The sequence below is a fragment of the Glycine soja genome, chromosome 11 (assembly GCF_004193775.1).
Source record: "Glycine soja cultivar W05 chromosome 11, ASM419377v2, whole genome shotgun sequence".
Taxonomy (NCBI): domain Eukaryota; kingdom Viridiplantae; phylum Streptophyta; class Magnoliopsida; order Fabales; family Fabaceae; genus Glycine; species Glycine soja.
The window spans coordinates 6,947,177-7,067,277 of NC_041012.1; the positions used below are offsets into that span (position 1 = coordinate 6,947,177).

At 32.8% G+C, this 120,101-nt stretch overlaps 15 protein-coding genes and 1 long non-coding RNA gene across 25 annotated transcripts; 10 read left to right on the top strand and 6 right to left on the bottom strand.

Moving 5' to 3' along the window:
* The first annotated feature begins 7,498 nt into the window (after positions 1-7,498).
* Positions 7,499-8,293, top strand: LOC114374470 (heavy metal-associated isoprenylated plant protein 26-like). Its single transcript, XM_028332111.1, has 2 exons — positions 7,499-7,657; positions 7,730-8,293. The coding sequence occupies exons 1-2, from the start codon at positions 7,574-7,576 to the stop codon at positions 8,114-8,116; spliced, it is 471 nt and encodes a 156-aa protein (XP_028187912.1). The 5' UTR covers positions 7,499-7,573; the 3' UTR covers positions 8,117-8,293.
* Positions 8,294-10,909: 2,616 nt separating this feature from the next.
* Positions 10,910-14,325, top strand: LOC114372860 (WD-40 repeat-containing protein MSI3-like). Its single transcript, XM_028330408.1, has 6 exons — positions 10,910-11,274; positions 11,363-11,677; positions 11,770-11,913; positions 12,762-12,886; positions 13,090-13,185; positions 13,853-14,325. The coding sequence occupies exons 1-6, from the start codon at positions 10,966-10,968 to the stop codon at positions 14,073-14,075; spliced, it is 1,212 nt and encodes a 403-aa protein (XP_028186209.1). The 5' UTR covers positions 10,910-10,965; the 3' UTR covers positions 14,076-14,325.
* Positions 14,326-17,977: 3,652 nt separating this feature from the next.
* LOC114375639 (4-coumarate--CoA ligase 2-like) lies at positions 17,978-21,817 on the top strand. The gene is made up of 6 exons (XM_028333473.1): positions 17,978-19,165; positions 19,295-19,493; positions 20,322-20,467; positions 20,605-20,672; positions 20,775-20,868; positions 21,479-21,817. Exons 1-6 carry the CDS (start codon positions 18,104-18,106, stop codon positions 21,602-21,604), a joined length of 1,695 nt encoding a protein of 564 aa, XP_028189274.1. The 5' UTR covers positions 17,978-18,103; the 3' UTR covers positions 21,605-21,817.
* Positions 21,818-26,732: 4,915 nt separating this feature from the next.
* LOC114372948 (ATPase family AAA domain-containing protein 3-B-like) lies at positions 26,733-30,900 on the top strand. Its single transcript, XM_028330516.1, has 8 exons — positions 26,733-27,038; positions 27,146-27,241; positions 27,565-27,675; positions 27,759-28,068; positions 28,425-28,515; positions 28,859-29,192; positions 29,732-29,880; positions 30,060-30,900. The coding sequence occupies exons 1-8, from the start codon at positions 26,781-26,783 to the stop codon at positions 30,571-30,573; spliced, it is 1,863 nt and encodes a 620-aa protein (XP_028186317.1). The 5' UTR covers positions 26,733-26,780; the 3' UTR covers positions 30,574-30,900.
* Positions 30,901-31,791: 891 nt separating this feature from the next.
* Positions 31,792-34,392, bottom strand: LOC114377660 (NADH dehydrogenase [ubiquinone] iron-sulfur protein 6, mitochondrial-like). Of its 3 annotated transcripts, none has more exons than XM_028336285.1 (4): positions 34,118-34,392; positions 32,453-32,537; positions 32,180-32,312; positions 31,792-32,019 (listed from the first exon to the last, which is right to left on the bottom strand). In XM_028336285.1, the coding sequence occupies exons 1-3, from the start codon at positions 34,238-34,240 to the stop codon at positions 32,203-32,205; spliced, it is 318 nt and encodes a 105-aa protein (XP_028192086.1). In that variant the 5' UTR covers positions 34,241-34,392; the 3' UTR covers positions 31,792-32,019; positions 32,180-32,202. The 3 variants fall into 3 exon arrangements, with proteins under 3 accessions (XP_028192086.1, XP_028192085.1, XP_028192084.1); XM_028336284.1 differs by having other exon boundaries at positions 32,168-32,312; positions 34,118-34,391; XM_028336283.1 differs by having other exon boundaries at positions 31,950-32,312; positions 34,118-34,390.
* Positions 34,393-35,329: 937 nt separating this feature from the next.
* Positions 35,330-40,654, top strand: LOC114375487. Of its 2 annotated transcripts, none has more exons than XR_003658771.1 (4): positions 35,330-35,465; positions 35,743-35,823; positions 40,134-40,176; positions 40,282-40,654. It is a non-coding gene; the product is annotated as an uncharacterized LOC114375487 (long non-coding RNA). The 2 variants fall into 2 exon arrangements; XR_003658770.1 differs by having other exon boundaries at positions 35,743-35,818.
* Positions 40,655-41,966: 1,312 nt separating this feature from the next.
* On the bottom strand, positions 41,967-45,486 carry LOC114372925 (transcription factor-like protein DPB). Of its 4 annotated transcripts, none has more exons than XM_028330487.1 (10): positions 45,193-45,486; positions 44,985-45,067; positions 44,647-44,690; positions 44,240-44,302; positions 43,988-44,134; positions 43,801-43,869; positions 43,543-43,641; positions 42,975-43,045; positions 42,472-42,676; positions 41,967-42,389 (listed from the first exon to the last, which is right to left on the bottom strand). In XM_028330487.1, the coding sequence occupies exons 1-10, from the start codon at positions 45,342-45,344 to the stop codon at positions 42,318-42,320; spliced, it is 1,005 nt and encodes a 334-aa protein (XP_028186288.1). In that variant the 5' UTR covers positions 45,345-45,486; the 3' UTR covers positions 41,967-42,317. The 4 variants fall into 4 exon arrangements, with proteins under 4 accessions (XP_028186288.1, XP_028186287.1, XP_028186290.1 ...); XM_028330486.1 differs by having other exon boundaries at positions 44,985-45,070; positions 45,193-45,485; XM_028330489.1 differs by having other exon boundaries at positions 41,967-42,676; positions 45,193-45,485.
* A 5,709-nt stretch (positions 45,487-51,195) lies between these two features.
* On the top strand, positions 51,196-51,974 carry LOC114376862. The gene is made up of 2 exons (XM_028335170.1): positions 51,196-51,384; positions 51,492-51,974. The coding sequence occupies exons 1-2, from the start codon at positions 51,196-51,198 to the stop codon at positions 51,972-51,974; spliced, it is 672 nt and encodes a 223-aa protein (XP_028190971.1).
* Positions 51,975-61,611: 9,637 nt separating this feature from the next.
* LOC114376285 (SCARECROW-LIKE protein 7-like) lies at positions 61,612-64,073 on the top strand. The gene is made up of 2 exons (XM_028334330.1): positions 61,612-61,830; positions 61,969-64,073. The coding sequence occupies exon 2, from the start codon at positions 61,982-61,984 to the stop codon at positions 63,539-63,541; it is 1,560 nt and encodes a 519-aa protein (XP_028190131.1). The 5' UTR covers positions 61,612-61,830; positions 61,969-61,981; the 3' UTR covers positions 63,542-64,073.
* A 4,075-nt stretch (positions 64,074-68,148) lies between these two features.
* Positions 68,149-76,654, bottom strand: LOC114377227 (D-xylose-proton symporter-like 2). Its single transcript, XM_028335658.1, has 14 exons — positions 76,327-76,654; positions 75,330-75,427; positions 74,231-74,309; positions 72,312-72,371; positions 72,103-72,169; positions 71,900-72,024; positions 70,894-70,995; positions 70,328-70,696; positions 70,191-70,238; positions 70,025-70,087; positions 69,349-69,429; positions 69,017-69,115; positions 68,717-68,854; positions 68,149-68,408 (listed from the first exon to the last, which is right to left on the bottom strand). Exons 1-14 carry the CDS (start codon positions 76,369-76,371, stop codon positions 68,277-68,279), a joined length of 1,506 nt encoding a protein of 501 aa, XP_028191459.1. The 5' UTR covers positions 76,372-76,654; the 3' UTR covers positions 68,149-68,276.
* Positions 76,655-77,833: 1,179 nt separating this feature from the next.
* On the top strand, positions 77,834-81,319 carry LOC114376877 (probable methionine--tRNA ligase). The gene is made up of 4 exons (XM_028335189.1): positions 77,834-77,938; positions 80,509-80,781; positions 80,878-80,934; positions 81,245-81,319. The coding sequence occupies exons 1-4, from the start codon at positions 77,834-77,836 to the stop codon at positions 81,317-81,319; spliced, it is 510 nt and encodes a 169-aa protein (XP_028190990.1).
* Positions 81,320-83,743: 2,424 nt separating this feature from the next.
* On the top strand, positions 83,744-95,778 carry LOC114375522 (protein EXPORTIN 1A-like). Of its 3 annotated transcripts, none has more exons than XR_003658776.1 (33): positions 83,744-84,009; positions 84,298-84,414; positions 85,120-85,212; positions 85,294-85,365; positions 85,827-85,934; positions 86,002-86,084; positions 86,880-87,018; positions 87,098-87,166; positions 87,246-87,323; positions 87,445-87,507; positions 87,587-87,631; positions 87,942-88,049; positions 88,272-88,370; positions 88,562-88,768; positions 89,294-89,353; positions 89,691-89,801; positions 90,999-91,096; positions 91,180-91,288; positions 91,690-91,755; positions 91,863-91,961; positions 92,074-92,154; positions 92,260-92,349; positions 92,474-92,559; positions 92,680-92,760; positions 92,845-93,027; positions 93,193-93,259; positions 93,845-93,955; positions 94,096-94,203; positions 94,390-94,527; positions 94,605-94,742; positions 94,813-94,917; positions 95,126-95,451; positions 95,536-95,778. XR_003658776.1 is itself a non-coding variant. In XM_028333316.1 (32 exons), exons 1-32 carry the CDS (start codon positions 83,911-83,913, stop codon positions 95,246-95,248), a joined length of 3,234 nt encoding a protein of 1,077 aa, XP_028189117.1. In that variant the 5' UTR covers positions 83,744-83,910; the 3' UTR covers positions 95,249-95,778. The 3 variants fall into 3 exon arrangements, 1 of the variants encoding a protein (XP_028189117.1); XR_003658777.1 differs by having other exon boundaries at positions 95,544-95,778; XM_028333316.1 differs by having other exon boundaries at positions 95,126-95,778.
* A 1,477-nt stretch (positions 95,779-97,255) lies between these two features.
* On the top strand, positions 97,256-100,977 carry LOC114373566 (ADP-ribosylation factor-like). Of its 2 annotated transcripts, none has more exons than XR_003658423.1 (7): positions 97,256-97,476; positions 97,806-97,896; positions 98,678-98,793; positions 98,973-99,032; positions 99,110-99,175; positions 100,264-100,465; positions 100,549-100,977. XR_003658423.1 is itself a non-coding variant. In XM_028331049.1 (7 exons), the coding sequence occupies exons 1-6, from the start codon at positions 97,420-97,422 to the stop codon at positions 100,455-100,457; spliced, it is 588 nt and encodes a 195-aa protein (XP_028186850.1). In that variant the 5' UTR covers positions 97,258-97,419; the 3' UTR covers positions 100,458-100,465; positions 100,549-100,977. The 2 variants fall into 2 exon arrangements, 1 of the variants encoding a protein (XP_028186850.1); XM_028331049.1 differs by having other exon boundaries at positions 97,258-97,476; positions 100,260-100,465.
* A 1,307-nt stretch (positions 100,978-102,284) lies between these two features.
* Positions 102,285-104,211, bottom strand: LOC114375886. The gene has a single exon (XM_028333749.1). It carries the CDS (start codon positions 104,006-104,008, stop codon positions 102,515-102,517), a length of 1,494 nt encoding a protein of 497 aa, XP_028189550.1. The 5' UTR covers positions 104,009-104,211; the 3' UTR covers positions 102,285-102,514.
* A 1,993-nt stretch (positions 104,212-106,204) lies between these two features.
* LOC114373481 (serine/threonine-protein phosphatase 4 regulatory subunit 2-like) lies at positions 106,205-110,876 on the bottom strand. Its single transcript, XM_028330944.1, has 8 exons — positions 110,641-110,876; positions 110,450-110,544; positions 110,279-110,362; positions 108,737-108,785; positions 108,469-108,565; positions 107,231-107,283; positions 107,045-107,107; positions 106,205-106,861 (listed from the first exon to the last, which is right to left on the bottom strand). Exons 2-8 carry the CDS (start codon positions 110,533-110,535, stop codon positions 106,589-106,591), a joined length of 705 nt encoding a protein of 234 aa, XP_028186745.1. The 5' UTR covers positions 110,536-110,544; positions 110,641-110,876; the 3' UTR covers positions 106,205-106,588.
* A 1,659-nt stretch (positions 110,877-112,535) lies between these two features.
* On the bottom strand, positions 112,536-115,718 carry LOC114377450 (uncharacterized protein YFR016C-like). Its single transcript, XM_028335959.1, has 6 exons — positions 115,537-115,718; positions 114,735-115,311; positions 114,391-114,630; positions 113,926-114,276; positions 113,009-113,835; positions 112,536-112,877 (listed from the first exon to the last, which is right to left on the bottom strand). The coding sequence occupies exons 1-6, from the start codon at positions 115,648-115,650 to the stop codon at positions 112,818-112,820; spliced, it is 2,169 nt and encodes a 722-aa protein (XP_028191760.1). The 5' UTR covers positions 115,651-115,718; the 3' UTR covers positions 112,536-112,817.
* Between the last annotated feature and the right edge of the window lie 4,383 nt (positions 115,719-120,101).

Sequence of the window (120,101 nt, forward strand, 5' to 3'; positions counted from 1 at the left end):
AAAAAATTGGAACCATCTAAGTATTGTCATTGACTTTATCCAAAAATGATGTTGAAAACCTTTTTTGATGACGGTTTTTTTAAAATTATTTGAAAAAAGTTTGTTTTATTTTTAAAAATATTACTATATTTTTTTCTATGACAGTTTTGGTATAATCGACGTGGAAATGATGTTGTTAAAACATTTTGTAATAGTAGTAGTAGTGAGGAATATGTAATTGGAGTTATTAATTTTCTCCATACTATTGCACAGGGTAAGCAGAGACACCACTAATTAAGCACCGAACCTACTCATAATATCACACCTCCCAAAATTGTTCATACATCTAGCTTTGTACTACTTGTACTACATTACGTACAAATCTATTTTAGATACGTAGAAAATAAATTAAGAACCACTTACCTTTTTGTTAGGTTTAGGGTGATATCAAAGCTTTGACTTGGATGGATTAAAGCAGATGCTTCAATGCTTTTGGTAATCTTAAGACCACGTACAACCTCCACAATGCATAAACGTTGCCATGTGGGATTGGTCAATTATAAATTGTGTGGTCTTTCGTTCACAACAATCATCTTTGTAGAAATTGATTGGTTTGGCTTAATTACTTAGAGATTTAATTAGCATTTTTCTTATTTTAGAAAACTCAACTTCTTGCTCTTGGATCACTGTGGTATAACTAATATAACCTTATACTATATTAATCACTTTTGACATTATCAAATACTCTTTCCGATTATTTTTATAAGAAACAAATGAATTTTTTTACTTTAGTCTTAATTATAAAAAAATATAAACTCATAATCTTCTTTTATGCCCTCAATTTATTATGAAAGATGATGAATCATTCTCCATACAAATAGATGTATTTATTAACCTATTAATGAACACATAATTCATTGGTGAAGAAAACATCTATGTAGTATTATTAAATATTATCACTATTTTTATGGATATTTTTTAAATAAGATTTAAATTTTCTATATTATTAATTAAATTAATTTACCTAGCTACTTTTATTAGTTTGATTTTAATTATTTATTTATTTATTTATCATAAAAATTACATAATATTTCATTTTATAATGGATTCGATTATCTCCAACAAAAATGAATACCACATAGAGGATGCAAATTATATTATTTTTATTGATATCTAATATAACAAACTGATACCATACGTATACGTATATACATATTTTAATATTTGGGGTACTGGGTAGCATATATAGCTACTGACTAGGTTCAATAGCTGGCAACTTCATTAATCTACTACAGCAGAGGAATAAAAGAGGCAAAGATAGATTGATTGAACTAGTATATATATTTTTTGGTTGGTTAACAAATCTGATTCTTAATAACTATCAGCACACAGCTCCGACTAAGTAAAACCTAATCTGTCACATACTCACATTATACAGATGCTAATATGTGTGTCATTGTGTCAGTGTGTGATGCCATTCGTATTTAGCATTTAGTTGATAAACAACTCATAATATATATAGCGTCCACTGTTCCTCAATGATATCAGATTTTCTTCATATTATTGTTAATATTATTTGGTTGCAAATTGCAATCCAACTCAGTAACTTACAAGTAATGGCAACAAATCAAGGTACTAGATAATAGGAACCAGCCACAATATTATTTTAACATGAAAAGTGAAAATTGAATCCTTATACATGAATAAACAAATTAAGGGCGGCACACCCATGTTCTTAATTAACCTGACTGGTTGTTAAGAGAGTGAAGTATGAATTTGTCTGGTTAGTTACTGGTTATGGTTAGAATATGTATATATTGTATTCTTTAATTTCTACATTGGAGACCGACACATGCACGCAAATCATGTGAACTATGAAATTGTCTTTTTGTGGGGGCGGGAAGGACCCATCCCAATCCCATGCATGCTTTACTTGAATACAATACATGTTTTTCTATGAGGTCGCTTTTCTATGCCCCATAACAGTGAAACTAAGAAAGCAAGAAAGAGCTCAGAGCTGAATTCTTTTGAGTGGTTCTCGTGCAACTTTGACTACACCCCAATTGCAATATTATCGCATGCTGTTCTTACCAGTCAGTAGATATCGATCAGTAGTCAGTAAAGCATGTGTAGAAAAGCTGGAAGCGGATATATATGGATGATTCATTCAGTACTCTTTGAAGTTTGAACCAATATTAATATATATCCCCAAGCTAGCTAATTCCTTTTTTACCTTTTTGGTCTCACATGCATATAGCTTTTCTTTAAAGAAAATCTGCAAGAGTTCATGAACGTCTTTAATTGTATATATAATTACTCTTTTGTTTCTCATTGACATCTTGTTTCCTCGAAAGTTCAGACTATAGGGTAACTTTGTCTTTTTTTCTCCCAGATTCAAAGTGTAGAACAAAAAACAGAAAAAAAGACTTGGGAGCTAACGATAACTTATAACATGGATGAGATGGGAAGTCCATATTATCATTAATAATTGTCCTTGTCCCTCAAGTCCATATTAATGACTTTTCCAAACTTCTCTTATTTCTAATTAACATTAACGCCCAATCTAGTCAAACCTTAAAGGCTGTTATATATGCTGCACCAATTTAATACTTATCGTGTCTGCCCATCCAAGATAATCTAATTAAGTGGTGGATAAAATTAATTTGTCTAAACATACCAATTTTTTTTTTATGAAGAGTGTTTTCGTTCATTAAATTTAAAATTCTAATGTAAATTTAAAAGAATACAGTTTGAGTGTGAATGAACCCATAACTAAATATAAGCGGGTCTAAACTTTTGAGTAAAAAAGTTGTATTGCCTTAGTATTATGGACATGAAACGCGGAATGTAGGAATCATTTCCTACTATCAGTATATTCAATTAATTTTTAACTATGGCTACTGTGGCTACTGTGTCCCGCTTATCAACATTCAAACCCAAATTTTTACTATGCAATACATTAATTCATCTATTTTTTTTTCGGTCAACACCCATTCTTCCATGTAATAGTAGGTCCAATTTAATTTTCAAAAGAAGTGGCGGCCCTTGGTACTGTACAATGGGCTTGAGTATGTTTCCGTGCAAAACCTTTCTGAGCTCAGACTAATGAGATTGAGGCCTACTTGCATGGGGTTAAAGCAAAACAAATGTTAAATAAATATCTTGTACCAAACAATTCCTTTGGGCCTTAAGAGAAAAGAATTTGGGGACATGTTAGGTGCACCAATCGTTGTGTCAAAATTTGAAAATAAAACTAATTTTAAAAAAAATAGTTCTTTTTTTCGGTAGAACAATTTATTCTATCGAAATAATTTGTTTTACCGGAAGAACTTTCTTTCGAAAGAAGGAACTGTTTTTTTTTAAATTAGTTTTATTTTCAAACTTTGGCACAAGGGTAATTTTGTCCATTCACCTGATTGCTGGGTACACTAAAAATGTTGTTGGGTACACCTAGCATGTCCCAAGAATTCGTCCTACACTCTCTTATTTGAATCTTGTATTTCTCATTGCATGTTGGAATGTTTGTTTCAGAATGTAAATTTAAAAAATATTCAATAATGGGAGTGCAGGGACAAATGTCAAGGATCGAACGAATTGGAAAATCCAAAATTAAAGGAGAAGGTTAACAAAAACAATAAAGACTTTTCCAAAGAATCCTGATTTTTGGACATCCAATATTTTTAAACAAGTGTAACAAAAAAAAACAAGTGAAACAATCTCTCATTTTTATCTATCACATTACATTACCAATTATTTATCTGTGAGGGAGGAAGATAGTCCACAATTTTCTATTTGGTGAAGAGATTTGAAATTGTCTTGTCGGAGTAGAGGAATAACGGATGGTTTGATAGGAGATTGAAGTGAAAAATTGGGGAAGGTGATCAAGCTAAATTTTGGCTTAATAATTGGGTGGGGGAAGAAAGTTTAGCGTCTATGTTTCGTAGGCTATATAGTTTGTCTAAACAACAAAATGAGTGTACAAAAAACGTGGGACATTGGAGGGAAGGGGGTTGGGTGTGGAAGTTTGAATGGAGGAGGGAAGTGTTTGAGTGGGAAAAAAAGTCAATGTGACGAATTATATCTCACATTGGCAAACATAAGTTTAAGGAAAGATGTTGGTGATGAGTGGTGGTGGATGGAGGAGGCTTTGGGAAGCTTTTCGGTTAATTTGGCTTATATTGCTCTTCATATGAATATTGTGGGTTCTCAAAATATACCGTTGATGGAAAAGTTATGGAATTTAAAGGTACAACCAAAAGCTAATCTTTGAGTATAGAGGTTGCTACTTAACAAATTACCAACTAAAGATAATCTTCGGGCAAGAAATGTCATTGTAGATGAAGAGGATTGCAAGTGTGTTTTTTGTAATAGGTGTGAAGAGACCATGAATCGTTGTTTTTTTCACATGCAAGGGAGTGGTGGAAGTATGGAAAGCTTGCTATTGGTAGTTGGGCATAAAATCGGTCTTACCGAACTCACCGGAAGCACGTATGAGCCAACATGATCACTTCTTACAAAACAACAAAGACAACGAAAGATGGATTGTGGTGTGGGTAGCGATTGCGTGGAACATTTGGCTTGTGAGGAATGAGTGCATATTCAAAGGGGGAGTATTTGAAGCTCAAAGCTTAATGCAAAGAATAACCTTCACAACATGATCTTGGCTTAGTGGGAAAAGCAAAAGCTTTAATTATTCCTTCACTCAATGGATGGTATCACCGAGAGCATGCATAACCTCATTATTGCCCATGGAATGTTAATTTACTTGCTACTACATTTAATTGATGGTTAAAGCATATCTGATTTGTAATTATTTTAGGATATTTGGGGAAGGATTGGACATAGATGTCATGATATCAAGTGATGATAAGCTTCTTATTGTTTTGGTTAGTTGGTATTCAGTCTCTTCATTGTGAGTGTAAATATTAGCTAACTAAACACATTAGGAGCTAGATATAGTTTACTATTACATTCCTCTTGGGTACCTCTGGTACTCCTATATTTATAATATATTATTCTTTTGCCGAGAAAAAAAAACATTACCAATATTTTAATAATTTATTTTTCTTCTTTTTCTATTTTCTATCAAAGGTATTCAAGAATCAGTTTCCTTTCTAAAATATACTTCTACAATAATCAATCATTCTGACGCACTATTTGCACCCATGCCATTATATTTTTGTTAATTAAATAAAATATGCTTGCATTTGTCAAAGACAAGTTTTAGACGACTCGATAATTTGAACATATATTTTCAATAATAATGACAACTCAAGGGCTTATGCGTTTTCTTTTTGATAAAAGTAAACGCATTTGCCTCACTCGCCACATGTATCGTCCATCGTGACAGACAAAATTTTGATACCATTACTTAATAAACAACTGTCTTGATCTAATTTCATTTACCTAAGCGACATAATCATATAGTGGACCTAGCTCAATAATCGAAGCATAAATGAATGACCGAATACTAGTAATATAGATGAATAAATTAATTAAGGCTGGCCACAATCAAAGTTTTATTAAATCTCGCAAGTTTCAAGTCACCACAGAAGTACAGAACTTCTTTTGTATTTATTTGGGTCTTGATATTTTTACTTACCACATCATTTTAGTCATACGTTCACACCGAGTGCTTTCTGTTTTAGAGTTTTTTTTTTTAATTGGAATGGAAACCAAGACACTCAACCTAGACTACCCTTAAGGATGATAGTGCTAAGTTGAGGTGGGGGAACATAGTATGAATATAACGACTATACAATAGATTGAACAAAATAAATTAATAAATTGTTTAGTAGTTTACTTTAGTGGTCTTAGCGAATCTAATTTCTGACGTTTACTTTGTTAGTTAATTGTTTCCCCTTCCCATCGTCGAAAAATACCTATACAGCAATTTAAAGTTATAATTTAAGGTTCGTGACGAACAAATATTGAAAATATTGTTAAGCACATGGATCTTAAGTCTCCCACATATTTATGAGTGCAAAAAATAAAATATATATCGAACAAACTCTGACAATGACTAACTGCAAATGTGGGATGTACAGGAAATTGGAGAACAAACTTTAAAATATGAAGCATTCCTAAATGGACTGATCTGTACTGGATGAAAGATGAACAAAATTTGATACTTTGTTATATATGCCTTTAATTACCTCCCTTAATCAGCTAGATTACCTCTGATGTTATTCTTATATCTTCCTTTTTTTTCTTATTCAAATTTCGAGTTTCTCTTGTTGCCGTACCCTGATATACTTGTTTTGCATGGTTGTTTTTTGTCTCAGACAGTACAGTGTGACGGTGACCAAGCTATTTGTTTTTATGATGTTAAATATGTTTTCAGTTCTTAAAAATTAGAGTATTTTAATTTTGGTCTTTATAATTTATTTTTGTTATCATTCCTCTAAAAAATTAAAAGGAATATTTTTCTTCCTTATAAAACGAGTGAATTTTAATTTTAGTCTAGGTAAAATATTTTTCTCTAACTTTATCCCTCCCTTATAGAAGAAAATATTTTTGAAAGAAGAGTTCTAAATATGTCCTAATTTATCCTTAAATAAATTTATAGGCTTGGCTATTTATGTATGCTTACTTAATATTTATTAAGGTAAATATATATATATATATATATATATATATATATATATATATATATATATATATATATATATATATATATATGGTTTTAATTTATCATAAAAAATTTAAATATAATAACAATAAATATTATTTATATTCACCAAAAAGAGTGAATATGTTATCCCTAAAAAATTGAGTTTTAACTAAATAAATTTGTATAAAAGTATTAATTTGGTTTATTTTCTTAAAAAGTCTCACCCAGAAAGACTTAATATAGATTAGGCTATAACTCCTGTTGCATAATGTAGCCTATTTCCATAGGGCATGCCATAATAGATGGATTAGAAATTTATTTATGAGTAAAGAGACTTAATTATAATATTGTCATGGAAAATAGATATTAGATACTAAAAGGGGCCAAAAACAATAAGATAAGATGCCAGACATCACCATAGATACACGGAAACAATCTTAGTTATTCAGGTCAATATTTAATTAATTGGGTAGTGTGGTGGACCACTGATTTTGTATAGTAAAGTGTAGCTGCAGGTTTAAAATATGAAATGAGGAGGAAGTTCCTGGATTGATTAATAATTTTGAAAGTTGATCGACATCCATATACTCTAAGACTAAAATTAAGTAGATAACATTATGTCGTTTGTGGATTTTTTTCCTTTAACAAATTAGTAATTGTGAGGAGCGGAAAGAAAGTCTTAGTTGAAAAAGATAGAGCGTGGATACCCATGCGGTCATTACACTACATTACTTGTGAACCACACCTCCTTTCCACAAATCGATTAACATTAACACCAGCCATGCTATCTTGTAAGTGTCTGTCCAATTAAGCGCTGGACACGTGGCGCAAAACCAACCGACTTATGTTCGTTTTATTTAGGCTGTTACGGACGTGTCGGTTTCACAGCTAGAACTTTCTACTGTATCCGATATACTAGTCTTGGTCTTTTTCGCTATATATACTAGTAAGATGAGACAACCCTAGTAGTAACGTACAGAAATGGGTGCTCTGGATCACATCTCTGAGCTCTTTGACTGCTCCCATACCAGCTCCAAGCTCAAGAAGAAGCGCAAACAATTCCAGGTATTTAATTAAGACAATTATATCCTTCTCATTAATTTCAAATAATGATCTGATGTGTGTACGCTGCTGCAGACGGTGGAGGTGAAAGTGAAGATGGACTGCGAAGGGTGTGAGAGAAAGGTGAAGAAATCGGTGGAGGGAATGAAAGGGGTGACAGAGGTGGAGGTGGATAGAAAGGCCAGCAAGGTAACTGTTTCCGGCTATGTGGAACCCTCAAAGGTGGTTTCTCGCATCGCTCACCGGACTGGTAAGAGAGCGGAGCTATGGCCATACTTGCCGTACGACGTCGTTGCGCACCCTTACGCGCCAGGTGTCTACGACAGGAAAGCGCCATCTGGCTACGTGCGAAACGCTGATGTAGACCCTCGGCTCACCAACCTCGCACGTGCCAGCTCCACTGAGGTCAAGTACACCACCGCTTTCAGCGACGACAACCCCGCCGCATGTGTCGTTATGTGATTATTCATTTTCTCTCTTGTATCATAGTAGCAAAGAAAAACATCAAATGTTCACGTGGGGAACGCTTTTGGCACAATGGACATGTATCCTTTAAAGTGATGTTCGGAAATTTGATATCTTAAGATGGTAATTAATTAATGATTCTGATTTTATAAATCTATAACAAATTAATCCGCCTCTTTTCTGTTTTTATGTTTGATATCTTAAGGATTAGTTGTTCACAAGTTAAACGGTTTAAATTACAAGTTTGTTTTGCCTGAAAAGTAAAAACACCACACAGCATGTGATGGGAGGTAGATGCATAACGACGACGTGATATTAGCGTTTTTTTTACATATAGAAGAAGACTGGTAGCAAGCTATGATAAAGAGTGAATAAAAGGAAATAAGAAAAAAAATTGCCGTTTTATCATATTTATAAGAGATCAAACTCACATATTGGCAATTCATTCTTTGAGAGACGGGGGAGAGGATAATTTGAAGAAAAAATATATGCATACACTTGATAATTGAAAATCTCTTAGCAGGATGAATTATTATAAATTGAAAACTCAAAATTAGGTACACAATAGTTATAAAAAAAAACAATCAAAGTAGTTGAAAAGTTCTATTTAACTAACTTCATGATTAATTACATGCAGAAACAACTCAAGCAAGTGTGAATGATTACATGGTTGATATAAAAAAGATAATTTACCTCTTACGTTATATGGCAAGTTGGGAGTGGGTTTGTACTTGTGTGTATAAATAAATTGTATAAAAAGAAAACCACGGTAAAAGTGGATATAAAAACCATTAAGTTACATGTAGTGTGTGATCGTGTGAAATAGTGAAACTAGCTTATTTTATCGACATTTTAATCACGAATTTAAGGAATCTTGATTAGTAAAAATTATTTGAAATCTCATTACAACTTTTATTTAGCTTGTCTTTAGTAAAAACAACTGATAAATTAGTGTACAACAGAAAAACTACTTTTTAACTTCACTTAAACTAGTTTATCAAATTATTGTAAGTGTTGAGTGAAACCCATTAATTGTTAAATTAATTGATGGATGGAATATAATTAACATTAAAAATATATATTTTATATTCAATAGATCAGTTAAGAATTTTTTCATGCCCTTGTAATACGATCGAGTGTAACTGTGTAATTGAGGATCTATTCCACCAGTATATCTATCAACTGAGGCAAGAGTCTTTAAGCCGCTGATTCGAGAATACTCTTTATTATTAGTTCCTTAGGATCAGAAAAGGCTAGCTAGGCACCAAAACTACGTACCAAACTGAGCCAGTGAGAACTCAAACTCCTAAATCGGACTTTGGACCCATCCATAAATAAAAGAACAAACTCCTACGCTAAACCTAAGGCAGCTTTTCTCTTTATTATTTATAAAAATAAAAGTAGCACTTAAAATGTTTTTTAATTAAATATAACTTTAAATTTATTAGTTAATTGGAATTTTTGTTTTTTAAAAAATATTTAGCTACAAATAATATAAATAGTATAATATTGAAATAGTACTAAGTAAATGAGAATTTTCTTAAAATATTGAGGATAAAATAAAAAAAATTATAAATAGTATCTGAAAAAAATATACTCCATATCATCCTAAATTTTATAAACTAATGAAATAAGTTCGTTTGTCAGATATTTTTATTATCATTAAATAAGTATATAACCTAATAAAATAAATGCTAAATTAATTAAAATGATTTAGTAACCATACTTTCATCTTAATGTTTATCTTACAGAATCTCCATGCCATCCTAAACTTTTTGTCATGAAAAAAAATACATAAAATAAATAAATAAATAAAAGTCGGATCCACAAACACAAGTATGTTGGTAGTCGTGGGCAGTTATAAAAATAAACAAAGAGTAAGTGAAATTGAGGAATAACCCAGAATCATATATATATATATATATATATATATATATATATATATATATCATATTAACAAAAAGTTAAATATATTAATATTTTTGCAAGTGAAAAATGCACAAAGTAAGTTCATTAAGTAATGCAAGCAAAACAATGAGAATCAAATCAGCGTTGCTTACTTCTTTTCTTACTCGCTGGAACTCAAAGCGTTGCTTCTTGCGTTTGCATCATAAAGAGAGGTGTCTCTAGCTCTAGGCGAAAACGAAGGTCACACAGTAATGAAGGAAAAGAATTAGGTCATGATCAGATTGCATTAATCTTCTTTAGGGGTAGTCCCGTCCAAATTTTTCATTAACCTACATCCATGTTTTTTTAATTCCTCTTTCGCACTAGCTTATTTTTAACTTTTGCTTTTTTAAATAAGTTTATACAAACATTTAAAATTTTATAAAACATTTCTTTTATAAAATAAGTGTTTTTCTATATATATAAAAAAAAACTTAACCAGACTCACCAATATAGTTTAACGCATCTAAAAAAATATTTGTGATTGATGGAATCATATCCTTCTTCATGAATTGGAATTGAGGATTACCATTTTTCAACGCAACCCTTTTAATTAATTGTTGAAAGTTATATATTGTCACAATCAGTGTGAAAACCCAGAAACAAAAGATGTTGAAGTTGAACCAAATATAAAAGCAAAATGATGAGTCTGTGGACTATGGTTAAAGTTATTTTTTAATTTAAGAATGAAAAATAAAAAATAAATGCAAGTGTTAGTTCTTATTTTTATTTTCTCAACCGACAATTATTTAGATGTGGTGGGCCTGGGGCTGGGGAGATTTTGAACGAAATAGACCAGCCCATCTAAGCCCAAGACCAACGAAAGTGTATTAAAGCCGCGTTTCCCTCCGACAGTGGCATTGGCCCGCGAGGGTTTGAAGTTTTGGCGCTGAAAAAAAATGGCGGAAGAGTACGAAGAGGAGGGCGGTGAGATTGAACAAGAGTTCTCCGTTTGGAAGAAGAACACTCCTCTCTTGTACGATTTCTTCATTTCTCACCCTCTTCAATGGCCTTCTCTCACCGTTCACTGGCTTCCTTCCTCTCCCCATCCCCACTCCCACCCTTCCTTCAATCTCCACAAACTTCTTCTCGCCACTCACACTTCCGACGGCGAATCCAACTTCCTCATGCTCGCCGACGCATACCTCCCCACCGACACCTCACAACCCATCGTCGCCTCCGATCCAAACTACCCCGTTCTTCCCAAGGTTTGTGTTTCTCTGACCCTTATTTTTTTCTCCATTTGTTTATGTGTACCAACTGTTCGATGAAATTCCTCAGTGTTATTTTTTGTAGGTGGAGATTTCCCAAAGGATTCCTGTTGATGGGGAGGTGAATCGAGCTCGATGCATGCTGCAGAACCCTAGTATTGTTGCTGCTAAGACTTGTAATTCTGAGGTTTATGTGTTTGATTTCACCAAGGAACATGGGAGTGAGTGTAACCCTGATTTGAGGTTAAGGGGTCATGATAAAGAGGGTTACGGTTTGTCTTGGAGCCCTTTTAAGAACGGGTATCTTTTGAGTGGTTCGCATGACCATAAGGTTTGCTTGTGGGATGTGCCTGCTGCTGCCTCTCAAGATAAGGTGCTTGATGCATTTCATGTTTATGAGGTAATGCTGAGAATTGGTGTGCCGCATTGGTCTTTTTTGTTAAGTCGCCTGTCATTTTGGTGATTGAAGTGGACTTTTGATTGTATTGGCAGGGTCATGAGAATGTGGTTGAAGATGTGTCCTGGAATTTGAAGGATGAGAATATGTTTGGGTCCGGTGGAGATGACTGCAAATTGATCATTTGGGACTTGCGGACGAACAAACCCCAACAATCAATCAAACCACATGAAAAGGAGGTATGCTTTGTAATCCTTGGAGGGTCTCTTGTTCGTCAAGTGTGCAAAATATATTTAGTACAAGTGTCTTGGTGACTTGTTGGTCATGGGTTCGAATCCGGAAACAGCCTCTTTGCATATGCAAGGGTAAGGTTGCATACAACATCCTTCCCCCATACCTTCGCATAGCGAAGAGCCTGTGGGCAATGAGGTACGAATAAAAAAAAAAACAAGTGTTATTCTGAAATGGTTAAAAGTTCAGCAGTATGAGTCTGATGACTCTGATCATTGTGTTTCTCTATGGCATGTAGAAATTGCATTGCAGTATATGATGATCATTAGGATTATGCAGTTTTTATATTTTACATATGTCAAAACTTGTTATGAAATAACAAAGGGTTCCTAGAAAGAAAAAGGGTGGATGATTATGCTTTCTCTTTATTTTTTGGGGTAGGGGTGGGGGTGGGTGGGTTGTGCTAAGGAGAAATGATTGGGGTGAAACTGAGAAGAGTGACACTTCCTATTTTAAAGGTCAAGACAAATCACCAAACTCAGGAAGTCCTGGATTTAAGTGAATGGCATTTATGCCGACTAATGACAACCACCCCACCACATTAGGGCTGTGTGTACAATGACATTACTAAAAACTACAGGATTTTGGAATCAATGATAGTACATAGTCTAGTTAATATTTACCTAGTTTGTGTGCCATTCTTTTTGTTGTAGTTAATTGTTACAGTTGTGTTAAACTGAAATATACTCCCATGTCTCTGTATTTTGCTTGTCTGACTCCTGTCTCACTCATAACCGGAATATAATTTGTTTGTTACTGATAATGCTATGTTGTATCTGTTTTCTTGTTGAATCAGGTGAACTTTCTTTCTTTCAATCCATATAATGAATGGATTTTGGCTACAGCATCTTCAGATACAATTGTTGGCCTCTTTGATACACGGAAGCTGGCAGTGCCGCTACATGTTTTAACTAGCCACACGTATGTTGTTTGTCTATCATGCTGTGTGTTTCCCTTAATACTAATATACTATTACCATGTTGTAAAATATTAACAATGCCTTGGTCCATTGGTCAAATAATTATTTTTGTTGATACAATTTCAATGTGATGACTGACTAGTCATTAGCTTAGAAAATTTCAATTTTGTATACTCACTGATTTGGTTTGTTTTTAATGCTATAGAGATGAAGTTTTCCAGGTAGAGTGGGATCCTAATCATGAGAATGTGTTGGCATCTTCTGGTGCTGACAGACGGCTGATGGTTTGGGACCTTAACAGGTAAGGGCAGACTCCAGAACGTTGTTTTTTTCTCTTGATTGTGATTAGTTGATCTACTACTGTAAGAAGCATTATCCTCTGAATTATCAAATCAAGAATCGCCAAGCTAATTTTTAAATTGTGAATAAATGATATGGTGTTAAATGTAATAATTTGAACTAGAAATTGATAAAACCACTTCACCGCAAGGCCTAAAACTAAAATTATTAGTTATATTGGAATTTGTGAAACATCTATTTTAGAATAATGGAAACAAAGAAATGAAATAGCCAAATAAAGTGCATGCATTGTATGACTGAGTGACAAATAAAGTTGTGGAATTCCTTTTGATTTAACAATTTAATTCTATATGACTTGTCATTTTCTTTTACGAAAATTGGTGAAAGAAAAGTGAAAAGAAGGAAAAAGAAATAAATTGCTGAATCGTACTAATGATATGAAATTGCAGTGGTTCATTATCAGTTATTAAAATTAAAGTCATTTGAGTTTCTTATGATACAAATCTGTAAGTAGCCAAATCACATCGCATCACAGGATTCGAATAGAGATTCTAATAACTATGATTATACTTATTTAGATGCACGGTGCAAACTCAATAATGGCATACTAATTATAAACATAATGATTTGAAATCTTCCCTTAACACTTTATTTTCATGATGGCTCAGAGTTGGTGATGAGCAGATAGAAGGAGATGGTGAAGGTGGCCCCCCTGAACTACTCTTCTCTCATGGGGGTCACAAAGGGAAAATATCAGATTTTTCATGGAACAGAAATCAGCCATGGGTTATCACAAGCGTAGCTGAGGACAATTCTTTCCATGTCTGGCAAATGGCAGAGAGCATTTACAATGATGGAGATGATGACAACATGTGGACGGCCAATGATTAATTAAACAAACACATGATCAAAGGCGATGGTGCTCTTACTACCATTGCTTTGTTGTTTTAATTTTATTGTAATCTTTGACCATTTGATTTATAACTACAATCGCCTTTTGGTTTCATGTGAATGTCTTGTGATCATTAGCGGCTGGAACAGTGATGGCAACATAGTATCGTTGTCAAACATGAACTCTCTTTTATATGCAGAAATTGATCTCTGAAGCGCATATAAAAATACTACGATGATAATCCAACTATGTCCGTGCGCAGCTTGCTTGAGAGTTATGTGTGTGTGGGCTCGCGCACAATGGATAATTGCTTTTACAAAAGAACTAGAACAATAAAGTTTGAGGGCAAGAAATTTCTTTCTCCAATAAAGGGAGTAGAATTAAATAAGGGGTTCCACAACCTTCTTGAATAAGAGAAAAATTAATGGCTTTGGGGTCCAGAAATTATTCCATAACTTTCCATCTTTTAAAATGAGCAAATTTAAAATAATTTTTATGTAACTAAGAAAACACTATCTTAATATAACAATCTCCATTTTGTTTTATGTAACTATTAAAATAGTAAAGGGAGTATTAGTGCTTCCAATACTCTCTCTTCATAAGTCGAATGCTAGAAGACCTTCGGCCATCAATTGGAAGCCTCCAAACGAAGGGGAATTCAAGTCGAATTGTGATGGTGCTGTGTCTATGGAGGGCGTGGCGGCTTGTGGGGGAGTAATAAGGGACCACTGTGATCCCATCCCATGCTTATAAAATTGGTATCTGCTCAATTTAGCAGGCTGAGTTGTGGGCTCAATCAGATGGTGCAGGGGGTGCAAGCAGCAACAAGAAACAGGCCCAAGAGGAACACTACAGTACCAGCATACCTGAGAGATTTTGTCTGAGAATAGAGTAGGCTGAGTTGGCAGCAGTATCCTCCTTCCTTAGCTTGTCTGCCATTAGCGTTTTGATTCCACAATTCCGTTAGGATTATGGTAGCAGAAAATGACAAATTCAGTTATTCTCATAGCATTATAAATAGATGAACAATGTAATAAGGCAGAATCAATGAAAATTCCTTGAGTTTTTCCTAATTCTCTTCTTCTTCTTAGGAGGTTCTGGTCCTCTAAACCAGAAGTCTAACGAGGGGTTTCATAATCAGACTCTCAATAATCATTCGTGCTTTCAACTGGTCAAGACGATTAAGAATTTTCGGTGAAGGGTGGCTTCTATTCTTGGAGCCATATCTAGTTTTTGATATCATGCCAGATTTTATTTCTTTAATCGTGAGAACGTATATTGCTTCTATTTTATTTTCTCGTGGTTTTTAATAAATTCTCTCTGGGGCTTTAGCCCCGTCTTCTCAAAAAAATAACAATCTCAATTTTCACCTTAGGTTCTTCTTGTTGTCTGATTATCATGAACCATCCAGTAAAGTTTTATTCCATTACCTGTGTAACGGATAAATTTAACGCAACCTAAATAAAATATATGATATATAATTTTTATATTTTTAAATTATAAAAATGGAGGTTTTGATATAAAAAAATTATGAATATCATTCATAAAAATAACATACATTAAATTTAAATTTAAATATATCAAAGTCTCTTGACATTAAAAAATAATTTATTATAAAAAAATTAATCATTTCAATAAATTTACTAAAGTATAATTATTCCTGTGATAGATGAATACAAATTTACAGATGAAAATCATTGTAACATAAATAGATTATATAATAGTTTACAAATATAATTTTTCATATTTTCAAATTAAAAATATGAAAAATGTTTTGATATAAAAAAATATAAACATCACTCATATTTTATTTTCTTATTAAATTACTTTACACTATGCGATTCTATAATTTGATATCTTAAGAAGCTGAATTACGTTTTATTTTGTCAATCATAATAATTGATTTTTCAATTTTTTTAAAAAATTATAAATTTGATAAGTTGTTTTCTTTTTATTTCATTATTTTACACTTTACTCTATCATTAATATATCTCATAATTTTCATCGTACTTGTACAAAAAGTATTTCAATATATTTAATCCCTTTAAATATATTGATTAAGTTAGAATTTTTTTTAAGGACATCTATTACTGCAAAACTAAATTTATTGAAATTTATTAAAAAAAAAAGAACATATATACAATGATGTTATTGGATCATTCAAGTACAGACCGTCAATTAATGTTAATAGTTAATTTAATATAATCTGTCGATTAATATTTCAATTTTCATTTTTTTTAAATAATTTAAAAATTAATTTTGAATTACATCTGATAAAGGAATTCGTGTTATAAAAAAAATACATCCAAGTCTCTCTCAAATCATTCATATTAAATTAATAATATGTAAATAATGGAATAAAATTATGAAGAAAAAAATCTGATGTCATATTTTCATAAATATATACCTATTTAATTTTATATATGCACGCTTAGTTTGGATTGAATTGTATTGATTTTTAAAATTAAATTTAAAATCTGATTTAATCCAATTAAAAATTTTCATTTTCAATCCATTCAATTTTTTTGGATTTATTTTTTATAGTTTAGCTTTGATTGGATTGGTCTATCGTCTCTCTTTAGGTGTGATTTACAAAATTGTCATTAACATTTCATGCGTATAACAAACTACTTACAATTTCTATATGGATACGGAAAATTTAAAATGTACGTAATACTAATTATTTAAAAATGATGATAATGTTTTAAATTATGTGACAAGTTTTTCTTCAAAATCTATCGGCAAACCTCTCTTCAAAATCTATCGGCATATATATCAGATAGCAGAGTTCCGTTTATAATATTTAAAAGTCCCGCGCATAATAGAAAAGTCGTACATCAATTTCCGGGGCTTACATCATGAAGAGGGACAGAGTCATAAAAGTATACAAAAAAAAGGGATGAAATTTACCTCAATTAATTTAATAACGAAAAACCGTATGCTATAAGTGGCAGGTGAAGTTAATTACATAATAAAATAAATTTTGTGAGTCATTGCTTTTGATCACTAGAAGAAAAAAATATTAACATTTCGTTGAGGAAGGATTCAAACGCATTTATTTATCATGCTAAAATAAATTTTGTTTGAAAAAAAGTATAATTGACAATAAAATTCTCATTCTAAAAATTTAATTAACTTAATTACATAACTAGAATTTGAACTTGAAATAATTCATTAAGGTGAAAAACTGTGGAATGTACAAGTGTTTAAATACTCATTTCATCTAAAATAAGTGTTATCCTAATTTATTTTATACAAATCAAGAAAAATTCATAAATAAATAAAAAGTAGTAATTTTATAAAGATACCTTGAGGGTATTGATTAAAAACTTAAAGTAAATGATTTTTATTAAAATAATTGTCTATGATATTTTTTTAGGCTCTTCCATGATATATCCAATACGATGCTTTAAGGACAAGACATTGGTTAATAAGATTCTTTTATGAAACTAATTTTAGTATTAATTAACATTTCATTGAAAAAGTTAAAATAAAATTAAAAATATTAGTGAAAAAATAATATTACATTAAAAAAGTTAAATAACACTTGTTTTAAAACAATTTTTTTTCCAAATGTGATAATTTATTTTAAGAGGAACGGAGTATTTTTATTATTATTATTATTAAAATGAGTATACTTGTAGAGCAATATGAAAAAAAGGAAGATGTACAAACATATTGCATGAGAGTATCCCACACACACTAGTACATGCAGAAAACTAAGTAGGTACGTAAGCCGAAGATCTTTACCAAAAGCCAAAAAAAATAAACTAGGTAGGTAACTTCGTTCTCCAATCTTCACACCAACACTTGTTTTTGAATGAGACTGGCTTGACTACGCAAAAAATTCCTTTTGCATCTTCCCTACCTAACTTTATAATAATATATATATGTCTATTCTCTCGATCTGTTTCATTCCTCCATCATAAATTAAGCTTTTCCTAGCCTTCGTCATTTTTCCTTTGTTACCCCAAACCACGCATAGCAACACTACTTGTGTGTAAATTCAGAGCTAAACAAATTCACAATGTCAGAAGCAGCAGCTACTTCTTTTGAAACTCAACACAGCTCTACAGAATCGTGTGTACCTAAAACAACAACTACTACTTCTTCTGATGTATCATCATCACCCCAAACTACCCACATTTTCAAATCTAAATTACCAGACATACCCCTCCCCAACAACCTCCCCCTCCACAAATACTGCTTCCTTAAACTCCCCGAAATCGCCGACCGGCCATGCCTCATCGCCGGCAGCAGAAAATACACCTACGGCGAAACTCACGTGACATCGCGAAGGGTGGCCGCCGGCATGTCGAAGCTGGGCATCCAGAAGGGAGACGTCATCATGATTCTCCTCCCGAACTCCCCGGAGTTCGTGTTCTTCTTCATGGCGTCCTCCATGCTCGGCGCCGTGGCCACCACCGCCAATCCCTTCTATACCGCCGCCGAAATCACGAAGCAACTCGCCGCCTCCAAGGCCAAGCTTGTAGTCACCCTCTCCGCCCACGTCCACAAGCTCGACCAACAACAGGGTTTGAAGGTGGTCACCGTGGACGAGCCGGCGGCGGATGAGAACTGCATGAGTTTCCGGGAAGGCGAGGAGAGCGAGGTGGCGGAGGTGGAGATATCGGCGGAGGACGCGGTGGCGCTGCCGTTCTCGTCGGGGACTACGGGGCTGGCGAAGGGGGTGGTTCTGACGCACAAGAGCCTGGTGACGGGCGTGGCGCAGAACATGGAGGGAGAGAACCCGAACGTGTACCTGAAGGAAGAGGACGTTGTGCTGTGCGTGCTTCCCTTGTTTCACATATTCTCCATGCACAGTGTCATGATGTGCGCGCTCAGAGCGGGGAGTGCCATTTTGTTGATCGAAAAGTTTGAGATAAGGGCGCTGCTGGAGGAGATTGAGAGGCACAGGGTCACCGTGGCGATGGTGGTGCCGCCTCTCGTGGTGGCGCTGGCGAAGAACCCCGCGGTGGAGGAGTATGATTTGAGCTCCATACGGTTGGTCATGTCCGGGGCTGCGCCGCTGGGGCACCAGTTGGAAGAGGTTCTACGGAATAGGTTGCCCAACGCAATTCTGGGACAGGTAACCCAGATATTCATACCCAAGTATTTAAGAGTTTATAATTAAAGTGAGAAGCTATACACAACTTTTTTCCTTAATATGAAAAACAAATTAAATTGATGGGGGTCACAGAATGGTGCATATGTATAGGGATACGGGATGACAGAGGCTGGACCGGTGTTGGCGATGTGTTTAGGGTTTGCAAAGTATCCATTCCCGACAAAGACAGGCTCTTGCGGAACAGTAGTCAGAAATGCTGAGTTGAAGGTCATTCACCCTCTTACTGCCCTTTCTCTTCCCCCTAACCACCCTGGCGAAATTTGCATCCGTGGCCAACAGATCATGAAAGGTACCTACATCCTATATTTATATTTATTTAAAGATTTAATTTTTATAATTCTTTATAGTTTTAAAATATTTTTTCTATTTTCTATAATTTATATTTTAATTCTCTTTTCATATCTGTAATTTAAAAATGAGTTTTTTTAATTCTTATAATTTATATTTTAATTTATTTTTAGTCTCTATAGTTTAAAAATAATTTTTTTAATCCATATATTTTATATTTTAATTCTTTTTTAGTTTTTAGTATCAAAATGATTAATATTACCAACTACAGTTAATTACAAAAATATTAGTGTCATAATTAATTTATCATAAAATAATTTATAATAAAAAAATAATTGATAAATTATAATAATTTATACCTAATTGTTTTTATATATTTTTTAATAAAGATTAAAAGATAATTAAAATATAAATTATAAGAATTTGAAAAATTATTTTCAAACTATAAAGACTAAAAAATAATTAAAATACAAATTATAAAAATTAAAAGACTATTTTTAAACTAGACTAAAAAAATTAAAATGTGAATTATATAAATTAAAAAAATTACTTTTAAATTATAAAAATTAAAAAATATGAATAATAAAAATATGGGGATCGAATGAGTCATTTAACTTTATTTAAATATAGAGATTAACCTCCATGTTAAAAATTTTAAATATAATTTTTCAATAACTAGAATTGTATTTAAGTATCATGAAAGGTATACGTACGTAGTATCTTATGTATCAACTATCAAATACCTAGCTTAATTAATATTTTGATTTTAGGTTGTTATGTATAACTCATAATATATATATATATATATATGCACACTCAAAATTTTCAGGTTACCTGAATGACGAGAAGGCTACTGCAGCAACTATTGACGTAGATGGTTGGCTTCATACAGGCGATATTGGCTATGTCGATGATGATGATGAGATTTTCCTGATTGACAGGGCCAAGGAGCTCATCAAATTTAAAGGCTTCCAGGTATATTCATTGATATGTGTCTTCTTGATTTGACTTGCAAAATTTACACAGGAAATTAATTAATAAAAAATAACTTTATCAATTAATCTCATACGTTGTTATATACTTAATTATTCCTTTACGTATTGATCTATTAGGTGCCACCAGCAGAACTTGAAGACCTTCTTATGAGCCACCCTTCCATTGCAGATGCGGCCGTTGTCCCGTAAGTATTTATTAACGTTCAAATTAGAGCTAATATATACTACAATTTCTGAGTAATAATATTATAATGATATTCTCATTGGAACCAAATGCTTAATTACAGGCAAAACGACGATGCTGCAGGTGAAGTTCCAGTGGCTTTCGTGGTGGGCTTTGATCTTACAGAAGAGGCAGTCAAGGATTTTATAGCGAAACAGGTATACATATATGATATAATATTAATTATTCATAAAAGGCATTCGTGTTTAGTTTTCGTATTAAAAAGATTTAACTCTGCTAATACTCATCATATAGACACGAATTTACCTGAATTTATATATATATATATATATATATTTGAAAAATTATAATCTCAGCATTTTTACAAGTATAAATATTTTTTTTTAAGAGATTAACTTTTTAAATAGATTTTAGTATCTTTGGCTAAAATATACATTGGTTAAAAAAATATATGATTTTCATTTTCATTCAATAGCAATGTATGTTTTTTTAACGTTAATTAACGCCACCGTATATCATCAACAGAATTGAATTATTATAAGAATTCATTAACAGGCCGGCTTAAGTATATTAGTAACTAAAATGTGATGGAATGATGTCGTAAAAATTTTCAGAAGGAAAATTATATATATAAAGCATATATAATATTGTGCACAAAGTTTTTAAGATGTTGTAAAAAAGGAAATTACCATATTTATGGCATACGTTTAGTTCACCATACTGTATGAAAGCTATATAAATTTCATGGACGAAGTTCAAATAAATAAGAGAATGACAAATATATGGGTGTTAATTTGTTCTGAACAGGTAGTGTTTTACAAAAGACTACACAAAGTGTATTTTGTTCCTGCAATTCCAAAGTCTCCAACCGGAAAGATATTAAGAAAAGAACTCAGAGCAAAGCTCGCGAGCATTATTATTCAGAGGACCTAGAACTCTTTTGTCATTGTCTTCCTTAATTTCTTCTTCGTTTGCTATTCTATTATTATTAATGCGTAATAAATGAAGGGTGCATGCATGCCCCATGGCACAAAAACCAATACAGTGTCTTTAGTTTGCTAAGGTATATATAAGGTATATATAAGTGAATTATATAGGTGAATATCTATCTATATATACAAAAACCAATTTCTTCTTCGTTTGCTATCTAAGGTATATATAAGTGAATTAGTATCAATGTCATACATAATATGTGTCTTTATTTATGTTATGTATATATATCTATATAAAATAGAAGATAAATTTAGATTAAAGAATTTTCATTCGTGTATCCATATAAGTATTATTACCTCAACACTTATTTTTCTTTATGCACCTATATGATTAATAAATTTAAATCTAATTTTGAAAATGAGTTGCATTTGTGTACAGTATTGGCGAAAAGAAGAGGGCCACAATTATAAACTAAAACATGTGCACACGTTGCTGTCAATATTTAGTTAAAGATGTATAATGTCTTATATGTAATAGAGGCAACTAGCTAGCTAGAAGTAAGCACGTTGACTAAGGCAGTTTCAGATAAAATTTCAAGATTAAGTGACTGTTAAATAACTTTTAACATATGCAAATTGATACCTTGAATGGTCAATCAAAAACTTCATCATACTTAAAAAAAAGTTTGGTTTATTATATAGAGAAATGATAGGAAAATTAAAGAATCTGATGTGTTTCCACATGCACTTTATTAGAAGTCTCATGTTGTTTAGCTTCATAAGCTATTTGTGGTTATTGCAACACTTATCAGGAGTCTACTTTGCATTTCTCTGGCGATTTTCTGGAAGGTAGTAGATTTTACTGGTGCTGTTCATTTGAGATTTTAGTTGTTGCTTTTTATTTCCCATGTATTGAGAAAATTTGTACTTAATTATAATTTTTTATAATAACTTTAAGGATTAAAAACTTAAAATAATAAAATAAGAATTAATAAGTTAAATTATATCAAATCTTAATAAAAAAATTGCTTAAATCTCAAAATCATTGACTATTCGGATAAACCTACGGTTGCATAAACATACTTTTAAATAATGTAATTTAAATTCTTGCTGCAAATCTAGTCACATCCCAATTTTTTTCAAAAGTTGTTAACAGCTTTACATTTTCAATCTAAACTACTGACTCTGTTTTGACACGCGCGTGGGAACAAATGTGCTGCTAAAGAATTGCCTCTAAATTTGTTAACAGCTTGGATAATTTAAAATCTGAAATACTGCCTCTGCTAAAGAATTGCCGGTAAAATGAAAAACAATGGCAGCATATACAGTGACATCCCCCGGCCCCCTTTTTTTTGTGGAGCAATATTCATCTACATAATCAATATTTTAATTTATGAATCATAAATCAATATTTATTTTTTTTTCAAAAAATATTTAATCTAGATAATTAAAATTTAAATAATAAATAAATAATTTTTAACATATAAATTAGGTTATAATTAAAGTTCATAATAAAAGATATAATTAAATATATAATTTATAATTTGAATTTATAGTGAAAAATTAATTATGATTTAAGATTATTTTTAACTATTGATAATTTATTTTGAAAAAAAATTATTGTAATTTAATTGAAAGATGAAGATAAAAAAAGTAAGTTTTAAATGATAGAAATTAAAAATTAAAAAATTATATATGTATGTAAAGATAAAAGAGATAATTTAAAATCAACGAGAGATTTTCTTATTAATTAAAATATAATATGTAAAATACACATAAGATGAAAAGGAATAATATTTTAAATGTTTATTGAGAAAATAAAAAGAGTGAGACTAAAACTAATTTGTGGAATAATATTCATATTATGAAGAGGCTTATTTTATTATATTTTAAATTATAAAAATAAATAATAATTATACATATCTATTACATAAATAAAAACAAAAAAAATTAGTGGAAGCATTATCCCCACAATGCCCAACCTCCATCCCTCCCTCAACATATAACCTCTAAATTGGAACTTGAGTAGAAGCAACGTACCTTAACTTTCATTTAACAATGACCAAGATATATAAAATCATAATTCTCAAGATTTCAAAATAATTATCACTTTGAAATTATTTGTTACTTAAAAAAAACTTTGAGAAAGCAATATAAATATACTAATTCTACATCAATATTGTACCACGTACACCACTCTCCACCACAAATAATGATGGACTTAATTATGATGACATGCATCACAGTTCATGCTATCATCAAGAAGCTAGCATCAAACACAAGGACAAGCTTCCACCAGGACCTTACCCTCTTCGATCCCATCATTGGAAATCTCCATCAACTCACTCCTCTGCCAAGCTTGCCATGATTCGTGCATGGCCCATTAATTAATGACATTAAAGATATATGGGACAATTAACCACGTACCATAGTGGTTTCTTCATCTAACATGGCCAAAAAGAGGTGCTCCAAACCCATGATCGATCAGTTCCTATCGTCAAACCGCACCGTTCACAACCACCACCATCATTGCATGGCCTTCATGCCCATGACATGCACCTCTTTATCGTTGTTACCATAGGAAAATATGCAACAATCAGTTATTCGCCCACAAAACCCTTGATGCAAGCCAAGATCATCTTCGACGTAAAAAGTGCAACAAGTCCGGCCAACATTGTTTTCTCAAAGGATTTGGTTCAGTCTTCGGGTAAAGTACTGGAACAATTCAAGGAGCTAGTGGCCAATATCGTGAAAGAGGGTGGAAAACCAAACTTGGCAGATTAATTACTTCCCCGCCTTGAAGATGGTTGATCCACACCACAGGGCATTAGAAATCGAAGTGCTAATATATATTAATTAGTTCTGGGAAGGTGTTGAAGGTCTTCCATGACTTGATTAACCAACGGTTGAAAACAGGTTTTGACACCAACAATGACATGCTCGCAACCTTGCTTAACATGTCTCAAGAGATGGAGAAAATAAATATTGAACATTTAATGTTTGCCTATTTTCTCTGCTAGATTTTAAAACCATGAATGCATTTCTGCTTTTGATGTTATGTACAACTTAATTTGTTATTTTGACTTGGTTAGGCACAATTTGTTGCTGGAACCAACACATAATAACATCTACAATAGAGTGAGCTAACTATAGAAGACGTTTTATACGAGATGAAAATAATTTTTAAATTTGTGGGATTTGTTGCATTATTTTTCACCTATTTTTATTTATTATTTTATATTAGGCATAAGTGATTGATGCCCTTAAATTAAGTATTCCTGAGTTCAATTCTTGAATAAAATAATTTTTTATTATACTTTATTTATCTTTCGATTAAATTTAAAATTATTCAAAGTTCATTTTTCATGGGATGAATTTATTCAACATTTTTCAAGGATTATATTGGATTAAGATTTTTAAAAAATATTTTGATATAAAAAACCTCTAGATTTTAAAAGATTTTATAAAAATATAATGAATTTTAAGATTTTTTTAAAAGATTTATGATTAGATTTATTGTTTGAATTTTAATGAATTTATAATATGAAAAGAATTTTATCAATTTATAAGAATTCAAAGTGCTTTATGAATTTCTAAAAAATATTCAAATTTTAAAAATAAATGATGATTTTTTATAAAAAAAATAAAATCAATATAATTTTTATTTTTTTAAAGGAGTCGATAACAAATAAATAATAAGCTTGGATAAAAAAAAATAATATATTTTTTTTTCCAATTTTTAATAACTGATCAAATTAATATTCTAACTCCATATCCTCATGTATACTAACTCTCCACATATCTAAAGTTATATTAGTCCGTCCATGCACTATTTTCTTGTTAATGAATCTAAATAATACGTTCAAAATTATGGACATCGTAATGTTGATGAAGATTTGTCTGTTGATTGAAAATTTATCATAACGATTGACATTTTTTGCGAATAAAGTTATTAATGTCTATATTGTCTTTAACTAAAAGAAAGAAAAGTATGACAAGAAAGAAAGTTTTGGAAAAATCTCAAAGACTTGAATGTAATTATTTGATAGGTGTTATTTTATATTTTATACTAAAAGGTTTCTTAGAATTCATCAAAATCCATTTTAGAAAAAATTCATCAAAATCCATCCTAAAAAAAATTAAAATTTATATATTTTTAAATAACAAAATACTTTTTATAAAATTATAAAAAAATATTAATTAAATATAATTAATTTTACTATCTTTCTAAAATAAAGTTTTAATTTTTTTTTATCTTAGGTCAAAGACGACTTAGTGTTATCCTTTCTTTTTAGGTGGTCTACAAGAAGAGCTTAATCGATTAGTTATAAAACACTGTCAACTCTATATGTGTTATCAATATCTCTACCTGTAATTCGATATTATAACATTTTTTTATATTATTTGTTATACTCCTTTCTTTTATAGTACTGTGTAGTAAAGTAAGAAAATAAATTGAATACATATTTATTGATTTTTTTTTATTTTTTGCATTTGGATTAAAGAATTTAATAAGATAGTTATGTGAGTGTAATTAAACAACCTTTTTTAATATAATTTTTAAAATACTATATTACTTATAGTTAATAGAAAAAGATGAGAATTTTAGATTGCAGTAGAAATAATGAGTCAGTCAACTGAATCAAATGAAACAATAGAGTTCTCTCGAGTTCTTTCGGTTCACTAAATGAATTATTTTTACTCATGTGAAAGGACCTTAGAATATTACGCAAACCCTTTGGGTTAAAATAAAGTTTTAATTAAATACGATAATACTTTTTATTAATTTTTAAAAAAATTCTAATTCAATATGCATTATTTTAATTTTCACTTTATTTCTTACATGTATATTTTCACTTATCATTTTTAACTTTCCAAATTCTTGGTGTAGATTTACATTCTACGTGTTCCATACGAAATAGTGAAAATACAAATATACCATTAGTGGTCTGATTCTAGTTGAGTTAATTCTTTTTGAGGAAGCAACTTTTTTTATTTTATCAGGTCTATAATAATATTTTTGTTTTAATATTTTTATAATTTAAGCAGACCCATTACTGAAATGAGTCGGATCGGAGCCCCAAAGAGTTGGATCCATTTGGTGGGAAACCCTACCAAAACCTCGGAAAAGAGAGGATTTTGGTTAAAACCCCTTTTCTTGTTCCTTCCTTCCTTCAATGGCGAAAACGTACGCAGCGGGATTGTTGTCTGCCATAGCTGCCGCCACTGCAGCTGCATCTCTGAATCAGAACAATGCTTATGCAGATGGGATTTTACCACCGAATCCTTCTGAAATTGAACCTTCCCCGGCGCCGCCGCCGCCTAAGGTTCGAAACGATCATCCAAGGACCACTTCTGCTGGGTTCGATCCAGAGGCCCTCGAGAGAGGGGTCAAGGCTCTCAGGGAAATTTCTAAATCACCCCATGGCAAAAAGGTTTCAGCTTTATGCCCACTTTCCCATTCTATTCAACCCCACTCACTATTTCTATTCCTATTCTGCGTCGTCGTTTTTTTTTTTTTAACTTGGTTCTTATAGTATAGGTCTTTGAAGTTATCAAAAAGCAAGAGGAGACAAAACAAACTGAACTTTCTGCAAAGGTTGCTGAGTTTAGGCAAATGAAAGCACAGCATGAGACTGTAAGTTCCTTTTATCCTCGTTGTTTTTATTATATGCAATGACAACAAGTATTGAATTTTACCCTGTTGGGTCTCCATCATGCCTATTTTGCTTGGGATTGCCAATATTTGAATATTGTAAAATGTAAATCAATGTTGTCTAATAGTTTAAGAAATCATGTCCTTTGCTTGGTAAGTTTTAGCTGTTGCATGATGAATTTCATGTCACCAGAATCCTATTTCATTGTAACCTTGGCGGCAGAATGTTGTGCTGTGTACTACTTCAGGATGTTTTGTGTCTGTTCTGATTTATTTTCTGGCCTATCAATTGGTTCACCCGGCAGGAAAGACAAAGGATTATATATGATGAACAAAAAAAGCTAGCGCAGCATCAGGCACAAACAAAATCCCAAATGGCCAAATATGAGGATGAGTTGGCGAGGAAGAGGATGCAGGTATTATTTAGTCTTTTGAAGCTCAGGGCTTTTGCTTTGTCATTTTATGAGTGTTTCTCAATCTTGCATTATTATTTTGTCAGGCAGAAAATGAATACCATCGGGCCAGGAACCAAGAACTAGTGAAACTGCAAGAGGAATCATCAATCAGACAGGAGCAAGCTCGACGTGCAACAGAAGAACAAATTCAAGCTCAAAGAAGGCAAACTGAAAGAGAGAAGGCTGAGATTGAACGCGAAACAATCAGAGTAAGGGCTATGGCAGAAGCAGAAGGAAGAGCACACGAAGCAAAGCTAGCAGAAGATGTTAACAGGCGAATGTTGGTTGATCGTGCTAATGCTGAACGAGAAAAATGGGTTGCTGCCATAAATACTACTTTTGAACATATCGGAGGTACATTTCTACCAGATGCACAATATGCTAACACTTGTATTCACAAGCTAAGAAGATAACAGATGTCTCCACATATATGCATTTATGGTTTTAAGTGTGTGAGTGAATCATTCTGAATATACTCTACTGATTCTAAAAATTCATTTAACATTAATTTTTGGAGTGACTTGTTATTTTATCTTATTCTACCTTCATAATTGTGTACTCAGTGAACCATTTGGCTTTAATCTATAGCCTATAACTTTTTATTCAGTTTTCCCTCATTACTTACTGACACAAGTGTTTTTGCTTGACTGGGTTGGATGAACTCCAATCAATAACAATCTGAGTTAAAAACCTTTATCTATATGTTGCAGGGGGATTAAGAGCCATTCTAACAGATCAAAATAAGTTGGTTGTAGCAGTTGGTGGAGTGACTGCTCTGGCAGCAGGGGTCTACACTACAAGGTATACATTAACTATGCTATTATTGGTTATTGCTGACATTTTTTCATCACGCCCTTATTTTAAAAATGAAAACAGTGGGGCAATGTAGTAATGAGATATATCATGTACTATTTTTCCAGCCTTACTTTTAGAAATTTAAACTTGAAAGAACCTTGTTTTTTTCCCTTTTCTTCATGAGATATTTCTTATCCAGTGGAAAAATTCCACTTTGGTGTCATTTGCATGCTAGAGTTGCATAATTTTGTTCATACTGGACCTTTGACGTTATGCTCATCGGTTGCTGTGAGTGAAATCATGGCTTGTGCTGTTTTATATTCACATTGATCTTTTTGGTCTAATTCAGGGAAGGTGCACGGGTAATTTGGGGATATATTGATAGAATATTGGGACAACCATCATTGATCCGAGAGTCATCCAGAGGGAAATACCCATGGTCTGGCATGTTTTCTCGCACCATGAGCTCCCTATCACGACATACTAATCCAGGATCTGCTTTGAAAAATGGAAATGGTTTTGGTGATGTGATTTTGCATCCTTCTCTTCAAAAAAGAATTCAGCAGTTGTCTTCTGCTACGGCAAATACAAAAGCACATCAAGCGCCATTCAGAAACATGCTTTTTTATGGCCCTCCTGGAACAGGAAAGACAATGGCTGCTAGGGAGTTAGCTCGTAAATCTGTATGATTTTTTACTTATCTATTGATCTACTTATTCCAAATTTCAAGTATTTCATATCATCTACCTTTCTTGTTCTTGGGTCAAATAACTAGGTGCGTTGTTCAAACTTGGGTTTTTTTTCCTATTTAATGAAGAAATTTTGAATTTATGTTATCCTTTTGTATTAATTGGTGTGAATACATTATATCAATAAAACTATCTTCATATTTTTATTATTTTGTATTGTTTCATAACTTTTGCTGGCAATTTAGGACATATAATTAATAAATCCAAAAGTATTTTTTAACTTCTCTATAAATTTATGTTCCCCATACTTTTCTAAATACAAAATTTTCACATTTGTGTGGAATTCAGTACTTGAAACAGTTAGTCAGTATCATGTTTCTGGTTATTGCATGTTTTATGAAACACTAAATTTCATCATCATCATGAGTTGACTCATTATCGTCTTCTATTTTATTTTATGTTTTTAACCGGGATCCATTCCTTCCAGATAAGTTGTTATTTTACTTAATTTGTGTTTTTTTAATTTAATGCAGGGATTAGATTACGCATTAATGACTGGAGGTGACGTTGCTCCACTGGGACCGCAGGCTGTAACAAAGATACACCAGTTGTTCGATTGGGCTAAGAAATCAAATAAGGGTTTATTGCTTTTCATTGACGAAGCTGATGCATTTCTGTGCGAGTAAGCAATACTTCTTCCTTGCTTTTCATTTATTATGCTTCTCTTATCTCATGGCAATATAAGATGATCAAGAGCAGCTAGATGCAGCCTACTCAGGATGTTGCTTGTTTTAAATGAAAGTACCATTCTTTGCATGAAAATTGTTTGAATGAATTCATTGCATTGGATGGATTTTGCAGGCGGAACAAGACTTACATGAGTGAAGCACAAAGAAGTGCATTAAATGCCCTTCTCTCCCGAACTGGTGACCAGTCTAAAGACATAGTCCTTGCTCTTGCCACAAATCGTCCTGGTGATCTTGATTCAGCTGTTACAGACAGAATAGATGAAGTCCTAGAATTTCCCTTGCCTGGGGAAGAGGAGCGCTTCAAACTTCTTAAGCTCTATTTGGATAAGTACATAGCCCAAGCTGGATCAGGAAAATCTAGTTTCGTTAAAGATTTGTTCAAAGGAAAACCGCAACAAATAGAAATTAAGGGATTGACTGATGATATCATAAAGGAAGCTGCTGCTAAAACGGAGGGATTTTCTGGAAGAGAAATAGCAAAACTGATGGCAAGTGTCCAAGCTGCTGTATATGGAAGTGAGAATTGTGTGCTTGATCCAAGCTTGTTCCGTGAAGTGGTAGATTATAAAGTTGCAGAGCATCAACAGAGAATAAAATTGGCAGCTGGTGATAAACCTATCGCATGAGGATTTTTATAGATTTTGTTGGAACCCTTATAATATAGGGCTGGCCCATTGCATTCTGTTCTGGGCATGCTGTTATTTATTGATTTCCCTAACTGATGGGAAGATTTTGGAATTTGAATTTAGTAGTGTTTCATTTACGGCTGATAATCACTATTCAATATTCATCGCTAAATGTAGCAGCTAATTGAGGGTTTGCTGTCACGTTGAATATTCATCATCTTGACCACTGACAATAAACTAGAGTTTCATGCTATCATTGTAACTTACCTGCTGTATTTCTTGAAAAACCCTAACATGGTCGAGGAGAGGCTCTATTTTCCTGTGTAATTTGTTTATATCGTACTAATTACAATAATACTTTGTGGGTTTCAATACTATGGCGGTTGACCATGTATGCAAATGAGTAGAGAATTGGGGGTACGTAATTTAGTGGAGGATTAACCACCAATATCATCGCCACAAAACTTTGGTTACTATCCAGTTTGTATCTCGTTGGTTGGTTGTTGGTTTATATAATGATAGTATTGTTGTAATTGTGTTATTTAAGATCAAAAGTATATACGAAGAGTAAACAAGCTTTGTAATTCAGTCCCGAGTCTTCAAAAATACAAAAGTATTACAGTTTACGATGGACGGGATTTACTTCATCAATTAATCTGTAAAAGAGGTCTATTCTATCGTACGTTATCATATGATTAGTTGATTACTTAGGTATAAAAATATTGCCTAGGTTTTCAAAAAGAAAAACACTAAATATATCACTGAAGTTTAATTCTAACATACATCTAGGTGAGGGTTCAATTTAACTACACTTTTTCATTTTAACAAAGTCACTAAATTTACCCTATTTGATTCTCTCCTATAATTGTACTTTTTAATTCTGATACTTAAGTCGATATACAGTTTTGGTACGTTAATTCTAATTTTTAATATTCAGTTCTAAAAAATAAATGAAGATTTGGCAAGAATGTCACATGATTATTATCTGTAAGAAATGACAAAGGAAAAAAATGTATAAACTAGTTAAACATAAATAAATAATAAGAACTTTGAAGCCATTTTTTATTTTAATATAAAATAACATTTATGTATTTTTTTTCTCTTTTTTATATCAATAGAAATGAATGCTATGCTACATCATATCCTTAAAATATTTCCATTAATCATTGGATAAACTTTTAAATGAAATACAATTTTATGAAAACTAAAGAGTAAGACTATAAATTAAAACTTTACTTTATTAGGACCTCGAAGATAGAAAAAAGGCAAATTTAAATGAGCTAGGCAGCCGTCTACCCCCATTTAAGGTTGCTTCTAACATTCACTATCCAGGATCGTGAAAACTGAAAAGTAGTGTTATCAGAGGATTCAGGAGCTTGCAAATTAGGAATTATATAAAATAGATCGCTCAATGAAGCAGCACCTCCAGTCTCACAATTACTTACTCTGCACATAACAATGTAAACCAACATCACCAGCATATGGTACATGAACATCTTATTTAGCAAATTGTAACAAAGTATATTTGTTAAACCATGATTTAGTCAGAAAACATTGTAACCCAAAACATTAATGTTCAGCAGAAATTCCGTACATGCACACACACCAGAATACTTGTAGAAAGCAGTCCTAATGGTGATGATCCTGAACATAACGAAGGCCACAATATTTGCAAACAGCTGGCTCGGGCAAGTCAAGGCATATAAATTCAATCGGGTGTCCAAGGGCAGGATCGGTATCTGAAACCACCGACAGCAACATCCAGATTAGTTATACTCCTAAATTATTTATAAAATGTATGACTGGAAACTATATAAGGTTTGTATCTCCCCTAAATCCTGTTCATGTTCGAAGAGAACAGAATTTCGAAAAGCTGTACCTCCTTCACAAGCAACTATCCTGCTTTCAACCTTAATTGGAGGAACTTCATTAATCAGCTCCATCGGAGATTTCTTGCTTGTATCCTATTACAACAGTAGAAACAAGAACTTAAGTTTCACATCTTCCTAAGAACAATTCTGTGAGCAGGAATTCGTTAAGATTCCAGTCCATGAAACCAACTCCTATAGCCTAAACTTGCTAACAAAGTACATAAAGTTGAAGCCACTGAAAAGAAAGTACCTAGCCACTGTCCTCTTTATTTTAGATTAAGGAGGACAAAAGCACAAAACCAACTAAATAGTCAGAAACACAGCAGGGAAAGGCATCCAAATAGGGGTAGGCAAGAAAAAAACAATATTCAATTCAGTTCTTTAGCAATGAAGCTGTTCAATTTAATTATCTACAGTTGAACAAACTGTACCCAGTTAATTATTAAAAAGATATCTATTAAAGATGAAGAATCCAAATTTTTAACACCTCTCTTCATCTCGTTACAAGAAGTTTCTACTCAGTACATCAATGGATCAAAGCTGGGTTGACCTAGATATCATTCAATGGAACAAACTTTTAACTCTTCTCTCCATTCCCCCTCAAAGCTGATACTGCCAGTCTGCGGTGTTCATCTGTTTGAATTGACTGCCACTTGGCTAAATTATTTGAAGTTATTGCCATAATCGAACCATTTGAAGTCACTTTTGTTGCTGATCAACAGTTCAAAGTTTCCATTATGAACCCTTGCATTTTTGTTGAATCAAGCTGGGTTGTCATTTATATATCATTGTGCTCTTGAGTCATATTGCATTCACATCGTTGAAATTGATCCCCACTATTCAACCCTGTTCATTCATTTAGTCTTAAAAAAGGAACACGTCAATTGTATTTTTATGATTGTATAAAGTTAATGGCTGCATTCTTTCAGATTTTTATTACTGAAGTTGTGTTTTGCGCTTTTGCTGCATTTTAATTGTTGTTCAAATTCAATCTATCACGTACTCTTGAGAAAGTGATTGTATCAAGTTTTATAGGTTGAACCAAACCAAAATAAACTGAAACTGTTTGTCTTCAAACTGAAGTACTGAACCCAATTGTTTTTCCAGATATTTTCAATTTGGTTTCTGTTTTTTCATCAAAAATGCACCATGCTAACCCTTGGGAGTGTAATCCATTTCCTAATTCCTAAACAAGAAAACCTACAATAATTCCCAGTTGGCACTACAGATCCCTTCCCTCTACGTTATGTTCAAACTTTACCACCCACTTCTTGCTTCTTCAACTTTTCCTCCCTCAGAATGCATATTTACTTAGCAACCCTCTCGCACAGCAAAAAGCAATTCACTAGATTCTTTTATCACATTCTCCCACCAGATGCATACATGATCTTTAATTCTCTAATTCCAGACAGGCGTTGATAAGGCACAAGAGAAATTTATATAGTGGATATCCACGATATGCCAGCCAGAAAAACCTAACACAATAATAATGAAAGTAAAAGAGGATTCGCCAGCGTCTAAAAATGAATAATCCTTGCCAATGATAACGTCCGTCAACATTTCACAAATCTAATTTCCAATAAATAATCCTAATTTGATTCCAGAGCTACTTTAATCAAACACAATATGTTTTGAAATGACATAAGATGATAATCGGGAAGAAATGTATGTACCTGCATCCACTTGGCGGTGTGGTTGCTGATTTGAGGGGTAACGAGGCTGAAACTTCTGGTGGTCGTCGTGTTCCTCGATGAGGAAAATCTCAGGAGGAGGCTCTTCAACACACTCGACGCCATCTCCCAAACCCTAAATTCAATCGATTATCAGATCGGTGAATCACTCGGGAAATGAAGGAATCGTTCGTTCTGAATTGAAAGTTGAAACCCACACCCTCCTCCGTGCGCAAAACGACACAAACTAGATGAAAGGTCGGGCCAACTCTCACCATTCAATTGGGCTGGCCCATCAAATGGATTTATTGAATTCTAGGCTTTAGGACTTTCTAAAGTCCTCGTATGTGATCATTCAAGTATAGGATAGCTCTTTAGGATTTCTTGAATTCTGAACAAACCTTAGTACTTCCTAGAATCTTGAGATATAAATACATTGAAATCATTTAATAAAAAATATTCTAAAATCTAAACATTTTGAGATGTTATGTTATTAAATAAATAAATGAGAATAGGAGCATTATTATCTTGTTTAATTTAAATATATTTTTAACTATTAGAAATGTGATGAATTTTAATTCTAGTCTTTTGAAAAAATATTGGATTTGATTTTTGTAAATTTATTTATTTTTAAGTAGTTTCTATTATAACTTAATAGTAATGTGGCATAAATATACTACATCAACGACTATTTTTAAATAATACATAATATAATATATTTGGATATATGTCAATTCATCAATAAATATTAACAAGAATGATTTGTAAAAATTTATAAATACAAAAAACTGAAAAAAACGAAAACTAAATTTCGATATATTTATAGAAACTATAAAGAAATGATAATTATTTTTTTCTGGTCCTCAGAAGAATGGCAGGAAGTTTTGCCCAACCTAGTTCTCAATGATTAGGATCATGCCACGTCTCTGTATGATTGGCGTAACCAAAAATAATAGTCAACGGCTATTTTCCTTCTATTATGGTGGGAAAAAAATTTACTCAACTGCTGTTTTCTTAAATTATGGTGGGATCAAATACTATAACACAAATATTGGGTGTATAGTTTAAAAATAAATGAGCATATTGCCATTTTTTTCTATAATATTTGCGTAGGTGGCTTGCACGCAACATGCATGCTGCTCGGTCATGGCTACGTCGATCTATTATTGACAATACTTGTAAAGTATATAAATCAAAAGGTCAACGTAGCGACACCACAGGCAGGCCTTAGCAAAACTATTGTTTCACAGCATAAATAGTTAAATGCACTTCGTACAATTTGTATCTGGCATTGATTCTTCCTGAGTGCTAAACTTTGTTACATAGAGAAAGGAGTGGATGCCTCCAAGGAGTGAGAGTTTCAAAATTTGAACCACTTTAGATAAACTTTTCAGCGAGTATTTATAAGATGATTGAAATTTCTTTCCTAAATTCAAATCAACTTATGCACTTCTTTAACAAGAGAGTTTTTGGAAAAGTTGAATTGCATATATGGTGCATGGGTTAATTTAATTTATTTTTTGCCTCCTTAATTCAATTTACTTGTTTGTTGAAAAGCTTATTCAAACATTTTTCATTCTATGCTTTAATATGCTCACACTCACATTTTGATTTATCCCTGTTTGCAGCCATCAAAATGTTGTAACCATAGATGTCCACGCTGCCTAATATCTGCTCAATTCATCTGGTCATCGTTATCTCGATGTAAGGTAGCAAAGCAAAGGGTTTGAATTTCTCCAACTTCCTTTTCCATTTTAAATTGTTTGAAAAAAAAACAAAAAGGGAAAGTAAACTAAACTTGTTTGTTTTGCCCCCAAAATAAGGTCAGTTGAGGAATTCAAAAAAGCCATGTAGAGAATGCTCATAATGTCCCCTATATGTTCATCACAGAAGTTGGCAAGTTTCTAGTCCTTAATTAAAGGGGCCGCCATAAAGTATCAAAATATGAGATTACCTCTGTTGGTAAATATTTGTGTTTTAATTTAAAATTTATAAATATATATTAATTCTATTTTATAAAATAATATTTATTTTAGATTTTCTTAAGATTTTGTTTTAATGAGTCAACTAGTTTGTTATGTTTGTTGTGACAACTGTAGGTTGGTTTTCCAACGGTCATATTTCTAACGGTCATATTTTGTTGTTGCAAAATGCCTATATATATCTCTTTCCTCTTTTCTAGAAATGACAGACTGAGAGCTCTAGTTTTTTTCTGCCAAAAATTTATCTCTTTCTTTTTCCTATACAAAACTTAATTTTTGTGAGAGCAAGAGCATTGGTGTTCTTAAGGTTCGGGGATCTTTTCGCTGCACACGATCGGAACCAACGGGTTGTCGTATCTTGGGAGAGGAGCGCAATCAAATTTTCTTACCCGTGCAGTGGGGCGTTTTCTCTCTAAGGATAGCGTTTACGCGCTTCAACCCAGGCTATTTAATTCTTTCCCTTAATTTAATTTTTCCTTGTGCTTATTGTATGCTATAATGTATTATTCATGTGTTGTCAATTAAATTTAATTTGCTACTGCTATTTTGTTATTTAATTCAAGACTGTGCATCTTCTTCATATTTATTTTCCTTCATTTTGGTTTTATTTTTCCAACAGTCTTAGAGAGAAAAGTTAGTTATCACTTTCTCTCTTGCATAGTCTTTTCTGCAGTAGCATTTTATTTTGCCAAAATATATGTCATGAATATGATTGACTCCCCTTTAGTAAGTCTGAAAAATTAATGGATGAAAACACAATGTATTATGCTTTATTAAAAATGTTTTATTATATTATTTCATTTCCTTAAATTTTACATTAGTGAGAGATTATTGAAAAATATTTTCTTATAATTTGAAATTTAAAATATATTTTCTTTATTAATGATGGTTTTGAAGAGAAAATGCTTTTAGAATTAGTTTATGTGAAAAACTAAAAGCATACTTCTAATTTCATTCCTATATGATTAGAAAACTATCTTTTACTTGGTCAAATGATCCTGTGAACACAAGTCTTTAAAATTAGGACATTTGTTGTTTGGTTTTTAATTTTTATTGTTTAATGTTATTATTTCTACTGCAAGTATTTTGTTGTTACATGTTGACTGATTGTCTCTTTATTTATAACTCATTGATAAAAGATAAGCCTGTGAAAATATAACACACAAAAATAATAAAATAAACACTTTGGTGAAACTTTATATTTTGCATGTCGTATTCTTAAAAGAGTACCTTATAAACAAAAGAAAAATCTTTATGAGCTATGGAGAAAAAGAGAACTAAATCCGAAATATCTTAAAGTGTGGGGGTGTCTAGTAAAGGTTAATATCCCTATTAATAAGAAAAGGAAAATTAAAAAAAAAATATTAATTATATTTTGTTGGATATTTTTTACATAATACTACTTATAGATTCTTAGTTATTAATTCAGAAGTATCTGAAATTTCTAATGGTACTATTATGGAGTCTAGAGATGTGACTTTCTTTGAAAATATTTTTTCTTGAAAAATAAATTGTTAAATCTTTGTATGGTTTGAAACAAGCTCCAAAGCATTGACACAAAAGTTTGATTAAGTTATTCTTTTGTATGATTTTCAAATTAATGATAGTGATAAATGTGTGTATGTGAAACAATTTGATGATAATGGATGCGTCATTTTATGTTTGTATCTGGATGACATATTGATATTTGGTAGTAATATGAATTTCATAAATGATGTAAATTTTTTCTTGTTTAGAAATTTTGGTATGAAAGACCTTGGTTGTGTAGATGTGATTTTGGGTATTAAGCTTATAAAGAAAAATGATGACATGACTTTTACCCAATCTTAGTATGTTGAAAAGCTATTGAAGAAGTTTAATTATTTTGATGCGAAACATGCTTTTACTCCTTATGACTCTTATCCATCAAGTTAAAGAAAATTTGAGTAAAGGAATTTCTTCACATAAATATTCTCAAAGTATCGTTTCTTTGTTGCATTTGACAAACTTCTCTAGGCCTGTCTAATATTGCACATGCAGTTGGTAAATTGGAAAGTAATTGAGGGATTTGGTGATACAAAATTGAAGTTCTGATTTTGATGAAATAAAATTGACGAGTGATTATGTCTTTGCTTTAGCTAGTTGTGTAGTATCATGATAATCTACTAGACAAATTATTATTTCATATGAAAGCAAAAATTATTGCTTTAAATACTGCTACTAGTGAGGCTGAATTTCTTAAAAATGTATTATGTGATTTGTCATTGTTAAATAAGCCTATACCTCCAATTCCAATGCATTGTGATAGTCAAATTGCTATATCTAAAGTGACAAGCAAAATTTTAATGAAAAAAGAAGACACTTAAGAGTGAGACATAAGTTTATAAGAAATTTGATTTCTCATGGTGTCATTTCTCTTGACTTTGTCAGGTCAGTAAATAATATTGTGGATCCGCTTACAAAAAGATTGACATGTCAACAAGTATTTGAGTCGTCGAGGGGAATGAGATTAAAGCCCATTATTTAGTTACAACAATGGACACCCGTCTCCGTGTGATTGGTGATCCCATGAATGGAGTTCAACGGGTAACAACGAAATTGTTTGTTGACTAAAGTACACCAAAATGAAATTTAGCGGAGTTGTCCGTTTCTCATTCCTATGACGAGGTGTATTATAAATTGTGGCAATATTAAGGTTGAGGTATTTATATATGTGTATTTTTGGTAAAAAAAAAAAATACCTCTTAATGAATCCGATGACAATTATTGTAGGGGTGGGGGTCACAACCCACTCTTTGAGGATTCACCTAGTGAGTGTGGTGGTGGGGCCGCCACTGTGAGATATGGGCTAATCTCTAAGTGACACTCACGAAACAAGATACAAGCGCAAGGCCGTGTAACGCGCTACCACTGATTAGAACCTAATTGAACGCCAATATTGTAGGGGTTGTGTACTAAAGTCCGGTTAAAGAATATGTAGTTCAAGACAATCAAGTCACTACATTTTTCTCGGATGGAAGTTCATAAACACTAGGTATAAGGCTCAAACCCGGAAGGTTCCTTATACCGAAATACAATATCACATGCTCTTTCTCTTATGTTTTTATACAAATTATCTTTTAGAAAATATATTTTAAAATTTTAAATTATGTGGGGGAATGTTGGTAAATATTTGTGTTTTAATTTAAAATTTATAAATATATATTAATTCTATTTTATAAAATAATATTTACTTTAGATTTTCTTAAGATTTTGTTTTAATGAGTCAACTAGTTTGTTATGTTTGTTGTGACAACTGTAGGTTGGTTTTCCAACGGTCATATTTCTAACGGTCATATTTTGTTGTTGCAAAATGCCTATATATATCTCTTTCCTCTTTTCTAGAAATGACAGACTGAGAGCTCTAGTTTCTTTCTGCCAAAAATTTATCTCTTTCTTTTTCCTATACAAAACTTAATTTTTGTGAGAGTAAGAGCATTGGTGTTCATAAGGTTCGGGGATCCTTTCGCTGCACACGATCGGAACCAACGGGTTGTCGTATCTGGGGAGAGGAGCGCAATCAAATTTTCTTACCCGTGCAGTGGGGGCGTTTTCTCTCTAAGGATAGCGTTTACGTGCTTCAACCCAGGCTATTTAATTCTTTCCCTTAATTTAATTTTCCCTTGTGCTTATTGTATGCTATAATGTATTATTCATGTGTTGTCAATTGAATTTAATTTGCTACTGCTATTTTGTTATTTGATTCAAGACTGTGCATCTTCTTCATATTTATTTTCCTTCATTTTGGTTTTATTTTTCCAACAACCTCATCATATACTAATTTAAGTATTTAACACCCTCTAAAGTCTAAACCTACATTTTGTATGATTTCACTCGGTAAACAAGTCGAATGTTTTGCAAATGAACAACAGGACGGGTGAAAAATCCTGATTTTGTTGACCAGTTGCAGAAATATGCAAGAATGAGGATCATTTGATTGTGTTAAAAAATCTTTAGCCTTCAATTCTCTAAAACAACAACAAATATTCTAGATGTATGATAATGGATCACAATTTCAGGCATGCAACAGTGAAACGAGCCTCCGTTGATCTGCTTGATTCAGTAAGTTTTTTTTTTTTAACTAATCTCAATTTATCAACCTGATTCACGGTACTTTTTTACTACATGCACATAACATAACATATAATGTTAATGTTGTGAACACAGGGATTTAAGAATATTGTTAACATGGGGGGGAGGCTACCCTGCGTGGGTGGATGCTGGATTTGCCGGAAACAAGCCAGGAGAAGAGCTTAAAACTAGTTGCATGTTCCGTCCTAGTATCACTGCTCTGCCGTAGCGTAGCATCTTACTGGCTGTTCTTTCCTTCTCCAATTTTATGAATAAAGAGCCCAATGTGATTTTAATAAGAGAATGTTGAAACAGTTTGTAACTTTCTTTGTATAATCAAGGGGTCTAGTTCAATTGGTTGTGCACAATGCGTGAGTTATTATAAATTCTTGTATCTATTTATCTTTAACTCCTACGGATAAGAAAAATTTCCTTTGTATAAAATAAAAATCGGTACTTATGATGGAGATGACCTCTGAATTTTCATCTCATGCCTGAAAACAAGACAACTCGTTGTAGCACACCCAGATAGAAAAACGAGTCATTACCTACAACGTTTTCTAGCTTCGAAGGAAATAATAATACATTAGCGAGTTTTAACTTGGTTAAGCATTAAAACGAATTATTATTTATATCTTATTGCACTATGCCTTGTGGAATTGCAAGTTTGAGGATGTTAGTGAGTTTCTTTTTGTATTTTCTTTCATACATTTATGTCATTCGGCTGACAAGTTTGAGTATGCTAGTTGATTCGTTAGGCCTAAGCAATCCATCATAAGAGTCCAGCAAGTAAAAATAATAATTCATCAGTGTGTCTTCTTGCCCTCTTATAGTCCAGAAGGTTTAGCCTTTTCGAAGTATGTATTAAGAGGGCGCTGCTTAATTTTTATAGGTGCAGAAAGCTTTAGCCTATCGGCAAATGCGATGGCGAACGTTTGGAGATATGGCGTCCAACCAACCATCCTAAATCCCTAATGGTAATGAACATTCAAACTGCATTTTGGTTACTTCTCAGTCTTCATTCAAAGAAGCTATTCACATTTCAGTGTGTTTGGTTTCTCATTGGGTGTTATCTTATGCGCATCGTATTGAAGTAAAATAAACTAGCTTCCACGTAACAGAAATGCCCATGTTCATTGAGATACCAAACACAGTCTGTTGAACGTGATTTTCTACGTTGAAAACGTGTCCAAACCAATTGCAATCCCCGCAAAAAACAATAACCTTGGAATTAAACACATTAAGTTTTTTTTTTTTGCTGACGATTAGACACATCAAGTAAACCTTATCAAAGAGAATCAATTCTCTCGTGTTAAATTTCCCCCAACAAAATCCTATTCAGGTTTTGTACGTCTCACATGATGGACATTAAAAAACCCTCAGTTAATGTTGATAAACACAATTTGAAAATAACCATCATGTATATAAGAATATACATTACCCTTATTTAGTACATGTGTTTTTTTTTTCTGTTAATATAAACTCAAAAAGACGTTTTATCCAAACATACATCAAGAGACACTTCTCCATTTACATATATAAAAACACTTGCAAATTGAAAACGGAACACCTTATAACATGATTTGTATACACAATAAATCTTTTTCATCCAATAAGCATTCCTAATAACTAAGGCATTCTCCGTTAATTTTATTCTTAAATGAATTTTGAGTTACTCTTAATAAAACCGCCACAACATAGACATGAATACGCTTCTAGATGCACCCATTTAAATAAGAAACAAAAATCAATTATTTTGTTAATTTCCTTCTAAAACGGTATCATGCGTAATACGTAAAATTTCCATCAAAGTTATTTTGAAATAGCAAAAGTACCCTAGTAAATGCTACAAAACAAACAAGAAGCATTAGTCCAGATACCTACTAAGCTGGAAAACTGTACACTATAAATCGGTGACTTCCAAGATTAATCCTATGCTGCTGGATTCCGTATTTCCGTTCCATGATCTATGGACTATTACAAACCGATTTCTCTCACTACAGAGGGGGGGAAAGGTTACAGTGAAAATATGTGGGAAAACAAAAAAGAAAAATTAAGGTAGTAAATGAAGGATGATAGGCAAAGAATGTGCCGAAGTCTACCCCTAACAAAGAGGACATAGCAGTCTGCTTCTAACCTAGAGAATGACTTGGCTGTACTGATGAATAACTATTATGACGGTCTATCAACTGCAGCAAATTTCTCTACAAAATATACAAACATGCTTTTACATAAGGCAACATAAATATGATAACCTTACAATTAATGCTCTTGCTTAACTCTTGCCTTTAGTATGCCAGGGAGAGGAGGTGATGTTGGAGGTCTATTTGACACATTAAGATTTGTAGGAGTCTGTGGCTGACACAAGCCTGACATGCTAGAAACTTCACCTCCGTCAGTAAGATTGTGTGTCATATTATCATCTTGTGGTCTCTCACCAAATTTCATTGCCTTGAGAACATAATTGTCGTCATGCAGCTCAAAAGGAGTGCTACAGAGAGAGAAGCATAGCATAAGTAGGAAGTAGAAGATATATTTCCCAACATGGGGGACAAAAGCTTTGCACCTCAACCACCAAAACCGCCTCCCCAACTTCTCTACTAGAAAATTATTTTAGTGGCCTTGGTGTTGGACTGTTTAAACAAAATAGTATAACACTAGTTTGACTTTCTTAACTTGTGACACTGCTAAATTAGACAACTTCAAATTAAGACAGTGTAAGTGCTAAAAAAGATACTTGCGTTGTCACTAGGAAAGAATGACAAATGAAGCAATAGTAGCTTTCTTACCTATTGAAATCAAAATGAACAAGCTGCATATCTTCTGATATTTCCACTTCCACAGTTGCATGAGGGCGTGTCTACAGTTTTAATTAAAAGGCTAGAAATATGAGACTGATTAAATTGCAATACCATTAAGAGCCAAATAACAGTTTTTCATTAAAATTATTATGTTAGTAAATTTCTAAGAAGCGTGATATAGACCCATAAAAGCATTGAGTAGGTATAATGCCTAAAGACAACCTGTGAGTATGAACTTAACAATATACGTTAATAATATCCTTCTAGCATATAGTTTGTGTAGAAGTTGCATTCATTGATAGATTCAAATGAACATCCATACAAAAAGTGAAAAAATCTTTCTAGCAAATTAAGCAGCTGCACTGAGATCTGGCTCCATAGTAGAATATTTTATAATTCAAAATTCAAGCCAACTGATTAAGTACATGCCAACTATGGAGTTGATACCCATAAAATATAAGAATGATCATAAAAATTTAAGATTCAAGGAAAAATGGATCAACATTTTCTACTGGACAAAATAACCGAAACAGGAGGTAATGGGATGATGGTGTACCTGTACCAAAATAAAAGGTAAAGATACACCTCCACTGGGAGGATTTCCTGAGCTATATAACTGCTCGTTTCGTTGAATAAGGTTCTGAAGACCTATGAACTTGACATGATAATACAAGCAATTAGCAAATAGAAGCTAAACATAACAAAAGATAAGTAATTTGTCAGTTTCTTCAACAAGTCCATATTTCAAATGGAGAGAACCAACTCCACAATTTCATTCCCAAATTAAATATTTTAGGCAGTGGGCAGGACTTACTTGCTCCTCAAGCTCCTGCAGATAGGCTGTTTTCTTTTCAATTCTATTCCTGAGCCCAAGCCGCTCTGTCTGTTGGAATCGAATACATTTACGGAGTTATAATGGTTCTTCATTGTATTTTTGGATTTGCTCAGAACATCACTGCAAGGAAGAATAAGCCACAAGGAGCAAAATTAACTACTCAAACCTTTAGTTCTTCAATATCATTCACAGTAGTACGAGGAAGGCCCCTCCATTGAATTTCCTTTTTGTCCTTGGAAATAATATCCATTGCCATGAGAACGTTCAGAGCATCATAGACCCTTCGGCGGATGTTTTTTTCATCATATTGTTGCTGACAAATGTTCACTCCCAAAAGTAAGTCCACGATACTCATTTTACATCTTCAATTTGTGAATTGCAGATAATATTGAAGTTGTTTGTATGAAGGAGAAAAAACCTGATCAGGGGGCAATTCACTATTGCTTGGTTCAGAAAATTCAGCAACAAGCTCATCCGCCACCTATAATATGAAAATAATCACACTAAATTAAAGAAATAAATTATGAAATAAGGAATAATAACAAAATTAGTTGAAGGACACAAGTTCTATTTTATGATATACATTAAGTATGAGGGGACGAGGAGCTTTAAGAGTGACTAAGCCCCAAACCGAGGATTAGTTCTATAGCCAGCCATAATTACGGTGGTTGAACCATACATATTTTTATATAATAATAATAGTATCAATCAACTTTATATTGTTATATAATAGTAATTTTATTTTTACTTTATCCTAGAAAGTAGAAACAAAAGCAAGCGATCAATTTAAATGTAGCAAAAACTGAGTCAAAGAAGCCCCCTAACCTCATTGTATGTGGTTCTTCCCCTGCTTTCTACCTTCTCACACACTGAAGACAAGCAAGCAAAAACATAACGAAAATTATCAGCACGGCTTACAAAACATGATGTCTGCCTAAGAAGCAAAAGAATCTAAGTGTGTGTTTGAAATAGTGTTGGCAAAAATGATTTTGTATGAAATTAATTTTGAAGTGATGTGAACTATTATAAAAGCAAGTTAGTAGTAAAACGCCGTATAAAATTCATTGGTATTTCAACGTAAGAGACTTGGAATAATCCAAGGAGCAACCAGACACGAACACATTAATTCAAAACAGAATTGCAGCAAAATTCACACTCAATACCTTTCATACTAAATTGGCGGAGACCTCTTCCACTCTTATCAGGTCCAACAGCCCGTTGACCGCCTCTCTTTTTCTTCTTGCCACTGCTGTCAGGCAGAAACAATTTAATTTAATTTTAGATTAGAGAAAATAGAAATGAAATTGAAAGAAGAGAGAAGAAAACGAAATAGTGCAATGCATGAGAATAGAATAGAGAGAGGTGACAGACGCAAGAGAAGCGTGTGATCCAGCATCATCAGCATGTACGTCGAGATGGTTCAATTTGAGAATAGTTTTATCGACGGGAGGTGGCAAGCTGTTGTTGGTGGAGGCGGATTGGCCCGAACCGAGCACCTCCTCCTCCTCTTCGTCTCCTCCCATAGCCAGGCCTAGGGCACGATTCTACAATTGCCCAGATCTGATCTTATCTCAGTCACACCACACAACACAGCAATACGTAATGCTGCGCTTTCGCTCCAAAATTTATTGATTTTCACGCTCACGCCTAAGGCTGCGTTTTATCAATTTTTCAGTTCCTGTGTTCCCGTAATAATAAGGTTTTAATTAACTCTTTATTACAAATTTAATTTTGACGAGATAAATCTAATTAAATTATAGTTTATTTGGTGAATTTTTTTCAACAAACAAAAAACTCGGCAATTTTTTTTTTGATTAAGATTTTTTTTTTTTATGCATCGTGTAAAAACTTTTTCTTACACGTATAATAATTCAACATATTGCCAGATTACAGTTTTAATTCTCACTAGATGTATGCGTAAAAATAATCCACGTGATAATATATATAAATTTAATCAACTCCTATAATATGCAGGAACTAGTTAAACAATTAACATGCACAATTAGACCACAATCAAATGACAATGCATTGTGAAAAAAGTTTAAAATACTCACAAATAAATCATTTCAACTCAAACACGATTAGAAATTAGTCATGTTAATAAAATCTAACACTATCACAAGAAAGACATAGCAGATGTCCCAAATTACACGATAATTTTAGAATGATTATTAATTGATTTCGGACCTCAAAGCAATATCCAATCTAATTATAATTATAATTGAGTTCAAAATGAAATCAAACAAATCGCATGAATTATAAATTAGGTTGAGTTGGGTTGATTGGATTTATAATAGGGGTGTAAGTGAATTACTTTAATAAATTCAATTAAAATTGAATTAAATCCAATATAAAAATCTAACATTAAGCACATTTCATTCTCAAAGATAATATTTTTTTATTTTAAGGTAATATATTATTTTATGAACAATATTATAAATATATATTTATAACTTTTTTATTTACTATATATAATATAATATTTTATGAATATTAATTTTTTTAAAAATGCTATTATTATTTTGTCAAAAAGAATATCCTTGATATTTTTTAGTTTAAGGATTTTTTTAATTTTTTTCAAAAAGACCTCAAGAGATGTTTATTTTTTAATGACTTGACCCATTAACTAATTCAATTAAAGTTGAACTGAGTTGTCAAAATAAAAAAAAAAGTAAATCAATCCAAGTAAGTTAAAAAAATAAATAAAACACAATTTAATTCGAATTACTTACACCCTAATTTGCAAGTTAATCTATATCCACTTACACCTTTATAATGTGGTGCAGTCTATTAAGCGATAAAATAATCCAAAAATTAGAAGGAAAAAAAATCACTTTTACACAATAACAACATATGACCTCTTTTTCAGGTTGTTTGAATAAATTGTATGAGAATTGAGATCATTTAAATTTATTCATAACCATTTTTTCTTGCACGTTTTGCCTTGTATTTTTAAAATTTCACAAATCCCCCAAACTACAAAGCCCGTATCATGTAAAGCCTGTCATGCGAAGCCGCATTTCAAACGAACTCAATTTTAGCAAGCCCACCCCCACCCCGTATAACTTGTGGGTTTAGCCAACCGACCTGTATTAGACAAAAACATTTTAAAAAAATAGAAAATTAAATTTTATAATATATATATTTTGATCCATTTAAAAAACTTAACAATGAAATGTCTAATAAAAAATTTATTTATCCAAAATGGTAACAAAATTTGTATCTTAAACTCAATAACAAATCAAAATTTTTTATCATCATTCATCAACCACTGAATCATATATAAAGTACTTAAATTTTATATGTTTTTTTAATTTTATTTTTACTTTGTTTACATCTCTTATTTATCAGTATTTTATTTCTTAATATTAAATTATAAAAATATGTGAGTAAAACCTACTTAACCCACGGGTTAAACAAATCAGGTTAAAGAACCCATGATTTCAACGGACTCTAAAAAAGTCTCATATAGCGCAGACGACTAATTTCATAGGTGGCGGCCCGTGGGCCAAAATTAGTTTGCCCAGTTTTACTAGCAACTAATTTTTATTAAAAAACTTGACTATCCACCTTGACTAGAGTTCTCCTTTTATGTATTTATATATGTATAGATTATTTAACCCGAGTTTTAAGTGTGATGTTTTTTCCCTCTTATTTCACATGTGTATTGGTTTAGTTTATTTGTACATGGTTTAGTTCATTTAGTAAAAAAAGTCAAGCTCAAAACACTTTAAAAAGATTGTTTAGTTAAATAAGTTAGGCTGAACATCTTAAAAAAGACCTATTAAGTTTGACGGATCGACCCATTTAATAATAATATTTTATAATAAAAATTATTATTATAATATAATATTATAATTATTTTATTTAAATTATAAAATTATTTTAATAGTTTAACAATTTAAATCATTTCAATTAATGTTTAAAATAAATTATTTTGTATAAGCATAGATGGATAATAAAAGAATAATATTTTTTGTGAGACTTAAAAAACTTTGATAATATATAACATGTAATGTTTGTAGGTAAATTTTGTATATATTTTGTGATTTAAAATTATCTTATTATATTTAATGAAAATTTTTGATTTTTTTTAAAAAATAATATTTTTTATACTTCTTAATATCAAACATATATTTAAATGAGCTAATAAATATAACAAACTTCTATAAAGATAAGCCAGATCTAAACTTAAAAATAGACGCGTATTAACAAATTTCAAGTTTAAACTATAAAAAAATTTAATGTCATTTTTAATATATTATGTTTTAGTGTTGTTTTATTGTGATGCATTAAGTTTTAAATATTTTATTTTAATCTTATAAATTGTATTTTGTTTTATAAATTGTAAACAACTAAAAAACAAACCTACATTTCCTCCCCGTTGCTAAAACGAACACTTTTTTTTTTTCTAAAGTGTTTTCCCTGGTCACCATAGCTTCTGAACTGATTTTTCTTATGCTGGTCTCACTATTGGTTGCCTTTGCCTGAGCTTAGGTCCTGCCATCTGCATATGCGACTGATACTACACCAGTACACCCACACCCATGTAATGTTTGTAGAAATGTCCCAAAATGGAATTGACTACCACACCTCTGCACGAACACAACATATTAGCCACATTGTCGACACCAAGTGTACATATTGTACCCACCAGGGAGCGTTCGTTTTCGGCAAGTTTAGAGATTACAAGAAGCTACCTTCTTCCATGGATTCCAAGCTCCAAGCTTTTCGGGAAAGCTTAGTGAAACAAGCTTGCAAATTTCCAGATATGAGTTTTTTTTTCCAGATCTTAGTTTTTCTCCCACACAGATTCCCATTTGAGCTTCGACCGCTCATCCTTTGCAACTGTTGGATACCGCCATGCCACCGTCGATCTGCAACCGCCGGACGTCGGACGTTGTTGTGGGCCACCCAATGCTCCGAACAGATCACCACTACCTTTGCCAGGATGACCACCGAAGATTCCAGAAAGATCTTGTTGCCTCAGTTTCTGAGTCTTCTTCATTTGATGTGTTTTGCGTTGCTGTTGGTGCGTTTTTTGAACGTAGAAGAAGGGAAGGAATCCGGCGGTGAAGACGACAAACAACAGTAGTGGTGAGAGGAAATGAAGGTTTTTTAGTGGTTTTAAAATAAAATAATGTAAGTGGGAATTTTTAACTGTCACCATATTAAATTAATTATTTTAAAATTTAAATATTAACTGAAAAATAACATTTCAAACGAAAAGTTTTAAAAAACCTAAAATAACATAATTTAAAATTTTTAAAATTTAATATATTAGAAACAAAACAATTACATAAATCAAAAATAATATGATGTCTTATAAAAATATAAAACAGTCACACCAAATTTAGGAACAATCCAATTAACTCCAACCCAATTCAACTCATTTCCGGCCTTAGTTGGATCCAACGGAAAGCAACATAGTTATGTGTTTTTGTATGTCTGTGTCCTTCTCTTGGTAAATAAAATCAGGCTATGATACTGGCTGCTTTGGTGGGTTCATTATTTTTGGTCATAACGGTTACATAGAAACTGAAAGATACTACCGTCAATTTGTCACATATACAATGGAGGGAAATATTTGTTTTTCACTTTTTTAAAACAAACAGAAGATAGGTAAATTTTGAAAGAAATTAATGAGTAGCTGATCGAATTATGTCAAAGTCATGGTGCCTTCCACCATCATTCATATGACAACGTCTTTATCTCCTTCCAAAAGTCCAACTAAAAACAGCTTGTGTCCCCTACTTGTTTCCATTTTTTTTGTGCAACTATGCTATTTGTTCAAGAAAGCGCTTCACTGCAAATTTGACCGGAGTACGTGGGTGTGTCTCTCTCTATATATAAAGGGAGAGAAAGAATTCAACAAGAATAAATAAATAAATAATATGGAAAAAATGTAATGTCTTCTTAGCCATCATTTACGAAACTTGAGCACTTGAAAATTGCAACATATTTATTAATACCAATAATACAAGGGCTTTGTGCATTACATGGCCTTAAAATATGGAACTGTTTTTAAGTCTACGATTGAGTATCTTCACGACATGTAGTACTGGTTATAAAATTTATAATTCGCAAATTTCCCCCTGTCATTTCGTCGGTTAAGTGAGTGGAGCAGCAATTTTTCTATCCACTAATTAACTTATTAAATGAATTTGCTGTAGTATCCAGTAAATTAAGCCAGTCAACACGAGCCATGAAGTAATCCACTTTTTGCATTTATGACCTGGGTCCAGACTTGTTGTCCATAGACTATGGGTGCATGTAGATTGTGTTCTGATTTATGTATGTTTCGCCTAAAAATGTTGGACTAAATAACCAAAATAATGCTGAATTGATATATAGACCCCCACTTGGACGAGCAACTTTGGCATCTCTTTGAATGTTACGATTGGTTTAATTTGCCCCCACAACTTGATTAACAAGACAGTGAAAAATGAAAACAAAATACTTACTTACTGTCCATACAGAATAGAATAAAACGTGGTGTGACTCCGAGGGTGATTCATCCTCGTCACTAGCTTTCTAAAGTCCAATGATAAGATCTATTATTATGTCTACTTAGATGTGACCTTACTTCATCGATAGCAACGTCTCAAATGTTAAAAGGGTAATTCAATACCTCTAGTTTGTAATCAAGAGATTTACTGGTTAACTTTTTAGATAGGCATAGTTACTGTTGTCTATAAATAGGCTTAATACATGTTGTAATTGAAATAATTTCTCAATAATACATTTCATATATCCCTATTTTTTTAATTCTATCTTTCCTCTGGTTCTAACATTTGGTATCAAGAGCAAGGAATCCCAGGAAGACTTTGCTGCAAGAATAACTCTTAACACTGGAAGCTTTGCCACCGTCCTCCTCATCTTTGATGGCAAGAATTGGGAAAGATGGTGCATCCAGATGAAGGCGATCCTCAACTATCAAGATGTCATGGACATCGTGGAAGAAGGCTGCCCAAGCCTTCTTGAAAGGGTCACGAAGGCGCAAAAAGCTATCCACAAGGAGAACAAGAAGATAGACTGCAAGGCAATGTGTCTTCTTCACTAGTGTGTGGATATTCCCCATTCTAGAAAAGGGAAATGCCGGTGCAAATCAATTGAAGAAAGTAAGGTTGCAAACCATGAGGCGTCAATACGAGCTAATGCAAATGGAGGATACATAAAAGATTGCAGATTTCTTCAATGGAATTATCAAGCTGACGAATTCAATGAAATCGTGTAGTGAAACGATCACAAAATCCACGATTGTTGAAAAAATATCGCGAACTCTAACCCCAAGATTCGATCATATCGTTGTAGCGATGGAGGAATCTGTAGAGTCTCTGAAGATCGGAGAACTTCAAGGATCCCTTGAAGCCCATGAGCAAACCACTGAGAGGCACACAAATTAGGCATTGCAAGCACGAACTTATAGAAGAGGAGGAAGTAGTGGTAAAAGCTACAACAAAACATGAGGTAGGGGTAGAGATCCAAGATCGAATGCTGGAAAGGCTCCTCAATAGCAAGAACCTGAAAAACATGACTCAGAACAACCTGAATCGTCCAATGGTAGAGAAGGGTACAGGCAGTATAGAGGAGGAAATAAAAGATTTGATAGAAAGAGACTTAAATGCTTCAATTGTGGTAAAATTGGGCATTTCTCTACATAATGACAGGCACCAACTCAGAATCAATCTAAGGGGAGACAAGATCCAAAAGCAAACTTGGCAAAAGGTGAAGATGTTGATGTAGAAGACAACACCTTGTTATTGATGATGACAACAAATACAGAGGCTGGAAACGATGATACTTCGTATCTTAACTCAGGATGCTCCAACCATGTGACTGGACATAAAGAGTGGCTGGTAAATTTTGATATGAAGAAGAGAAGCAAGGTCAAATTCGCAGACAATAGAGTCATTGAAGCAAAAGGAACTGGTGGCGTGCTTATCCAAAGGAAAGATGGAGGCCAGGCCTTGATAATAGAAGTTTTGTATGTTCCCACAATGAAGAACAATTTGTTAAGCATTAGTCAGTTACTGCAGAAAGGATTCAGCATGAACCTCCATGATGGCACAATGGAGATCTTTGACAGAATGCAGAAGAAAATATTGAAGGCCAAAATCTCAGAGAACAGGACCTTCCAAGTGAAGTTATGAGCATTTGATTCTCAGGGCCTAAATGCATAAACCAAATCAGATGAGTCTTGGCTTTGGCACATGAGGTATGGACATCTCAATTTCAAAGATTTAAACCTTCTACATGCAAAAAATATGGTGACTGGTTTGCCACAAGTTAGAATCCCTAAATTTGTTTGTGACCATTGCATGATTAACAAGCAAACAAGAACATCCTTTAGCAACTACACACCCACTAGAGCCAATGATTTACTACATGTAGTGTACTTTAATGTTTGTGGACCATTTGAGGTTCCCACTCTAGGTGGGAACAAGCTCTTTGTGTCTTTTGTTGATGAATTTAGCATGAAAATGTGGACATACTTACTCAAGGTTAAGAGTGAAGTATTTGAGAACCAAAAGAAATTCACAGCCATGACTGAAAAACAATCAGGGAAGAAGTTGAAGATCCTTAAAATAGATGGAGGAGGAAAGTTTAACTCTAGAGAAATTAAAGCCTTTTGCATAGACAAAGGCATCCTACATGAAGTAACAACCCCCTACACACCACAACACAATGGTGTAGTTGAGAGAAAAAGCAGGACCATTATGAACAAGGTGAGGAGCATGTTGAAAGGAAAGAACCTACCTAAAGCCATATGGGGAGAAGCAGTTGTCACGACAACATATGTACTGAATAGGTGCCCCACACAACAACTTAAAAATCAAGTACTAGAAGTTGAATGATCAGGGAAAACACCATCTGAGAAGCATATAAGAGTTTTTGGCTCAACATGTTACAGACATATTCCTGATCAAACAAGGAAGAAATTAGATGACAAGAGTGAACACATGATCTTTGTTGGCTACAATCCCACAGGGTCATACAAACTCTTAAATCCAAGAACGAATCAAATAGTTTTCAGTATGGATGTGCAATTTAATGAACTAAACACATGGATGAAGGACAAGCATGATCCAAACAATAAGCCAATGATGCAGATCAACACAAAAACATTGAGTGAACCATAACCTGATGATGTTACAGGTGAAGTTCAAGCTAAACCTACAGGTGCAGTTCAAGAAGTAGAGGGAAGAAGATCCACAAGGACTAGAAACTTGCCAACAAGACTATAAAACTATGAAATGTTTCTTGATAGTGCAATAGATGATGATGGTGAATTGGTTCATCTAGCACTAATGGGAGAAGAAGAACCTGTCACCTTCCAAGAAGTAATTAAAAAGGAAGTATGGTTAGAAGCTATGAGAGAAGAGTTGAAAGCCATAGAAAGGAACAAGACATGAGAGCTAGCTAGTCTACCAAATGGAAAAACAACTATAAAGGTCAAATGGGTTTTCAAGAACAAGCTCAAACCAGATGAGAATATTGCTAAACACAAAGTCAGGCTAGTGGCAAAGGGCTTTATGCAGAAAGAAGGCTATGATTACAAAGAAGTCTTTGCACCAATGGCTAGGTTTGAGACTGTGAGGTTGATAGTTGCTTTGGAAAGTTGGAAAAGGTGGAAACTATGGCAAATGGATGTAAAGTTTGTCTTCCTAAATGGACCCCTAGAAGAAGAAGTATATGTACAACAACTTCATGGATTTGAGACTACAGGACAAGAATATAAAGTGCTGAAGTTGAAGAAAGTACTATATGGGCTCAAACAAGCACCTATAGCATGGAATAAGAGAATTGACTCATTCCTAACTGACAGTGGATTCAAGAAATGCATTATAAAGCATGGTGTCTATGTGAAATTTCTCAAGAATGATGAAGCTCTGCTACTATGCCTTTATGTAGATGACTTGGTAATTACAGGAAGTAACATGAGGAAAATTGAGAACTTGAAGACACAACTAGGGTCATAATTTGAGATGACTGACCTTGGTGAACTTTCTTACTTCCTGGGTATTGAGTTCATGAAGACTAGCAGAGGCATTATAATGCATAAGAGGAAATACATCACTGAAACTTTGAAGAGGTTTCACATGCAAAACTGCAACTTAGTAGCAGTTCCAGTAAACGCCAATTTGAAGATTGACAACTCACAAAGTGAACAGAATGTAGATGCAACTTTGTATAGAAAAATTGTTTGGTGTTTGAGGTTCATTTGTCAGAGTAGACCAAAGATTTCTTATGGTGTTGGAGTGATTAGCAGATTTATGACTCGTCCAAAGCAGTCTCACTTAGCAACAACCAAGAGGATCATGAGGTACCTAAAGGGGACATAAAATTGTGATATTTTGTTTCCAAATCAGAAAAAGAAGGGTGATCTACATCTCGTGGGTTATACAAACTCAGACTGGTGTGGAGATAAAGTAGATAGAAGAAGCACTTCTAGTTTTGTGTTCTTGTTATCAGGTGCTCCAATATCCTTGAGCTCGAGCAAGCAAGATGTTGTTGCTTTGTCAACCTGTGAAGCTGAGTATGTAGCTGCCTACAATGCATCGTGTCAAGGTCTCTGGCTATTGTCCTTACTAGCTGAGTTGAAGTGTGACAGTTTTGAGAAGATTGAGCTGCAAATTGACAGTAAACTTGCCATAGATTTGGCCAAGAATCCTGTGAGCCATGGGAGAAGCAAACATATAAAGACTAAGTTTCATTTTCTCAGGGATCAAGTGTGCAGAAGAAGGATAGGTTTGCATCATTGTTCAACAGAAGTTCAAGTGGCTGATATTTTGACCAAAGGATTGAAGACTGAGAGGTTTTTGATGCTAAGAAAAATGTTGAACATTGTGTGTTTCTGATGTTTTTTTAACAGTGTTCAGTATTGTATAAGTTTAGAGCTTTTGAATTATAGGGGGTGTTAAAAGGGTAATTCAATATCTTTAGTCTATAACCAAGAGATTTATTGGTTAACTTTTTAAATAGGCATAGTTACTTTTGCCTATAAATAAACTCAATACATGTTGTAATTAAAATAACTTCTCAATAATACATTTCATATATTTCTATTTTTTTAGCTCTATCTTTCCTCAAGTTCTAGCATCAAATCCTTGTGTTGATAGCATTGGACCAAATCCAAGGGGGAAAATGGAGATTATGCTACATATCAAAATTGTGCAAGTATTTTGAATTTATCTTATAGAGTCACGAGAGATCGATTGTGAAGTATGTGAGTTATATAATTCAAGTTACTTTAATATGAAATACAAAAATATATATTCCCCAGGTTATTTGTGATTATAAGATGTATTAAGTTCAAACAAAAACCTATCCAGGCATTCATTAGTTTTTATAGTACCCAATGTTTGACAATAAACAAGAATACCAACTACCAATTGATGAAATAGTTATTTATTTAAATAATTGTTTTTATTAAAATAAGTCTAGTCTAACTACCGTAGCAATTGAGTAAGTTTAAAAATAATTGATCAAGTAATTAAAATAAGGATCGATAATCAGCAAGAAAAATATGAATTACGGGGGAAAATTAATATAAAAACTATAAAGTTGTTAATGTTTTTTTTTTCTTCAATTAATGATGAATGAAGAATGAGAGAGACAAAGGTCGTCAAACCACAAAGCTAGGTCTGCCACGAAGGAGCTAGGCTTGGTGCTTCCACCATCCAATGAGTGAAGATATGGAAAGGGTTATTCCGATATCATAGGTATGGACAAAATGAAGTCCATAATAATATATAAGTAAATGGGCACAGAACAGAAGTGACATATATATTACAGAAAAAAATGATAAAGCGATGCATGTAGTGATAGTGTGTCTTATATGCCGGCTTTAATTTGCTTGCGAAGCATTAAGAAAAACAAGAGCTAAGATTGAGTTGTCAATTCCTTCTTCACATCGATCTATCATTTTCTATCACATATGGTATGGGTCATGCACTCATGGTATTGTTACCATCCCAAGAAGGTAACCTTTCTATATATGTTATTTACCACAGGAATTCGTATCTCTACTACGAACGAAACCAAATTATTAACATCATTCGTAGCGTCATTTTAGCAAAAATTAAGGAACTTCCTTTGCCTTCCTCGTCTCAAAAGCTAATGCGTCAATGTCTCGTATCATCAAAACTAAATCTCTCTAGTTATCTACTCCTATATTCGGGATTCCTTTGAATATATTCAGGATTTTTTTTTTCTCGCCCTGTTGGTTCATCAATAGCATTGATGATTATTCTCTATCAAAACAGTTATTAATAATTTTTTAGTAAAACTTTTAGTGGATCATGCTTTTTCAGCTACATGACTATGATACATAAATTTGGAATTTTACTTAAAGAATTTAAACCTACTTTCATTAGTCACTTTATATACAAAATAATAAATAAAATAATTTAAGAAGATGTTTTTTACACTTTCGTTTAATAATAATTTGATAAATAATTAAAAATATTGATTTTTGTAATAACTATTTTCAAGATTACACTTAAAGTGTTTTTTAATTGATTAATCATATAATTTTTACATTGATTAACAATAAATCATTTTTTTGGGAAAGGAACAATATATCAAAATTAAATTGTTAATTTGATTAGTAGTATTACAACTTTTAATAATTTATATAATATTTTTAAAATTGTATTTACATTCATCTAGCTAGCTTAAGTTTATTGAAACTTTATTCTTTTAATATATTTCCATTTAATTAATAAATACATCCTACTTAAAATAATAGTTAGTGTTTCTTTCCTAATTTAATGAAAAAGGGATAAGAGTTTAATAAATTATTAAATATAGTATTTTTTTATTTAATGACTAAAAGAATATTAAGTAATTAAAAACAATTTTAAAAATAAATTAATGCCCAAGATAATTTGGGAAGGATCTTATTATAAAAAGAATAACAACAAATTACTCAAAAGAATCCTATACTATATTAAAATGATTATATATTTTCTATTATACCATTTATCTATAGTATTAATTATTTTTTATCATTATTATTCTTCGTTTCTCTCTCGTTAATTTCATGAGAATGTAAAATAATTACTAATATTATCTTGAATATGCAAAATGATTAATTTTTTTTAAAGCTGGCACTTAATAAAGAGTGCAGGTAATTAAAGAGTAGAAAAACTGATTACTAACCATATGTATTAAGGTAAATGAAACACAATATATTTAAAAGAAACAAAACTGGCTCTAATCATTTTTTATATTGTTGAGGAATTAATCTCTACTTGTAAATTAATAAATACCTTTAATCTGCACCTGTATATGTATACTTAGATGAAATGTGTTGTAAAAAGTTATGTATGCTTAAATTCGAAAATGAAACTTTTTTAGCAAGAAATAAAGGTAAAAAAGTGTTTTTTTAATTTAATAAAATATCCCCTTCTAACTTGAATGGAAAAAGTGTGGATAATTAAGGCGAATTTGGTGGGCCTATTAGGTTTCAAAGATAAGCAAAGTATGGCTGGCTTTGATTTCTTGTCTAATCACTCTACCATTGACTCAGATTGTGACGTTTAATTTTGTCTGCTTATAGTTTCCCACGATCAATTTTTAATCAAAGACGCAGTTCATTGTTTTCCAACTCAATCAACCTCAACTATTAATGGCCGCCGTTCAAACTTTATAACGTCGAAAAGACTTTATATATGTGTGAGGGGATGAATTTTTACTTTTTTTTTTTAGAATGATGTACTCTATTCTACTCGCGATTCAAAAAAAAAAATTACTATGTTTATTTAATTTTTAAATTTCTATTTTTTTTCTTCTTTTTTAGAATGCTGTTGTTTTCTACTAAGTCATTAACTCCATTTAATGACAACAACAAATATGACTATTCAAACAAAGACAGTTGTTAGGGGATATGTTATTGTAATTGGAAACTGTCCATGTAATTACAAAGAATGTGCACGCGCATGGTATTTGTTAATGTTAAACAAGTTACTTAAATTGATGGTGGATGATGTTGCAATAGGTTAAGGATGTAAGCATGGCGTAATTAGCAGACACTTGAATCAATAATTAAGATGTATAAAAGCGTAGATGGATTAATTAATATAAAATATACTTGTGTATAGATGTTGATTTATTTGAATTAATGAAATGAAAATGATGATTATAGAAGACTTACTAAAGGGAGTTGACTGCATGGTGAGGTGTGATTAGTGGATTACACGCAGAGTGAGAATGGATGAACGTTAAATGTGAGTTTGATAGCGATTATCCCGTCAAAATATCCTGCACCGCTGCTTTCCATTCCGTTTCTTTCACCATTTGCATTTGCATTTCCGTTGGTCCAAGATCGCCCCCAAACCCTGGGCCCCACCTTTCCTAATACCTTCTACCCTCTGGACCCACCCAACCGCCCTCAAAAAAGAACACTCTAGACTCCCTACTAACTCCCTTTTTTTTCAGTTTTATATTTTTTATTATGATAATGATGTAAAAGAGTTTTTATTATAATTGCTGATTTTTTTTTTGAAAATCATAAATGCATATTTAAATTTTTTTAACATAATTTATTTTATATTTAATTGATTAAAATCAATATTTAAATTCTTAACCACTTAGTTAAACAGTGTAAACTTATATTACCCGTGTAGACAAACAATAATTGATTGTACCTTTTTCTACTTATTATTCATTTTTATTTATTAAATTTTACATCATCATAAACAAATAATGGGGTCATTGGGTCACGTAAAAAGAAATCACTTCGAGATGGGTCACACTTTATCTGAATAAGCTAGGATTTGTATTATAAAATATTAGCTACATTCTTGCTTCATATACTTTTAATTGTTATTTAAGATAATAATACACATATTAAAAATGCAGCTAATGTATTTATTTATATTAAATTTATTTTTAATATATTTTTATTATTGATGAATTTTAGTACAGTTGGTAAATAAGATTTTAATTCTTAACCATATATATATATATATATATATATATATATACTTAATTTACTTGTCAGTTTTAATTATTATTAGTGCATTCAAAGATTTTCATCTCAATATGATCCCTTGCATCATTTGAACTTTTGTATAAGAGAAAAAAAATAATAATATAATAAAAAAAATAAAGCAAAAAGAAAACCATAACAAAATAAGTCTAAAAAGTATTTGATTTACATTAAGTGGAAATATTTTTTTACATTAAGTGGAAATATTTTTTTACATTAAGTAAAAGCATTTATTTTCAATAAATAATAAAAGATTTTTTTTTAAAAATCTTCAATTTGACATATTATTTTTACCATTATTTTTTTCTTTTTATTGATTACTTTGACATAAAAAACATAAATTAATTATTTTATTAAAAAATATTTTAAAATAAACTGAAATAAATGGGCACATAAACATAAGTGCTTATTGAGTTCGTAAATTAGGTCGTTCCTTCCTACTACATTTTCCTCGACTACCTAAAATAATGAAAATTTAAAATTTTCGTCCTTTGTTAATGTTAAAAACATAGAATCATTTACTTTTGATTTCTTAAAATATTTATTGAGAGACTTCAAACACATTGCTCTTGATTAAACACGATGACTGATAATTAAGAAAAATATTTAATAGAAACTAATTCTGAGCAAATCACATTTTAGAAAACTGAAAATATATTAAATCCTAAAATAATTACAAAACTTAAATTTTATATTTGATGATGATACACATATATTAAATAATAAATCATAAAAAAAATATCTAGTTTTTAAGGACAATATACTGAAAAATGCTAGGAATTATACAATTGTTTCAATTTAATTTGAAATTTTAATTGATAAATAATAAAAAATCGAATGAACAGTGCTTCAAATTCTTGCAGTGTAATACTGTAATGACACTATTTTGCTGTTGTAAGCTGACATGTGTACAGTATCGTGGCAGCTGGAGCTAATCATTTTAGAGTAATAAATATTATTTTCGTATTTTTTTACACTTTTTCTCTTAAATTATGAAAAATGCTGTAAAAAAATAGATTGGAAATATTTTCTAGATCCTATGAGCCTATCTGTATTTGTTTTTTGTATTCATCTAAAAAAATAATATGTAAAACTATAATAATAATAATAATAATAATAATAATAATAATAAACAAGATATGAATTGTAGGATAACAAATTAAATATAATTTAGTCCGTATAAATAGTATAATGCTTGCTTTTAGTTTCTAAAAACAATGTCTTTTTTATTTCTTATTTAAGAAAATATATCATAGGATAGTATCTTTTATAAATAAAAGACCAAAGCAAGACAATTTTTTGGTAAAGATATCAGCCAGCGATCACATCATTTAGCACATTTTGATAAATGAGGAATAATTTTTTTTTTTTTAGAGATTAAAGTCAAACATTGGGTTATTTAAATATATATATATATATATATATATATATATATATATATATATATATATATATCGTACTTAAATAATATATGTACTGATAATATAATTTTTTTAATAATGTTATCCAATTTAAATTATCATATATGTTACGAAAAGATATATAATTTTATACTCTTTTAAGTTTAAGTCTATTACTTTTACAAAATAACATTGACTGCTATGAGGATTATCCCAACATTAGACATTATAAAACTGGCATTTTTAAATAAGTCAGGGCATGAAACACAAATCGTAAGTAATATGTGGCATAAATGACTATCCCACCAAAGACCGGATAATGACCTATAAATACTATATCCTCATGATGAATAAGGTAACTCTAACTCATTTTATACAATCTCGCTCACAATCTTTCACATCCTCTATCGTCTACAACCACAGACACAAACATGTTCATGACGTTCAACACTTTAACACCATAATATATAATAATGTTATTAACTTTTTAAACTCTTACTTTGAAAGAGATAAAAATGAAATTTGATTAAAAATGAGTAACTATTAAACTGTAAAGTTTATGTATAAATATAAAACTGGTTTTATTTGTATACATCCTATTTCCTTTGTTCCGGGTAGGTATCATGGGGTTATTTAGTATCTATTCCACGGAATATATATATTTCATACCCCCTTTTTTTATATTTAGCTTTTGTTTTTTATCTTTGTACTTCTGGTACTTTTCTAATATATATATATATATATATATATATATATTTGATTAGCTGATTAAAGTATATTATAAATGTAAAATACCAAATAATAATATTAAAGAAAGCTTTAGTGATGCTAATTTTAAAAGACTTAATTTTAAAAAATGCAAAAGTATAAGAATTGACTGATTAATTAATTCAAAAAATTTCCCTCACATTATTAAATATGCAATACATTTTCCCCTTGTGTGCGTTACGGAGTTTGTCAGTGATCCGAAATTGCACTGTACTAATAATAATGCATTGCATGTGGACAAGATGGAATGGATTCGGATAATTAGAAATGAACTCACATGCGGGATCACGTGAGTTTCCATAAATAATAATAGTATTTCTGTAAACAATTAAGGAAATATTAATATGACAGTAATAATGATTTGTTTAATTTACCAAATTACTAGAAAGATTCGAATAAATTTTTAAAAAATTGATAATTTGGCAAGGTTCAAAAACAGAAAGACGGATAAAACGTACGTGAAATAAAGTAATAATGTAAATGAAGTTACTCTAAACAGCTTAAGGAAATAAGTTGTATGAAGTCACAAATTTGATTTATAAGAGTAGCATCACTGTTTAGTTGAAGAAGAATATAACCTCGAAGAAAAAGGGGGCATTAGGAAGCATTATGTTGGATTTAAGAAGCAATAACAGTGACAATAAGAGAGAGTAGAGTTTGTTTATAGTTAAGGAGGAGTATCTGGGAAAATATAGTTTAAGATGGAAATATATAGAGAGAGAGAGTTAGGGGAAAAATGAAAGGTGGGACCATGGGGATGGCGTCTTTTTGAAATGGCTTTAATCAGGTTGTCGTTCTAGGTTCCCTAGCTTGGATCTTGGCTCTCTACTCCTCGCTTCAACGGTTCAATCAATCAACTCTTCATCCTTCCCTTTATACCCCCCCTTCTTTGTGTTGTACATATTTATATCGTAACATAGCTAGGCTGCTTTACTCTAGTGCTCTCCTACACTCAATGAAATGCTGTGACGTGATTTGCAGAGGAGAAGAGGGAATGGCGGCTTACATGTGTGCAGACAGTGGCAACCTCATGGCGATTGCGCAGCAAGTCATTAAGCAGAAGCAGCAGCAAGAGCAGCAGCAGCAGCAGCAGCAGCAGCAACAGCAGCAGCAACACTTGCTACACCACCAACAGAACCCTCTCTCCCTTCACACTCCAATTCCATGGAACAACACTCCTCCTCTCGGCTACCCTCTACCTCCCACCACCGATTTCCCCCCCGACCCCTTCCAACCCGATCCCCCTTTCCACTTCCAACCCGACCCCCACTCCTTCCGCTTCTCCGACTTCGACTCCGACGACTGGATGGACTCCCTCATCGCCGCCGCCGACACCACTGATTTCCCCTTCCCCCCCTCCGATCTCAACCCGCTCCCTCTCCAACCCACTCCCCCTCCCCCTCCCCCTCCACCGCCCCAGTCCCCCGTGGACTCCGACTCCGACTCCTCCGTACATCCCCTCCTCAAAGCCCTGGCCGAGTGCGCCTCCCTGGCCGAAACGGAGCCGGATCAGGCCGCGGAATCCCTAAGCCGTTTGCGAAAATCCGTTTCCCAGCACGGAAACCCCACTCAGCGAGTGGGCTTTTACTTCTGGCAGGCCCTCTCCCGCAGAGAAGAAAAGGGCCATAATAGCACTTGGGATGAGGAGTTAACACTCTCTTACAAAGCCCTGAACGACGCCTGCCCTTACTCCAAGTTCGCTCACTTAACCGCCAACCAAGCCATCCTTGAAGCCACCCAAACCGCCTCCAACATCCACATCGTCGACTTCGGTATCGTCCAAGGGATTCAATGGGCCGCACTCTTGCAAGCTTTCGCCACTCGTCCTTCTGGAAAGCCCAATAAGATCAGAATCTCCGGCATCCCCGCCCTCTCCCTTGGTTCCTCTCCCGGCCCCTCTCTCTCCGCCACCGCCCACCGCCTCTCCGACTTCGCCAAGCTTCTCGACTTGAACTTCCACTTCACTCCTATTCTCACTCCCATTCACCAACTCGACCGCAACAGCTTCTGCATTGACGACACTAACGAAGCCTTGGCTGTTAACTTCATGCTCCAGTTGTATAACCTCCTCGACGAGCCTCCCACCGCTGTTGACACTGCGCTCAGGTTGGCCAAGTCTTTGAACCCCAAAATTGTCACCCTTGGCGAGTACGAAGCAAGCGTCACACGTTTCGGCTTTGTCAACCGCTTCAAGACTGCGTTTAAGTACTTCTCTGCTGTGTTTGAGTCTCTGGAGCCTAATTTGGCCGCGGACTCGCCGGAGAGGTTTCAGGTGGAGAGTCTTCTTCTCGGGCGGCGAATCGCGGCGGTCATTGGGGGGCCCGGGTCGGTGAGGAGGGAGAGTATGGAGGACAAAGAGCAGTGGAGGGTTCTGATGGAGCGTGCTGGTTTTGAATCAGTGAGTCTAAGCCATTATGCAATTAGTCAAGCTAAGATACTTCTCTGGAATTACAGTTACAGTTCTCTGTTTTCGCTGGTGGAATCTACACCACCGGGGTTTTTGTCTCTGGCTTGGAAGGATGTTCCTCTCTTGACCGTCTCCTCTTGGCGTTAGTTAATGGGTTCGACTTGGTTGATTGTTATTGGAAAGGGTTTCCACCTGGTCCTTTTTTCCCTGGTGTGGAACAACTAATTATTATTATTATTATTATTATTTGTCGATATGCCATGGATGATCGATCATGTTGTGCTATGCTAGCCTCTTCAATTACTGAAGTTATGCAGAAGATTTGATATGTGAATTGGCTGGCACTACAAGAAATTGAGGTTTTTGGGAGAATTGCCACCTTTAGCAGCAGTTTGGTCCTCTACTAGTTCCACACCTCCTTACTTTTGTTTTTTTAGTTGATTTTTCTATTTCTTATCAGCGTTTTTTTTTTCTTCTAGTGGCAATGATGTTATTATTAGCTTCAAGAATTGGCTAGGCAAACTGTGACAATGAAAATAGGGAGAAATGGGATGGAGAAAAGCTTTCTTTCTCATTGCTTCTAGTCATTGTGATTTGTGACTCTGTAAATTGGATTTTGTTGTATGGATTTAAATTGGTCTGAATGAATGAAATGAATATCAAAGGATTTTTATCTTTACTTTCTTTCTCTAGATAGATAGAGTCTCTGAATAGGGTAGGTGTTATATATGATTTCTTCCATCAGTTTCCAAAATGGATTATTCATTTTCGTCCAATGTAGTAATTTGTTCCCAACTTTATAACGCAGTGATTATTGTTGAGGAAAATGCCTGTACACTTGCTCAATGAAAGATTCTTTTAACTATTTGCGTGTGACTGATTGTTAGTGAGGTGTTGCATGGAAATTGGTGTGTGATGACTGATGACACACTCTTTTTCTCTGCCATCCTATTATTCATGCACAGTCAACTGTGTGAAAAATTAATGTACTATTTTGTGGGGGAAAAAGCTGCTTTCCCTGGCTTTGGGGGGGGGGGAGCCATTATTTTGGTGTTTTATTTATGAAAGCATAGCTTTGTTAATTGTTGCGAGTGGTGTTGATCTATGGCCCGGCTTAGTTGTCTGTCTCTTTCGTGCTGCAATCAAGCTCCTTCCTTGTCTTCCTGGCACAGCACAGCAGAGACGGGGAAGATGAGTCCAGAGCGTGACAAGGGAGACTGCCACTGCTGTTTCTGGACTTGTGTGATTGCGACAAGTCAAGGTCGTGACTTGTGAATACGACGTTCCTCTAATTGAACTTGATTTGCCAAAGGGTCCCTTAAACGTAGACTACACTTTGTGAGGCTGGGTATGTGTCTTATTCCCCACTTTATATGGTGCTTGATAACTCATCCACACCCACTAGTACCTTCCCTCATCTCGGACGCCATGCCCCACTACTCAAAAAATGAAACCCAATTGTTTCTATAACAGAAAACTAACTGTCAGTCATCCCACATGTTTTTTTTTCTTACAGAAAAATGTCATCTATGAAAATTTTGCCAATGAACTGAAATTGAAATACTCGGGAGTTGTAAAATTGAACCATAGGTTGCTATATGGCCATTGGCAACGTTCTTTCTGGTTTCCAGGTCACAGAAATATCATGAGCAATCCAATCATACCATGGGTGTGCCTGCCGCGGATATGAAAGGAAAACCATTGGTTGTTCAATCAGGCAAAAAGGAAAAAGGGAAAACAGCTCTTCTAAAAGATAAAACTTTTCAAATTTACTACTAATATTCAGTTATTTAAAATAAAACATTTCGTGAGTTTAATCCCAAGACAGAAACGCATTCATTTATGCACTTTAATGCCTGTTCTGAGCTGTAAAGACTATCTTTTTTCAAGTTTTAGGAAGGCACCAATACCTAAACTTTGGTTATTAGTAGTTTGCAGTTCTACTTCTAGGCTTCAAACACTGGGTTCTATGCTAATTGAAGTTGTTAATGTACTAAAACTAATCACTTGGTATAAGATGTAAGATATACAGCCAATCGCATGACAGTTGTATCATTAATTTGGACCGCTGTTGCAATTTGGCTTTTATCTAACCAAAATACTAGTTTGCAACTGCTGCGTATACCACTAGCAGTTTGTTTCTACAAAATCTGTATTTTCGTTACCTCTTTCGTTAAGCTTAAGTTTACACCACTAGTGTCTGTACATGTGTTAAACTATGGTTCTTTGAAATGCCAACGAGGTTTAGAAACATGTAAAGCTATATTTGGTTTTCTATTTGGGGTATTTTTAAATTCAGTTTGGAAAGTAAAATCAGTTTCATGACACGTATGGTTACTTCCGTTTGCACATTAAAATTTTGTCTGAAAACTCGATTTTATTGAAACAAGACTTAGATTATTTTTACAAACTCAATTTATACACTTGAATTTAACCCTAAATTTGTAAATTTTAATCCAAAGATGCACTAAATCTCTAGTACCTTTGAGGGTTGTGAAAGGATGCCAATTGTGGCATTTGGCAGCATAGTAAAATCTCTATTCCAGTGATTTGGTGATATAATGAGGATAGGATTCTGGAGGGAGCTGGTGGACAACTTGATCAGACAACATTTTTTTTTCTTGGTGTTAAAATTTAAATGCCATAACAGCTCCCGGACCCATAAAGTTGTAGCCCATTGACTTCTTCGTTGGAGGGAATCTCAAAATATGAAGAAAAAAAACTTATGTCAATGAGGAAAATGTATTCAAGTAGTAGTGGATCAATTTCTTTGTCATGCAACAAGTCGCTTATCTTTATGTCAGCTATCCCTGATTGGTTGAGGTGTCTTGCAGTTGCACTCTGTTGGGCAGTATAATTAATTCTCTAACTAATATCTCGGGTTTGTGCTGTCTCTTGTGTGTGCAAGTGTTTAATTAATTTGGTGCAATTTTGGCCGTGTAATAATTCAGATTATGACACTTCATAATTAAGGACCTTTATCATTATCTTGATTTTCATAAATTTACCACCTTACTACTGAAGTACTTAAATTGCCTTGAAGATTGATGCGAAAATTTTGTTAACTTCTTGGAGAACTGAAGTGACAGTGGCAATCATTTTCCCTAAACGGTCATCTCATTGGCTCACACTGTACTATGACCCTTTTCTTGTTGTCCCATGCGTTTGTGAGGAAAGGATATATCACTGTCCATATGAACATTCACTTCCTCTCTATGTTTGACGAAGTAGAGCTCTATAATTAGCAAATATAGTATACAATAGTTAAAAACTGATTAACGAATAAACTAACAATAATATTTAAGTTAATCGTGTCTCAGATTTGTGGCCAGGCTCAATGCGTTTACCTTCTTGTATTCTCTGACCAATTTTTGTGGCCTCTGAGAAAGTAAATTCAGCACGAAAGATATATACTACAGAAGCTTCAAGTACACACACACACACATATATCCTATCATCACTCTATTACCGGGGACATTTTCTGTTAATAGAGTTTACATAGATTTTTATCTAATAATAAAATGTCGAAAAGAGAATGTAAATAAGTGTGTTTTATGTTCTGCTTTGATCGAGACGAAAGAATGTAAAAAAATGAGTGAAATGAACAATGGACCTATACTTTTACTTTCTATCTTAATTTAAATTTTTTATCTCTTTTTCTTTTCATCCTACCAAAGATACAGTAAGCATTTCTCATTTCAAAGATCGTAGTACTTCATGTTCCTTCTATTCAACCGAAACATGAGGAATGATAAATTATGTTTGTAGGATTGGGAATTGGGTTACCCTAACTAACTATAATTTGATCGAACCTCTCTTACTTGCTCATTCTCACTCGGTCATTGTTGCTTCCCTCTGTGGCTGTATAGTTACTAACCCTGAACCGATGATGTAATCATGAGTGTTGTGTTCATGTGTAACTCTGGCTCCGAGCTTCATTATTAACACTTGCATGGACATTGGACATGGTCCTATTGTTATTGTGCCTATTGCATACCCCAAGGACGTGTTTTGTGGCCCTTAAGAATCTATTACACTTCTTATGAGAAAAACATTATGAAAGATTTTTTTCTTTACTTGGCTAAACAGTAAACACAACTTATAAATGCAGCTCGAGTTCTCAAGTACATCATTGAATTACATATTTTATTATAAATGCTTGACATTATTGGAGAATGCTATCAAATGTTCTTAAGCCATTAATTAAAAATATAAAAAAAATCTTTTTATAAAAAAGCCTATATCGATTCATTCTTAGTGTGATTTTTCATACAACTTGACCATAATTTACAATGAAAAAATATATTTATTAATTCATTATTCAAAGTCCCAAATTATGTTTAGAGGAAGTGTTTAATGATTACTATAACTAATATTTTTTAAAATAAATGTTTATTTTATATAACTAAAACTTATAATAAATGCTTCTAAATATATAAATTATATTATAATTCAAAAATATCTAATAAATTAATATTTTTGAACCTATTATATTTTTAATTTATGATAAACATTTTATATTATGGCATATTGTTACTTTTTAGTTATTGATTATTTCTTGAAAAAATATTGAAATTCAAGTTAAAATTAAAGATATTAAAAATGATAAATTGAAAGATATAAGAAATTAAATTAAACCATTATACTGATATTAAATTCATAAAATAATGTATCATACATGTTAGAAACGTGTTTAAATTCTATGATATATATATATATAACAAGTTATACCTTTTTAAACCGTTTAATTGGTAAATAATTAAACCTATATTCATCATTGCATATTTTTATTAATATAATATATGTGTCATTACAATATTCAAGACAAGTTGCAACAGAGTACTAAAAACAGATATTTATAGAGGTAAAACAAGGTGACTGACTAGAGGCATTTGGCCTCGATCTCCTCTAGTGTAAGCCCCTTGGTTTCTGGTATAACAAAGTATATGAATACAAGAGATGCCACGGCTATTACACAAAATGTGTAAAACAAAATTCCAGCTCCCAATAATGCCTGTGAAGAAAACCAAAACAAAGTGTTAGGCAGGCAATTTTAATGAAATCAATATGTCCACTGTATAGCAAGTCCAAGATGATGTTTCTGAAACAGCCAAGCACAGTAACGAATACAAATAATGGGAAAACAAAATTCTTTTCACTGCACAGCCTTATTAACCAAATAGAATGTGAGGAAAAGAAAGAGAAGATCCTCAATACATTCAATTAAACACCAATTTAAATAGGGCAATCATATGATTGATGATGATGACACATGCAAAATATATGGCGATTTTATGGTTTCCTGTTCAAGATCTTCATCACCTTCAGTGGGGAAAAAGCAAATGTCACCAGGGCATTTGCACCAAAATTGACGAGTACAGCTATACTTAGTCCTCGACCTCTTAGGCGCAAGGGGAAAATCTCTGCTATCATTAACCAACCAATTGGACCAAAGGAAATCTGAAAAAAGACAATGAAGAACCATTAAAATAACACTGCATGGTATAAGAACGATACTGGATGTAAGCATTACAATAAGAAAGAATGATTTTCCTTATCTCAGACTCTCAGTGAGACTCCAATATATGTGATCTAACAAATGATATAAAAAAGCATATTCACCTGATAACTGCCAACGTACAACAGCAGACCAATTACAGCAACAACTGGTGAATTATCCAAGAAAATGTAATATGAACCGAGAAAGAATAAAGAGATCACCTGTGATACAAATAAACAGGAGTTCTTAAATTTTTAACAATGATCAACCATGTCACAATCATTCCTCTCTTATAAATTAGCTAAGCTGAATGACCATTCATGCAGCACTAATTAGCAGATTAGCCTAAGCCTCTCAATTTGAGATAGAAACGAGGAACTGAGGAAGTTTTCTTTTCTCAGGATATTACTTCCAAAACCATCCTATAGAATCAAAGAAACAAGAAGGAACTTACTATCCCTGAAACTCCCCCAAGTAGTAAAGGCCTCCTTCCAAGTTTATCAACAACGACAACAGCAACTCCAGTCATAATCAACTAGAACAGAAACAGATGGTTATACATTTTGCAAAAAGAAAAAAGAGAAGGGGGGAGGGAGAACAATGGGAAAATAGATGATTCAGAACTAATGGTAGCACAGAACTTACTCTGTTTTTAACAAGACTTGTTTCAGAACTAATGGTATTTATGAAGAAATTTTGCATAGACATTGGAACTCACAAACATGATTCCTCTTTTGAAAAAGTGAAATCAATTCAAAATGAAAATACAGAAGGTAGTGTCAACAAATGTTTAATATCCTAATCTATTAAAAGTTACCAAAAAGAAAAAGGAATTTTCTTCCTCGTTTTGATAAAAGGATTTATTAAGACACGCATGCATATAATTTGCAGATACAGCATTATATACACTTAGCTCATTGCACTTTATAAGAAGAGCAGAAAGAGTTGGATGAAATCACATTTCAAAGTGTGAACAATAACATCATATGGACAATCCATAATTCAAATTTGTATGTTGTAGAATACCTTGAGCTACACATAACTAATGAAACTGACAAAAAACTACTGTAGTACTGCTTCGTTTTCACACAAATTCACAATTACTAAGAATGTGAGCAAATAAGATCTACCTTGAAAAACCCAAGGAGAATAGAGACTCGGGTTGCATCAGATGCTCCGGAGAATCCTGCACTCTACAAAATGAATTCGGTTACAATGTTATTTCACTTCACTTGTACAACATAATAGATTATATGAATCTGCAATAACTTTCCTCGACTAAAATTAATATAATACCTGAAAGATTGATCCAGCATAGTAGAGCACACTTGGTTGCCCTGTGATCTGTCATAATTTGCAGCCTATAGCATAAGTATACTGAAATGCTGGCAACTCTGATAGTTTTTACCATTTTATTGGAGTGATTGCAATACCTGCTGAAACAAGACCAATCCTGAACCAATCCAAAGGGCTTTCAAGCATTTTCCTTGGAATAGTTCTCCAAAGGTAGCTTCTTTTTCTTCACCTAGATAAGAAAGTTCTGCCAGAATCTCATCTACTTGCCGAGGAACTGAATCATAAAAAGCTTGACCTCGAAGCTGACACAAACTACGAATTGCTATGTCTTTTGAATTCTGAACATCCCCTTTTCCCTGTATAGCACGTAAAAGTAACCATCTAGGAGAAGCTGGGAGCCACCACATTCCAACTCCCATGATTATTGCCACAGGACTACTAACTCCATACATATACCGCCACCCAGATACGGTTTCGACGAACAAGCTACCAATTCCATATCCTGCCTGAATAAATGATATGTAGTCATTTTTTGTAATTCCAGGATATTTAGAACTGAAAGCAATTTGAGAGAATATTATTTCTGAGGAGGCTATACAATGGTAGAAGGAAAAATTCAAAAAGTTTATTCACTTATTGCATTTATAGAACACACAAGAAACTTTAAGGTCCTCCCATAAAGTTCAAGAGCTGAAGAACTTACAACCATCCCAAGTACTATAAAGAACTCTTTTAGAGATATTAGTTGTCCACGTATTGGTGTTGGAGCTGTCTCTGCAATGTACATTGGAGCAGCATGCATTGCCTAAAATAGATAAAATTAAAATAATTTATCTTGCTTGAGAGTTAATGAGTTATAGACAAAATATACAACTGTTACACTACTGTTAAATTGCAGAATTAAAATATCTAAACTAGCTAAGCATAATTGGTATAAATTCCTTCTCTTTCATCTATTCATTCATTCAGATATTTATATAACAAATTTCTGAGCCAATCATTGGCTATTCTCATAACAATGAAACAGAAAGGGAATAATGCTAAAATGTAAAGATAAGCACTACTGGAAGTTATAACAATATTGCAACTAGAAGCATCTGTGACAAGGGAATTTGGTGACATAGTGTAGTCACACATAGTCCTGCAGAGTGATGGGCCTTTTGGTAATCCTCTTGGGTCGAGAGTTGTGGGCTGGACTGCTATCAACAAAACATTATTTAAATCATCTCTGAACAGATTCATCACCTAACAATTCCTTTTACATGCAAAATAACTCATTTTTTTCTTTCCCTTTCCTTTCGTGTGGATATATCAGTCTTAATTAATTGAGAACACTACAAGAGAATTTTAATAACAAACCCCTGGCCCTCCTCCTTCTACCTCTGGTTCCTTTGGGTTGAACCCACTGTTCCTTGTGTTCAAACTCAATTACAAAGAATGAAAGGAAGCAATAAAATCCTATGGACTTGGTCATAGAAGTTCTAATATCAAGTCAAAAACCAACTCCCCTAAAAGCTTCAGCCGTTAGGTGCACACCCACAAATCATTATTTCTTTAAGACTAAAGACTGAACTACATCTTCAATTGTCTACATGGTTGGCTACCTTAACCAACCAGAAACTAACATATACAAGCTTAGATGTAGCTTTTGGGAGAAAAAGAGCATGCCAACAAGCTTAGATGTAATACTTGGGGAAAAAAGAGAATACCAGTCCAATTCCTATGCCAAATACAAGTCTCCCAAGCACCAATACAGGAAAATTAGGAGCTAATGCTGTTACAAGAGCTCCAACAAGATAAACTACTGCAGCTCCAATCAGCTCCTTTCTTCTACCTAAATATAAAATTTGTCACAGCAGTTTCACCAGGGAAGGAAATAGCGAAGATTATAACTGACAAAAAGGGAAATTACCTAAGAAGTCAGCAACATTGAAGGCCAACAAGGAGCCAATTAAGGCACCATACAATGATCCACTAGTCTGCAAAAGAAGCAAATGCCATTGCCCCAGTTTATATTCAAGATCAATATATGGAGTAATTACAATTGTGAACAAATGTGTCAAATCATAAGAATGACAATAAGACAAAGAGAAAACAACCAATAATTTAATTTAAACTTACAAGAAGACCAATTTCAACAGAAGACAACTTGTACCAAGATACTCCACTTAGTGTTGGTGACTGCAAAGTATACAAGCAAATCATTGAAAATATACAACTGAATATCAGCTTCCAAACAAAATGTTGAGTATGACAGTTAGTTCAGTCAAAGTAACAAAAAATGGATGTCAGCATAAGAATCTGTATTTCTGTATATTATACTAGTATTAGGAATACATACTTTTTAATTTGAATAAATGAAAAGACAATTATACCATATGTCAGTTCTGTTATACAATGAAAAAGCCTACACTATTATTATTGCCAGCGAGTAGACTTTCCAAAAGCTCCATTCTTAGATAGAACTAACTCATGGGAAGAATGAAATCCTTACGTCTTTTTATTTTTTCCATCGGGGAAAATGAAATCCTTCAAGTCTTTTTCTATTAAGAATGAATTATACACTAGAAGACCATGACCCATATGAATAGTAATGGTAACAAGGAATCTACTAAACAAAGACTTGTTTCTGCCAGCAGTTTTCTGCTATGAAAAATGATAGACTATACTGAAAAAATAATTTGCAAGAGACATAAGTACATAGCAATAGATTCATTAACAGGTAAAAAACCTATTGCATGTCCAGAATATTTAACTATAGAAAAATTGTGCTTATCTAAGATTTTATCTTGAGCATTTTACTTACTGATTATGAGAGAATTATTTGTTGTAGTATACATGCTATAACAATTAGAGCAAGAGTGGATGAAACATGAAACCCTACCACATATGATACAGTAATAGGAATCTAAATTTCTAAGAGCAATAATGGGCAATATCTACGGTCAGCAAAAACCGTGTGTGAGGACAAAACACGCTGAAAAGTCTCGTATTGGTTTGTGGGGACAGTCAATGATCTTGAAAGTCTTTGAAGCAGATTGCCGAGGTCTTGGAAAGGACTACCTAAAGAGGGTTCTTACCGGTGGAAGGTTCTGACCAATGAGGAGTTGAGTGAAGTGTCACCGTGTGAAGTGTCATAGTGTGAGAATAGTCGAGAAATTGACAATCAAGGATGCTACATTTAACATTTGCTGAATCTAACAAATCCAAAAATGAACAAGTGGATTGTCTAAGGATAGCATGCCACCTTAATAAAATTCATCCACAACTAAGTGGAAATGTATAACGAAAATAAACTTATTATCTAAAAATGATGGTTGCAATAAAGATCATGACAAGGTATGAAAAGCAGGATGCATAATGTCCATTCTTAAACTTTTTCCTAGATATTTAACCTTTTGAGACTAATGGGAGTAAAGCAGGATTAACACCAATCAAGTAAGTATCAAACAATATTTCATAATTTTGATACGTATTATAACAATGATGATCACACCAAGGAAATAGATTTAAGAAGGTCACAAACTACAAAGTAAAAAAAAATCATTCATAATATAAAGCTGTAATCATATATTTTTTCCCCATATAAATCTTGTTCATCATATCTCTTGAGCTGCCCTGTTGTACTGCTCTTGCACCTGCATCTCTCCCTATGACTTTTATAGGGAGGAAAATATATCTAAACAATATAGTCACTGTAAAAACCCAACTAAAGAGATCATGTAACTATTAGAACTCAAAATGCATTACTGGTTGAGGCTTTGAGATATGGATCTAGATGATGCAATATATAGATTATGGTTTATACAACTAATCACCATACTCATATCTAATGAAGTATATTGAAGGCATTACAGATATACTATGAAAAACTACTATACTATAAGATTATACTTCAAACAGACGAAAAGTAACTCTTGACAATACAGCAGAAAAATCTGGAATTTTTTAAGATCAGGAAATTATTAAGGGTGTTATGCCACCAAATGAATATTATAAAAATGTTGAGTCAGTGCCAAAATTATAGTAGAAGGGTGTACCTGAATGGAAATAGTTGCAGAAGATGTGGCACCAATATCATAGCCAAATAGTAGGCCACCCAAAGCTGGGAAGAGAAATCTGAGATTTTTAAAACGCATTTTAGGTAAGACTACAGGCATAGAAGTCTTTTATTCTTCTTCTTTTCCACTTCAAGGAAAATGTATCACACAATCAATTCAAGACTCATAATCAGAAAATCAATGGGGGCACAGTGAACATGAAATAATGTCATTTTTCTGAATTGAAGTTGTCAAATTGTTTCATCAATGTCAAGCAGAAAAAATATAAAGAAAGACAAAAAATTTACAAGATATATTCAAAAAATTCAATCCTATAGCATGTGATGCAAGCTAATTTATTATTTTGATAAGGCAAGGGTAACTAAAAGCTCAAGGTGGAATAGGTATGTGGACATCAAATGATTTCTAAGAAAAAGAACTATTCAAAAGGTATATATTATTTGCTCTATTCAAGAATCCAAATGGGAGTTCTAGCAATCTTGAATTCCATGGGAATCAGTTTTCTTTAAAATGAAGGAAACTAATTCTCATCTATTATAACCTTGGGATCAATTCATTGTCATGCTGCCTACACCTTCACCCTCACCACCACAACAATAGTTAAGAAAAAAATAGTAGTATTTCATGGAAATCTAGTAACAAACCAAATATGTTAATATTCTTTATCTAAATATTTAGCTAAATATTTCCAAAAGGACATAGGACTCCACAAATCAAACAGCTCTAACGACAGATGAGACATAAATCCGTGATCTATAAAAAGAAACAGTAATCAAACCTTCCCTAGCAAAATGCAACGTGCAACAGCCATCCTCAGCCTAACCTTCGTGAGTAACATCTAACACATTTTTCCACCCAGTAAACATGACACCAATCAAGAAATTATAGTCCTCAACATAACACAAATTACAGTCTACAAAAATTATAGTCCTTTACCAGAGCTAGTCCAAGCTAAAAGTTTATCTTTATGTAGCTATATATCTATTGTATTTGTATATTTCAAAATACAACAAAGATTGATAGATTTCCTAAGCAATGCATAAAATTAACAAAAAAGGAATTAAAAGCTAATACGCACGGGAGAATTGCAGCAGAGACGGAATAGCTTTCAGAGTCATGAACCCCATTAAGCAGAGGCTCTATTGCACTCCCAATCTCACCACCTGACCTTGCTTCCTAGTGAAAGTCAATGCATGTCAAGCGTTATGAAAGGGAAAATAAACACCAAAAGATAGCAACAAATTAGTTTAATTGCCAGTAAAACAAACAACACACAGCTTTGCATGTGTTAGTGTGACAGTATCTGACTGCAAGCATTCAGCCTATTCTTATTTCAATTTTTTATACAGACAAAATAAATAAATAATCAAGATCTAAATTCACATAATTCTCTGATTTCATTAAAAAAAATAGTTGATAGGCAAGCAAGTACAAGTACAAAAAAAATTGATAATTTCAATTCTGTTATTTCTATTGACGCTCTCTCAACAGAATATTCAGCTAAAAAAAACAATGGAAAACAATTGTAAAATTGCTTTGTAATATGCTTGCAGTAATCCAAGACTTGACAAATCGTATAGTTTATAAATAAATCAAAACTAAAGGAGCAATTGGCCAATTTTTTTTTTGTCCTGGTCAGAGACAATGAGTGTCTCCTAACTCATTGGATCAGAGATTAATCTCACTTGTGGGGTGTGTGTCAGTCCAAGAAAAGTTTGTATAGGGAGGAAATGAGTCGAACACAGAGTGTATGCCAAAACCCCTAATGACGCAGTTCAACTTGTTTTCTTTGAGCTAATTTTGACTTTAACAAGTACTATTTTTGTGACACCCATTGAAGATTGAACCCTTGATTGTTTGGTAACCAACTTTCAGCCCTTTTTTTTTCATTCTTTCTGAATTTCAACAGTTTCCTTCCCTCCCAATAGTTTTTTTGCTTACCTCTCAGAAACCAAACAAAGTCTACACATACTAAAAGATATAAATATATTCATATAATTCAAATTCAGGGTAGATGCTGATCAATTCCAGCTCAAAGAAGAAGAAGAAAAATGAAAAAGTGATAAGGAAAGAACCTTTGCGAAAGAGGAATGAGCGGGTTGCTCGGGATCGGATGCCATTTCTTTTGAGTTTGAAGCTTTGAAGGTTGAGAGAGAGTGTAGTCGTTGAAGAAGAAATGTGGGCAAAATAATAATATAATATAAATATGAAGGAAGCAAGAAAGAGTAAACAAAAAATCAAGTTTAGCAGACAGCAGTAAGTAAGATACGATGAATGAAACGAGAAAAGAGATTATTCCTAGTTTTGTTTGCAGTAGAAACTAGAAAATTGAATCTGACCACTCCAGCAAGGAACAAACGTTAAACAAGTTGCCTGGCTGGTAGGACGCACGTGTCTATAGACAGGTGTTTACACCTTCAGAAAGATAAAAAGAAATCAGGATTTATTAATATTGTTTGGAATATTATGTGTCTCCTAAGAAACAGTTTTGCTGGTGGTGATGATTGTACATTCCTTTTTAATTTTTTCTTGGAAATGTTTATGGAGATTAATTCATGATAGTTTTTTAAGTTATTACTAAAAAAAGTACATGTTCTATTTTTCAATTTGAAGGTTTTGCAAAAGAAAAAATCTAACAAATACTTATTTTATTCTGTTTGCAAATTTATGAGAGGAAAGTTATTTTAATTCACAGAAGAAATCGATCTTTTGTAAATTCTAAATTAAATCTATTTTTTATTGATTCTAAACACAGTGATAGTGCTCACTTTGTATTCGCAACAATTAACTAACTATTTTCTTGGTGAAATTTTTTTGCATTGCCCGGTTAGGTTTTACATTGTCTTTTTTATTATATATACAATGACTACAGACTGCTATACTCCATTAGCTCAACCTAGTGGGGTTTTTATTTATTATATTGTCTTTTTAATCCTTTTAGAATAAACAGATAGTGTCGAGACTCAAATCCGCTCTCTTCATACGCAACTTTAAGATCTGATATATTCAAAAGTATGTATGAAATTTAAAATCAATTTGATATATTCAATTTAAGATCTGATATAATCAATTTAATCACATATTACGTTTACGATTGATATCACCGAACGACGGCATATCGAGACTCAAATCCGCTCTCTCTTCATACGCAACTTTGCCAAGAAGAACCGTGTTTCTGCTAAATTCTCATCACGTATCGTCCAACCAATGGGATTATGGAGATGCTGCCATGTTCTAGATCTCCTCCCAATTTTGATTGAGTTATATAAACTTGATTTATACTTTTGTAGATTTGGATGCATGCTCGAACCTCCAAGGTACCAACTTGAGAACAAAATTTCAGCTATTGGAGAACAAAATTTAATATGTTTCTGGTTCTAAGTCTAAAGTAATAAAGTTGTTTTGCATAATTACACTTTGAGTGTTAAGATCGAGGACGCATCTCAAATAGTTATCGTGCAAGATGGTTGGAGACTGAAAACTGGCGTTGGGGTAAATAATGGTCGACATATTTTGACGCAATAAACAAGTATTCACAATTTCAAAACAAAAAGAAATAAGCAATGAAATAAATTGCTTCTAATGTTATTCTGGTCTGATCTATTGTTCGATGCTTACAAGCAATGGCAAAGCGGCGAACAGCTTTCCGGCGACGTGAAAGACTGTCAACGTGATGATGGAGAAATTGTTTTTAAATTTTACATAATCCTAAACATGATTTGAGAAGATATACGGTTAAATTGGATTTTAAATTTGTCCACGATATGCAGTTACCTTCAATTATACCAGATTTTTTAAACTTTTTTTACAACAAGTTTAAAGTATAATAACGGCGTTAACTTGTTATGTGTGGTCTTTATGTCATCAGGTGTCACGTAATGACCGGTGACTGATTGATAAAAAAATTGTATTACTAATTAAACGTGTTTGATAATTCAAATATATTATAAATGAAACAGTTTTTTTTATAACAATCCAAAATTTAAAACTTGTGATTAAAATTGAACAATTAATTTTGTTTTTAATTACTAAATTTTGCTTTATTTGTAGTACGAGGATGTATTTTAAAAGATAAACGAAATTTATAATAGTTATTAATTAATAAATTATTGTAAAACTTGAATTATTTTAGTTTAAGAAAGCCCCGACATCTATAGGTACATAGTGTGCTAAAGAAGTACACTGCTCATGTAGTATATATATATAAAAAAATACAGCACTCCTTGTTTTTATTGGGAAACCTAATGACAAGTACCTTACTTTTTTTTTAACAATGAGGCCAGAGGCCCAAACTAACTACCAAGACCAAAGCTACATAAGTTGACACTTGCTATTTACATAGTCTATTTTTCTAAGTACACCCCCATTCCTTCCCTTTACTTTTTATTTATCCATTATACCATTTTCATTATAAAATTAGAATAATAAAAAAATGAATTTGTGACTAGATAAACCAAACTAAACAGTACCTATTCTAAAATATAGTTCTGGAAATTATTTTGTTTTAGCTAAAACTAGTTGGATTTCAGTCTTTAAGTATTGGATGCCCAAAAGGGGGAAACTTTTGCTCTTTTACAGTTTTACAATATATGCTGTGGTTCGTTGAGCTTGGTATACAATCTGCTATTTTTGAGACATACCGATTGTAAGTTGGTTGGTTGTGCAGAAGAGAATTTCTCAGAATGTGGAGCTTTTATTAATCATATTAGGGGAGCTGATTGGAGCTAATATATTCTAGCTATGGCATCGATCATCAACTCTAGTCATCACATTTTTTTTCTTGTATTCCACAATGTATTTACATTTACAGCTCCGTTGCTATGAAGATGAATTGATTTTGTTCTTGTAAAAAAAAAAAACTTCTGATTTTTTTTGTATTATGATTTTTTTAACCCTTCTTGTTTGTGCATGTTTGAATTATTTTTTCTAAATATTATAATTTGATTAATGGAAAAAGTATTAGTGTTATTGTTTAAACTTGTTTATGGCAACCCAAATTTTGAGGCTTATAATAATTAAAATTCTAACCATTAATATTTTTAATTAGTTTTTATTTTTCTATTTAGATTTAACTCATTGAGAGAGATAAGTTATTTTAAAAAATTGTGATTTTTTATTTTGAACAACTAATTAATTTAAATATAAAATTAAGTATTATAAATAATTTCCTACTTCATTTTTGGGATTTTCTATCAAAAAAATCTTTCAAACAATCAAATGAAATAGTATATCATTTTAACACTAATCTTTATCTAAGATATCCAACTATAAAATTTATTCATACAATCAATTATAATATTAATGAATAATATTTATATTCTATTATTAAAACAATATATTTTATTGTTAGTAATACGGACACATTTTCGATGAATAAAGAACTATATCAGTTATATAATATTTTTTATAATAGAATCTATAATACTATTTTTCCTCTATCTCTTTTTATTATATCAATTGTTTTTTTTATTCACAATTTCATTTATCCACAATTGAAAGACAGGACTCAAAACAAATTTCCATTCTCAAATTCCTATAAAATACTCTATTAATATACAGAGTTACAAAAAAAAAATAATACTACTTATAATTACTTTATTAGTTTTTGTTTTGGCTTAAGTCAAACTCTGGGAAATCCATCTAAGAACTCGATAATGTCTAGTTCAAATAGCATTTCTCTTTTTTTCAGTTATCTGAAGTCTATTTATAAAAGGGTTGCCACATTAGGATCTATTTCTTCAAATAGGAACTATTAAACCACTTTTAGAGAAAATAATTTTATCATATGTTTATTTTTATTTGTTTCCAACTCTTTTGACTTTATCCTAGTTGATAACAATGGACTTGTTTTCATTACCAACAATTATCTCTCGGTCATGAAAACAAATTTGAATAAGAATATAATATTTGATTAAATTAAATTATCTAATTTTATCATCAAATAAAGTATTTTTACACAAATTAAAATACTCATTTATGTGTGATTTCGTTAGTTCAATATTAAGTCAGTATTAATTCATAATTAATTTACTAATTAAGGTAGACGTCTGACAACTAGAATTATTCATGAGTTGAATTGGTTTGAGTTTAGAGTAAAATAAAATCCGAACCAATTATCTTTAATTGAGTTGGTGGTGGTTGAATTTTGAATTTTTTTTAACTGGATTATGAAAAATATTAGGGCGGTGTTTAAAGAAGTTTGCAGGAAGTCAAGACGATAAGATTCATGTGCATTATTTTTCTTCAATACATAACAGAACTGTTCAAGATTACTTATTAGGGCTATTGTTAGTACAGATGGCAATGCAAAGGAAAAACCAGCAAAATCATCAAATGAAGCCAAAAATAAAGCTGCTGCCGAACCAGATATTACTATCACAAGGCTTGATATCCGGGTTGGCCTCATAAAAAAAGCTCAAAAACTTCTTGATGCAGATGAACTATATGTTGAAGAGATTGACATTGGTGAAGAACAGACCAGAAATGTTGTCAGTGGGCTTGTCAAATTTATACCACTTGATGAAATGCAGGTTTTTGTATAATCAGAAATTCCATATTCTGTTAATATAAAGTTGTGCAGGTACTATTTTAACTACTGATTAATTAATGCTAATAACTTTCTTCAGAACCGAAAAGTCTGTGTTCTTTGCAACCTAAAGCCAGCAACCAGGAAGGGCATTAAGGTAAGGAAAAACACAATACCTGTATATTAGGGGGGGTGTTGATCTATTCTGTCAGCTCTTTAAATTACATTACACTGTGTTATTATGGTGTTAGTATAGCTAATGTTTTGATTATAAGATGTAGTATGATTGAATGTGTTGAGTGTTTATGATTAAAAAGATATTGCTTGATTACATGATGACACTTGGTAAGTGCTAATTGAAAGACAATAGGGTTCTCCAAGATTATAATTTGTACTGTTCCATTTTCATCTCTGACTGAGGCAAGAGTAGTCAAGTACTAAATATCTGATTGCTGTGCTCCCTCCAGTTTGAGTTGGTTGAGCCTCCCAGTTCGGCTCAACCAGGAGAAAGAATTACATTCCCAGGGTATGAAGGTAGCTAATCCTGATGAACTCTTCAACTCAAAGAAGAAAGTTTGGGAAACATTGCGAGTCGATTTGCACACAAATGAGGAACTGGTGGCATGCTACAAAAATATTCCACTCACCTCATCAGCTAGACAACGAGTTCAAAAAAAGGAAATTAAAAAAGAAAATAATTTGCTTTTTTTTTATCTGTTGCCTTTTTTATTTGCCGTAAATGTAGAATTTGCTTTGTGTAATTTGACATTTTGACGTGCTTTCTTATTCTTCATTTTAACTGCTGCCTATATTTTGGGTGAGCTGTGGCCAAATTGTTTGCATTATTTTTTTAAAAATTCTTAATTTAATATACAGACTTCATTAGCTTATTTCTTGGGGTATCTTTGTAATTTTTTCTATTTAGGGATTCATGTGCATTACTTTTATTTTTATTTTACTATTTACATTACCACCATCCATTCGATACCAAATCATTAACCCGAGATAATATGTCTAAAATAATATAGGCATAAATGTAACTATTAATTACATCTACAGATTTTTTTTATTATTACTAATCGTTTCAAAGAATAATGAGATTTTCTTCCATGCATAATTTTTAATTCCCCAAGTGACCTCCCCTCAAATTCACACTCCAGTTTTCAATTTATTTTTTTTATAAAACGGGGTTATGAATTCCGGTTGGCCGATCCGAATTCCGAACTTTTTTTAAAAATATACACAAATAGTATAATTGATCTAGGGCACAAGAATACAAATACACACTTCGAAAACTTTAATGAAATAAAATATGACATATAATAAAATATTTAAATTGATGATATATTTACTTTTTTATGTGTTTTTTTAAGAATATGAGTTGTATAAATGTAATTATTTAACTGCTAAAGCTAACAAAAAAAAATTAAAATTGAATAACTAATAAGAAGTAACATAGAGAGTCTGTTGGTGTGAAAATATGTCCCGTAGATTAACACTTTGAAAAAAAGAGGGGTCAGTATTACATTGGTTCTTGGTCCTTTTATACTTCTAAACACTGATTTCAATTACAAAAGTATTTCACATCAGCGTACTCTCAGTTTATTTTATTTTAAAGAAAATTAAAAATTTGTTTCTATCAGTTCCTTAAAGGAGTTTCTGAAATTGTTGTTAAAATTTTGGACGCAAAGCTTGACATGCTCACGTACGTGTTCGCCGGTGTGGGCAATTTGGAGGTGATAATGAATTAATGATATTGTGAATTGGCCACGGAAATAAGTGCCATGGCTATCTACCTGCTTCTCTCGTATCCTGACAAATTTGTTTTTGAACTTCATATAATATAAAATGACTTGGACATCTCATCCAGCCACCTGTAAGTATCCAAACCCTTCTTCTTCAAGGATCGACTTTTCTCTTTTTGGCTGAGAATCCATGAGTGCCAATTACCGATGGGAGACAGAGCGACTAGCTTAACATTGATTGCATTTCCACTACGACAAATGCTATCAACACATTCCATTCTATACTCTCTAATATTTATCAAAAAAACATAAAATTTGGTGGACTTCACTTTTTGTATAAGAGTTATGAATTATACTTATAATTTTGTAGTTTTGAGTCATTTTTAACTAAGTTTGAAAATATGTTGTTGATACTCCTTCTTAGGTGTTTGGTGTGTGCTCGCCCAATATTTATATTTGTAAAGAATAATATCATTTGTGCTATCAATTAGATATATTTTTAAATTAAATATTCTAAAAGCCACTTTTTATTAAGTCACAAATAATTTTTTTATATATAAAATGAAGAAAAAATATTGTTGTTATTATCTTTTAAGTTTTTTTACACAAGTTATCTTAAGTTAATAGACACATAAAAGGAAAAGACATCTTTATTAATTAATAATTATATAAATTAAGGTGTACCAAAGAGGTCTAGTTTAGAGATATAAAAATATTATTACCGGGTATAAGAAGTAGGAACTAAAACACATGAAAAATATAGGACCAAATGATTGATTACACCTTTTTTTTTTCATAGTGAGATAAATATAAATGATTTCATATGTATTTTTTTTCTTACTCCAAACATATAAATTCATAATTTGAACAAAAGTGTTATTTCTTCATCTTAATTTTTTTTAGTACATAATTTGATCCAAAGATTTTTCCTTTTCCTGACTTGAAATGAAGTATCATTTCTCATCGTAAGTCACAAAAAATGACATAATTAAAAAAGCTATTAATCATCTTGAATAAAAACTATTATAATATCTATAGGAATAGGATTAATAATTTGATATGATGAGGAAGAAAAACAAATTTGCCCGTTTGAAGAGTGACAGAGAGCATAGCGGATTCCTTAACCTTGCTACTTACGTGCGTCTCTCTTTCTTTGAAACTCTGCTTCAAATTCAAGCTGTCTTTTTCATCTCCCTCTCTCTCTATATATTTTAATATTTTGAATAAATTAGAAATTAAAAAAAAGTCTAAGGTAGTTCTTTCTCTCCCTGAAATATCTCTCTCGCGCACGCACGCTCGCTCGCTCTCTCTAGTCTAGTCTAGGGTTTTTGTTGCTGGTGGCCGTACACTACTACTCACTCAGTCTAGGGTTTTGCCACTCTCATTCCATGGCCGCCGAGAAGCTCCGAGATTTGAGCCAGCCGATTGACGTCCCCTTGCTCGACGCCACTGTCGCCGCCTTCTATGGCACCGGATCTAAGGAGGAGGTCTCTCTCTCTCACTCTCACTCTCGTCTCTTCCAAACACTTAGGGTTTAATCACTCAATTGAATATAACGCCTTTCAACTACTCTTTCTACGCATTATCCTCTTGCTGGTATGTGCAATGTGGATATATCAATTGTTCTACTCGTTTCGGTTTTCAACAAGAAGCCGTTTGGTTCTGTTGTTTTTGTCGTTAGTGTGGTTAATTAGTAATACTGGAACACATAACTTGTTTTGTTTTAGAGAATGTGCTGCTAATTAAAGGCCATTTTGTGCACTTCAATGATGCAGAGAAATGCCGCCGATCAGATTCTGCGGGAGTTGCAAAATAATCCCGATATGTGGCTTCAAGTCATGCATATTTTGCAAAAAACTCAAAATTTGAATACCAAGTTCTTCGCCTTACAGGTTGGTTTGTTCAACTGTTTCTGTTATGCAGGACTGTTTCTGAACAGGTTTTTCTTCTTCTAATATTTTGTGGTCTGCAACAAAATGCCATAACTTTTTCCTGTGATAGTGTATACCTATGGTATCCTTAGTCTGCAACTGAAAAATAGCCGTGGGTTTCAGTCATAATGCTATAATAACTATGAGTCTATGTCTAGACATTAGAAGCTTTTTAATGGGATTGATTCTAGCATACAAAATTTGTGGTGTGGATGTGTGCTAGGTTGATCGTAGTAATCGGGCATCATATTTGATTATTTGAAAGCATGCTTAATTAAAAAACACTCTAATTAAGGTGCTTTACTTGAGTACTTGTAGGCAAAGATTCTGTCTCTGAGTTCTTGAATGTATAGGCTATATTTGCTGAAATCTTAACCTGGATCCTTTAGTTGCCAGGAGGCTTATGGTAAAAATAATCTTTTATTGTTATGATGTTGGAGGGCTTTTTACTTATTTGCTTGTTGTGTTTTTATGTTTTCATACCTGTGTTATACGGGTTGTTCAATTTCTTATTAGCCATCAAACATGTGTTATAATCACTGCTTCAACTTGCTATTTGACCAATGACTTCGGAAGCAACACTTATTAGCCATCAAACATGTTTTCCCTTTCTTTTGAGAATGTTATTTTCTATACCTTATATATTCTTTTATCTTGTACATTCAGGTTCTAGAAGGTGTAATTAAGTATAGATGGAATGCATTACCTGTTGAGCAGCGAGATGGAATGAAAAATTTCATCTCTGATGTTATTGTACAGGTATGAATCACATTTAAAGAGAAATTTGACCTCTTCAGTTTTTCTTCTTCATCGATCTCACTATTGGGTTTTCTTGCATAGCTTTCTAGCAACGATGCTTCATTTCGAGCGGAAAGGTTGTATGTCAACAAACTCAACATTATATTAGTTCAGGTAAAAGTTAGAATTCAATAGTGCTACTATGACTGATTATTTTGGTTCAGTAGTCTCAGAACCCATTGTTCCTCCCATATGTTTTATCCCATAATTTTTCATGCACAAATTCAAGTTTCTTAGGAATGTTGTCTGTTTTTCCTCTACCTATTTTTTTCAGGGTACCTAATGCTTACAATTTGATTTGAGTTATTCCTTTTATTCTCTAAATGTGTTATTTGGTGCATATGGCTAGCCTTTCCTTTTTCCATTCATGAATTCAATCTGCTTGGATTTTTTTCCTTGCCGTACTTACATATTTGCATTTGATAAGCATAATATTTGCATCTCTATATATCAATACTCAAGATAAAGAAGATCTTTCAGATACCTTTTCATTATTTTGGGAGTTTTTGGTATTTATACATGAATTTTCATACTGCTGAAAGCTCTATATAATAGTGGGTTTATCTCATATGCAGATTTTGAAGCATGAGTGGCCAGCAAGATGGCGAAGCTTTATTCCTGACCTTGTCTCAGCTGCTAAAACTAGTGAAACAATTTGTGAGAATTGTATGGCTATATTGAAAGTAAGTTTATCCTACTTAACCTTAGATTTTGTTCCTTATGTCCATTACTAACCTAAAAAATGTACAGCTTTTGAGTGAAGAGGTTTTTGATTTTTCAAGAGGAGAAATGACTCAGCAGAAGATAAAAGAGCTTAAACAATCATTGAACAGGTAATGGTTATAGCCCATTTTCTATATATCTTTTCATGCTTGCCATTTCATTTTTCTTTCTTTCACGTTGGGTTTCTGAAAGATTTTGATTTTTAATTACTGGTTTCACAGTAACAGATTTGTAAGGTTGCCTTTTAAAAAACTTTGGCTGTGATATAATTTTTGGTCCAATTCTGTAAAATTTTAGTGATTCAAAGACTGGAAAGAGATTATAACTGCTTTTAGCAGTGGCTAGGTAGGACAATTGATGATAACTGGTAGGTGAAAAAATAGATTGTGGCTAGTATATTGCTTTAGTTGTTAATTAGTAATTAGTAACTGCAATATCATCTGGAAGATTAGATTAGATTGGGTTGATGGACATAAATTGCTGTATTTTATTGGTAATAATTTGTCTATTTGCAAACCAAAATGATTTTTTGAAAACTACAAAAAGGGAGTTCTTGATACAAACATTTTCTGTTTCAAGAATAATTTACTGCACAACTGGTAAATAACCACATGTTGGAAAATTTACTTATTTGTTTCTAAACTGGAAATATTCTTACCAGAAGTTCCTTTGTTGTAAATTTAACATATTGCTCCCCCCCTTTTTGAGATAACATACCTTAGAGTGCTTTGGTTACTATTTAAACTGGCTTGACATATGTACATGTTACTTTGATATTTGTGTTTGCTTCCCCTCACCATACATGCTTTAGCTAGTCATGTATTAAGTGATTGGATGTGATTTTTCTACATTTACTTATATTAAGTATCTATTTATCGTTAAGGTTTATACTTGGTTGTTTGCAGTGAGTTTCAACTCATACATGAGTTATGCTTATATGTGTTATCGGCATCCCAAAGGACTGAACTCATACGAGCTACTCTATCTACATTGCATGCCTTCTTATCATGGATTCCCTTGGGTTATATATTTGAATCACCCCTGGTAGGTGTTGTTTTCTGCTTAAAATGAAATTGTTTTGGAGGAATTCAGAAACTGAAATCTTTTTTATGTTTCTCACCAGCTTGAGACACTCCTGAAATTTTTCCCTGTCCCAGCATATCGGAACCTCACATTGCAATGTTTAACTGAGGTATATTCCTCCTTTTAAATGCTTATATATGCTTTTCCCTGAAATTTTTAACATCAATATTCACTTTTTATATTTGCAGGTGGCAGCCCTTCAATTTGGGAATTATTATGATGTGCAGTATGTCAAGATGTATAACATATTCATGGTCCAGTTGCAGGTTTGTTTGGATTGATCTCATTTTTTGTAAAATATATTGCATTCTTTTTCATTTGATTCTACTGAGTATATAATATAATTTCCTTTGTTGACTTTCGGATAATATTGCGTTTAATGTATAGGGCATGCTCCCACCAACTACAAATATACCTGAGGCATATGCACAAGGTTCAGGTGATGAACAAGTGAGTCTTCATTGAAACAAGGTGCCTAATTTGCTTAATTAATTGTGCAGTATTTGACTGACTTTTTTTATCTGTGTAGGCATTTATACAGAATCTGGCACTGTTCTTCACTTCATTTTACAAGGCAAGTCTTTTTTTTTTTTTTTCTGTTTTGTTTTACATCTATTCATAAGCTTATTTTGTGAATGTATAATCATCAAACAGCATGATTAAACTGTGAAAGAAAGTTGACCCGGCTGAGACTGGTGTCTTTGAGATTATACTAGACTATATCAATCTATATTATACTTGTGTTTTGAAAGAATGTGACCTTCCTCAGGCTGGTGTCTTCTCTTTCATTAACCTCTTCCTTTTTTTGACATACCATTTTTTGGTTGCTTGTTGGATGTTCTGCTATCTACTAACCATATTCTGGTACCTTTCTATTTATGCAGGTTCACATTCGTATCTTGGAATCCACTCAAGAGAATATAGCTGCTTTGCTATTGGGCCTTGAATATCTTACCAACATTTCTTATGTGGATGATACTGAGGTTTTCAAGGTATGCTGATATTGCATTTATTTTCTTCCTCATGCACTTTTCTTCTGTTATGAATGCTCAACTGTATGCGTTTAACCTTGTATTTCCTTCTAGATGCCTTCTGCACTACCTCCGAACAATCTATCTTTTAGTTTGCATTTGTATACTGCATAATTGCATGCCACTACCTGCTGTTCTGAAAACACAAGTTCATGTTGTACTTGGTTTGTTAAAAAATAACAGGTCTGTTTGGACTACTGGAATTCCTTGGTATCGGAGCTGTTTGAACCACACCGAAGTTTGGACAATCCTGCAGCTTCTGCAACCATGATGGGACTTCAGGTGATAATCTCTCTCTAATACTGCCACTCTGATTGTTGAAATCCAGAATTAACCATTCTCTTCTCTCACTAAAACACTAGTATAAGTCTAACAAAATATGATTTTGTATCGTAATGTTCATTTTAAAATTATGGTGTCAGTATACTGTGCGTAAGTGTTATGATGTTTTTTAATCAATGGAATGAGAGCAGGTACCGGCAATGCTCCCTGGTATGGTTGATGGGCATGGTTCTCAGCTCCTTCAGCGCCGACAGCTTTATGCTGGTCCCATGTCAAAGTTGAGAATGCTTATGATCTGTCGAATGGCTAAGCCTGAAGAGGTGCTCATAGTTGAAGATGAAAATGGGAACATTGTCCGTGAAACCTTGAAGGACAATGATGTTCTTGTTCAATATAAGGTTATAAGCTGAGATCTTAGTTCTACCAGAACTCTGTTGAATATTCATATCTACATAGAAAAATCTGTGTCAAAATTATTATTCTCTGAATATTGTATTTCGGTAGATTGCTTGTATATTTGCACCAACAAAAAACGAGATTGCTTATACAACATTGATAGTGATATTTAATAAATTTGAGACATTTATTGGTGGGGAACCAGGGGGAAAAATGTTAGATACTCCTCTAGGTGCAGAGTGCTCCTCTGGTTCACAACTCAGATACTATGAAATAAAATTGTTACTCAATAGCCAGAGTCTATATGTAGATCAACAAAATAAAGAAAAAATCCCTAAATATAAGATAAAGATAATGATTACCTAATCCAAGCCAAATCTAAAAGATAATGCAATTATGCAAACTAATTATGCTAAATCAAAATTAAAATCCTCAAATATCAAATGAGAATTAAAATCCTTAATAGTATCTAATTAGAGTATAATCTAATACCCGCCACTTACACTGGTCATTGTTTGATTATACAGATTATGAGGGAGACTCTTATTTACTTGTCACATCTTGATCATGATGATACTGAAAAGCAGGTATGTGGATCAGAAATCCTTTTGTTGCTTTGCTGGATATCATTCATAGGTTCCTTTTATCTGTTTTAATTGTTATTGTAGGGGATTCATATTGTTCCAAATATGAGCTGAACTTTTTTATTTATTGAATGGTAAAACCATGATGCCAATTTTCTTAAAATATGATATTAATGGTGTAAGTCAAATTGAATGACCTAAAGATGTAATGTAACGTTTCATGAATATATTCTTTTGGTTGAGTGATATGATGAAAGGCTTCCTGTTGTGCAATTGTTGTATGTTTGTGCTGATATATATGGCACCTTTATTCAATGGTCTTTTATTGTGAAATGTCCAGATGTTGAGGAAATTAAGTAAACAACTGAGTGGTGAGGATTGGACATGGAACAATTTGAATACACTCTGCTGGGCAATTGGTTCTATATCAGGTTCCATGATGGAAGAACAGGTACTGTGAACTTCATGCTCTAGCTTAATTGATACTGATTATTATTAGAGTATTCTTCCTGTGTATTATTTTTCTTAGCAGCACTAACCATAGTTCTAGGCTCCCTGGTTTATGCCAGTTGTAGCACCTAACTGTCAGTTTGTTAGTATAGTTAGAACTCCTAAGGTACTACAAGTACCAGCTCTGTAATATCTGTTTGTTGGGTTGAATAATATTTCTCTCCAATCTCAAATCTCAAACTCTCTAAATATCTTCAATTATAGTACAATATGCATTTAAAATTTAAAAAGAGGTGTTATCCTAATCTAATGAGGTCTTTCTGTTAGTGTGACTGTCCGTTGGTTTCAAGGTTTTTCTTTTAATATACATTTTAGTACAACCATGTTGACTTTGTTGGTTTTACCTTGAAGGGATTGAGAAGTTCCTTGAATGACATTAAGTATCCTATTGTCAATTTGACTTTTAATAGCGGATAAGTATCCTTGAATGACATAATAATTCATATGTTGTTAATCTATGTCTGTGCACACCCGAGGGGCAGGGGCAGGGGCAGGGGCATAGTAGTGGATAGTGGTGTGTAGTGGCTGCCCTCCAAAAACGCTATAGTGGGATAGCAGTAGTGGGACGACCACTATTTAGATCCCTAAGTACATTTATATTACTAGATGTGTGTTTGCTGAAAAAAAAAACACCTACAATTCAAAATGTTCAGAATGAAGATTCATAACAAAGTTTCCCATTGCCAAACCATGTCCAAGTTAGGACCAGTAAGGCTTCACCCATCCCACTGGAGGAGGTGGTGGTGGCTGAACAGGTTCTGTGAGTGAAGCCATAGTTGCTAAAGTTCAAAAAAAAAATTTGGAAGTGAAAGAAGAAAAGGGTTGTTGAGGAAAAAGAAAAGAAAACTTGCGATGCACCTGTCAGCAGCGGTGGCCAGCCACTCCGCTTCATGTTCCCGCTATAGCTCATGTTGTGCCGCTAATAACGACTCTGGGCAGTGGTTGTTCTGTCTGTCTGTGTCTGTCTCTCATAATTGCATATTGGTTTATTTCATCTTTTCTGGGACTGATTCATGTATAACATCCCTTTATCAACTGATTTAATTTTTTAACTCTCTATTTCTTTTTATATGATTCTTTTTATTAGTTTTGGTACTTTGTCTCTATTTATAGTTTAGTTATCTTGGACTTTTTACAGGAAAACAGATTTTTGGTTATGGTCATTCGCGATTTATTAAACCTATGTGAAATCACAAAGGGAAAAGATAACAAAGCTGTTATTGCAAGTAATATCATGTAAGAATTATTCACAGGTGCCATCTTGCTGTGTTTTGCTTGTTTAATTCTGTTTTTTTAATAATATATCTTTTTGTTGGCAGGTATGTTGTTGGGCAGTATCCACGGTTTTTAAGAGCTCATTGGAAGTTCCTTAAAACTGTTGTGAATAAATTGTTTGAGTTTATGCATGAGACACATCCTGGAGTTCAGGTTATTTTTTCTCCTTTGAAGCTTGTTCTCAATTTTTGCTTGTGAATATTAACTTGTGTTAAAACAAGTCAGGCTCTATTTTTTTTAAAATTTTTTTTAAGCAGGACTTATATCTCATTCCCTAGGACTTCTAACTAATTTTTGTTAAACATATAGTTAATTTTGACAAGATTCCTCTCTTTAATCGTTGTACTGTAACCTATATAAACATCTTATTTGGCATATAATTATTTTGTTTCAATATATCCTTTATGTGGCGTATAAACAAGTCTGGCATATGAGTTAGTTAAATATTATGTTAATCTATAGCGACCTTGTAGTACTTGTATTTTTTTTTTTGTTAATCTATCATGCTGAAATGCATTAACATGAAATTATTAATCATGTTTCTTGTGTTTCAGGATATGGCCTGTGACACATTTCTGAAAATAGTCCAGAAGTGCAAGCGTAAATTTGTAATCACCCAGGTAATTGGCAACAATTTCATCCCCTTCCCATCTTCCTGTTACTAAAAAAGTGACTATTAGTAAATGAGATAATAGCTAACAGTCACAACATGATTGCTATTTCTCAGGTGGGCGAAAACGAGCCATTTGTGTCTGAGCTTCTGACAGGTCTTCCCATCACTATTGCAGATCTTGAACCCCATCAGATACATTCCTTCTATGAATCTGTATGTCTTTTAATATCTTTGATCTCAAGCTCATTGGCTATAAATTTTTTTTCATATGCTCTATGTTTATACTCGTGTTTCCACATATTTAAGTTATATTCTTGTATTGTAGGTTGGTCACATGATTCAGGCAGAGTCTGATGCACAGAAGAGAGATGAATATCTTCAGCGGTTGATGGAGCTCCCAAATCAGGTCTTTGCTTGAGAAGCCATATTATTTGCTAAATCTCTTCATGCTATTTTCTTTATTAATGAAAACTAAATATATAAATGTCTGTGGTTTCCCCTTTTTCTGCAGAAATGGATGGAAATTATTGGGCAGGCACATCAAAATGTTGATTTTTTGAAGGATCAGGATGTAATCCGGACAGTGCTTAATATATTGCAGGTATAACTTTGAAATCGATTTATATGTTTTTACTTTTTGTGTCACTGCTGTATATTCTTTAGTATTTTACTGTCTGCTATTAAGCCATTTGAATTTAAGAAGTTAATTTTTCTCCCAATTTCAGACGAATACAAGTGTTGCAACTTCTTTAGGGACATATTTCTTGCCCCAAATCTCATTGATCTTTTTGGACATGTTGAACGTGTACAGGTATGTTTTGTTAACTATAGTTTTTATATTCCGGGATGCTAATGACATAATGGATACTCAGCAATAAATAGTTTGATTTGATTATTTACTAATGCTAAATCATTTTTTTTGCTGCAACAGAATGTACAGTGAGCTTATTTCAAAAAGTATTACAGAAGGTGGACCTTTTGCATCTAGAACATCCTACGTCAAACTTCTACGGTAAGATTAATCAAGGATATGTTGGTTTTGTACAAATGAGATTACTATCCACTCCACTCTTTAGCCATGTTTATCCTGATGCAGTTCGGTTAAGAGGGAGACACTTAAGCTGATTGAGACATTCTTGGATAAGGCAGAAGACCAGCCACAAATTGGTAAACAATTTGTGCCGCCAATGATGGATCCTGTTCTTGGAGATTATGCCAGGAATGTTCCTGATGCAAGGGAATCAGAGGTTTTGTCACTTTTTGCAACAATTGTAAACAAGTATGCTTCTGTCATTTTCTCCTCCTTTCCTTTATTTTATTGATTGGTGTATAGGTGCCTTGAATTCCAAATTCTGTATGTATATGTTCTGTATCTTCCTGAGGGTATATTTGCTATTTTAATTATGAATAACCACATGTGACATTCTCTCTCTCCCCCTCCCAGATATAAAGCTGCAATGATTGAAGATGTACCTCGCATATTTGAAGCTGTTTTTCAGTGCACACTTGAGGTAATTGTGTGGGATATTCATTCAGCTATGGTGTAAATGTCCTACTTTATTATCATCTTGTTAACTTTAGATCAACATTGTGCTCTTCTTTTTGAGATTTAATTTTACAGCATATATGCATACACGGGGAAGACTGGTAAAGTTGGAGTTGCACCTTAGCTGAAAAAGATTATAGAATCTTGTTTTAAATGGTTTGGACTTGTGGAGAAGACATCAGAGTCCTGGTAAAAGAGAGTAGATTAGATGGAGGGTAGCTTAATCATTAAAGGTTGAGGGAAGACTTAGACTTAGAAAATTAATAAGCAAAATTATTAATAAAGATTTATGGGTTAGTGGTTTGTTTGTAGACATGATTCACTATATAACATTTTGGTGTCTCATCCATATACCTAACCTGACCAATGGGAAAAGGCTTGGAAGTGGTTGTTGTTTTTAGGTGCATATTAATATATTATAGAAGTTCTGTTCTGCAAATGATACATCTTATAACTTGTGAGTTCTAACAACTGTGAAGACAAATAAATATTAGGTATCTGCAGGTAAACATACACTGAATTATATTTTCCTTTTTATTCTGTTTCACAGATGATTACAAGAAATTTTGAAGATTACCCAGAGCATCGGCTCAAGTTCTTCTCTCTACTCCGTGCCATAGCCACTCATTGTTTTCCTGCATTAATCTGCTTGTCAAGTCAGGTTGTGTTTGTTGCTCCATCTCTGTCCACAATATATCAATGACATGTCAGTTTTTTTGGTTTTATCTGTTGACTATGATTGCATTGTCAAAGTTTGTAATCCTGTAGTCTGTGCCTCATGTGATTTTTGATCTATGTCAGCAACTGAAGCTTGTTATGGACTCAATCATATGGGCATTTCGGCATACAGAAAGGAATATTGCTGAAACTGGGCTTAACCTGTTGTTGGAGATGCTGAAGAAGTTTCAGGTGTGGTCTTCATAATTTTTGTTTACAACTCATTCCTAACCTTCTGAGATTCTTTCTGCATGCTTAATTTTCTTTGTTTAGTGTATATAAGTTTGCCAGTTTTTGAGGATTTATTATGCCCTCCCTTGTTGCACTTTCCTTCTCCCTATAATAATATGTTTTGGTTGAATGTCTGGTTTATAACAGGGCTCAGAGTTCTGTAATCAGTTTTACCGGACATACTTTTTGACAATTGAACAAGAGATATTCGCTGTCTTGACTGACACTTTTCATAAACCTGGGTTCAAATTACATGTCTTGGTGCTACAGCATTTGTTCTGTTTGGTACGGTATCATAATCCTGATTTATTTGGTTTAATTATGTCAGAAATAAAAATAATAATGAGTTCCACCTTTTTCAGCTAGAAACTGGTGCCCTAACTGAACCTCTTTGGGATGTTGCTACAAGTCAATATTCATACTCAAGTAATGCAGTGTTTGTACGTGAGTTTACCATAAAACTTCTAAGCACTTCATTTCCCAACATGACATCAGCCGAGGTAATTGGAGTGAAATAAATAATATTTGTTCCCTTACCTAAACAAATGACTAATTTCAAGAAATTTGCAGGTTACCCAATTTGTTAATGGACTCTTTGAGTCCACCAATGATCTCTCCACATTTAAAAATCACATACGAGATTTTCTTATTCAGTCAAAAGAATTTTCAGCTCAGGTATTGCTTCTTTTAGTGTTACTGCTTACATTGTTCTAATGATAGGGGTTTTCCTTTGAAAACATATGGGAATTTTATACTTGTATATCATGAAGTTGCCGTGCATCTTGCTGCTATTTATGTTGGTTCATGCGGTGACTGTGGATTAGCATTTTGCTAGCTTATTAATGTTTTTGGTTTGCTTTATCAATTATCTTTCCTACTGCAGGATAACAAAGATCTATATGCTGAAGAGGCTGCAGCTCAGAGAGAGAGAGAACGACAAAGAATGCTTTCTATTCCAGGGCTTATTGCCCCAAGCGAATTGCAAGATGAAATGGTGGACTCATAGATAGGCTAAACAGTGTGGGAGCTAATAGTATTACGGTGGGCATTTTAACTTGTTTCATAGGCTTTGATTCAATCCATTGCCAGGTCCTTTGAGAAGAGATGCAGCATTTTCCTTCAATCCATTGCCAGGTCCTTTGATTCAATCCATTGGCAGTTCCTGATTTCAGAATTTTTGCTGGCCGGGGATACTGCCTTGTCCGTTGGGTGAGTGTAGATTATTCAATTACTAATTGGGGCTGATAATATTCAGTCATTTTGTAAGGGATTCATGAAGACATCTTTATATAGAATTGCAGGATGGAAGACTCATTCTGAGTATTGATGACTCCTTAGGAGTGACCTCCTAACCTCGGGTGGTTTGTGCAGAAAACCCTTGTGGTTTGATATTTTGTATTTTTTTCCCCTCACCAATCAATATTTAGGAATATTGCTGTACCATGAGCGCACTTAATATATATGGTTTCATGAACTAGTGTGTTAATATAATGTGTTCATTTCCTCCCAATAGAGAGAGGATATTTTTTTATGCCACTGTTGTCTCAGTTTTTATGTTGAAAGTAACAGGAAATTCTAGTATGGCAAGAGAGCCAATTAAAATGTAATCAGGGAAGATCTCTTTGATAAACAACCGGATAAAATTTAATACTTGGTCTGATCATGAGTTATCAGTATTTATACATTAGTAAGGTGAGAAATTAAGAAAGGAATCTAAATGGGGAAAAGCTCCTCAATAGTTATGAGCAGTCGGTTAAGATCGTGAGCAGATGGTGATATTTTTTTAAAAACTTTGTTCAGTTGAGATATTTTAATTAACAGTCTCATCTGGAGTGTCTATGTTACTGTGGAATGCTTGTAAGGTATTTTATTAACTTCATTGTTCAAGTTCACATATATTTAGATAAAATGTGAACGTTAGATTATTAGTGTTTTTACTAAAAATAGGAATGCTAGATTGATCTGATTAGGCAGCTTGGGAGCAAAACATGTATAATTGTATAGTCTCTGCCTAGGAATAATATACAGGGGTCATTTTGTTTTCGATAATGGATTTTTATTTATAGGAAATTACCAAATGCGACCTTTGAGTATTTATAATGTGTTTGATATTTCATAATGTTTTAAAAAAAGGATATGTTCATGATTTTGGAGGACCGTTGCAAAATGTCTCAATGTCTACGAGGTTGTTATTTGTTAATTTTTTTAAAAATATATTTAGCAGTATGATTTTTAAGTGAAGTCTGTTATACAGTGATTTTATTTTTGTGCTGAATGTTATACAGTTCTTTTTTGCTGAATGCCGAATGTTTTACAGTGATTATAAGGGATTAATTATAAAGGGTTAATAGTAATAAAATTGCAAAGGATTTTAAAATCGCTTAACTCAATTATTATATTTTAATAAAGGATCATTTATTATTAAAAATGTTCAACAATACTTAAACAACAGTACACGATGCTAAAGAAAGAACATTATAGCCATGCTTTGTAAATAAACAACAATTATGCATGCACATTAAAAGCCTAACAACAACAAGTGTTTATGTCGAGTTATTACAAATAAACTTTGATAGAGCTTGGGTTTTATTCCTTCCGAATTGATACTTGCTTAACAACAACTAATCCGAAATGACCCAAAGCAATCCGCAACAAATCTAAGCGATTGAGTAAAATGGTATGAGTTCACAAAGAGGCAACTAATTTGAGTAAAGCAATGTCGTTGATTTGGATACAATTGTAACATTATTATATATTTTATGTTATCAATTGATATAAGATCCTTCTTCGTATCACTTTTAATATAATAGTCAATACAATTATAATATATGGTAATTTGTGAGAGTGTAAAAAATCTTTATACTTTAGGTGCATGTATTTTGTTTGTATTGCATTTTATTATCTGATAGAGAAGAATATATTCCTGCGTTTTTTTTTATATTAACATTGAACATAAAGGCGAATAATTTTTTTCTTTGAAATAAGGTTATATATAAATTAAAAAACGAAAACGTGAAGATTCTTAATTTTATTTGTATTTGTATTATTGAGTTCAAGGCTGGCTAGGGAAGGCAATCTCTTCCGATTAGAGATAGAAGGTTCATCATCTCATCTCAAAAAGGCTTTTGTGATTGATAATCAGTTCTCGATTTGATTTGATCGGAACAGAACAGAGGCATGGGTCAAGCTTTTCGGAAGCTCTTCGACACCTTCTTCGGCAATACCGAGATGCGGGTCTCTTCCTTCCTTCTCCATTCCTTTTTTTTATTATTATTCTTTTTCTTTTAATATCAACGGTCATAATAATGATAATATAATAATTCTAAGAAGAAGAATAAATGTCGTTTTTGCTTAATAACGCTGATTCTGTGCTGGACTATGATTTTTTTTTTTATTTCAATTTTAACTTTTCAAATCGTTTGCTTTTGCAATCAGCTATCATCATGATTAATAAAAATTCTTGTGTTCGTTAATACTTGTGTTTCTTATTCTCATCATCCATCTTCTAATCATTGATTCTTGATCTATGCACGAGTTTCCGTACTTACATTTGTTGGGTTTAGGTTGTGATGCTTGGTCTAGATGCTGCTGGCAAAACAACTATACTGTACAAGCTCCACATTGGAGAAGTTTTATCTACTGTTCCTACAATAGGTGCGTTTTATACTATAAACTCTTAATTTAATCTAATTATTCTATAAGCAGATTTCTTGGTATAAGCTAATTAAGCCATTTCTGTGTTGGTAGCCAAAGGATGTTAAGAATATGCTTGTCAGTTATCTACTTAGTTTTTGTTTCTTTGTCTGTTTGAACTTTGAATTTGCTTGTAAGTATGGAGTTGTTGTGATTCTTCATTGACAGTGTGAAGTTATAGTCTATCTTTCTGTTAATGGAGCAGGATTTAGTGGAAACTAGATTTCTTGTGTAATGACTCGTGAAAAAAAAAAAAATCCCCTTGACTGGCAGGCTATGAAGCACAGACACCTCTCTTGTTCAAAGTGTTGTTATGTTGAACATGTTTCCAACACCGACACTCCGACACTTCTTATTAGGTGTCCAATGTAAAAATTATTTTTTGTTGGCTTGAACACTTAAAAGCTGTCACCTTGACACTACTTTTACACTTGAAAAAATATAGAGGGTTGGTTTAAAAGGATGAATACACAATCATATTTCATTTCATTAGTCTCTTTGTTTGTGTGTATGCAGTGTTCCCGTGTTCTATATTTTAAATATTAGTTGTGTTGAAGTTTCTGTGTCCGTGCTTCATAGCTGGCTGGGCAAATTTCTATTAGCAGTGGATGTGTGTGAATTGACTAGGTCTTGATGCAAACTTGTACCAGTATCACACTTAAGTTTAGCTGAGGAAGAATTAGAAGTAGAAATAACCTATATATTGTTTGATTAAGGCTTATAGATTTGTAGTGCTTTGCAGGTTTTAATGTGGAGAAGGTTCAGTATAAGAATGTTGTTTTCACGGTTTGGGATGTTGGAGGGCAAGAGAAATTAAGGGCACTTTGGAGGCACTATTTTAACAATACTGATGGTTTGGTAAGAATTAGTTTCCATTATTTATTGGGTTTTATCTTAATGAAAACACAACTTCTGCAATTCGGTATCTTGTGGAGTTTTCCTTCTATTACAAAATCATTCATCTGTCCAATAGAACTGAAAAGACATGATACAGATCTGTAGTTGCCAGGTTGATACATATGTGCATATTTATGCAGATATATGTTGTTGATAGTCTGGACCGCGAAAGGATAGGGAAAGCAAAGCAGGAATTTCAGGTGATAAAATCAAAATGTGTACACATACACCATGTTATTCCAAACAGATTTTGAATAGATCTATGGATTACTTGCAGACAATCATAAATGATCCATTTATGCTCCACAGTATCATCTTGGTGTTTGCCAACAAACAGGACCTGGTATGTCTTTATTTGATCGGTGTTTTTTTGGCTGAGTGAGCTTAAATTTATGATTATCTTCATGAGTAAGGATGAAATCAGAGCCAAATAATGTGAATTGATTGGCATTGTTTACTGAATGTACTACAAGAGTTAGTAGTGTGCTATATACTTAATGCATAAACCAGTACAAACAGTGCTGGTAAGTTTTACATCACAAAAATCATTGAAATACTTCAAATATTTGAAAATTAGTTAGAAGTTTTAGAATTTCCCCCTGCCAATGGGCCACTGTCTGAAGGAATCAAGCGCAGTAGAAAATATTCATTATTTTACAAGCTACTCACTAACAATAGCCTTCACTATTTTTAATATATCTAGCCATTATTAGATGATGCATGACACATCCAACAGAAACAGTGTGTGTGTGTGTCACTGGCTCATATGTGTGCAGACTTACTTAATTTCCACTATGATTAGCTTATATGTTGGTTGGAACATACAAGAAATATGAATCAACTTGGGGAAGCTAAAGAAATTTATACCTACAGAAAAATGTAAAGCATTTGCTGAGTGCTTGCTTGTTCCCATCATAGGTCCAACTGAGCTACACAAGTTTATGATAATGAAAAGTTATTGTTTGTTTAGAAAACACCTTGCATGGAGGGTAGGCTCTTGCAAAAAAAAATAATAATTCAAAGTTTGTTTTCCAAAAGTTATTAGAATTTACATGTAGTGCCAAACTAATTAACTAGGAGCTAGTTGCCACAGCCCACAAGGGGTTTGCTCAATGTAGATTTTCTTGCTTAATGACTGTTAACATAATTCCTAATTTGTATTTGGCTCTCCAGCTAATGCCACTTTCTGGATAACATTTTCTATTAATAAGTTTTGGTTTTCTTCTTGTTTGTTCATGATTCCGCTTGATCATAAAAAAATTAATACCAGTAAGATTTTTTTTCTTCCACTCTTTGGGGGAATTTGTGATATTTTTCCAACATATTCTAGTTATATTCTTACATGTATACCACTCGAGTTCTGCATGATCTTCCACAAAAGCATGACTGCCAGTTATAATTGTTAATATTTTTCTTTTCTTTACAAGAAAGGAGCAATGTCACCAAGGGAAATATGTGAAGGATTAGGTCTCTTTGATCTCAAGAATAGAAAGTGGCACATACAAGGCACTTGTGCTCTTCGGGGAGATGGTCTTTATGAGGGTTTGGACTGGTTGTCCACAACTTTGAAGGAGAGACGAGCTGCTGGATACTCTTCAATAGGACTAGGAACTTCATCCTTCTAATTTTCAAGGTTTGAATTATCATCTTATTTCAATCATGAGCTACCTTCCTGTTTATCATCCCATCACAGTATACGTGTTTTCTCCACTGCAGAGGTATTTTGGCAATGGACGAATGTGTTGAGTGTGTGGCCAGTTCTAAGTTGATGTGATCGATAATCAAATATTTTTTGGGTTACATCTGAAGCTCTCATTAGTAGAAAGTTGCTTCGCCTTTCAGGGTGCTTTAGATATGTATGCGACTTTGCTCCAATTATACAAGTTTGTGCATGACGAATGATTAACTAAATTCTTTTGCGATATTGATATCCCTTATTAAGTGCACTTGTACTGGATAGAAGTTAACGGATACTGGATCACTTGTTCATTCTCCCCCGATTTCCCCCATCTCACTCTTTGTAGTATTTCTGCGTGTCTTTACCTGTGATGGTGACTCATAAAAATAATGACTCTGACAAATGTGTCACGATTCTCTCTTCAGAACGTTTTCTTGTGATTTAATTCAATTGGGTGTTTGCAATTATTTAATCTTCTTTTCTTTTGCTTATAATTGTCTCTTGACTCACTTCTATTGGATTTTTTTTTAATATTTGGAAATCTTTATTACAGATGCTTTTAGCTAAATCTCTACTTAACCACACGTGTTGTAAATTTTGAAATTATCAAATGCATAGTAGGAATGACAAGAGAAATTATAAGGTTGATTTGATAGTAAATGGAGAAGAAAGGAAGGGAAAAGTTGTGAGTTCAATTCTCACTGTTAACAAATATTAATAATTAACATTTATTGATTAAAAAAATAGGAGGGATGGCAAGGGAGTGAAGGGACAAAGTGTTCGTGTCCAAACTCGTACTCATTCTTATAGTGAGCAACTTTAGTGCCATGCCAATATGCAACAAGTATCTCGTGTATATTCAGACTTTTTTTTTTAATAGAAGCATATTCAGACTTTTTACTTACATTTTAATGAATGAAATATTATAATGGTTTTCTAACAAATTAGTCTGATTTTATTTTAAAGTTAAAATTAATTAAATGAATAAAAGTTTAATATTTAACTCAAATAAAAACGATTCTAAGATTTTTTTAATCCCAATGATAAAATATGACTGATATGTTCAATTCAATAAATCTTCATTTTTTTAAATGTAAGGACTTTGAATTTTTCTGCTGCTTTCGTTGTAACGCGAGTCTATCATTACTTACTTACTTCGTACCCCATTGTCCGGAGGCTCTTCGCTATGCGAAGGTATGGGGGAGAGATGTTGTACGCAGCCTTACCCTTGCATATGCAAAGAGGCTGTTTCCGGATTCGAAGGCACAACTTTAACGCGAGTCTATCATTATTTAGTAAATTGTTTTTCAAATTCGTAAAATTGTTAATGGATTTTAAATTTGTTTATGCTGAAATTTCTTTTTTGCTTCTCTACCAAATCTAATTACTTTTTAGTATCATTATTTTTTTTCTAAAATCTAATTAAATTGTCAATGGTTTAATTATTTTTTTTCCTCAAATTTTAGCAAGTGTTATTCTCAAATTAAGTCTTTTCATTTTATTTTTCTTTCTAAACTTAGTTTTTTTTAATAGGTGTATGCCACTTTTTAAAAATTTGAAGAATTAAGTTTCATCCAAATTACCAAATTAAAACTACACGGGTATTTTTAGTATCAGCAGACACCGAACACTACATTGCTTTTGCAGAAAATACCAAAGAAACTAAGCATGGCCTTATTACATTTCTCACAAGAGTAACAGGGATATGATACTTTAACACGATTCCACGCTATGTAGCACTATTAATTTGTCACGGTAACAGCATGGTGAATTTGGGTGTGTAAAACAATTGGGATATTTGCAATCCAATTGTGAGAGGGAGCCAGTGTAAGAATTCACATTCAACCCATTTGAGCTATTATATTAGTAATGCACAAACCATTATCCAAAAAATCAAGAAGATAAGCACCGCCCAAAACTATTACATAACATAACTATCTCTCTCTGTACATACAAATACAATTACAACATAGTAACAGCCAGTGACAGTGTACATAGAATTAATTACCATCTTTCATCCTGTATCCAATTATTTTTCTCTTTTGGCCCAGTGGGACCTTCCTCACCATAAAGTTCCACTGGAAACTTGTTAAATAAGTTCCTCACCGAATATCTAAGCATGCGAGGAAGAGCATTGATTACCTTATCCAACTCAGTTTTTGTATCATAAACAATTTTGGGCCCCCACTCTCTCATAAACTGCAACCATTGAGGCTCAGTGACATCATTTTCAAGATACTCAGCTGCAACAAGCTCATAGTGAACACTAGAATCCACATACAAATTACTGCGAGCAGCATCATTCCTAATGCCAATCCCAAGTTTTGAAGAACCTTGCATATAGGTCCCTGGATGAGGGTAACTTGCATGTCCACATTTTGATGAGTAAACAGTAGCTTTATTGTAACCTTTAATATAATCCAAGTCATAGGCATCAACCCATTCACCACCACTGTGCTGAGAAAAGTATATACTATAGAGTTCTCCACTGAAGTTGCATATACGAAGTGTAAAATGCTCCCAGTCACCAACATGCTCTCCAACCTTGCTCAGAGGAATGCTCTTAATTCCAATTTTCAGAGTGGCTGGTCCATTGAAAGGACAAAACACCCACATTGCAATGTCAGTAAAAGTTCCACCAAGAGCTGGTTTCACATGAACATAAAGCCTTGAACTCTTCAAGTCTCCACGTTTGACAAAATTCTTTCTATCATGATCACTTGGCAAGTCTATCCAAAACTGGCCATCATTTGTTCCTCCACTTGGTAAGTTTGAGCCACTTGCATCAATTCCCTCTCCTTTAGACACACCCTTTTTGTGCAGCATGGCTCCATTGTTGAAAAACCAATCCACAGAAGATGGCAAGTATTTTTCCTGAGGATGAAAAAAAACAGTAGGGCCATAATGCTTAATAAGTGCATGTATTTGTTGCAAATCTGGCATTGCTGGTAGCACAGGATTCAGGTTCTTCAAGCATGCAACAGGTAGTAGCTCTTCTCCCATGGTCCAGCCATTGCTGCAGAAAAAAGTACCAACAGAAACACCTTTCCCTAACATGCCACGGTCACAAGGTCTTAAACTCCATACCTGAAATGAAAACTCTGGAATTCTAGAACCAGCAGCGAGTATTTGGCGGTAAGGTTCACATTTATCGGTGAGGTCAGCACGAACACAACACATTTCATCCAACAAAGGCTTGTCATGTTTGTTAGTAACCAAATAGCCAAGGGCCTTGTAACCTTCAGGAGGTTCAGGTAGCCAAAAGTATACACCTGGAATTTCCATACTTGCTGCATTATGACTCCAAACTAGCTTAAAATCAAGGGGATTCTTCAGAGGAGGTATCGTATCAGCATTTTGAGGAGAGCAAATTTTGGCAACAAGTACAAAACCATGCAAAGGCTTGCCACTGGGTTGACAATAGTGACCAAGGATATGGAAACTTTCTGGTACTCCCACAGGCCTAAAGAATGTAACAGCTTTTTTTGTGTCTAGCATAACACTGCTGCTCGAAATAAACTCAAACCTTGTGACTTTGGAAACTTGTATTTCACCAAGGTTTACAAGGCCAGAAGCAAAACCTTGTCCTGTAATGAAATAAAGATGTATTAGTTCAGAGAGGTAAATTAATGTTCTCTCTCAAGATGTTATGTGGCATTGAGACTGCTATGTTATGCAAGAACAACATTAATTCTCTCTTTTTTTTTCTTCTTGGATCTATATGATACCACACCACCAATCTATCAGGGTATAATTGTTAGTTTCTACTATAAACTTACTGCAAATCATTACCAAAGATGAATTCCTAAAAGAAAGAATTCAGCTTTGATGAATCATAATTTGTAAATCATTCTATTATGGATGTCATTAATTACTGAGTGCACTGCTTTTTTATTTTTTTTTACTGAATATCAAGTTTCATCAAAACGGAAACTTGGCATGGGGAAGGAGGGTGCATAATTGATAATCCGGAAAGGAATGAGAAAGCCAATTCATCAACTCTGCATAGGAAGAGACAAGGGATATTTATTTGCATAAAAAATGAAACAAAGGGAGATGCATATAAAGCCAAAATAATAATAATAATAATAATGCATATTCCTATCATCAAAATTTGTGATATTAGGGAAAAGGCACACATAAAATTCACACCTTGAGGCCATTGAGAGATTGGAGCCGGAAGAGAAAAGGTTTGGACCATTGCATTTGCATTAATTATTCCAACGAAAGCAATTGGAGCCACCTTTCTCCATCAATTGCAGGATCAGAGTTCATTTTACGATTCTTGCATGCTCCGAACAAACGTTGTTGTTCCAAATTAATTAACGGATTTTACGATGCACTCTGCGTTTGTTAGGAATTCTGCTGTGATTAATTAACACCTTTCCTCCCTTTGTTTAAAGATTCGTTAATAATAACGTGCACTACATGGCTATTTTTCACCCACCAAAACAAATTGCATGGTTCTTACAAACAAAAAGGATATCACGTACATGAATATAAAAAAATATGATTTTGAGATAAGCAGATTTCTTCCTCAATGCAATCAGGGAGCAAGTTCAACTTTGGTCAATTTTTATTATGTGTTGGAACTTTATTAAAGTAATGTTTGACATGTAATGGCTATTGAAATATAATGGAATGAGATAGGCAAAGGAAGGAATAAAACAAAATAATAGTTTCCTTGCGTGGATATTTCCGTGGTGGAACGAAAAAAATATTCACCCCATATTCCTAAATTGAACGAAAAAGAAGGGAAAAAATTGATCATTCCGTTATACTTAAAATAGTTTAAACAATAGAATTTAATATGTTCCCTTTTTACTTTGTGCCATTTCATTTTTTCCGTCAATAAGCTATTTGTAATCCTGGTTAAATATAAATGGAAAAAAGTGTAAAACTTTTTCAACCATACATGATGAACATTGCTGCTATTTTTTTGTAATATGTTCCTTCATCTTGATTAACATTGGTGCTAGAAGAGGAAGAAAAATACATGATGAAAGTTCCATAATAGAAGATTAACGAAAAACGAAATACGGAAATTCCAATTAAGAGTGATGAACTCGACAAAATTCAAGGAAGATTAACGAAAAACGAAATACGGAAATTCCAATTAAGAGTGATGAACTAGACAAAATTCAAGCAAACCAACTTGGACGGAATTTCCATAAGAGTCGTACAGATGTAAGACAGTTAGACTTGCACTTACAGGCACCGAGCGATGGTTGAAGCTTTGAGGTGAAGAAGAGAATACGCTGTTATCTTCTTTACTTCACGATTCAGTACCTATGGCAGTACTAGTATCATGCATAAATCAATTGTTATTATCGAGCTTCAATTTCTTTTTTTACGAATGTGTAATTTCACTAATTTGACCAATTTATGTTAGTTTCTTCCCAAATTGGGTCTTAGCTACGGTAAAGGTCGAAAGAGCTATACATGACCCGGCCCAAATCAAACCCATCAACAGTTGGACTGAGAATGCAATTTATGTACTTCCAAAATAAGGTGCGCATTTAATCTCTTGCACACCCGTAAGTTCCTCCCATCTTCACTACTCTTTCAATTAAGATGAATTTTCTTTCTTTGCACTACAATTTCAACATATTAAAAGTTCGACAAGTTCATTGGATTATATTTCTTGGGTGAGCAACAGACCCAAAATGAAACACATTTGGATGGCCCAAGATGTTACCAGTAGATGCATTATGATAAACTTCATTGCCAAAAACCAACCAATATGCAAGGTAGCTACTACCATAGTCAAGGATGCCAAAGTTCATGAACACGTTAGTGAATTTAGAGCACAAATTAAAAGCAGATCTACAGCGAGATACTCAACTTCATGCTACCAATACAAGCATTGCATCCAAGAGATACAATTAGAAACACTGTTCTGTTTTTAAATGCTAAGAATGTCTAGCTCCAATGATTACCAAACCAGGGAATAAAGCACTCTGCAATGACCAAGGTCCACGCCGTCCTCATAGCATTTGGAGCTCCACAAGTGAAAACATCCTAGTCTTTGAGCTCATCAGAGTTTATGCAATTAAAGATGCACAGCAACCATGAAGCTTATGCATTATTAGCATTAGGCTCGGAATTTATTTCTGATGATTTAACGCCTTCAAAAGCTTCCATGTCAATGGTCATGTCATCACCTACATCAGCCTCGGGCATTACTTCGTCATTGTCAGACACCAAAGGCTCAATGCCATTTTGTGCACTATCAGATTGTTGCTGCTGCTGCTGCTTTTCACTTGCCTTCTCTTGGTCATCTGGCTCTTTTTCTGTAGCTTGTGGGTATGGATCAGTGCAGATTGTCAATGTAGAAGTAACTAACAAGTTCTACAGGGAAGAACACCAGACAGACAGATGTCAAGCAATTTGTTTAAATAAACTATCATTAACTTGAGTAGCAATCATAAAATTGAATGATTAACCATTTACTAATACACGATTTTTTACAGTTGTTAATTCTAAAAATAACAAATTTGAGCAGCAGTGCACATGCCAAATTATGAAGCATACCTTTTCAAGAGCTAAAGCAAGCTTTGAAAGATTTGGATAAATGCCTTTTGCATCCAATAGGATCTGTTCAATGTAATATCAGACAAATTAACAATAGATATTCAAATTTACGATATTAGCATGTTAAACTTGATGTATTAATACCGGAATATAATAATGCACAGCAGACAAAGGAAACAGATTTACCTCACAAAGCCTTTGCAACGTGAATGGAGGGCCTTCAATGAAACAAGTGAGTGCTGGAAGCCATAAATAAAAGCATATTAAAATATTTTAGTGGAGCCTATGCAACCCCCAAAAAAATATCAACAAAAATTTAACAGAGCAAATAAATAATAACAGCTTCAAACATTTAAGGAATCTAACCAACAATGTGAAATCAAAATATGCAATGAAAAGAGATGATCTTGTTATTCACGATTCAGATTTGTTCTAGGCTTAAAATTGATTTGGACCTGGGTTCTATGAAATTTGCTATCCAAAAGGATTGCTCTAGCAGTTAAATGGCTATAGCTTTGGGAGACATCATTATAACATCAACCAAATGTTCAATGCAACTAATGCTTAGAAGTTTCTATCAGGATTACTCTTCTAAACCTTTAGTTTCTTTAGGAGTGAATTAATCCCCAGATAAACATGTTGAGTTGTAGACATATTCAAAATTACTAAAGAATTTAACACAAGCTTTTAAATAAATGACATTTTCTGTTAATGTTGAGCATTCTCTGAGAAAATTCTGTTAAAACAAAAATGTTCTATGTAAGGAGCAAAAAAAAGCCTTACCATGAATCGTTTTTGTACATTAACTTATCAGTGTAGATATGCATAATTACATATGCAGAAATATATATACGCACACTTGTAGTTATGGCCAATATTTTGAGAACTAGACCGCACCAACTGGTCAGTCCAGTTCGTCCATGAACTGGTCTGGTCGAGAATAAAAAAATTAGTAACAGAGAACAGATAAACTGGTCAAACTGTATGAATTGACCACAGTTTGACAAGTTGAACCAGTTCAAAGCTTATTTCCATAAAATGCATCAAAATGGAGGAGTGAGACATCAACAACTAGACCATTGGTTCTGAGTTTAACAATCTTAGATTATACCTATTCTTAACTATATTTGTTTGTTCTGTTTGATGCTGGAATATCTCTTATGACTTATATTCCCAAATTATTTCATCAACAATCTTAGAGGTAATTTTGATGTTTAAACAATATTTTCATATGTTAATAGAATAATATTGATATAATTTTTAATATAGAAATAGCAAAACTAAATTCTCCCAATTAATGATACTCATAAAAATAGCAATATTTCTAGTTCACAGTTAGACACATTGAACCAAGACAGTCTCTTTATTGGTTCGATGAATATTTGGACTTTAGAACCTTGGTTATGGAAGTATTGTTAGGATACCTTCATCCAATTTGTTGACCAACTCAATGTAGGATTCACCCAATGATGCATACTGCTGCTCACTTGTCATTTTTGCCTCAGGATACTCTGACAGTACCTGTATAACAATTTTAAATATGGTGAAAAAGAAAGAAGATTATATGAATAATATGATTTCAATAAGCAATTGCATGACCTGAGACAAAAATATAAAAAACTTACATGCTAGCATACCTCTAAGAACCAACAAAAAATACATAAGAATGCATGCTAGCATACCTCCCCATACCTGCTTTAGCTGAAACGATAGCATACTCTTCAACTTATCCCAGTCATGCCTGTCATTAAAAAATTTCACCATGTTAGCCCTTGAATATACAGATCCATGTTCAAGTCAACTATCATTAACTTTGGCCATAGTAATGAATCCCAGAAAACCATGCAGCACAACCAACCCCAAGAAGCACTGCAGGGTGCAGTGGATATAGAGAGGTGGCTGCTGTAGTGCTATACCAAAGATAGCAAATAAAATTCAACAAATTTATGATACACAAGTATGAAACTATGAATGCTCAAAAATCAAGAAGTTTATAGAATACAAAAAGACGATGACTAGACAATTAAATCAAATCACAAGAAATGAACAGAAGAGGAGGGACAGGTAACACAAGAACCTGCCCAGTAAATCACTGGGTCGTCAGGATTTGGTTTATAGATGTAATAAAAGGAGGGACATGTGAAACAGAGGTTCAAACAGAAAAGGAATGTGGAAAACAGATGTTTCTATATGCCAAACAGAGGAAGGCTGCAAGAAAAGGTCCAGTCCAGGATTGGCCAGAAAACACATCAATACATCAGCTTCCAGAAGTTTTAAAGAGGTGGGGTGCTGAGGTTTTTTCCTGAAGGAATAAGGGTTTATAACCATGAAAACCCTCTGATGCAAAAAAAGGTTGAGAATTCCATAACAAATGAATGGGAAAACCAAAACGTGTTTTAAAAAAAAAAAAATCACACCTGTTCACTGGAGCAGCCAGGATGGCTGCAATTCCAGTTGTGATTTGCTGCTGAGACAGCTGCAATCTCAACACCCTATAGAGGCCTAATAAGCCTGTGACCACACTATAGTGCTGCGATTCAGCACAACTAAGTAGTAAGTACTTTGCATTTGCTAGCTACAATCTAGGCCCAACGAAACAACCAAAGAATTAATTAAACCATCCTTAATTTCTAAGTGTTGCCACATCATCAAAGTGATTATGGTGTTAATAACAAATGAAAATGCCAAAAAAAAGTAGCAAATTAGTATCACACTTAGGGTTTTCTAAAGAGCATCTTAATCTTTTGTATTTACTGCAAATGTCATGCCTGAGTAATAATTTATACTAAAATTTAAAGCAAAATAGTAAAATAATTCACTGTTGTCTTCTTCCATTTGCTTTCAAGGCACCTTTGGCCTCAAAGTGCTCAAAGTTAAAAACCCCATCAAGTGCGCACACCCTTGTCTTGGACTAAAATCACAACCAGAGACAGACATTCCTTGTAGTATCTACTAGCATGTTTCTTACATGCGTCTGAACAGAATCTACAGTTTATAGCTTCTGCATTATTTCCAAATTCAAAAAGATATCATCCCTATACACGCATTCATGATACATAATAATATAATAAATCCAATCCAAACAATATGAAAACCAACAACACACTACCAAGTCCCAAGCAGATACAGTTAAATACTTAAATCTGTCAACGGGGAAAAATATAGAAAAACACCATCCCTAACTATCACATCAAATCAACAAAAAGCCTAATAAGAACAATAAGTCATACATACCAGAACCTCCCCGTAGATGCAACAACTTGTAGAATCTGCACAACTTCTTCAGTACTCAAAATATCTTGCTTTTGCTCAGCGTCTCTACAAAAAACGCAAAAATCATCGAATTAATTAGCTATATCATCAGTAGTGATTTCGCAAACATGAAATGAGTGAAACCGCAATCACCTGTGGTCGGACGCATCATCACTGTGAGCTTCATTTGAAGTAACCGGCGGCGGTTGCTGTAAATCTTCATGCGATTGCGTCTCCATGAAATGAAACTACATTATTAAATCAAATCGCGAAAATGAAATGGTGAATTAATTCCCTTGCCGAACTTTGAAGAAAGTGTATCGGTATTTGATATACATACATACCTATAGTAATAGTATAGCTTGACTGGTTTGGAAAATGCAAACCGGCGTCGTGTAGTGTAGTTGAGAGTGTTGCAGCCTCCGTCGCCGACAGCGGAGGAACTGCGTCGGGGTGTGGTGTTTGTTTGGTGTATGTGTGTGTATGCGCTCGTTGGGCTTTGCGTATTTGTATTGGTCCAATGGGCCTTCTTTATAAGTAACGAACGAGGAGACTATTCACTTCCCGCTTTTTTTTTTTCACCCCCTCCCTCCATTTTTCTTTTGGTTTTTTATATTCCTAAACTACCCTCTGTCTGCTCTTCCCCCTTCCTCTTTAGAAATCTTCTTTCTTCCCTATCACCCTCACTCTCCTCACACCCCCACCCCATCCTCTTCCCTCTGATGCATCACCCTTACTGAGTTTCACATTTTATACTGGCACTATTCATTGTTCATGCTCCTCCTCCTCTTCACCCACATTGTTATGGTCGGTCTGTCGGTATTAACCATGTATGCACTTCTGTTACACATAATCATGACTTCGGTTAATCTTGTCTACTGCATTTAGGGACTTTTTGAAATTATATAAATGATTTTTTTTTCCAATTTTAGAGACTAAAAACACAATTAAGTTTTTTTTTCTAAAAAAAATGTGCACTGGAATGTCATAACTCAAATTGCACTGGTCTTGAACTTCAAACATGACAATTGATATTGAGAAGTATCTTAGAATCCCTTGTCGCATAAAAAGGTTGACAAACTCAGTTTCTATAATGTCATAATATTTTAATGGTGGAGAAGTTGTCTTTCAAGATCAGATCTTCTTTCTTATGTTAAGCAATGATCTAATTAATTGAATGCCTAGCACGATGTGATTAGTCGGTTAGAAAACACATATCTTTTATGTAAATAGCTAAATTCGTTTATGCAAGTGTAAGATGTTGACAAATTGATTATTTGAAGAAGAGAAATTTAAATTTAGTTTATGAATATGTAAAAAGTGTGACAAATTAGTTTAGCATATATTTTAATAACAATCTAGTCCTTAAATTATGCAACTTAATGTCAAATTAATTTTCAAAAAATATAATATTATCAAATTGGTGCTTGAATATTACAACTTAATAACAAAATAATTGTAAAAAAATTTAACGACAAAATTAATTTGTTATATTTTTTACATATTTAAAACTAAATTTGTATTTTTAATTTTTGAGTGATCAATTTATTACCGAATCACACTTTTAACATAAATTTAATTATTTACCCATCTTTTATTTGAGGAGATTCTAATGGCAAGAGAATTATACATACTAAAGCCTACTTGAAGTTTGTCAACCAAAAAGTTCGCAAGAGGGGTTAAGATTTAAAATATGCTAGACATATATGATTCAACTATAAAAACAAAGATTAAATTACTCGGTTGATCTCTATAGTTTCATCATTCTTACATTTTTAGTCCCTATCATTTACATTTTAATTCTCTTTTAATTCTTATAGTTTTAAAAGTTGTATTTTTAATCCCTATAGTTTCATGCTTCTTACTTTTTAATTCCTATAAGAAACTTTTTTAGTAAATCATAAAATTATATATAAGAAACTTTCTTTTTTTACTGATATAAGAAATCACATATTAGTAAATCATATAATATAAGAAACTTTTTTAACACTTTTTAGTGATATATATATATATATATATAGACCTTAAAAAGCTTTCTTGGTTTTGTGTTGGCCTTGAAGACCTTGGCAAAGCAAGTTATGTTTGTAAATTGGCAAAAGCAAGTTCAATTTTAAATAGTGTAATATATGCTAAAAATAATAATAACAATTAGCTCAATCGTTAATACATTAGTTATATGGTTTAGTGATACAATCAAATAAAAAAAAAAACATATAGTAGTATCAAAACGTAATTCGGATTTGGTATTAACTGTAGCATGGCATCCCCGTCTCAGTAATTCCATTCAGGGAAAAAAATTATAAGATGCATTTCAAGGATCCAAAAACACAACTGAAATTGATGCATCGGGGAAAAAATTTATAAAAACGATGAGTTTCTTGCGACAAGTATTACAATAAAAATTTGCAAAGTAACTGAAGACAAAAAATATAGGGGTTTGGACCTTACACCTACATCCAGTAAACAACCAAAAGATTTATTTAGAGTGCCAAATTTCCAAGTTTATTCCATAACTATTCATTCAGCCATCAATCTGATTCTGTGGCAATACCTGCAGTGCAGTCCTTTTCTTCTCCACATCCTGCACATGTTGACAGTGAAAAATGTTACAAAGAAATAAAAACATAATAAATAGCTAGTGATAGAAAGTTTCTAAGAAATCAAATCAAACTAAAAAATACAGTGGTAATTGGGGAGCGGAATCGGCCTAACCTTGACATCATTAGTCTTGGATTTTGGTTTTTCATTTAGCGTTAACTGCCTCAGCATCCTCTTCAGCTCCCCAAGACTCTTATTATTTAGATCGTCAGAGGTCACGTTTTCCTTCATCATTTTAGTGTTGTGCACATCTACCTTCAACTGCTCCTGGATTGAATTTTCTGTGATAGAATCCATAGAGAGACGAGGTTCCTCCTTGTTTGTAATGGCATTATCTTCTGAAACAACATCACCATCCACCATTGTGTTGGACTTGCAACTCAGCTCAACATCTAAAGGACAGGAAACTATGTAATTTCCAATAGATTCAACTGAAACCTGCTGATGAACAAGAGGGATTCGAGGACTAGAAAATGCATCACCAGCTTCCAACATAACATCCTCTCCAGCTACAGGTTCCTCAGATTCTTCAGCTTCCAAGTTTTCCGAAGTATTCTCCTCTGCTTCTACATCTGGCAATGAAGATTCAGTGCAGACCTCGATAGCAGCAGAATGAGAAATTGACTCGAGCTCAACAAAACCCCCTTCAGAACCTGTCATAGAGTCACGTTCATCAGCAGATTTTTCATCATCATTAAAAGGATGCTGGTAATCTTCATGTGCCATGTTGCCATCAGCCAGATTCAAATTTTCAGTTTCACTGTTCATATCTTGGTTGTCATCACCCTTATTGATGCCTTGATCATCATCAGTGTTGCACTCAACAAATTCCTTTAGAGCATCATTAACAGGTGACATAGGAAGGGTGCCAGCAACATCTTGATCAAAAACATCATCAGCCACCACAACAGTATCTTGGTGGGCAACCTCCATAGGAGCATCTTGAGATCAATAAAGATCAGTTAGATGTACTGTATCATCAATATGCAATTAACCTTAATTAACAACTGATATAAAGAGGAAAAACAAACCTGCATCATCAGATTTGTCACATGTGTCGATACTTCCTTCCAGTTTCAAATTTGAATCATATGGTTCATCCTCTTCTCGTGGCTCATTGTTCTTGTCTTCTTTAACATCACCCTCGTAGCTGACTTTATCATCCACAATGCACTCAGATTGCATAGGAAGCGAGGCAGCAACCTTTTGATGAGTAACATCCTCTGAAACGTCATCAGGTACCACAACAGTCACAGCAGCAATATCTTGGCCGATAGTAACCTCCGGAAAAGCATCTTCGGATGCCTCCAAAGGAAAATTATTTTGAGTTTCCAGCTCAGAAGAATCATAGGATTCCTCAAGTACAGGTAAGGACTCAGATCCTGCAAAGTGATCAATATCTTACTCAAATCACTTTACTGAAGCACATCATCAACAATGTACAAGAACTAACCACAGTCAACAATAAACGACTATTAGAAGAAGGAAAAACAAACCTGCTTCATCCGAAGCATTTGGTTCAGCCTCCAACTCCAAGCAATTAACTTTCTCCGATCCAGCTTCATTAGGACCATGTGGCTCAACCAGCATATCTATTTCTGTCACAGAAACTAATTTCACATCTGAATCTAAATCACGTGATTGGCATTCATATTCAGTGTTTTTCTCAAGAGAGCAAACTTCCAACTCCCGAGTATCCCCCGAAACCACAGTTGATTCCATCTGCAAACTATCCCCTGCATCATGCACCCAAATAATTTAGTTGATTAAAAACAAATACCACACAAAAATAAAAAACAACACAAATAAATTCATAAAAGAGAGATTCAATCCAACGTACCCTTTTCATTACCAGACGAGTCTTCTTCTAGTTGGTGAGAGACATTACTCGAATCTTGAGAAACATCACCATCAATCTTGACAAGTCCAGTAGTGTCTTCAGTGTCGAGCAAGCTCATCTTAGACAAGTCCTTCTCCAACAATCTAACGGATCTCCTCGTGTTATACACTGAAGTACCATGGGCACCGGGGGTCTCAATCTTGGTGGTGCAAACTGAACGGCTAGTAGCTCTTCTCCTACTCACGGGAGCTACTGCAGCAGGTGTTTTAGGGTTTCCTTGAACACCAGCATCTTCTTCTACCATCTCAACTTCTTTCTTTCTGCGAGTAGAAACCGCAGTAGCCCTTCTCCTACTGGCAGCAGGAGTGATTGGTGGGGCATTGGCATCCTTGTTCTCCTGCTCAACTACTTCTTCTGCAACTCTAACCCGCCGGGTCGAGGTCTTCACCTTCAAACCTTCTGCTTCTTCTATCGCTGCTTTCCTTTGAGTTGAGGTTCTGACAACCGTACGGTGATTAACACTTGGGGTTCCAACATCACCCTCACTTGGATTAAAAAAATCATCCAATCCTTCAACCTGAAAATGAATCAATTAAAGGAAAATGAAACCCTAATTTAAATAAAATATGATGAAAACATATTTCAAACTTCCAATCCTCGTAATTAATTTCAAACAAGAATCTCGATCTTTCTTGATCATACGGAACGCAAAATTAATACAAGTGGCAATAATCGATGTTTCATATGCAAGATCCCAGTGACGGAAAAACAAAAGAAAAGAATACAATAATGAAAGATTTACTTGGTTGAGAGCAGCGAGAGCGTCAGCCATGGCAACGTTGGTGATGTTAGCGGGAATCTTGTTCTTCTTGCAGAGGGCCTGGAGCTGCTTCCTTGAGAGGGTGTGGAAATCCATTGTTGAGAGAAGAACGAAAGAAAGACACAACACAAAACAAGGTGTTTTGGGTGCGGCGATAGAGTGAGTGAAGAGCGTGGGAATAGGTTGGGGGTATTTATATGTACTGTGTGTAGGTTGATCGGACCCCACGTTAGAGAATATGACCGTTAGAGCCTCCTTTTGAATTTTGAATTTTGAATTTTTGGACCTGGGCCTGAGCCTGGGCCTGCGTATGAGTTTAATTGGTGTAAGTTGATCACCGTCAGATTTTAATTTAATTACACTCTTTTTGGTAAATTCCCTTTGTTCAAAAGATATTCACGCAATCAATCAATTTAATACAGATGCAGCTATAATTAAAATTTCCACATTGAAACCAAAAAACATAAAAAAAAAACTATAATTGACACGTCAAAATCAGCAGCCTGCTCTAATTTTCAAAGATAATAATAATAGTGTGAAATTTTTACATAATAATAGTGTCAAAAACTGATATAATTAATTTTTTAAAGAAATGAAAATAACTTTAAATCATAATTTAAATTATTTATTGTAAATAAAAATTATTTATATATTGAAAGATATTTGCTTATTATAACTTTCAATTACACGTCAACAAAAATTAATTATAAAATAAATGTATATAAAAAATATTTATTTATTATAAATTTTAATATATTAAAAAGACTTCTCAAAAAATGTTATACAAAAAAAAACCATCTTTTGCAATAATAGTTTTATATTTAATATTTAAAAAGTCAAGTAACTTACTACCTTCTATAAAAAAAAAATCGTACTTATATTCTTATTTAATTATGACTTACAATCAATAATAGGATTAGTTATTTATATTTAATTCAAAGTTCAAACAGAAAAGCTTATATTTTGTCCGAGATATATTATTCTTATAACAAATTTTTTGATATTTTTAATAATTTTTCTCTTTCTTGTTAGAGAAAATAGGTTATAAATTATTAATTAACTTTTACACTAATCACTTTAAAAGTTATATCAACTATGATTTTTCATAAGTTAACATTATAAAATTATTTTACATGTATAAGACCATTAAATTCATTTTTTTAAGGATCAATAAAATCAAACTCGTCTTTTTTTATATGTACATAAAAAGATAGAATGAAAATATATTTGTACATCAATTTTATACAATTTTCTTTTATAAATTAGAAAAAATAAAGACAAGAAAAGTGAGAATATTATATAAAAAGGTTAAATGGGCATGCACGAATGGTACAAAATAATTTTATATTATTATTTAGTCATAAATTGTTGTTAATATAACATTTCAAATAATTATTATAAAAGTTAATAATCTTACCTTACATGATGAATTGTGATTGAATAACAGTCTAAAATTTATCTTTTACACGGTGTGTATACTTTTTTCTTTTTGTAATTTATAAAAGAAAATTGTTAAAAATTGATATATATATATATATATATAAAAGAAGTCCATCTATAGGTTAGGTGGCGAGATTCATTGATTTATTTATTATTAAAAAGAAGCAATCTTGATGAGATTTTACACTTATTATGAAGGGTGTAAAGGGGTGGATTGACTTGGTGACCCAATCAACTCCAATTAGATTAAAACGAAAAAAATAAATTAGATTAGCTCGAATTTTAAAATTAAAAATTAATTATACTGAATTTTTTTAAAAAATAATTATATGATTTGGGCATTAAATTTTAGCATGTAAAATCCGAATCACCCTAAACCCATATAATTTATAAATTTTTATTTTTTATGTTTGTAATTCTACAGTTTTGTATTATTTATTTCTATAATTTTTAATTTTAGTATTATCCATTAGTTTTCTTTCATTTTATTATGATTTATTATTTTTCTATTTATTTTATCAGATGATCCGACCTAAATCAACTCAAATGTGAACATATTCATTATTTTTGGTTGTCTTTTTTTTTTTTTCAAACCAATTAAGGTTGATCAATTGAAATTTATATATAACTAAACTTAAGCCAACTTGACCCATCCACTCTTATGTAAAATAGGCTTCATTTATTTTAATAGGAGGATTTGTCCATTTGGAAATTTGTTTGTTGTAAACTAATTTACTACACAATTAGAGGATACCAAAGTATTTATGAGATAAGTGTGGATGATTTATTTCTATTCAATTCAAAAATTTAATGGAGATCATTTTTTTAACTTGAACCTGACCCAACAACATATGAGACAAGATGATTCAATTCGATGTATTAGTGTATTATATATTAATCTTAATCTTATATATAATTAAATCATAAAATTAAATAAATATATAATAAGATATGTTATATATAATTTTTTTGTATTCTAATTTTGAATCAGTTTGTTTAAAATTAAAAAAGACTTTCTAAAAAAATGCTTTAAGAAGATGAAATCATTTACTTCTTAAAAAAACATAAAACGTTTTCATTAAAAAAATACTTACTTTATTAAAAAAAAACTTTATAGAAACACATACAAATGGGCTTTTCATATTTTATATTATCCTAGGGTTGAATTTTCTGAAAAGTGTTAATTTTTGTCTACTCGAAATTTTGAGTATAATACATCCATACTTTTAAACACCTAATCAATATTTATAATTTTTCTCTAACTTTCTATTCAATCATATCATAATATCTATTTTATTTATATTTTTATTTATTTTCTCTTTCTCTCACTATGCATATAATAATATAAGTTTAACTGTGTTTTAATTCCTTTAAATTTAAGTAATTATTTTTTTAGTTCTTAAAAAATATTTTTATTAGTCTCTTAAATCTTCAAAAAGTTATTTTTAGCTTTTTATTCACTGTGTTTACCGTTTCACACTTTGTAGTGCTTTTTAACCACCATTTTTTTTTTATTTTCTTACAAAAATTTTGGCAATTTAGACTACCAAAATATTATACTCATATGGTATGTTCATCATTATTTGACATATTTTAGTGATTTTAAAGAAGAAAAATAAAAATATAAACATTAAATTGTTGTGATTTTTTACATATGTTGTTAACTTTAGACGGTCACAAAATATTTTTAAGAAATTACATTAAAAAAACATTTTTGGCGATGTAAGATTGTAATAAATTGTGACACCATTAAAATAAAATAAAAATAGTTTTTCAAAAATTTAAAATACTAGTAAAAATAAATTTTATTTTGAAAAACTAAAAAATTAATTACCCAAATTTTAAAAACTAAAAACACGTATTTAAACCTATATATATATATGAATATTTATCCCAAAGTGTTCTTGCATAGTAATTTCCTCACAAATGCATTAGAGAATGCCTACTTGCATGAGAATCCCCGATAGATGGTGGGATAAGAGGATGACCAAGAACACTTTGGTAGCACATTTGACATTGTCCCGGGAGGAAGATTTCTTCATCTTCTTCAGCTTTGATTCATATTGCAAGTTTCGGAAAATCGTTAAGAATGAATTCGAAGAGAGTGGACAATAGTCATGTGAAAACGAGAGTCACGTTGTTTCCACTCAGTCTAAGCAGGATTCACCTTATTATTATCATTTCTATGATCATTTTCTTTCAGATAGCCGGAAGGCACAGACGGATTAATAAGAAATTCTTGGAGTTTACATGCACGTATGACACCGTCAATTAATTTGTTGTTTCCAAGATGGAAAGTTATCGAAATTGAGTTTCAGAGTGGTAATTCGGTAAGAAAAGAAAATATCACACTAGTTGTGGTCATAGCCGGGCTGGTATGACAAAGAATAAGAATAGGTCTAAAAGAGAAGAGAGAAAGATGGGTGTTGAATGTGAAATTAAAGACGAACGACTTGTTAATTATTGTAACAGAAAGATTGTAAACGATCAATCAAGAAAAAGTTTGAGAAAAAAAAGAGCAAGTCAAATAGCCTAACTAACAACGCTAGATATTCTAATTATTAACTCATATTTTTTGCTAGATATTCTAATTATTAACTCATATTTTTTGTTATTCAACATTGTAATAGATTCTAAAGTTATCAAAAATACGTTAGTGATCAAAGATAAAAGAAATGCACATCTTGTTACACACTAATTACTGGTTTTCTTGCAAAAAAAATTTCCATGTTCGTTTTCTTTGTTTGAGATAGCATTTTCTTAAAACCCTAGGTCACATGGTCAGTAAAGTCTTCACCTGCTATTGAATTATAGATTTCAGTTGGATCGACATTCTAAATATCTGGTTGAGCCGCCAATATTTAAATATTTACAATACATAAAAAAATATCTCTGGGAAATGCCGAAATAGCATACATTTGTAAATTGTCCAAAAAAAAAGAACCATACATTTGTAATTAATCTTTTATAGCATCCTATAGAAACAATATATTATCCTATATAGCTTTTCCCATCACCCAAAAAATTTGTGCTTTTAAGATTCATAATATATAAATACTCTACATATAGATAGATTGATAGAATATTGGCATTACTATTTCACCATT

Excerpts from the sequence above, each read along its gene's own strand:
- LOC114374470 (XM_028332111.1), top strand. The coding sequence starts at position 7,574 with ATGGGTGCTCTGGATCACATCTCTGAGCTCTTTGACTGCTCCCATACC. Across the intron at positions 7,658-7,729 it reads AGAAGCGCAAACAATTCCAG|ACGGTGGAGGTGAAAGTGAA; the intron begins GTATTTAATTAA and ends ACGCTGCTGCAG.
- LOC114372860 (XM_028330408.1), top strand. The coding sequence starts at position 10,966 with ATGGCGGAAGAGTACGAAGAGGAGGGCGGTGAGATTGAACAAGAGTTC. Across the intron at positions 11,275-11,362 it reads ACTACCCCGTTCTTCCCAAG|GTGGAGATTTCCCAAAGGAT; the intron begins GTTTGTGTTTCT and ends TATTTTTTGTAG. Across the intron at positions 12,887-13,089 it reads CATGTTTTAACTAGCCACAC|AGATGAAGTTTTCCAGGTAG; the intron begins GTATGTTGTTTG and ends TTAATGCTATAG.
- LOC114375639 (XM_028333473.1), top strand. The coding sequence starts at position 18,104 with ATGTCAGAAGCAGCAGCTACTTCTTTTGAAACTCAACACAGCTCTACA. Across the intron at positions 19,166-19,294 it reads CCAACGCAATTCTGGGACAG|GGATACGGGATGACAGAGGC; the intron begins GTAACCCAGATA and ends GCATATGTATAG. Across the intron at positions 20,869-21,478 it reads AGGATTTTATAGCGAAACAG|GTAGTGTTTTACAAAAGACT; the intron begins GTATACATATAT and ends TGTTCTGAACAG.
- LOC114372948 (XM_028330516.1), top strand. The coding sequence starts at position 26,781 with ATGGCGAAAACGTACGCAGCGGGATTGTTGTCTGCCATAGCTGCCGCC. Across the intron at positions 28,516-28,858 it reads GCAGGGGTCTACACTACAAG|GGAAGGTGCACGGGTAATTT; the intron begins GTATACATTAAC and ends GGTCTAATTCAG. Across the intron at positions 29,193-29,731 it reads GGGAGTTAGCTCGTAAATCT|GGATTAGATTACGCATTAAT; the intron begins GTATGATTTTTT and ends AATTTAATGCAG.
- LOC114377660 (XM_028336285.1), bottom strand. The coding sequence starts at position 34,240 with ATGGCGTCGAGTGTGTTGAAGAGCCTCCTCCTGAGATTTTCCTCATCG. Across the intron at positions 32,538-34,117 it reads ACACCGCCAAGTGGATGCAG|GATACAAGCAAGAAATCTCC; the intron begins GTACATACATTT and ends CTGTTGTAATAG. Across the intron at positions 32,313-32,452 it reads GATAGTTGCTTGTGAAGGAG|ATACCGATCCTGCCCTTGGA; the intron begins GTACAGCTTTTC and ends CGGTGGTTTCAG.
- LOC114372925 (XM_028330486.1), bottom strand. The coding sequence starts at position 45,344 with ATGGGAGGAGACGAAGAGGAGGAGGAGGTGCTCGGTTCGGGCCAATCC. Across the intron at positions 43,046-43,542 it reads TACCTTTTATTTTGGTACAG|ACACGCCCTCATGCAACTGT; the intron begins GTACACCATCAT and ends TTAAAACTGTAG. Across the intron at positions 42,390-42,471 it reads CTCTCCCTGGCATACTAAAG|AGAAATTTGCTGCAGTTGAT; the intron begins GCAAGAGTTAAG and ends TATATTTTGTAG.
- LOC114376862 (XM_028335170.1), top strand. The coding sequence starts at position 51,196 with ATGAGCAAACCACTGAGAGGCACACAAATTAGGCATTGCAAGCACGAA. Across the intron at positions 51,385-51,491 it reads ACAACCTGAATCGTCCAATG|GCACCAACTCAGAATCAATC; the intron begins GTAGAGAAGGGT and ends ACATAATGACAG.
- LOC114376285 (XM_028334330.1), top strand. The coding sequence starts at position 61,982 with ATGGCGGCTTACATGTGTGCAGACAGTGGCAACCTCATGGCGATTGCG.
- LOC114377227 (XM_028335658.1), bottom strand. The coding sequence starts at position 76,371 with ATGGCATCCGATCCCGAGCAACCCGCTCATTCCTCTTTCGCAAAG. Across the intron at positions 75,428-76,326 it reads CTCATTCCTCTTTCGCAAAG|GAAGCAAGGTCAGGTGGTGA; the intron begins GTTCTTTCCTTA and ends GACTTTCACTAG. Across the intron at positions 68,409-68,716 it reads TTGCTTTTTCCCCACTGAAG|GCATTATTGGGAGCTGGAAT; the intron begins GTGATGAAGATC and ends TTTTCTTCACAG.
- LOC114376877 (XM_028335189.1), top strand. The coding sequence starts at position 77,834 with ATGTTATTCTGGTCTGATCTATTGTTCGATGCTTACAAGCAATGGCAA. Across the intron at positions 77,939-80,508 it reads AACGTGATGATGGAGAAATT|AACTGTTCAAGATTACTTAT; the intron begins GTTTTTAAATTT and ends AATACATAACAG. Across the intron at positions 80,782-80,877 it reads TACCACTTGATGAAATGCAG|AACCGAAAAGTCTGTGTTCT; the intron begins GTTTTTGTATAA and ends AACTTTCTTCAG.
- LOC114375522 (XM_028333316.1), top strand. The coding sequence starts at position 83,911 with ATGGCCGCCGAGAAGCTCCGAGATTTGAGCCAGCCGATTGACGTCCCC. Across the intron at positions 93,956-94,095 it reads TAATCTGCTTGTCAAGTCAG|CAACTGAAGCTTGTTATGGA; the intron begins GTTGTGTTTGTT and ends GATCTATGTCAG. Across the intron at positions 94,204-94,389 it reads AGATGCTGAAGAAGTTTCAG|GGCTCAGAGTTCTGTAATCA; the intron begins GTGTGGTCTTCA and ends GGTTTATAACAG.
- LOC114373566 (XM_028331049.1), top strand. The coding sequence starts at position 97,420 with ATGGGTCAAGCTTTTCGGAAGCTCTTCGACACCTTCTTCGGCAATACC. Across the intron at positions 97,897-98,677 it reads ATCTACTGTTCCTACAATAG|GTTTTAATGTGGAGAAGGTT; the intron begins GTGCGTTTTATA and ends AGTGCTTTGCAG. Across the intron at positions 99,033-99,109 it reads AAGCAAAGCAGGAATTTCAG|ACAATCATAAATGATCCATT; the intron begins GTGATAAAATCA and ends GATTACTTGCAG.
- LOC114375886 (XM_028333749.1), bottom strand. The coding sequence starts at position 104,008 with ATGCTAGACACAAAAAAAGCTGTTACATTCTTTAGGCCTGTGGGAGTA.
- LOC114373481 (XM_028330944.1), bottom strand. The coding sequence starts at position 110,535 with ATGGAGACGCAATCGCATGAAGATTTACAGCAACCGCCGCCGGTTACT. Across the intron at positions 107,284-108,468 it reads GGTCAACAAATTGGATGAAG|CACTCACTTGTTTCATTGAA; the intron begins GTATCCTAACAA and ends TATGGCTTCCAG. Across the intron at positions 107,108-107,230 it reads CGTTGCAAAGGCTTTGTGAG|ATCCTATTGGATGCAAAAGG; the intron begins GTAAATCTGTTT and ends TACATTGAACAG.
- LOC114377450 (XM_028335959.1), bottom strand. The coding sequence starts at position 115,650 with ATGGATTTCCACACCCTCTCAAGGAAGCAGCTCCAGGCCCTCTGCAAG. Across the intron at positions 115,312-115,536 it reads CTCTCGCTGCTCTCAACCAA|GTTGAAGGATTGGATGATTT; the intron begins GTAAATCTTTCA and ends ATTCATTTTCAG. Across the intron at positions 114,631-114,734 it reads CTCGTCTGGTAATGAAAAGG|GGGATAGTTTGCAGATGGAA; the intron begins GTACGTTGGATT and ends TGCATGATGCAG.